General features: G+C 40.1%; 7 protein-coding genes across 12 annotated transcripts; 5 read left to right on the top strand and 2 right to left on the bottom strand.

Moving 5' to 3' along the window:
• Nucleotides 1–3,371: 3,371 nt before the first annotated feature.
• LOC115799465 (ADP-ribosyl cyclase/cyclic ADP-ribose hydrolase 1-like) lies at nucleotides 3,372–11,678 on the top strand. The gene is given in 13 exon segments (XM_030756641.1): nucleotides 3,372–3,983; nucleotides 4,087–4,178; nucleotides 4,663–4,943; nucleotides 5,307–5,419; nucleotides 5,535–5,658; nucleotides 6,839–6,965; nucleotides 7,987–8,026; nucleotides 8,029–8,121; nucleotides 9,734–9,816; nucleotides 9,948–10,021; nucleotides 10,099–10,191; nucleotides 10,472–10,558; nucleotides 10,766–11,678. Coding segments are annotated over 10 exon segments (906 nt in total). The 5' UTR covers nucleotides 3,372–3,983; nucleotides 4,087–4,178; nucleotides 4,663–4,943; nucleotides 5,307–5,319; the 3' UTR covers nucleotides 10,851–11,678.
• Nucleotides 11,679–12,888: 1,210 nt separating this feature from the next.
• Nucleotides 12,889–19,091, top strand: LOC115799986 (ADP-ribosyl cyclase/cyclic ADP-ribose hydrolase 1-like). Its single transcript, XM_030757300.1, has 8 exons — nucleotides 12,889–13,284; nucleotides 14,178–14,304; nucleotides 14,399–14,531; nucleotides 15,313–15,395; nucleotides 16,716–16,789; nucleotides 18,366–18,452; nucleotides 18,591–18,677; nucleotides 18,777–19,091. The coding sequence occupies exons 1-8, from the start codon at nucleotides 13,106–13,108 to the stop codon at nucleotides 18,832–18,834; spliced, it is 828 nt and encodes a 275-aa protein (XP_030613160.1). The 5' UTR covers nucleotides 12,889–13,105; the 3' UTR covers nucleotides 18,835–19,091.
• A 15,005-nt stretch (nucleotides 19,092–34,096) lies between these two features.
• LOC115799811 (TNFAIP3-interacting protein 1-like) lies at nucleotides 34,097–37,969 on the top strand. Its single transcript, XM_030757097.1, has 10 exons — nucleotides 34,097–34,188; nucleotides 34,907–35,016; nucleotides 35,103–35,175; nucleotides 35,437–35,511; nucleotides 35,599–35,664; nucleotides 35,778–35,891; nucleotides 35,982–36,110; nucleotides 36,219–36,293; nucleotides 36,842–36,967; nucleotides 37,061–37,969. Exons 1-10 carry the CDS (start codon nucleotides 34,186–34,188, stop codon nucleotides 37,190–37,192), a joined length of 903 nt encoding a protein of 300 aa, XP_030612957.1. The 5' UTR covers nucleotides 34,097–34,185; the 3' UTR covers nucleotides 37,193–37,969.
• A 2,149-nt stretch (nucleotides 37,970–40,118) lies between these two features.
• si:dkey-192l18.9 (F-box/LRR-repeat protein 7) lies at nucleotides 40,119–67,467 on the bottom strand. The gene is made up of 4 exons (XM_030756749.1): nucleotides 67,044–67,467; nucleotides 62,091–62,180; nucleotides 43,616–44,233; nucleotides 40,119–42,830 (listed from the first exon to the last, which is right to left on the bottom strand). The coding sequence occupies exons 1-4, from the start codon at nucleotides 67,078–67,080 to the stop codon at nucleotides 42,094–42,096; spliced, it is 1,482 nt and encodes a 493-aa protein (XP_030612609.1). The 5' UTR covers nucleotides 67,081–67,467; the 3' UTR covers nucleotides 40,119–42,093.
• Nucleotides 67,468–68,463: 996 nt separating this feature from the next.
• med1l (mediator complex subunit 1-like) lies at nucleotides 68,464–75,297 on the bottom strand. Of its 5 annotated transcripts, none has more exons than XM_030756574.1 (17): nucleotides 75,158–75,297; nucleotides 74,915–75,006; nucleotides 73,683–73,758; nucleotides 73,558–73,612; nucleotides 73,301–73,427; nucleotides 73,184–73,212; nucleotides 72,967–73,038; nucleotides 72,800–72,874; nucleotides 72,567–72,643; nucleotides 72,437–72,499; nucleotides 72,233–72,332; nucleotides 71,986–72,113; nucleotides 71,771–71,892; nucleotides 71,469–71,667; nucleotides 70,669–70,767; nucleotides 69,369–69,471; nucleotides 68,464–69,142 (listed from the first exon to the last, which is right to left on the bottom strand). In XM_030756574.1, the coding sequence occupies exons 2-17, from the start codon at nucleotides 75,002–75,004 to the stop codon at nucleotides 68,785–68,787; spliced, it is 1,773 nt and encodes a 590-aa protein (XP_030612434.1). In that variant the 5' UTR covers nucleotides 75,005–75,006; nucleotides 75,158–75,297; the 3' UTR covers nucleotides 68,464–68,784. The 5 variants fall into 5 exon arrangements, with proteins under 5 accessions (XP_030612434.1, XP_030612437.1, XP_030612436.1 ...); XM_030756577.1 differs by having other exon boundaries at nucleotides 70,669–70,764; XM_030756576.1 differs by having other exon boundaries at nucleotides 71,986–72,110.
• A 132-nt stretch (nucleotides 75,298–75,429) lies between these two features.
• Nucleotides 75,430–81,911, top strand: ralaa (v-ral simian leukemia viral oncogene homolog Aa (ras related)). 2 transcript variants are annotated; one of them, XM_030756580.1, is made up of 6 exons: nucleotides 75,443–75,582; nucleotides 75,664–75,866; nucleotides 77,849–78,093; nucleotides 78,196–78,404; nucleotides 78,615–78,789; nucleotides 78,903–81,911. In XM_030756580.1, the coding sequence occupies exons 3-6, from the start codon at nucleotides 77,980–77,982 to the stop codon at nucleotides 79,023–79,025; spliced, it is 621 nt and encodes a 206-aa protein (XP_030612440.1). In that variant the 5' UTR covers nucleotides 75,443–75,582; nucleotides 75,664–75,866; nucleotides 77,849–77,979; the 3' UTR covers nucleotides 79,026–81,911. The 2 variants fall into 2 exon arrangements, with proteins under 2 accessions (XP_030612439.1, XP_030612440.1); XM_030756579.1 differs by lacking the exon at nucleotides 75,664–75,866 and having other exon boundaries at nucleotides 75,430–75,582.
• Nucleotides 81,912–83,620: 1,709 nt separating this feature from the next.
• Nucleotides 83,621–92,332, top strand: cdk13 (cyclin dependent kinase 13). Its single transcript, XM_030756581.1, is given in 35 exon segments — nucleotides 83,621–84,604; nucleotides 84,607–84,644; nucleotides 84,646–84,720; nucleotides 84,722–84,754; nucleotides 84,756–84,897; nucleotides 84,900–85,223; nucleotides 85,226–85,437; nucleotides 85,439–85,511; nucleotides 85,514–85,707; nucleotides 86,103–86,130; nucleotides 86,133–86,199; nucleotides 86,201–86,270; nucleotides 86,272–86,373; nucleotides 86,375–86,440; nucleotides 86,442–86,580; nucleotides 86,583–86,654; nucleotides 86,748–86,898; nucleotides 87,007–87,146; nucleotides 87,305–87,439; nucleotides 87,442–87,474; nucleotides 87,586–87,775; nucleotides 87,894–87,950; nucleotides 88,072–88,173; nucleotides 88,269–88,346; nucleotides 88,610–88,726; nucleotides 88,817–88,948; nucleotides 89,037–89,233; nucleotides 89,910–90,404; nucleotides 90,866–90,943; nucleotides 90,946–91,170; nucleotides 91,173–91,211; nucleotides 91,214–91,329; nucleotides 91,331–91,432; nucleotides 91,434–91,485; nucleotides 91,488–92,332. Coding segments are annotated over 35 exon segments (4,233 nt in total). The 5' UTR covers nucleotides 83,621–84,522; the 3' UTR covers nucleotides 91,565–92,332.
• Nucleotides 92,333–131,579: the final 39,247 nt, after the last annotated feature.

Raw genomic sequence — 131,579 nt, 5'->3', positions numbered from 1 at the left:
ATTTTGACTGTATTACTAATATGAAACTCTATCTTGGTATCACAAATTGCTAGTATCGATAACACTGATAAACATTCAGCACCTTTTTAGGCCAGAAGGTGGCAGCAGCAACACTCTAAGTAATATTGCGATTGCGTCTTCATATGAGGAAGGCCAAAATCATGAAACGTGTTTTTTTTTTCTTTTTCTAGTTTCATGTGAATTTGAATCATGAATGGCATTAATTGATCCACGTCAGATCCTGTTCAGTCTGAAGGTGAACATCTGCATGCAGTTCCTCATGCATGTAAGGAAATGCTCGCTTGTCTGCATCTCATGAAGCTGTTTGTGGCAGCTGCTCTCTACTGTGTGTGTCTTGAGTATCAGTTTCACACACACACACACAAAAGGAGCGAGAAGAAGAGCATACTTAAAAGGAGTTCCCGTAGGTCCATTGCTGAAGAGGCCAGCAAACACAGATCAAATTAGACTTGAGTGTCATGTTTGGTGACACTTCATCTCAACACGGGTTAACACTTCAACCCTTGCACCCTGTCAGCCATTAAATTACTCAGCTGATAATGTCTCCTTATAGCACTGCTTCCTCTCTACCCCAGAGCTAATTTTCATATACTAACTCACATTCTCAGATAGGAGCCCCTTACCTCAAGAGGGCAAGAAATTGCCAAATAATACCATCCTCACTGGGAACGGGTGATAAAATGCAATGAGAATACAAATTGTGGCCTCTTGAGCTGTCACTGGAGTGACTGTCTGCATGCAAATAACTATTACTGGGATCTTTCTGTAAGTTGTTACAGATTCTGCTGTGAACATGACACAACCCACATCACGCTGATGAGACAGCAGTTGCTAATTTGGTGCACTTGTCTTAAAATGTTGAATTTCTGGAAAACAGGACAGAAAATAGGGAAATTTATTCAGCTTTCTATATCTGTGTAAGACATTTGGGGTTATTCTTTCTTGTATTCTGCTTTAAATGCAGCACAAAAGGAAGCAGTCTGTACATAATTAATATTTATTTTGGTCTGTTTTTATTTTAGCAAGCTTCCAGGAATATTGGGATATTTGAGGAGTGAAATTAGTGTTTGTTCTTCAACTGTGGTATTCCTGGCTCTCACTTCAACATCTGGATTAGGTTTTGGCCTTGTTCTGCATCCTTTTCTACTGAGACTACATTCAGCTACTTAACCTCAGCATTTTTTGTCATTAAGCTTAAGTGGTCACGTGGAGCTACCCTGTTCTCCTGTGCAGAGAGCGCTGACGATGCAATTAACCCTAGAACAACAAGGGCGCAGTCTCATCCGTACTGTCTTACAGATTTACCCCGGAATGGCCCTTACTTTGGAAATTGAAAATCATCATTTTCTTTAAGCAGTTAATAAGCTGTCTGGCAACAGTTAGGCATACATTATCCCTTCCAGCTTAGAGCTGATGTTACTGCATACTGGACACATGACTGTCACATCTATTATACTCCCTACATATTTTCTGCATATATTAACATTTAACAGAAACAGTGTGCACTGCAGGTGGGAGTTTCTCACATTGTTTGGTGCACAAGATAGCAGAGGTCATCCAGGGCTTTCGAGACTCAAATCCAAAATGCACCCCACTCATAGCCGTCGCTTGCAGTTCTGCAGTTCTGTGCAAAAGTCTTGAGCGACTCCTTTCTTTATATTCTGTTCGGAAAACAGGAAATCGGTGCAGCAATTTATTGAAACATGAGCAAACGTGCATGGAAATACAGTATATAGGGCAAAAACAGAGTTTGTACAATTCTAATAAGCTTTAAAGTAAAATTTTTGATATAAGCTGTTATTCTTCATTTATTCCTTAGTCATCAACACAGCCTGAATTCTCTGAGGCAACTTTCATGTAATTTCTTTAAACAGTCTTCAGGAATGGTTCTCCAGGCTTCTTGAAGGACATTTGAAGCTCTTCTCTGGATGTTGGCTGCCTTTTGTTCTGTTCTCTGTCAAAATGATCCCACACTGCTTCAGTAATGTTGAGGTCCGGGCTCTGGGGAGGCCAATCCATGACTGATAGTGTTCCACTAGTATGCTTGTTTTTCTATCCAGGTGTAATTTTACTGTGCTGATAGTGTGTTTGGGTTCATCGCTGAAAAATGAACCCGTTGTCAGTCAGACGCTTTCCAGATGGTACTATATGATCAAAATATGACTATTTTTCTGCTTTCATAATTCCATCAGTTTTAACAAGATCCCCAACACCAGACTGAGGCTCCACTGTGTTTTACAGATGGCTGTACTCTCTGTGATAACTCTCTGCTGAACAGTAAATCTTGTTTCCCTTCCTTGAGAATGGCTTCTTGACAGCCATCCTTCCTTTGAGACCATTTCTGATGAGGCTTCAGTGAACAGTAAATTGATCAACTGAAGGTCCAGATGCATCTTTTTTTTTTTGGTTTCTTTAAAGCAAAATGTGGGGTCGCTGTTGGCCCTGGGAGGGGGGGGGTGTCCGCTCGCCCCAACTTCAGAGGGTGGGTAGATGTGGATGAATGTGTGTCTTTGTGTATTTGTCACAGTCTTCATTGGTGTATTTGGGTGGGTAAGTGTGTGTGTGTGTGTGTGTTTAGCTGTGCGTGTGTAGCTGTGTATGTGTGTGTGTGTGTGCGTGTGCGTGCGCGTGCATATGCATGTGTATTTGTGTGTATGGCTGGACCTGGATCTGGGCCTATTTGTGGCTTGCCTCCCTGCTTCTCTTCGCTGGCCGCTCCTGTACACACACACACACACACACCCTGGCTGGATATTCTGGCACCCATGCCAGAACATCCAGCCCCGCTCATGAACCTCAAGGCACCCACACCCCAGGGTGTGTGTGTGTGTGTGTGTGTGTGTGTGTGTGTGTGTGTGTGTGTGTGTGTGTGTGTGTGTGTACAGGAGCAGGGCTGTGTGTTCTGGCATGGGTGCTGACCTGCTCCCCTGGGGGTTGTGGTCCAGGGCAGCTTTGGTTTCTTTGGCGTGGGGGGGCTCTGCGGGGTGTCGGGCAGTTCTCGGGTCTTTCTCTACATGCAGCCAACTCTAGCTTCTGATGGGTGGAGCTGCCCTCATTAGTAAGTACATTTCATGACACAGACACAAACACTCACGCAATCACAACACAGCACAATTGTTGGTCTGTGTAGCTGTGCTTCTTTTGTTTTTTTTTCCCCTCATAAATTTATTTTTCCAAGTATTGTTTCTTTTTTGTATGTTGTTTTTTTTCTTCGCTTACAGGTATAGCAGTTAATGAACCATTTTGGTTTATTTACTTGTGCTCTATCCTCTTTCTGTTTTCTCCCCGTTCTCCTTTTTTTCCTTTTCTCTTTCTTTTGCTTTTCTTCCTTTCTTTTTTTTTCTCAGCCTGTCAACTCTGGCACATGTATATGTATGTGAAAAATAACACAAATAAATAAATAATATAAAAGGACAAAAACATTAACAAGAGGAGCCTATAGAGAACTTATAGAGCTCATTTGAAAGACCAGATATGTTTGGCACAACACTGTATTCAGACCACAAAATCTGCCAGACATGAGACTTTTTTTTAAAAAAATGTAAAAAAAAAAGACTTTTGCACCATGTCACCATGGTTTAATATTAATTGTACTATGCCCCATTGACCAACATTTTAGGAACCGAAATGAAATGTATCAGTTCCTCATATTATGGCACGTGAATATATGGTTCCAATTTTAAATGTGAGAGACAGTAATTTGTGCTAATTTGTGCTCACAGTGACAATCATGTGAGTGTTTAGTAGGTGGAATTTTTACCATATTCATGCATCTTATTTTAGAGTCCAAGCATTTTCCAGTTAGCCATAAACACAGAGTACTACTTGTGTGGTGGGAATTTCTGATTATTAGGCTATGATCTTCTTCCACAGTAAATGAAGAAACCCGGACCCTTGTAGTACATTTCGTCTCAGTCCATCCAGTATCTGGAAAGTGAATCACAGACATCTGACTCATAAAAGTAAGATCAGGGGAATAGTTGTTGAGATATTTCAGTCTGGACTAAAGTGGGTGTTATTGCCAGAAATTGAGAGCTAACCACACACTTTACCTTCCTTCTTCAGCTAGTCACACCAAGAGGACTTGTAAAACCTGTGAAATCGAACTGTATCCTGAATCAGCAACACAACCAGGCAGTAAAATGACGTCCACAAAAGTAACAGCATTGCAGCAGATTTACACTATTTAATATTTAACCCTGCACAAATCTGCTTCACTAGTTCAAGTGGGAAACTGCAGTAATTTTGCAGCGGCTGCAATACACCCGTGTTTCACTGTCCTGTGAGAAGTTAACGTTACAATTCATCTTATTTTCTAATACTGTGAGGAGCATTTCACAAAGCACAGACACGCTGCTTCTCTTCACCCAAATAAAATTATGTTACACTCCAGACATCTAAGGCTCAAACTAGCTGCAAACTCATGAGCAACACATTCATGCAGAGATCAGAGTTTCTGAAAATTAATAAAGCTTCTTATTCCGTATCTGTTTGCCAGAAAAGCCTCACCCATTTGGCTATTTGACAGTTATTTTCCTCTTCTTACTTTGGGCTTATTTTGAGACAAGCTTATTTACACCCTTACAACTTAGTCCACATATGTCCAGTAACATAAGCATGAACAGATATTTTGTCCTCCAGCTCAGGGACACCATGTCACAGAAAACAGTTCACCCTCTGTTTATCAAGATTCCAAACGCCACCATAATAGAAGTCATGTGGATCTACTCTTTGCAAGAGGAGGCTGGAAAAAACACTGCTATCAAAATGTCTCCGAGTTGGTAAAGGGATGTGGCCTTCGAACTATGAAGACCAGGTTTTCGAGCATGTCCCAAAAAGACTTGGGCAGAAATCCTATCAGGGCCAACTGACAGCATCACGACCATGGAGCCATTTGCTGCAGTTTGATTTTTGTGCAATCGGTGAGTGATCGTGTCTATTCTTTTTCAGTTTTATTCACACACGGATTTGTGATTGCTGCTGTAGTTTGTGTTTGATAATGTTTATTACTGTGTGTGATATTTGAATATCCTTAAAACGCTTAGAGATTTGGAGTTGCCTTAAGGTGGGCTGTGTTGTTTCCTTCACATAGGGTGATTCAGTGTTTGACTTTTTCATCTCAATTTGATCCACTAAGATTTGGCAGCTCAGAGTAAAAAAAACAAAAAAGCAGAAAGATGATTTTTTTTTTTTAATCAGTACCACAGAACTGGAAAGACAGCCTGCACCAACGGTGATACACGTTTCTTTTTTCTTTTGTTTTGTCTTGTTTGGCTCTTCTACAGGTGGAAATTGAACATGTATGAACACAAATCTCTTCTGAGGAGCAATGAAGCACTACAAGGTCTCACTATTACTAAAGCATCTGTGTCCTTTGTAGTTACCAGCATCACAATATGTAAGCAGTTCTTCCTGTTATTCCTACATTTTTTTTTCTGCCCTCTATTAAATGTGCTGCTCCCAAGCTTGATAAATAACATCCCCTTTCTTTTATCTTTTTCTCCATTTCAAAGGGTTTATTATGCTTCAGCTCGGTCCGGGTCTACTCAGAGCGCAGCTCGGGACAACCCCCAACATTAAACACATTGCGGTTGGGAGGTGTTACACTTACACCACACTAGTTAACCCCAGCTTAAGGTAACCGTGGACTCATTTATTGTCATGTCATAACATTTCCAGTCTTGATTGGGAATCAGTTTGCAAATTTGTCACGAAGACACAGCTCATCTGTGTTTTGACTCAAGCCTCAAAACTTGAAAGATTTCATTTTAAAGCCCAGAGCAAGAGAGTTTTGGCTGGCACCAGCGGCACATTATGAGGCTAGTGTTCAAGTCCAAATGAAGGGAAGTTTTGATGTGGGTGTTCAAAGAATGAAGTTCAGTGACTTTCTTTCTTTTTATCCATTTAGCTTCTGTAGAAAGACAGAAAGAGAGGCAAAGGGCGTGTATGCACTTTGCATGAAAAGACATTTTATTTCATGGGACATTTCTAATATGTTTTATGACTTGCTTAAAGTATACAATGAAGAATCTCTGTTAAGGCTATTCATGGCACATTTAAAAGTCTGCATCTCATGGATTACATGTCAGTTGTGTACAGCACTGTTATTGAATTTTTGTTTGCATTTTGTTCATTTTGTGGTTCTATAGTGTAGCTGTTTACATATTTGCCAAACAATCAAAAGATCCCCAGTTCAACCCCAGGAAGAAACAAATCTCTCTGGGGTGTCTGCGGTAAAAGTTCTGCCAAATCAAATAAGCAGAACTTCCTGTTGTGTTGTTCCCCTTGTGAATAAGGGCTCCTGGTTCTTCTTCTTTGTTTGAATGTATTCATTGCAAGAGCATCTCTTTTAAGTAATAACACTTAAAGTTTTATTTTGGGGATGTGAGGCGGGAGTTGAATGTCAAAAAATCATTTAAAATGTACAGGTGATTAGCAAAACAGTGGTTTTTTTTTTTTCCAGTCATGATAAAGATGCATCAAAGATATAAGAGCTGCAACTCGGTCATTTTCATTATTGATTAATCAGCCAGTTTACTATATAAACTGATATATCATCAAAAACTGATAGAAATGGCCTTCCCAATTTCCCAGGACCCAAAGTGCCCAAGGGCAAGTGCCATTTAGTTCCATTATATCAAGAGAAGGCATACATTTGACAGACATACAGCCAACATCTCTAAAGCTGTGCAGCTTATGCCAAAAATAGCACTGCAGGCCAATGGTATGACAAAATTTGACTTTTAGTGAACTGGCCATTTAAAAGTCACATTTCTCAGAATACAAGCAGAAAATAATCATCTTTCTTTATGTGTAGGTATGACTGTGAGGAGATCTGGAGGCAGTTTGAGGAGGCGGTTATCAGTCATTCTTCTTGCAATGTGACTGTGGAGGATTACTATCACATGTTTAATGCAATGCCACAAATTTGGCCTTGTGATAATGTGAGCAGTTTTGGTATTTTAGCACCAAATGTGTGTGTGTGTGTGTATATATATATATATATATATATATATATATATATATATATATTAGGGGTGGGACTCGATTAAAAAAATTAATCGAATTAATTACAAGCTTTGTAATTAATTAATCGAAATTAATCGCATTTCAATATTTGACATGAGAAATATTAATTTAATTTTAGTTGATGAATGAATCAATATACATAAGCTTAAACTTCAAAATTTTGTTTATTTTCCCACCAGTCTACTACACAGACCAATGAAGGGTGGCAGTGCTCCTGTGTATATATATATATATATATATATATATATAGATAATATCAATCTATATTATCTATCTATATATCTATATATATATATATATCTAGATAGATATAGAGATAGATCGCTAGATAGCTGATATATAGATAGATAGATAGCTTAGATAGATAGATAGATAGATAGATAGCTATACGCTAGCTAGCTCGCTCTCGCTATCGCATCGCTCGCTACTAGATTAGGCTCCTCGCGCGAGATCGACCACTAGCGCTAGATCGATCGCGCTAGATCTAGCGCTCGCTCCTCCTCGCTCGCTCTCTTCTCTCGCTCGCTCGCTTCTCTCGCTCCTGCTCGCTTCGCTCAATAGCTCGCTCTCGCTCGCTCGCTCGATAGCGCTACGATCGCTTCGCTAGCCCGCTCGCGCGCTCGCGCTTCGCGCGCGCTCGATCCTCGCTCTCTCTCGCGCCGCTGCGCTCGCTCGCTCGCTCTCGCGCGCGCTCGCTCGCTCGCGCTCGCTCGCTCTCTCGCTCCTCGCTCGCTCTCGCGCTCGCTCGCTCGCTCGCTCGCTCGCGCTCGCTCGCGGTCGCTCGCTCGCGCTCGCTCCGCTCGCTCGCGTCGCTCGCTCGCGCTCGCTCGCGCTCGCTCTCGCTCGCTCTCTCGCTCGCTCTCTCGTTTTGTTTTGTTTTTTAAATGATACTTTAGTCTTTTATTAACCTGCTTTTGTATTTACTTTTTTTCTTAGTTCCTCTTCTGGAGTAAAACCAGAACACTGATGCACAGCTATGCGCAGTATTTCGTCACTTCTGGACACTGGAAGACACCCCTGGTGGCTACATGTTTAACGACCTCATCTGGTGTGGCCAAGAAGAGGACTCTGGTAGATCTTTGTTGTTTTAGTCTAACAGGAGAGAGACTATTATAAAACACCGTCATTTTGTTTTAGATCAGGAATGCTCCTGAAACGAGGTGGGAGTTTATTAACTCTGCAAGCATCTATGAATTGAAAGTCCTAACACATTAACAATGTCAGAATTTTCTCTCATTGAGATATTTACTATTATGAAATATGTTTCTACCACTTAAGCATATCTTGCCATTTTTAAGGATCTTGACTTTTTAATAACAGCGAGGCTGCTAAAATGGGAAAGACGCCTTTATTTCTAAACAGAACCTGATACCTGAAGCACCAGGTTGTGGTCAGATATAAAAGGGTTGAACTCACTTCTGTTTTCCCGTTCTTCCGTTCCATCACATCCCAAAAGTGCTCTTATTGGATTGAGATCTGGTGACTGTGGAGGCAATTTGAGTACAGTGAACTTACTGTCATGTTCAAGAAACCAGTTTGGGATGATTTGAGCTTTGTGGTGTGTGTTATCCTGCGACAGCAGCCATCAGAGGATGGGTACACTGTGGTCATGAAGGGATGAACACAGTCCGCAATAATGTTGGCTGTGACATTCAAGCAGGCTCTTTTGGTACTAAAGGGCTCAAAGTATGCCAAGAAAATATCCCCCACACCATTACACCACCAACAGCAGTATGACCCATAAATGCAAGGCAGGATGAATCCATGCGTTCATGTCATTTATGCCAAAATATGACCCCACCATCTGAATGTCACAGCAGAAACAAGACTGACAGAATCAAAACTCATTAGACCAAGCAAAATTTTTCCAATCTTCTTTTGTCCAAGTTTGGGGAACTTAGTTTTCTGTTTTTAACTATCAGGAAAGGAACCTGGTGTGGTCTTCTGCTGTAGCCCATCTGCATCAAAGTTCTGCATGGAGTGGGTTCAGACCATTCTTGGTGAAACCTAGAGATGGCTGTGTGGGAAAATCCCAGACGTTTCTGAAATCCTCCGACCCGTCGTGCACCAACAACTGTGCCACGTTCAGAGTCACTTAAATGACCTTTCTTCCTCATTCTCCTGCTGGGTTTGAACTCCAGCAGTTCATCTTGACCACATCCTCATGTCTAAATGCAATTAAGTTTCTGCTGTGTAATATTTGAATTAACCAGCTGTTGAACAGGTGTATCTAATACAGTGGCCAGTGAGTGTATAAGTGGCAATGGCTTAGGTGATCACTTCAAGGTGATTCCCAGTGTCAGCAGTGAATTTATCTGGCACCCATTTTCCAGGTTAGCTGTTTCCCTGTTTACTTTTATCTAAATTAAGCTAGCAAACCACAGGTTCTAGCTTTATAATTGCAATACAAATATGTGGGTAGTATCAAACTAAACATTTTCTTAAACTGTTATTCACTACATGCGGTGAATGATAACAAATGAAGAACTGCAGGGAAGATTGTTTGGTAGAACTGGGATTTAGCCAAAGCATCATCACTCAGACAGCTGCAGCTGTGTTCCCAAATGTTTTACAGAGCTTTTAAGACTTTTCTTATATAACTAATCTTCTTGCATGTCAACACAGCACCTGCACTTCTTGAATATTTCCCGTCTCAATAATGACGTTTGTGAATTTGACACAGGTTTTGATTTCAGCTCTTGTCCGGAGTGGTCGGCATGCCGAAATCATCCAGTCTATTCCCTGTGGAGGCAAGCTTCACAAAATGTGAGTTTAATAGCCAAACTTTGGAAGGACTCCATGCGTGTTCTACAAACAGCTGTATATTTATCACCAACTGTACCTTTCCAAAACCGGCAGTGGTTTATTGCTCTCATGTGATTTTCTTCATTTGTTAGTTTGCAGAAATGGCATGTGGCAACATTACTGTCTTACTGAACGGATCTATTTTTAATGCTTTCAGTAGGAAAAGGTAAGAAGTAACGAATGATGCAATTTGTTTGTGCAGTTTGTGGAGTACATATTAAATCAATTTTCTTTCTCGTGCAGCATGTTTGGAAGTGTTGAACTGGACAGCCTGAACCCACAAAGGGTGAATTATGTCAACATTAAGGTGGTGACCAATCTAGACGGACCCCATATGTGAGGATAATAAAAGCAAATTCTCGTGTTTATATTGCTGTGAGCAATGCAGAGTTTCTATTTTAAAGAAAAGTAACACATTACTGATAAGTTACCCTTCATAGAAACCCAAATTTTAGCTCTTTAATGCATCGAGAAAAACCCGTGTAAAGCCCAAAGGTAGTTTTTGTATCTGGCAAATAGCTGATATGATCAACATTATTATTGCCTGTTGATACTGTTATCCTTTAAAGCTTGTTAATGTTTTTTTTTTTTTTTTTGTCTTGTTTTGCTTTGACAGAGAGTCATGTAGTCAAGGATCCATTGTAGACCTGATCCAGATCCTCCAATCCAGAGGTTTTCACTGGACCTGTACAGACAATGACCAGTAGGTAACATTTTAAGCCCCTGATTGGGGGTTTCATGGCATCAAAGTCTTAGATCATAGAGTCAAATCATGTGACAGTTGACTTGAAGCTTAAATCTATAAGTCATGCATATTATATTGAAACCTTTATGATGCAGAGGTTCGTGGCTTACACAGAAAACATTTTGATGAAACCACCATTCACTAACAGATCATTTTCCTTCACAGGACCCTGATGATCTTGCAATGCATCCAGGACCTGAAACACTCATCCTGCCATGTGCAACATCTAATTGACCTTACATCTAATTGAATCACAGACTACTGTGTAGATATAGTGCCTATTTTAAAGTAAATCCACAGTGTAAATAAAGGAACAGTGAATACTGCAAACACTGCCATCCTTATGTAAAAGTCAGAGACTGGCTTCTCTAAAAATGAACCTGAATGAAAGCACTTCCTGTGTGTTTTGCCTACCCACTACAGTCCCTTGATCCGCACAAATCTCCAAGGAAAATGCAGCTGAAACAGGTGCTTCTCAACTTGGAGAGGAGGAACTGGAGTGCACTGATTAATTCACAGCCTTTAAAGACTCGTGTGTCAGTACTACTGTGTCTTCATTAGAAACGTTAGTCTATTTGTAGAATTAAAGCCTGTGAGTTAATCAGTGCACTTCAGTCCCCTCTGTCCTCTGAACCTCACTGATCCCATATAATTAGCAGAGTTAGTCTGCTTTCTGAAGAGGGGTGGTGTTAATTTAACTGAAAACTTATTTAGAAAAATGAAAACAAAACAGCTGTATTCTGGCTGGACTATGTCTTGATAATAATGACCTGTATTTGCATATTTTACTTAACTGGGTTGAAACAACTCGTTTTTTTTTTTTTTGATTTTTTGGTTTTTTTAACACGGGGCGCCTCAGTATTGTAGTGTATGAAACAACACTGTTATGTCCATCTGTGTTTAAGGGATCTGAGGTCACACAGAAAATATTAAAGGCCATGAACATATTGTATAGTCTAATTTTGTTTGCTCAGGGTTCGTTAAACACACCCTAACTTGAGTTGTGTGATTTGTTTTGCAATACCACACAGGGATGACAAATCTGTTTTCTGCCAAATAAATATTTAATTTCCTTGTATTCACTGGCATTTCTCAGCATGTTTATCAGGTACTCTGTGACTTTTCAGTTATGACCCATAACTGATGGCTGCCGTAACCTTTGTTTTTAACCTACTTACTTGCCTTACCCTAATACTTTTGGACAGAGGATTCAAAACATGTTCATGCTTGCAAAACAAGTACATTTTTGTGCATTCTGAATCATTTTGATGCTGAAATGCAGTGCAGCCTCTAAGGCGGGGCTCTTCAACTGCAGGCCTCGAGAACCCCTGTCCTACAGGTTTTAGATGTGTCTCTGCTTCAACACACCTGAGTCAAATACAGAAGTCATTAGCAGGACTCTGGAGAGCATACTGAGGAGGTAATTCAGCCATTTGATTCAGGTGTGTTGGATCAGGGACACATCTAAAACCTGCAGGACAGGGGCTCTTGAGACCTGGAGATGACAAGCCCTGATCTAAGGGGTACCTGCATGTAGTGCTGTAGCTGCCACTGACTGGAACTAAACACTTGGACTTTTAGAAATCTCATCTCTGAAATTTAAAAGATTGAGAAATTCAGAAGATGTAGCAATTTTAGTGCAGGGAAAATAATCAGGGTATTTAGCTTATTTTTTTTAAACTAACAATAACAACTTAACACACAACATTACAAGTAAAAAAAAAAAAAAAAGTAAAATTCAAGGAAAAATAAAAGTAAACCCTTGTATCAGAACTGTCACAAAAGTAAATTTGCCATGTAATTCATCCAACTGGTGTTAAAGATAAAACAGAAAATCTGTAAGCAGGGCTTTAATTTTATTCATAGATAAGGTCAGAATTGGTGGAAAATGTACTACTATTAACAGGTATTAACAGGTTTTCCATCACACTCGAAATGTGTGTGTGTGTGTGTGTGTGTATATATATATATATATATATATATATATATATATATTCGAGTTACTTTTGGTATGATTCAGTTATAAAATGAAGACTCTCCCCGGGCTATTAAACAACTGGCAATCAATTAAACTGTTATGATTAGCCCTTCTTACTGGCTGCTCTTTCAAAGTGATCTGCATATTAGTGTCAATAATTATAACACTACTGGACATTCTCATTAAATTACCTTGTTTGCATCATGAATATTTATGGTTTGGTTTTCTGATTGGTGCGGTACCTTAACTCCAGGAGACCTTTGAATGCATGCGCATTTGCAACGTTTAATCCTTTCACTCTTTTAGCTCCTCTGGGATTGCTTCAGTCTCTCTGCGTTCCTGCAAACTCAGCGTGACGGGAGCGCAGGACCTCTGATTGGAGAGATCCTGCATAGTTCAGGCGCGTGCAGTCTTCGCGCATTTCCATAAATACACGTCCTAGCTCGAGCAACAGGGACAGTAAACAACATTGTGTGCGAGAGATTCCCTCAGAAATCTACTTCTTTACGACTTTTTGCGCACTTTAAATGGAAGAGGGAGAGTCTCGTCGTCCCGAGAAGCAGCGGAGGAGATGCTGCGTCATTTTAAGCGTCGCCGTTGCTCTCATTGTTATTATAATCGTCGCTGTTGTGTTGGGACTGAATGGCCGTCAGGAAGAAAGTGAAATTAAATCTATATTTTTTTCTAGGTGTGAAAAGTTCAAAGGGTAAGTGTTGCTATTTTAACACGTCATTATCTATATAAAGAGTGAGGGACCTTATCCTGGTCATAAACTGGTTTCCTTCCCATTTGAAGATGTTCCTATATCCTAATTAATATCCTATCCTCTATCCATATTTAACTTGTGTTAAACAGTATGTATCGGCGGTTTTTAGAGTGAACCTAACTTAGACCTAACTTAACCTAATTTAGACTTTATTATAATAATTCTTTTCTCTCCATGTATGTGTACATATCCTGTGTACATGTGTTTTTGGCAAACAGCATTGTTTGCATTTGCACTCATAAAGTGGGAAGGCCGCTCTAATAAGACCCGCTGCAGATGCCTGAGAGTAATTACCTTGAAAGCAGGAGTTACGTCAGGCATTGATTGGTAGTCTAGTCAATGACTGATCAGCTAGTGTTTGCGCATTATTATCTAGCCGCTGCACATACCGTACCTTGACATAATGAAAATCTTTTTGGATGACCTTAAGCACTTGCATTGAACACAACCATCAATCCAATACTGAATGAAATCTGAACTGGATCTACTCTGTAGCGTGTTTTCCTTTATGATATTTGAATTTGGCTTAAAAAAAAAAAGTTACAAAGTACATCAGTAAACACTTGACGTCACCCGGTGCACACTCAGCATCTAGAGTCCAACCGCACCCAACTGTCCTGTCATAAACTTATAGTATATTTAATCACCAGGTTTCATTGACACAATTTTAATAAAACTTTATATATATATATATATATATATATATATATATATATATATATATATATATATATATATATATATATATAAAGAACTCTATAAATATGTTGCAACCTTTAACTTTTTTCTATCAGAATACACCTAAACATTAACAAACTTAATTTATGTTTCAGAAATGACTGTCAAAAGATATGGGGTGCCTTTCAACAGGCCTATGTGAACAAGGACCCTTGTACAGTTCCAGTGGAAGCTTATGATCCCCTCCTTGCTGCAGCCCCATTCAAATCTGAATGCGGCAGAGTAATAATCAATCATAACATCATCAAAATCATCCCATCAGCCATAATCAAGCATGATCTGTTTAACAATGTGATATTATCTGTTTGTGGGTTAGATGATGTTCTGGAGCAAAACAAAGGATGTGGTCCGTGACTTTGCTGAGAAGACTTGTTTCAGCACTTTGGAGGACACGCTGTTGGGATCTGTCCTGGATGAGCTGACCTGGTGTGGAAAGCAAGGCAGCGAGGGTAACACTCTTGAAGCAGTAGATAACAATTACAGTTTACTGTTTGTACAGCGCAGCGAACTAGACACAAGGAAAACAGCAAAAGAGCGCCAGTGGCTGTTTATATAGTTCATGCTAAAATCTGAAAAGATGTGTAATTTCTGTGCTCTGGCTCAGACGTGATTAATTAGCTGTCTGGCGCCATTGTCGTTTTTATATACCAACACAAAGTCAAGTCATGTCGTGGTTTTTGAGCCCTCTCTCTAACACTATCCTCTGAAAAGAAAAGGGAGGAAAAAGAAAAATTCCTTGAACTTGTCATGTAAACCTTTGAAATATGTACATGTCCTCACTTGTTCTGAGAAGATCACATGTTTTACACAAACCACTGTGTGACATGGTGACGGCATCACTTGAGAATGATCGAGAAACCCTGTAAACTTAAGCACTTTTAGGCTATATAAACACAAATATACAATTCTACGAGAATTTTCTGTCACCAGAGCATCTTTTTGTCCCAAAATATTTACCTTCATGATAAAAATTGTCTGTCTATTAAAAACACATTACTGTTGGGATTTACTGATCTCTAAACAGATATTTCCATGTAAATATATAAAAATTAGCTTTTTTTTTTTTTTTTTTTTTTTAATTTATTTACACATTTACAAACAATGGGAAGTCTTGGCTACTGCAGAAGCCCTGAATTACTGGTTGTTATCTCCATAAGGTTAGTCATTGGGGGTTCCCTGATTGGAGGTTAATGATTACACATTGTTTCTATCTGCATCTTGTTGTCATAGATACCTTCACTACTGGCTGCCCCACAAGGCGAGACTGTGAAAACAATCCTGTTAGCTCCTTTTGGAGAAGTGCCTCTGCTGCTGTAAGTTATCAACATGAATTTACTTTTCTTTTCCTTAAAAAAACTACGATAGCCCCGAGGTCGTACAGCAATTAAAATAACACATATGGGGACCACAAGGTGCAGCAAATCTCAACTGAGTATAAATGATTGTGAAAAGAAATGATCATACTGCCTGTTTGTCTGTCAATGAGGCTTTGTGTCGGTCTCCATGGAGCCCTCTCCTGAGTGAGCAGCAGCCCACACATTCAAAGGAACCCTGCTTTGGTTGAGTTTGGCCGGGTTTTACTCTGTTGTGTAACATCTGACTCTGTTGTGCAATGTCAAACTTTTCTATGCAGTCGCCTAGAAAAGCGAATTCACGCAATTACTCATTGATTCATATTTTTTCCAGTTCAGTGAAGTGTGCAACAGTTATGCTAAAGACTAATAATTAGTTATGCATTTTAATTATTAAAGGGAATATCCCCCAAAAATATAGTCAACTCCCTAGTAGAGATGCTGCATTGTGTATAATCCTAGTAGGGAATTGGGTTTAATTACTTTGTAAGGAAGTGCCACACAGCTTTCGAAAAAGTAGCAGCGAGACTACAGAAATGCCATAAAATAAGGGAAAGATTAACTTGAGTGCAGCTAAATGTTTTTTATAAAGAAAATATTGTTAATCCCAAGACTAACTGCAACAAACACCACTACTACTAAGCAATGGTATCTCCTGAGGCCGGAGAGGGCTTGTATTGTCATGCTTGGAATGTGTTACACTTGTCTCCTCAGTCTGCTGCTGTATCTCTTTGTGTGAGCATCTGTGAGAAACTGCTTTGCAGTCTTTTTGAGGATGTCATTACAAAGCCGTAAAACACGTTTTGCTCTTGGAATCATTGGTCGTTTCTTAAAGACTTACCAGTAAAGGCCGGAAGGATTACAAATACTTACAGTAAGACTAGCTGCAGTGGCATTAAAAATTACATTGGTGAAATTATTGCAACATTTGGACATTAAAAATTTTTTTTAATATGACATTGCACCATAATAGTAAAACCTCATTATTTTGCAGCCTCATACTTCCTATTATCAACATAACAGCAGGCTGTACATATAATATAGATCTGTGGAGTATGAAGTACAGTCATTTCTCAAAGTAAGGGACTTAAGATATGTCCCAGTTTCCATTATCACATCAGTAGTGACTTCTTCATGACTGAAAAATATCTACTTTACAGGAAGAGAGAAATATCTATCTGTAAATTCAGGACTACATCTTTTTTTTTTCTTAGAAGATGAATGGGCCTAAAATCTAATCTAATGTGCATGTTTTTTTCAAAATCCCCTTTGTGTGTATAGTTTGCAGATGTTGCCTGTGGTAATGTCACAGCAATGCTAAATGGATCCATCCCCACACCATTCAGTCCTGCAAGGTAGGACTGTTTCTGCTTCTCTGACAGTTTTATAACTTTTAGTGAGAAGAGTAAGTAAAGGAGTCTTTTTTTTTTTGCTTTAGTGGTAATTCAAGCAACCAAACAGTTTAACAGTGACATATGCACTGAAAATAATGTGGTCAAAGCTATACCAATAATTAAAAAAAAAACATAATAAAACCACAATTAGTGTATTCTGAGATGCAGTGTGCTGGGCATGGAGAATACACTTGTGTTTTCCCTTGTCTATACAATTGATTTAAAAATTTTACTCATTACACTGTGCAGTGCAAAGTTCAAGAACAAAAGTGGGAAGAGCTCCTTCTCTCAGGGTGACTTATATCAGATTTCAAGTGAAGTTATGTCCAGGCTGTGCTATAAGCTTTAGTTATCTCTTTATTCGTCTATTTTTCCAGATTTGTTTTAAATGATTTTAATCACGCAAAATAATGTGTTCTGCATCACTTTCATGTCTGCCCTGCCACTGCAGATTATGAAGAGTGCTATAAAAAGTTAGATTGTCCTTCTTCTACAGGGTCTAAGGTTGCAAAATAATTGCATCTCCACATCATTTTGATGTGGGCAGCTTCCTTTGGGCTTTAGCTCTTATATCCAACTTCCCTTTAAGGTTGCATGAGGATACGTTTTCATTTATGAAAAAATAAAAATAGGACAGCAACATCCTTTCAACTAGGAAAAAAAATCAGTGGTTGTGCAGTGATTGAGTATCCATCAACCTTTCAGCAACCAATTTTGATTGCAAGGCAGTTGCACAGGTTGCCTGGTGGGGGTCTGCATCAGTCTTCACCGATGAGTCTGTGATGCATCTTTTTGCAGTAGAAGACTTGACTCACCTGGTTGCCAAAAAGTTGATTCTAAATTCCTATATAAAAGCATGTTTGTAGAGTGCTGCTCATTTCGCAGTAAAATTGCCATCCTGCAGCAACTACATCACTATTTTTGGAGGATCTATGAGGTTCTGGCTAGACTCTGAATATAAGTAGTTAATGTGAATTTGTGTGTATGCAGACCAGCAACAGATTTGCAGTAGATGGCAACAGATATGCAGTTTTTCGTCAGTTTATCAAAAAGAGACTGTAGGTAGTTGCCAGCTTGCCCTCAGTCAGTCACAAACTGATAGCAGACTGATGCCAACTTAGCACTACTTTATCACCATCTTGATGCAGTCAAAGTTGCTTTGAAGGTGGCAACTGACAGCGAGTGGTTGCAGACCTGGTCCCCATCTTTAAAGGAGCCATTTCAAACGCAGCAAGATTGCAAGTTCATAGCAGACCGGTGGAATAATTTTTGTCTCCAGTCTCCAGCCACTGTTTTCCCTAGTGTGACTGTAGCACAAGGCATTCTGCAGATAGGATCATTCTCTAAGATGACGACTAATCCTTTAATTAGAACTGTAGAAACAATTTAGGACAGACTGTGCTGTTGGCTCAGGTGCCACATAAATGAATATATCAGAAAAATCAGTGCAGTTGTGCTGGTGGTAGTATGTGGTTGAATATTTTTCCCCTTGGTTTTATGTAATCACTCTAAGACGCTCTTTTATTTTTGCCTTCAGTATTTTTGGAAGCATTGAGGTAAAGAGGTTTAATGCCACTAGGACCAAGAGCCTGAATGTTGTTATGGTCATACAGAAGAACGCCGTGTAAGATTTTTTTTTTTCTTTATACACGAATCTTTCACCACACCATTCTCCTTTTATTTGTTTAATCTAATACAGTGCAGTGTAAAAGTGATCCTGCATTCATTGCTTCTGTTCCCTTTGTGTATCTAACTTCTTCAGAACAAACTGTACAAATGCATCCTTGAAGGATTTACAGGGAGAGATGGATACTAAAGGGATAACATTCAACTGCAAGGATGTGACTGAGTAAGTACATGTGTGATAGATGAAAGTGAAGACATGTTTGCTTCTGTGCTCACAATGCACTCTGACCTCTTGTTATTATCTTGTAATGTTTTTGAACAGATCTCAGATCCAGGAGTGCAGCTCCCAACCAGTGGAAAGTTGTGGAACCTGCTGGTGAAAATGTCCGATTATGTCAGATGCAACATAGTAATATTCGGCTGCAGATACATTTATCTTGTTTTTCCTTTAACTTTTTGAAATGATTTTGGATATTTTTGTACTTGTCGACCAGTTTGACTTATTGTGAAATGCATTTTTCTAGACAATGCATGTTTTAATTTTGTAGGATGAGAAGCTTTTGGTTTTTAATCCCAAACATGTTGGGTACCAAGGCTGCTATCTACTTGTTAACAGAATATGCTTTTTTTTTTTTTTCTTTTTTTCTTTTTTTTTTTTTTTTTTTTTTTTTAGGATAAAATGTTAACATAGAGGTTGTAAAATTTTATTTGGATTCTAAAGTGTTTCTAAAGTATAATGACTGTTGTGGGATCACATCCCAATCCAGTGCACCATGTCTGTGTTGTTTTTGTAGTTATTTTAAGCTCTAGGCATGTTCTGTCTAGCTGGATTATAATACCAAAACACTGTGCAAAAGTCTTGAGCTGCCCCTCATTTCTTTGTATTTATCTTCTAATGAGGCAGGCTGTCTTGTCATTTTTAATGTGATCTTGAGCAATGGTTATCTAAGCTTTCTGAAGGTCTTTCAAAGTTTTTCTCTAGAAATTGGATGCTTTGTCACTCATTTTCAGTTTAATTCTTGCACCTGAGCATTTTCAGAGGCATTTTTCCAGCAAACACCTGACACAGGACCTGAGAGATGCATGTGGGCCTTCAGCTGATCAGTCTATTGTTCACTGAACCCTCGCTAGAAATGGTCTCTGTGGAATGGTGGCTGTCAAGAAGAGAAACTGAGCTAAGGCTGAGACATGCCAAGGTACACAAGAGCTGCATTGAAAATCAGTGGCAACAAGTCTCATGGAATGATGAATCTAAATTGGAAATTTTAGGTTCTGGAGAGAGGTACAACAGCGAGTGTTTACAGCCATCTGTAAAATATGTTGGAGGCTACGTTGTGGTTTTGGGGCTCCATTTCAGCCAGTGATCTTGGGGATCATTGGGGGAAATTGATGGATTTATGAATGTAGAAAAGTACCATCAGATTTTGGTCCACCATGCAATACCATCTGGCATCTGTTGGCAATAGTTTCATGCCAATGCTGTAAAAGCATACCTGGATAGAAAGTCACACAGTGGAACACCATGAGTCATGGATTGACCTCCCCAGAGCCTGGACCTCAGCATCATTGAAGCAGTGTGGGATCATCTTGACAGAGAACAGAACAAAAGACAGCCAACATCCAAAGAAGAGCTCTGCCTGTCCTTCAAGATGAAGATGAAGACGAACTATTCCTGAAGACTACTTAAAGAAATTACAAGAAAGCTGCCTCAGAGAATTCAGGCTGTGTTGAAGAACAAAGGTGGTCATACCAGACACTGACTTTTGAGTTGATTAAAATTGTATTCTGTTTTGCCTTACATACTATTTTTCCATTTTTGTTTGCACATATTTCAATAAATTACTGCACCTATTTCCCATTTTGCTAAAAAAAACAACCCAAAAAAAAAAAAAGAAAAGCTAACAAAATGAGGAGTGGCTTAAAAGTTTTGGCTCAAGATTTTTGCATAGTACTGTACTTAAACAATCAGCTACAAAACTCCAGAGGTGGCTTCTACTTCACTTAAGTAGAAGTACAGATACTTTTGCTACTCAAGTACTGAATCAACTTCTTTATTTAAGTAAAAGTGAAAAAGTACGGGTTCTGAAATATACTCAAAGTAAAAAGTAGCTTTTTGTAGGACATTTCTACCAGCTATTTTTGTTTAAAGCTAACTGAACCTCATGTTATATTAATATAATATTAAAATAATATTAGTATGAGAATACAAACATTATTCCAGTCTAAATTCTAATGAATGTAACCTATGTATTTTACTTGAATCTGTTATGTGGGAGAAAAGCAGTAAAAGAGAATATTAAAAAAGACAGCTCTATTTTATTTCCTCTGTAAATTGCCACCTTATTGTGGTGGAGGGGTTAGGTAAGCTCTATGCCAGGGTGCCATTCCCTGCATCTTTGGGCCAGGGAACAGGTCCTGACTGCGCCGTGCCAAATGACCCTTCTTGGAGTTTCTGGGCGGGGTGCTCCAGGGTTCTCCATCCGATGACTCCTTCGTCCTACTGGGAGAGTTGAATGCTCATGTGGGCAATGACAGTGAGACCTGGAGGGGCGTGACTGGGAGGAACAGCCTGTCTGATCTGAACCTGAATGGTGTTTTGTTAGACTTCAGTGCAAACCACAGTTTGTCCATAACGAACACCATGTTTGAATTTAAGGATGTCCATAGGGTGCACATGGCACCAGGACACCCTAGGTTGCAAGTCAATGATCAATTTTGTAATTGTATCATCAGATCTGGTGGTGAGGGAGGAGGATGCTGGACAGACTCTGGGAATGCCTGGCAGAGGCCACAGTCCACAAGATCTTCAATTTCCACCTCCAGCAGAACTTCAACAGCATTCCAAGGGAGGCTGAGGACATTTAGTCCGAATGGACCATGTTCCGCAGCTCCATTGTTGAGGCTGCTGCTCAGGGTTGTGGCTGCAAGGTGGTTGGTGGCGTGGTGGTAATCCCCGAACCAGATGGTGGTCACTGGAGGTGAAGGGAGCCATCAAGCTGAAGAAGGAGTCCTATTGGCCTTGATTGGCCTGTGGGACTCCAGAGGCAGCTGACAGGTATTGGAAGGCCAAGCGGAACATGGCTCAGGTGGTGGCCAAAGCAAAAACTCTGGTGTGGGAGGAGTTTGGTGAGGCCATGGAAAAAGACTTTCAGATGGTCTCGAAGCGATTCTGGCAAAACGTCAGGCGACTCAGGAGGGAAAAGCGGTGCTGTACCCACATGGTTTACAGTGCATGTGGGGAGATGCTGACTTCAACTGAGGACATAGTTGGGCAGTGGAAGGAATACTTCGAGGACCTCCTTAATCCCACTGACACACCTTCTTCTGTAGTGGAAGCAGAGTCTGGGGACAAGGGGGACAACTCGCCAATCACTGGGGGTCAGGTCACTGAGGTGGTTAAACAACTCCTTGGTGGCAGGGCCCCTGGGGTGGACAAGATTTGCCCTGAGTACCTCAAGGCTCTGGACGTTGTAGGGCTGTCTTGGTTGACACACCTCTGCAACATTGCAGGGAGATCTGAAGCAGGTGGTGGTTCCCATCTTGAAGAAAGGAGACCAGAGGGTGTGCTCCAACTATCGGGGAATGACACTCCTTAGACTCCTCGATAAGGTCACTGCCAGGGTGCTGGAAAGGAGGGTCCAGTCGAACCTCAGATTCAAGAGGGGGGGAGTTTGCTCATTCAGTCTACCTGTGTTTTGTGGACTTGAAGAAAGTATTTGACCACATCCCATGGGATATCCTATGGGGGGTGCTGTGGGAATATTGGTTGCATTGGGTGTCTGGCCCATTGTTATAGGTCATTCAGTCCTTGGGCAACACAGGGCTTGATCTGTATTGTCGGCTATAAGTCAGACTCATTTCCTGTGGCTGTTGGACTTCGCCAGGGCTGCCCTTTGTCACAGATTCTGTTCATAATTTTGGTAGTCTTTGAATCTCATCTCTGCTTTTTGTGGATGATGTGGTCCTGTTGGCTTCATCGCGTGGTGGCCTCCAGCTCACAGTGGAACAGTTTGCAGACAAGTGTGAAGCGGCTACCATTAGAATTAGCACCTCTAAGTCTGAGGCTATGGTCCTCAGCCAGAAAAGGGTGGAGTGCACACTCTGGCTAAGGGACAAGTTGCTGCCCTAGGTGGAGGAGTTTAAGTATCTCAGGGTCTTGTTCACGAGTGACGGGAGAAGGGAGCGGGAGCTTGACAGATGAATTGGAGCCGTGTCTGCTGTGATGAGCGTGAAAGCAAAGCTGTCAATTTACCAGTCAATCTACATTCCTACTTTCACCTATGGTCATGATCTTTGAGTAGTGACCAAAACAATGAGATCAGGAATACAAGCAGCAGAAATGATCTTCCTCCAATGGGTGGGTGGCCTCTCCCTTAGAGATAGGGTGAGGAGTGCAGCCATTTGGGAGCGGCACAGACTAGAGCCGCTGCTCCTCCACATCAAAAGGAGCCAGTTAAAGTGGTTCGGGCATCTGATTAGGATGTCTCCTGGGTTCCTCTTGGGTGAGGTGTTCCGGGCATGTCCTACCAAGAGGAAGCCCCAGGGCAGACCCAGGACACGCTGGAGAGATTATATCTCTCGGCTGGCCTGAGAACATCTTGTCATCCCCCCTGGACGAGCTGGAGGAGCTGGCTGGAGAGAGGGAGGTCTGGGCTTCTCTGCTTAGGCTGCTGCCCCTGCAACCCAGCCCCGGATCAGCGGAAGAAGATGGATGGATGGAGCTCTATTTTTTTCCCTACATTTTAGAGGGTGACTTTGCCTCCAAACCTAAACAGAAAAATGAGTACAGTTAGAGGTTAAAATGGGGTTTGGCAGGTGGGGAAACCCAGTGGAAGACCAGTTGTAGTGGGAAAAGAATCACAACTCAATAATACTGTTGTGAGTTCCAGCAGATTTTCTTTGGTGCAGGCTGTGATCAGGTGACCTGTGCTGCTGCTCTGAGGTTTACTGCTCTTTGTGGATGAACTAATTCAACAAGATGTAAGCAGATTTTTCACAAGCTATCTTAACTGATTTGCATCCCCTACACTGACAATATACTGTTTATGCTGTTTTTATACTACAGTATAAAGTTGGTTTAATTCAGTGAATGAATCTAAGCATCCTCAGTGTTCAAATTCATTTCTACTACATTTGATGTGACCTAACACTGACCATGAACACCACAGCTGCTCTGTATCAGTCCAACAGGGAGCATTACTGTAAATTCATCACAGTACAACAAGTTCAACTGTTTATCTTGGACTAAACTGCAGTATTTCTGTGCAGCTTTTGAATTTTACTAATTTAGTACACCTCAGTTTATTTTGCATTAAGTTTCACAATGAGATAAAATACAATTTATCAAAACAGGTCATATACAGATCCAATATCTAATTAATAAATGAGGACATTACATGTAAGCTCTAAAATTCCAGTTTATCAAATGTCAGTGAGCAGTTCTTACCTTTAAATATAACATCTTTTCTTCCTCTCCTGTCCTGTCTCTTACTCCATCTCTGAGTGACGTTATCTTGCACTCTTTTCTCTCCCTTGGAAATACAGCAGGTATCCCTTTAGCTAGCAGACACACTGCATGACAAACTGCACACAGTTTGGGTGTTTGCTGATATTTATTGAGCTGTTAGAAATGGTGCATTTGAAATTGCCTGCCACTATAAAAATGTACCACCTTTATTCTTGCTCCTCTGTAGTACTAGCTAGATGCTGAAATACCGTGACCACACTTTATCCCATGAGTATGGTGCTATAAATGATACATTATAAATTATATGGTTGAGTATTTCATTCTTTTGTATGCAGTAAGTCCTGGTGATGGAGGATACACCAATGAGATTGGCCTTTACGTGTTATTGTTCACTCCATTTAGGCTCAAATCAGTTTGATGTGAAATACACTATATTGCCAAAAAATATTCATTTGTCTGCCTTCACATGCATATGAGTGACATCCAGTCTTAATCCATAGGAATTAACATAACATAATGTCACATAATGTCGGCCCATGTTTGCAGTTATAACAGCTTCAACTCTTCTGGGAAGGCTTTCCACAAGGTTCAGGAGTGTGTTTACCAGAATTTTTGGCCATTCTTCCAGAAGCGCATTTGTGAGGTCAGACACTGATACTGGACAAGAAGGCCTGGCTTGCAGTCTCAGCTCTAATTCATCCCAAAGGCATTCTATCAGGTTAAAGTCTGGAATCTGTCCAAACCAGTCAAGTTCTTCCTCATCAAAATCACTCATCCATGTCTTTACGGACCTTGCTTTGTGCACTGGTGTGCATGACTGCACACCAGTGCACAAAGCAAGCATGAGGGCCATTGCAAGGGGCCATTCCCAACCTATTCCCACAAAGTCTGGATGATGAAATTGTACAAAGTGTCTTGGTATGCTGAAGCATTAAGGGTTCCCTTCACTGGAACTAAGGGGCTGAGCCCAACTCCTGAAAAACACCCCCACACCAGTGGTGGTGTGCTTTACACCACTGCATCTGATGCTTTGCATTGAGCTTGGTGATATGGGCCACTTGAAGTTTGGAGATCTGTAGCAATTGACTTTGCAAAAAGTTGGCAACCTTTGCACACTATAAGTCTCAGCATCCACTGACCCCACTCAGTCATTTTACATAGCCTACCATTCCATGGCTGAGTTACTGTCTTCCACTTCATTATGATACCACTAATAGTCGATTGTGGAATATTTAGTAGTGAGGAAATTTCATGACTAGACTTGTTGCACAGGTGGTATCCTATCACAGTACCACGCTGGAATTCACTGAGCTTGAGAGTGACCCATTTTTTTATAAATGTTTGTAGAAGCAGTCTGCATGCCTAGATGCTTGGTTTTAAAATATCTCTATGATATAGTGTAATGTCCTTCAGATGTCTTAAACCTAAAGTAACGAGACTGTTTCAAAAATGTAAGCAGTAAAAAGTACAGATATTTGTGTAAAAATGTGGGGAGTAAAAGTAAAAAGTTGTCAGGAAAATAAATTCTCAAATACAGGTACCTTAAAATTCTACTAAAGTACAGCAACAAAGTATTTGTACTTTGTTACATCCCACCTCTTTAAAACTGACCCAGACATCTTTAACACCAACATAAAGATATCTCACTAGCCTTCCTTAAATCTCTGAACTATATTTATTCAGACCAGCTAAACTATATTTGTATATTCAACTTAAATTATGCCGCTTGACTATGTCAACCACAGGATTTGGTTTCATTGGACTCACTAAATTGAATTTCTCAACAATTTCCACACAGTGTAGTTGAGTAAATTCAAATCCAACCTGGTCAGCTGTCTGTGTTTATAATACCTATAAATTAAAGATATGTATCACCATATCAAACAGCATTTCAAAATTACATTGTTCTTCACAATGTTTTATGTACTGTTCGCCAAATGTTTTTGCAATGGCACCAAGTTAGTTTTTCATGCACGTTTCCACATATGTTTACATTACATTTTTTTTTTTTTTACATTTTTGTGATACTGTAAAGAACAATCACAAGGATTTCATAAGTTTCAACCATTTCTGTTGGAAAACATAAATAATTTACCTTTTGGTAGATGTGCCACTGTCAAAACCTTTACCAACAACTATGCAGGCATCTTTCTGTGTGTACTGAAGGAAGCATAGCTGTGTTAAGTTTATGTCTGACAATATTTTATATTTTCTGTTATTGTCAAATGTTTGAATCCAAAACAAAAAGAAACTGATTTAGTGGCAAGCACCATGTGTGTATTTAAAGTCTGATAACTCTTACTCTTATGTGCAGTACTGTGCAAAAGTCTGCAGCCACCCCCTCATTTCTTTATATTTTCTTAAGCAAGTAGGAAATAGGTGCATGAAGCATCCAGTATATGAGACAAAACAAAGTTTGTACAATTCTAATGAGTTTGAAATTCATATCTTGGTATGACCACCACCTTTATTCTTCTGCACAGTCTGAACTCTCCTAGGCAGCTTTCAAGTAATTTCTTTAATTAGTTTTCAGGAATAGTTCTCCAGGCTTCTTGAAGGACTTACAAAGCTCTTCTTTGGCTGTTTGCTGCCTTTTATGCTCTCTGTCCTCTTTCTTAAGGTCATGGCTTTTATTGTTTACTGTATAGTTTTTTTAGTCGTGCCACTTCATTTGCCTTGCACTTGTCCACTTTCCTCATTTTTTTAAGGGCTGCACACCGTGATGAGATATGCCAAGTTTTCAGCTCTACAGATGAGGCTGTCTTACCCACCATAAACAGAAAGCTACCTGCAGCCGGTCAAACAGATCACAGTCCTGTAAAGCGCCCTCTGACTGTTTGACTTGTAACACTAAAATGCCAAAAACTCTAATTCATCAGCTTAACCACCATATGCTCATAGATTTCACACATTTCTGTAAATAACGTGCACTAATGTTACATAAAACAACAACACATATATTAATCACATTGGGAATAGGTATATTTATTTGATTGAACAACTCATAAAGGTAATTTTTTAGAATCCAGGTATTTTGGCAGCTAATGTGTTTTTTGTAGGAACTCGCCCAGTACCTGCAGTGCCTTCACTTAAATGTCAGATGGATTTATCTAAAGGTCATTCTATTATAATCAGTGCTGAAAAAGAGTTGAAAGTGAAAGCAGTTAACCTTTTATTTAAAGCTTTAAAGATCTAAACTAAATGCGAGGATGGTTTCATAATTACAGTGTCAGTGGAGTGGCTGAGCACACTGACTGATGTCACAGTTTCCTTAAGTTACAATGGCTAACACTGAATTCAACACAACAGCTTATTTCCATACTGGACCATAAATGATGACAGTGTCACGTTCACACACATCCTGTTTGTTTCTTGCAAAATAGTGAGTGGATAAAACTGTCCTAACCATAAAAACATGCTTATTTTTTAGTTTTACCTTTGTTCATACTGAATGTGAGCTAATTTGAAAGCACGGCTTTGCAGGGTGCCATTTATTTCACACGTGAACAAGTTGCACTACAAACAAACATGTTGATTTTTTTTTTTTTGCCTTCCTTATCTTTAAAGTTTTTAGTCTCATCATCGCACACAGGTAAAAACATTGGGTTTGTGATTTTTCACATGCCGATTCAGGAGATATAGCCACAATAGTATCGTTGCTGTGTGGGTGGCTGCCTGAGGAATGCAGGGACCTTTCTCACAGCACATAATTTATGTTCCTCAAATTCTTTGTGTTCCAGTAAGCCATGATATTAAAACCAGTATGCAGTGTTGGAGTGTACTGAGCTACAGTTCAGTTCAGTTTGGTGTTATTTGTACAGCTCCATGTCACAACAATAGACACCTTAAAAGTACTGTAAGTTAAAGACCGTACTGCATTAGAGAGTAAAAAATTAAAAAAAAAACAGCAACAATAGATGATCCCCTGTGAGCAAGCACTAGACCATGGTGGTAAGGGGAAAAAACTCCCTCTTAATGGGAAGAAACCTCCGGCAGAACCAGGGTCAGGAGGGTCAGCCATCTGCCATGACCAGCTGGGTGAAGGGAAAGGAAAAAAAAAAAGGAAAGCACAGGGAAACAGGGCAAAATGCAAACTGTGGGAGAGACTAAGAGGAACTGATGAAACATGAACCGAAAATATATCGTATCGAGAATCTTCCTCTGTAGTGGTCAGTGGTCTTCAGTAGTCAACAAGTCAAGAGCATATTCGGTAAATGTATACATGCATTCATAGTAAAAAGAAAGTACACTCTTTTTCAGTTACAAAGTTTCATGTATCAGGACACAGTAAAAATCATCTGGTCCTTAGCAGGTCTTAAAATGAGGTAAATACAACGTGAACTACAAAACATAAAAAATAATGACTACACCATCATTATGTATTTAACAAACACTAAGTGAAATGCAGAAGCACCGTGTGGAAAAGTAACCACACCCCACAATTCAGTGGCTTGTAGAGCCAACTTTAGCAGCAACAACTTGAAGTAACTTGAAGCAGTTGTTTTCTGTATGACTTTATCAGTCTCTCACATTGTTGGGGAGGGATTTTGGCCCACTCTTCTTTACAGTGTTGTTTCTAATAATTGAGGTTTGTGGGCATTTGTTTCTGCACGGCTCTCTTAAGGTCCTGCCACAGTATATCAGGTTGAGGTCTAGACTTCGACTTGGCCTGTGCAACACCTCGATTCTTTTCTTTTTCAGCCATTCACGCAGTTGTTCTTGGGATCATTGTCCTGTTACGTGATCCAGTCTTGGCCAAGCTTTAGTTGAGAATAATTCGGTATACAGAGGAGTTCATGGTTGACTCAATGACTGCAAGGTGCCCAGATCCTGTGGCTGCAAACCAAGCCCAAATCATCACCCCTCCACCACCGTGCTTTATATTGGTATGAGGTGTTGGGTGAAGGGATTGTTTATATTCAACTTTGCAAACCTAAGCTGTGTTCCCATGTTGTTTATAGAGAAAAGAGGCTTTCTCATGGCAATCTTCCTAAGCAACTTAATGAAAGAGAAACATGCACATCCAAAAAATTAACCTGGGTGCGGGATCCAAACAAAACTCAATGAATGTGTGCGGACCTCATGCTTTTTCAATCTTCCTAAGCAAGCCATACTTGTTCAGTCTTATTTTATTTTTACTGTCATGAACTTTAACATCTAACATGCTGGGGCCTGTAGAGTTTGAGATGTATCTCGTGAATTTTTTGTCGTTTCTCTGAGCATCACACTGTCTGTCCTTGGGGTGAATTTGCTGGGGCATCAACTCCTGGGAAGATTGGCAACTAATGTGAAAGTTTTCCACTTGTGAATTCTCTTTCTCGCTACAGAATGATGGACTTCACATTGTTTTGAAATGAACTTTGTGCTTATATAGAAGGAGTAGGGGTATACTTAGCATAATGTTTCTGCAGTTTGGCTTAGTTTGTGTTAAATAATGACACTGCTTAATATTTCATGAGTTTCTTGTTAATCTGCAGTTGCATTTACCTAATTTTAAGACCTATTAAGGACCAGATTTTTTTTTTTATCAGACTAGGCCCTGATATGTAAAACTTTAGCATTGAAAGAGGGTGTACTTTCTTTTTGTCTTTTACTGTGGATCTTGAATTCAAGAGTGCATAAAACTCCTGAAGCCTGCTGGAAATAAACTAGATAATATCATTTGCCTCTGGCTGTGACTGGAGTGTTTTTTTAATTTAATCAAATCAAATCAGTAAAGTACTATCACACATACATGGTTTTACTAATGATATCTATTTGTATTTTTATTCAGTCTTCTTCTTTTTTTTCTCACAGGGATTAGGAGATCATTTACCTCATCTGAAATATATGCTGAAAAACATCCAGCTATGTTTTATTTAATTATTTATCAGAAATTTAAGTTTGAGTTTTCTGAATCCATGGAAGCCTCAGGTCTGATTTTAGAAACCTAAAACAAAATCTAAAAAGCAAATGTGTTGTGAAAAAGGTGAATAAGTTCCAAATCATCCTTAGTAAAACTTTCTATGAAGTCACTGTGTTGTGGAAAAATGTCTTCAACAGCGCCACACTTGCTTAGCTAATTGTGGCATTATCTTTCCTCCTTTTCACCTCTACACATTGCGTTTGGTTTCTTTTTTGTTTCACGTGAAACTGATAGCAAAGGTTAGACTAACGCGTATGCAAATTTACGAACCTGCTAAACCACTGATCAAAAAGAGAAAGTGCTCCTGAAAAAGATCAAACGTGTTTTGGGTTTTAAAGTTGTAGGTGTGTGCCACAAAGCGTCTTATCTGTTGTGTGTTTGAACCAAAGGTCTGTGACAGGATCTTAAAGAGCAGAGTTATATATATGTGTGTGTGACAGAGACGCTTGTGGCAGGAAGAAGGAGGCTCCTCGAGCAGAGTAAAACCTCCTCTTTCCTTTCTAGTGTATAGCTGCTGTGTCACACATACCGTAAATGGGCTGTGTTGGTGCTGGGAAGAGGCGTTCGGGGTTCTCTCTGCACAGGTGTAATATGAAGAAGGCCCCTTGTGTAAAACCACAACATGGGGTACTGTGACAAGTACAGTAATGTCGGTAAACTCACAGTAAAGTCACAGTTTGAGTCACTGCTGCTGCCATTCGCACTGTTAAACTAATGATGAGCTCTGTGTCGCACTTTTAAGACAGAGCGAAGCACTGTTGTGGTGACACCGAAACTTTTAAGGTCATTTTTTGACATTTCCACATATTTATCTAAAATGGACTTTGAATTAAAGTAAGCTGGATTGATGTTTTCTGGAAACCCAGCTAACCCTGCCAGCCCCCTTTACTCAGCCTGGTGCTACCTCCATAGACATTTCAAAAGTATTTGTTTGGTACGTCTAAGTGGGTGTAAATCTTTCCAGTTCCTTCTTGGGTGCAGGAATACAGACAAATATGGACAAATATGGAGTTTTTCTTGGGGCGGTTTCCAAGGTGTTCCAAATTGCAACAAAAACCCCCAAAACTTGGTCAAGACGTCAGGTTTTTTGATGCAATGATAAAGTCGCACCACACTTCTAATAATGCACAACTTTAAGCCTTAATAAACATTTAAAGGAGCAACATGGCAGCATCTTTGAACAAGGCTGGAGGTGATTACACACTAACGAAAGCATAACTATCAATGCCAGATTTAACTTTATTCTAATAGATACCCCTTAATCCTACATGTCGTCATTAGCAGCTTCAACCTGGGCCTAATCCAGGGACCTCCGGGGCCGATGAGCTGTTGCCTCAAATACAAACATTTAAATCGGACTCATGCGGGGCCTTTCTGTGTTTTTCATGCTTTCTGTGTATTGCACTGGACAAAAGTTTCAACCAAATTAGGGCAATTAAATGGAAATGTAGTTTGAAAAATTAGCAGGACTTTCTCTTTCTCTCTCTCGCTGCTGTTTTCTACTCTGAGGCCCCTCATCTGTCTGTTACTAAGATCCAACCTGCCAACATTTACCACATTTAATGGAGAGATTGTTTAATGATTCGTTGTGCCTCATTTCTTTTACATAGAGTCCAGAATTTTTATAGGGCCAATAACATCAGTGTTTACTAGCTCACTATTATAAGGTTATTTATTTTCTGATTAACAGCTGTAATTTAATTAGACAGAACTAAAAGTGTCTATTTTTTGCCAGTGTTTTTCGAATCTTATCTCCACATTGTGTCCTGGTGCTACAAAACAAAGTTTAGTTTATAAATGATCCAAAGATGCCAAGACAGGCAAATATGTGTCGCTCACCAGTCAGAAGGTTGGTGGATCGATCCCCAGCTCCTCCAGTCCACGTGCCCCTGATGAATCCATGCATGTGTGAATGTTAGAAAGTTCTTAGGCATAATTGTGTGTGCGACTGGGTTAGTGAGACTCGAAGTAAAACGTATTTTGAATGCTCCAGTTGCATGGAAAGGAGCTATTTTGTAAATTATGGTCTGACTAAGAATAAAATAGGCAAGAAAACAGGCTTTGCTCTAAGGAGTGGCTACTACGTGATAATCAAGTTACTAGCATATAAAATGTATGTGAGTCTGCTTGGGTCTGCTTGGGTCAAAGTGTGAGGGCGAATTGTTGTAATGTTTGCATGACAGTGCACAATCTATGCATGCACCAAAGTCTGTAGACTTCAAGCAGTGTTCAAGGAAGTATAATAAGAATGACCTTTGGGCTATGGTGTCTCCAGCTGTCTGCAACAGAGCATAACCGAGGCCTAAGAGTGCAGTGTCCATAGACTGTAGATAAACGATGAAAGCTGCATTCTTTCTAATGCACCCCTGCTGGCCATTAGAAAAAAGAGCCTCGGGAGTCGCCCCCTGCTGGTAGAATTGAAATCTATGGGAAAACAACTTTTTGTTTCCCTTGCTCTGTGACTTCAGTGAGCATTTTCTGAGTGAGTTTATGATCGAGCTTCCTGTTTTCAAGTGTAAAGAAGCATAAAGCAGAGTACGCATTAATGCAAGCCTAGCATGCCACTACCCCTTGAGAGTGCAGTGTCCCTTGGTTCCTCAGATTTGTTCTGTGCCTTTTGCTTGGATTTCAAAGCACCAAAGGGGCAAGAGGTGAAACGGTCAAATTTAGGCTTCAAATTTAGTCTGCAAAATAATGGGTGATGTTATAGTGGCTGTATAGACTATGATGGAAACAGGCTTGTTGTGTGTCAAATCTCTGTCAAGTGTCTTAACCGTAGAGTCAAGAGTTGGCTATTTTTGGTCTTACTGGCTGAATTTGGGGATTTTTTTTTTCAGGTGGAAATATCAAAAAATGCCCTAGGTCAGAAAAATAAATGGTTCTCTTGGCGGAGTGCGGGATATCACATAATCCCGTGCTGGAACCTCCCCTGCATCTGCTAAATTTAATAGGAGTGGAGTCTCCAACTTCAACAAAAGAAAAAAATCTAAGGGAATCACATGTCTGTCTCTGTTTGTCAACATCATGTCTAATTAAAAAAATATGCTGATCACTAAACCAGTCACTGAAGGGTGGGGTGGCCTATATGTGGGAATAGACAAACTTACATAGGTTTCCATAAGAAATAAGAAATAATTAGCTCTGGGTTGAGTCCCCCACACTGAGTGCCAGTTACTGGAGGAGGAGCAGTGGCGTATTTTCCCCTCTCTTTCTTCCCTGAAACAAGCCCGCTCTGAGTCAACACCTTTCAGAACAGACTGTCAAAAGATTGTGTAAAATGATAAGCCTGCGAGATGTGTGATTTTCCCATAACCCGCAGGCCATAAGTTTTGCATTTTTTTTGGACAGTTTCATTTCGGTATTAGTGGTTCTGAAATTTGGTCTGGCTTTTAAGCGGCTGCAGTTAAACCACCCAGGAAGTAAAAAAAAAAAAAAAAAAAAAAAGCACTCAGCACACTGATAAGTTCACACAGCTGTAACTGCAGGCTGTCCACTGTAAAAAGTCAAGAATTATTACTTGGATTCAGTTGAATCTCTCAAATTATTATTGGTAATAGTAGCAGTAGTAGTAGTAGTAATGATAGTAGTTATAACACTAATATCTCATATGGTTTTCAAAGTTTCATTGTTTGTTGTTTACATTAATTAGGACATAAACATATATCTTTATAAAATAATGTCTTGTCATGCACACTTTCCCCAACAAAAGCTGGGGAAAGGAGTGGTGTGTTATTTCATTTATTTATTTTTATTTTTTAATTTGTTGTTCCACAGTGTACATGAATTTGTTAATCTATTTATTTATTGTATGTTGGCCTTTACAGCAGAGTTTGTTTCATTTTAACTGTTATCATTATTATTATTATTATTGACTGCAGTCCAAAGCTAATTTGTCCTTTAAATCAACATTAAAAAGGAAAAATACGTTAGTGCATAAAAGTAAGTGATTATTAAATGTTAGGTCCACGTTGCTTCGAAATGTTTGAATAATATTCTTTAGATTAAAAAAAGTACTGTAAATAAAGATGGGCTATTTTTTGCAGCACGACCGCAGTTTTTTTTTTCTTCTTTTCTTTCTTTCTTCTTAGTCATCGATTCATACCATAAACATCGTCTATTACCGCTCGAGGTGTTGATCAACAAGTTGTACTTTCCTTTCCTTCGACACAGTCCGTCTGCGACTCAACTCGCTCTGACTGCACGGGACCGGAGAGGGAATCCCAGCAGCTGATTGGACACTCAGGGTTTCCCCACGTCACAGGGGATCCTCCGTATAACTGAGAGGCGATCCAGTTCAGTGGATTCAGTTCACACGTTTGCTCGGATCTGCACACGTCGAAGACACCTCCGAACCACAGTATGGTGAGTTTGCTGTTTTTACACTAAGCTGTTTGTGTTTGTGTTATTATCAGGCTGTCCTACAATAAAATAAATGAATAAATAAATAAAAGTTTAGCCCTGGATTCAGAGCAGGAGGAGTGCAACAGGCATCAAAAAACATGCAGTACCCATAAAGATGTTAGGGTCGCAGAGGTTTTTAAATGTGGTTTAAAGCTATTTGATGATTTGCTGTACAACGTGCAAGCTGAGGTAACCACGTTACAGCAAGGGGTCTAGATAATTCACATCCTTTGTGGGTATGAGTCATGTGTCACTTTTGCCATATAAACAAACTGAGCTCTTTGCAGCAGCACAACATCTCCATGAAGTAAGCAGACAACGTCAGAGCTGCAACACACTGTTTCGGCCTTTTATGAGTAATCAGTTCATTATTGGTAATGACTGAATAATTGCTTTGAGAAAACAAGAAAGAGAAATACATGTAATGTTCCGTTATGTCTTTATGTTTGCACTGAGGTAAAATGATCATCACATTCGAACCTTAGACATTTTTATATTTCTACTCTTATTATTTTTATTAATATGTTTCAGGGTGTTATATCTGGAGAAAGAAAGCAATCAGGTCACCCGAATATAAATACAACTGCGCTCACATGCTTGGTCTGAAAGTTTAGGTCCACATTTTTAAATGATTATTATTGATTTTATATATAACCTATGTCCTCCGCTGTTTTGACAGTCTCTGCATGAAAACTCAGTGGACAGGCTGCTTGTGGAGTCACAGTCAAGTGAAACTGACAAACACAAAAAAGCCCACAGACTGTATCCATCACTGCCAAACGCAGACAGGTGAGACACATCGCAGCCATAGTTAAGTGGAGACTGGAGCCAGATTTTATGATTTAAGGACCCTGATGCCAATAATTTGTTTTCAGGTATGAGTTTTGGTGGCCGGGCTTCAACACTGGAGAAGAACCTCACCCATCTGCAAAGCTGGAAAACACACAGGTAACACAGTAACCGATGGCTTAACACATGAGAAAACAGAGAACCGCCACCATTTAATTGCCTGACCACAAGTAAATGATCATGTTCTTTGTGTTACTGGAAGCAATGCAAACCAAAACTTCCAAAAATGCGTAAAAGGAAGTTGGTAGAAGGAGTCAGGTTGCATAATTTCCCATAGAGTCACAGGCGTTTGGCTGCTGATGGATTTACTGTATGCCACATTTGAGTAGTTCCTTTTTTTCTCTCTTTTATGTGCTGCAGTCAGAAGGCTCCTCTCACAAAAGTGATGTCAACATGAAAAAACAGATTCTTATCTTAGAAGAGCAAAAGAACGAGGTGAGTACATCTCAGACTTTCTGTGCATTCATCCTAAAACACGTGTACGCAGGTTTAGAGATTCACATTTGTTCTGTTTTTACTCAGCTTCTTTCTATTAATGAGAAATGGGCAAAAGAGTACCGAACCATGGTGCATTATTACAAAGAGAAGGTAAGAAAGGGACAACTTAAGGTGCTTTTAATTTTGCTATTCTGCTCGTGACAGTTTATTATTGTACTTGTTTATCATTTAAGTGCTGTCTGCATTCTGCGCCCAATGTCCAGGTTGAAGAATTAAAAGCATTGCAGCAGTGCAATCACTTTGAAGAGGAAAAAAGAAAGCACGTCACATTAAATCAACTCAAGCTTAAGGTGATCAAAGTGGAAGAGAGCACACAGGTAAATGCACCAACCACGCTCATGGCTCTTTGATAGATTAAATCATTTGATCTGAGCGCTAACGGTTTCCCCGTGGGATGCTTGTCACAGATGGCAGCGGATGATGCCAGCTCCAAGTCGCTCAAAGCGGAGAAAGACGTAAAAGAGCTGCGAGCACAGAACAGCGCCCTGACCCGCAAAGGGCAGCATCAGCGCGAGGAGATCAGACGACTGAACAAGGTGAGGCATCAGATTTTCTCTGATGTTCACTGATGTAAAAGAAAATTCATCTCTTTTCAACCCTTGCAACAAAAGTGTTGTAACAGGGGCTTCGATGTGTTTGTGCAGGCCTTAGAGGAGGCACTTCAGGCCTCTCAGCCTCTTGGAGTGGACAGCGAAGAGCTAGACATGTGGAAGCATCAGGTGAGTTTGTCATCTTCACGTGTCATTTTTTTGTGCTTCCTTGGTGAAAATTGGAATACAGCACACAAAAGAATGGTTAACGTTGGCAAAACAGTCACACTTTTTGATGCTTCGGGCCAGATGTGACAGACCAACTTGCATTCAAATTATATGCTGACGATGAAGCTTAAAATATTATCAGTGCCTGAAGAGACTGGGGAAATAGCATCATATATGGCTTTATTAATCAGTGAATATATAATTTAGCATAGAAAAAAGTCTTCAGATTGCTACCACCCTGTTTAATAAATAAGCTAAGGATAGCTTAGCTTAGCATAAAGACTGAAAACAAAGGGAAAAGCTAGCCCGTATCTCTCCAATGGCAACAAGAAAAGCACCCCTAAAATTCACTTGTGTCCAGTTGGTTGTGTGCTAGAAGTCGGTCAGTATTTGCTTATGGACCAAATAGTCTATATAATAGAATCTCATAAGGGTGCATAAGAATTTCCCACACTGTTGAACTATCCTTAATGAACATCCAGTGTTATTTGTGTCATGTCCACATTCAGGCTGAAGTGTATAAGGAAGACTTTCTGAAGGAGCGCAGAGACCGGGAGAAGCTAAAGGAGAAGTATCTGGAACTAGAGAAGAAGTATATCAAAGTTCACAATCAGCTGCATATTCGCAGATCTGAGGTACCATCTCTGCTCCTAATTTTGAATATTCAGCATGACAAGAATAGGATTAATCATTACTTTAATATACTCTGTGTGCGTGTGTTCTTGCAGAAGACATGGACTCAGCAACTGCATCCGGTGCTTAACTGTGCCTGTGCAAATCAAGCCAAATATCCTCACTCGGATGGTCGCCCTGTTAACCAGCACCAACAGAGGCAGTACACTCTTGATAAAAAGCAGTGAAGCTCAAGCAACTCCTCAGTCTTTTTGGGAAAGTGTGGACTTTATGGAAGTTTTTCCAATAGCCACCAGCAGGGTGAGGAAGTGAGCTCTGCTCTATTTAACTCCTCAGCTGATCCTGGTTGCAATGAGGACACACCATCAGTCTGGGTCCATTAGGAGACCTATGTGGAGAAATAGAGGAAGCAAATACACAACTATAGTACTATATGCCTTCCAAGAGGAGAAAGGCAGTGAAGAGTAAAATGAAACTGTCAAGACAGGGTGATTATACCTTGCGAGTGATGCAGGTCCCTTAGGAGATACTCATTGCACTAACAAAACACTACTGAAATGGCTCATACTGATCAAAGGTGCAAAAAGAAGAGGGATTTTCCTGTGTTTAGTATGTATAAACACCCTGTGCTGCACTACGCTGTAGAAACCTCTTATAAAAGCAGACTCTTGCCCCAGTGTTGGGACTGAACCTCACACACAAACTGGCTCACCTCTGTAAAGATGGAAAGAAACTCGGGCTATGCTGTGATTATAAAGACTAGTGTTTTTCTGACTTACTATACACTATATTATGTTGGTGGTGTGCAGGCACTTTTAGGACAGCAGGAATCTCTGTCAGAGTATTGCATGTGATTTTTGGAGAGGATTTCTAGGAACATCCCTTCATTCACACCTGAAACCTATAAGAGATAGGAGATGGAAATTGGAGAAGAAAAGTTTAATGATATAGCTATATATATTCATTTATATAAAACAGTATATTTATGTATGTTTGACAATATTATTGGCACATTTATGTCTGTTTCTTATTTATTTGTCATAAAAATAAACAACTGAACGGTGTTTGTGTTTTAACATGTTTATACAGTTTATAAACATCATGCCACCCACAGAATCAATGAAATCATATATATATATATATATATATATATATATATATATACATTTTTTTTTTTTTTTTTTAAGTCACTTGGCATAATGGTCGTAAGTGTCAATCTAATCACGACTCAGCGCTGAGAGGCAACATATCTCTACTGCCCTCTAGTGGTAACCTAACAATACCTAACTTCGTGCCTCACAGTTCTCAGGCATAATAAGCTGAAGTAACTTCTCAGTCTCTTTGATGAAGCCAGCTTATGATACAACTAAATCAAAACGATAAAAATCACTTATCACTCCCTTATTTTAGCATTTTGCTCCATCACTTTACACGTCTGTCTCCTGAATTGCCTCCACTGTGTCAGTACACATTAAGGAAAAAGCAGTCCCGTGAAATTTCTGTGAAATTTTCCTAAATGTTTTTTCATTTATGCTATCCTCTGAACACCTTTCCAGGAGTAGTAGACTTTTAAGAGGCTGTACTTGGGCACGCTCCTTTCAAATGTTCTCAAAGCACAGCCTGGGCTGACAGAAAGGTTTTCCGATGCAGCACGTTAATCTTGAACTTCTGGGTTTTTGTTTAGGAAATGTCTCATTGTGGCATGAAAAAAATGATTTGGCAGCTTTAAATAAATGCAGGTTCTCCTAAGAGCCAGACTTCCACTTTTTAAAGGTCATCATTCAATGAATGATGCAACTGTACTGGGCTGCCAAAACCCACAGTTAGCCCTACTGAGTGTCTGTAATAACAGCTGTATGGAGACATTTTTTGACAGCAGGAACTATGGCGAGAAACTTGGAAAATTGGAGATTGTTTTGTGCTGGATTAGAATAAGTGGAAGAGAATGGATGGATGGATGGATGGATAGATAGAGCGAAGGTTGTGCTAGTATTGGTGTGGAACAGCAAGGCTGATGATGGTACACTGGGAAAAAAAATTTGCTCTTCAGTCTCAGAAATATCACTGTGTTGAATTATCATAAAATCATAAACCAGCCGCACTCAACATGTTGTATTTTGACTCATTAGAAACTACACTGCATCCAAGCCATAGAGTTGAGGCCAATGATATAACCAACTAACCGCTGTCTGGAATGTAATTCAATGCTACAACTGATTTACAACAAATAAGCCTTCTGACAAGAGCCAGAGAATGTACTCACAGTTCAGGCATTTTTGTGAGATCTTTCCCCCCCTCAGACGTTTAGGACACAGGGCCCCACGAGTGGACAGACAAATGAGATGTGAAAATACTCTTTCACCTGCTGCTTTTCACTCTCCCTTTACAATTACTGCAGCTCCTGTGCGTTTTTCTCAGTTGCATTTCTCATTCCAGAAATCTAAATTCATTTGTTAACAATGTAAATCAGCCAAATCTCCAAACCTCTTCATATATGTATAAAAACAAACCAAAGTTTAAAGTATATATTACACTCACCGGACACTTTATTAGGTATACCTTGCCATTCCGTAAAGATTTTGGTCCATATTGACATGACAGCGTCACACAATTGCTGCAGATTTGCTGGCTGCACATCTATGATGAGACTCTCCATGTCCCACCACATCCCAAATGTTCTCTATTGGATTGAGATCTGGTGACTGTGGAGGCCATTTGAGCACAGTGAACTCATTGTCATGTTCAGGAAATCAGTTTGAGATGATCTGAGCATCGTGGCACGGAGCGATATCCTGCTGTAAGCAGCCATGAGTTGATGGGTGCACTGTGGTCACAAAGGGATGGACATAGTCAGTAACAACAGATTAGATATTAATTATCTGTGTTAGCAAGAAGTTGATATCGAAGATAGTGGCCAGTGAGTGTATGTGTGTCTTTACTGCTGCGTCAGGTTATAAAAAATGTATTTCATTCAGTTGCATTAAAGCAGAATCCATGCTGTTTCTTTAACAAGCACACTTAAGTCTCAAAGGGGAATAAGATGCTACAAGTTCATATTTGGCATCGTCAGATATTCTCAGTCACCTTAACGACTCATAAACATGTGCAGACTGAAGCGAGTGGATTTTACATGAAATTTATTGGCACAGTTATAGCAGCAATGTGTTCTTGTTTATTTTCAACATTGATCCCATTAGTATTTTTCAGTAAAACCCTCTCAGGAACAAACATGTTTCCAAAAAACCTGGTACTCTTTGTAAAATGTAAATAAAAACATAGAGCAATGATTTGTTAAACATTTAAACTGTATATTTCAGTTAAAAAGCACAAAGACAGCATATCAAATGTTGCAACTCTCATGGTTCTGGTATTTTATTGTGCCACTTTTTTCTAGTATCATTTATTCCCCATGCTTTTGTCCTCTTACTTGTTGTTTGTCTTTTGGCTATTTCGTGTCTCTTTTTTTTGTTAGTGAGTCTCCCCTTGTTTCATGCTAGTATCACTTCCTGTTTCTGTTTGCATCCTATCTGACTGCTGCTGTGCGCTCATTGTTGGTTGCCTTCATCTATGTCTTGTGACCCTGTGTGTTTATATAGTCCTGTGTGCATCCTGTCTTTGTTAAAATGTTGATGCTCTTTGTGTTTTATGTTTTCTGGATTCCTGTTGCTTCCTGCATTGATGGTTTCCCTCCCTCATGTTTCTGCGTGATCTGTTCCCCTTTTTGGTTTACTTCCAGAGATGGTTTGATTTTTTTTTTTTGCCTCGGCCAAATAAATGCTCTGTATATTCCTTACCCACCTGCCTCTGTGTCCCGCACTTGGGTCCTCTCTAGCACCTGTATGCTCCTCTTTTCCTCATTTTGCATAGAAAAAATAGGGAACAGTTTAACAAAATCCTAGCTAAAAAAAACAAAAGAAAAGCACAAACCCATATGTAAGATACCATGACCAGTTAGGCTAACTGGCAATGAATCAGTGTAAAAATTATCTTTCAGGAGAGTCTTTCAGGAGCAAAGAGAGTTTTTTACCATTCATAAAAAAACAAAAAAACACGGGGATCTAGTTTAACAATTTAAGAGCAGCAATTATGAACATAAAATTGTAAAGAATTGGAGGATTTAATTATCTAGAATACAGATTCTTGGATGCTGTGTCCGGGCTAAAGAACCGAGGAACCATCCGGCAAAGTTTAAAAGGAGCATTTGTGATGACACTGGAATGCATGACGTCCAGCTTTCTGCAAAGGCACCATTAATGCTCAACAATCTCCAAAAGGAGCCCTTGCTTAATTCAGCAAGACAATGACAAACCACATTCTGCATGTATTACAGCAGCATGGCTCTGTAGTTAGAGTCCCATGTGGCTAAACCTGTTTCACTTCTTTAAACATCAATGATATGATGTCCTTGCACAATTTTCAAACAAACATAGAGTTTAATCGAATGCAAATTATTGAATTTGACCTTTATTTACATTTTACTGTATCCCAGCCTTTTTTTGGAAACAAGCTTTGTTTTACTAGTGATATTTAATTAACACAAATGCATGTGACAAAATGCAAAATATTATGATTTGAGCTCAGTTGAAGTGATTGTCAGCGCAAATGCATAAAGTGCGTATGCACACAACACAAAGAAAGTGAAACTGACTATAGTCTAAATCACCAGATCTGCTTAGCTGCTGCTGCTACATTCTCAGTGGTTTAGGCAGAAGATACTTGCTGTTAAAGAATAGCTGTAGAAATTATTATAATGATTATGTTTCAGGACCTAAAGGTGATGATGACATAAAATAAAATAGATAGTACAATACTTTTAAATGGTAACACAACTGTACCCAGTGCTCAGTGTTGTAGCATATTGTTACATTGCAAATTGTGATGTTGGGGAAAACGTAATGCTGTACTTTTCTGCCTTTTTATAGATAAATATGTTAAATACATTCTGTAGAAGTATTTTCAAAGGATAGTGTTAACAGCCACCAAGCGGATTTAAGGAGACAAAGTCTGGCCAGTATTGCACACCGGTTTTCAACTAGTTCTGACACATCAGCCGCTGAACTCTGCCCAAACCATAGCAGGAATATTAGAACATCCACTTGTCAGAAAACCAGTCCAAGAACTCCCCGCCTCAGTAGAAAGCGGGGTTTGTGTGCTCGATGACACAGCGCCGGCAGTGGCGTCTGACGAACCGCAGAGCTTCTGGTGACACCTCGCAGTCCTGCACATTGAGCAGCTGCAGCTCGCAGCAGTTGGCTGCCAGAGCTTTGAGTCCTCTGCCTGTTACGCTTTCACAGGCTCTGAGACTGACTCGCCTCAGGCCTTGGCAGTACATGGCTAGCTGCTCCAGCCCACTGTCCGACACCAGCGGGCATTTACCGACATCCAGAGACTTGAGTTTGGGGCAGCTCCTGGCCAAGTGACTCAGGCCGTGATCTGTGAGCCCCTCGCACCCCCTTGCATTCAAGTAGCGCAGTCTCGGGCAGTAGCGAGCCACATAGCGCATGCCTACATCAGTAATGCGGGTACAGTGGGCCACACTCAAGTAGCGCAGGCACCCCTCTAGGCGGGCGACTTCTCGGAGACCAAAATCCCCCACCAAGCGGCAGTCACTGAGGCTAAGCTCCCTTATTGAAGGGCAGTGGAGAGCCAAATGGCGCAAGGCTTCATCTGTTAGTCTGATGCATCGCCGCAAGTACAGATGTGTCAGGCGAGGGCAGTGGGAGGCGATAGTTCGCAAGCCCTCATCCTCGAGGGAAAAGCAATCGGTCATGTCCAGGTAGTGAATGGAGATCTGCTGGCCATGCAGGGGAGACAGCTGGAGTGTGGCCTCTTGGGTTAGGCTGATACACGTCACCTTGGAGCAGCCTGGAGGGAAAGGAAGCAGAAGTGATTTATCTAATGTGTATTTATGTTGTTTCATAATACCTCCTGCTGTATTTGGGAGACTATTTTTATACAGAATTTGACCCCTTAGAAAAATGACTGTGTTAGGAAAGTTTCTGTTGGTGGTCGACAATAACAGAAGGAATTGGTACAATAGCCAAACACTTCTTTCCAAGCTCACTCCTGAAAGCTTCAGTGAGTCACCACTTGAGGGCGCCAGAATAAAACCTGCTGTGTCAACTAGAAGCATGAAAATGTAAGCACGAATAAAGAGAACACAAACTTGGTCAGTTTTTAGAGACAAAAAAAAAAGCAAAAATCAAAGCCTGGTGTCTTTAACACTGAAAAAACAAAAAAAAAGGTTATTTTTTTTTACTACAAAGAGCTTCCTGCTGCTAATAGTGCAGACACTGCTCTGCCCCCAGTCCCAGTCAATGTTATTTGTGTCATTTCCTTAATGAAAGCAGCAGACCGCTCCTCTTACCCATGTTGAGGTAAGTTCTGCTTTCAGCTAAAGAAAGCCTTTCTTCTCCCACATGGGAACTTAAGGTTGGCAGAGCTTCTCCTGCTCTAATGATTTTACCAGCTTTACAAGAAATAACTGAAAAAGCACAGAAAGGAGAAAATTCTTTGAGGTAAATCCACACATGTGCATGATGTAAGGTAGTGGCCACTCCTTAAGGCTTAGAGCCTGCCCAAAGATTAAAATTAAGGTCAGATGGTTTTATTTGTTTTTTATTGAATATGACAAATTTATTTCTTTTTACCTGAGAGGTTTAGGTGTTCCAGGTTGGGACAGCGGGATACCACTTCAAACACAGCGTCATTAGAGATATTATAACAGCCGGCAACCTCCAGGTGACGTAGCTCAGGGCAGCACTGGGCCACCACGTGCAGCCCCCGGTCAGTGAGCCTCTTGCAGCCATTGACCACCACCGTCTCCAGGGTCAGGCAAATGTTCGGGGTGTCTTGGCACAGCCGGTGGGTGAGGACCCTGATGGCACGGTCAGCATGAAGCAGCTCTCCCGTTAGCTGGATAGTGCTCCACAGCCTGGGGTCCCAAGCCAGGTTGTACCAGCGGCGGCAAACTCGTGCACAGCGGCACAGCTGATTGGTCGAAAGATGGGAGAAGATCTGCAGGAGAGTGTGGTCAGGGAGGACATCGATGGGGGCGTAGTGGTGGGTTTTTGACTGTCTGGAGCGAGTGTGAGTGCCGGGCTGAGGGTGGATCACAGCGACTGTCTCAGCGGGGGCAGAAGACGAGGATGAGGAGTTGGTCTCATGGCCGTTACTGGAGAGAGCAGGTGAGGAGAGGGAGGAGGACTTGGAAGGCAGAATCAGACCTGGGCTGGGGGTGCTCAGTGTTCTTGTGCTGGACTCTAAACCTGAATAAAAATAGGACAAGATGAGATCAGACAAGATAAATATTCTGTTTTTGAAGTCTTATTTTCAAATGAATCTTGTTACAATTTAAGCTACTATTTGAGCTGTGAGGAGAGCCAATGAAAATGTGACACTTCACAACAAGGGACACAAAAATTGTTTAGTTAACTGAAAGAGTAAACATGAAGCTGAAAGTTAGTCTACTCCCCTTATAAATCCTGATCTAGGATATTACACTAGATAATTATTCAAGTAAAGTGAAGTAAAATAATGAATCACACTTAGGAAAGTACTGGTAAAGTAATCTTGAAGTACTGTGGAACTACAGAGTAACTGCTTAGTATGCTTCACTACTTGAGGCAACAGACAAAGAGTAACTAATGTTGAAGCAATTAGTAATAAATGAGTAGTTACTGTTTTGTGTCACTTAGTGTTTGCAGATATTCAGGAATGACTCATGCAGAAAGTGGGGAGTCCTATTGATTGATTAACAGATAATTATGAAATAATCACAACCTAATGACTCACTGTTTCTGGAAGTCATTATCTTCTATATGGGTTAGGATTTATTGAGTTAGAGAATTACTAATGAATGACTCATTAACTGGTTGTTCCTGCTATATTGGGGTGGCTGTGACTCAGGAGGTAACGTTGGTGATCAGTCAGTGGTTCGATTCCCAGAAACTTGAGTCTGCATGTCGCAAGTCTGCAGTATTCTTGGACAAAATACTGAACCCTGAGTTCCCCCCCGATTAGTGTGTGTGCGCAACTGATAGACAAGGTGCTTAGGCACAGAAAAAAGCACTTGTATGAATGTGCGTGTGATTGGATGAATGAGGCTTTTAGTAAAAAGCACTTTAAGTGCTCAGTTAGAGCAGAAAAATGCTACATAAGGAACAGTCCATTTGTTTTCAGTAACTATGAAAGGTTTTATATCCATGATAATAAAGTGTTTCCAACAATTTCTTGTTAATTATCTAAAATCTGTTTGGGAGGCCTGACCTTATGATCTCTTCTCAAGACTTAATAATTCTACTGTAAGCAGATTTTGATTATGACAGATTAATGTTGTCTGCATGGATGCCACTTTGTCTCTTTTTGCAAATACAAAAAGGTATTAGAAATCTAAAAGGCACATTTAAGGTCATGGAGTTTATTAGTCCTGCTCTCAAAGGTGCATTCAAGGTATATTGTTTTTTTGATGGTTGTGGTTCAAAAACCCAGAATCACTCTATGAAGTGTTGCTTATCACCTGAGTCAGATGTTGGAAATTTTAGGCCAACTTCTCTAAATGTACCTTCAAAAGTATTTCCTCTAAATGCAGAGCAGACCATACTAAAATCCACCCTCAGTGATATTTGGTACAATCCAGAAGGGTTTTTTTTACATTCCATACTGCATACTCACTTGCTTCTTACACACAGTTTTCTGTTTTCACGCCAAACTGTTGAACTCCCTAAGCCAAAAAAGACATGATACAGTTCCTGTAGCACTAACATTAGTCACTATAACCTGCATAGTACTGTGTATCAAACCTGACCGTCACCCTCGCTGGAATGGGAATAACTGGAATGGGATAATTTGGGATAATTTTCAGTGCTGGAAGTGATGTGCTGCCACATTACACACACTGCTAGTTATTTATCAGAATAAGAAAAACATAAAACACCAGGAAAGCTGGTCAAGAAGTGTGGAGTCCATCATTATGGTACCACAGTAACTTTATCATCAGTGAAGAGGAGTTTCCATGGACCCTGTTATCAGGTTTTGGGATGTTTTAGGGGAAAAAAAGTGTCACATTTATCTGCCAGGCATTTGGACAGCAGTCAGAGGGCCTCTTCATCAGATTAACTCTGTGGCTTCAAAGCAAAGCAGACAAGGAGTTTGGTGCCTGGGCTGACAATGTATGGTTAGTCCCATGTAAACACTGAGGGCCTCCTGACAGATGTGCGCTGATTGCCGCCATGTCTGAAGATGCAGCTGTGAGAAGAGAAGGCTGGATCCCATCGCTTTGGCGTGAGAAGACAGAATCCGTTGTCAGCCGGTGCATCTGATTCCCGGGGTCGAGCCGTCGCACTGGGACGCTGAGCGCTCTCCTCTGATGCAATCTGCGTCTCTTCACCAATCCTCCAATCCATCCTCTACGATCTTGAGGATTTTAGGTGGACTGATATTCATCATTAAAACATTCCAAGAAGTTACTGGTATGATGTCACCCACAGCTGTCCGACTATTACTACTAATCTGATTAACCCTGTTGTTATTTGAGGCAGTAACAGTATTACGGTCATATGGGAAAGCTAGAATGAATTTCCTCCCAAAACAATGTGACCAAATTATTTGTCCAATATGTGATGTATCAGTTTTGGACAAAGGTTGTTACTAAAACAAAAACAGCAACTTGCCAAAAAATTTTACTAGCAACTTTTTTAAAAACCCAGAAACTTTTCCTGCCTTTTGACTGCAGAATTCCTCTTACAGTATCCCGTCTGTAGCTTTTAACCCCGAATGCCCCTGCTCTTACCCATATCGTTTCCTGTTTAGGGTAGAGTAAACTGTCAAATGTTGCTGACTTGTCAAACACAAAGCGAGCAAACACAAGATTGATTCAGATGTCAAGCCAGCGTTGATTGCATCAATATTAAGGCTTTTTGGGAGACTCTTTGAGGAGGTTATCTCTGAAAATGAACTGGTTTGGTCTTCAGTGAGTCTAAAGGGCTACTGTTGTAGAGGGTGCAAAAATTCCCTGCAGGCTATTACTGTTATTACTGTTAGACGTAGGAATTTCCCCACTGTGGGACAGAGAGTATACCTTATCTTGCTAAAATGGCATTTCCATCACAGTGAAATTCTAATGGAACTTTTTCAGGAGATCAGACATTTTACCTGCAGTTTATCTGCTTTAATGCAGCTGATTAATGGTTTGTATAGTTCCTAGCCTACAAACATCCACACTCATCTTTTTGAGTTGGCATGAACAGCGTAGGACATTGCTTACTGACAGAGCAGACCCCACAAGTGCATAGAATATATATTTCTTCTGCAAGCAAGTTCCAGCTGTCTCTCCATCCATCCATCCATCCATCCATCCATCCATCCATGATCCTACCTTGGCTGTTAGTGGGTGAGCGGGTACACCCTGCAGAGGTTGTCAGTATTTTTTTGACAAGATTGTGGAGCTATTTATATATGATGACGGATTGTCTTACAAAAAAACTATATTTGATGTTAATCATTTTGTTTTAAAAAACAATTATTCATCTTTGTGTCATCAGGAATGATTTCGCCTCAGCTCTTCCTAATAAAATGCACTGAGCGCACATTTCCCTTTTCCTTTACAAGAACTTTTCTAGGAGTCTTTTTTGACTGTGTATGAAGCAGCAGCATGTGCTTATAGACTCATAGTTCCCAACCTCCAAACATTCATCAAGTATTTTCTGAAAGGCCCAAGAACTAAAATTCAAAACTACTGGTCCAAGGCAAACTTTGAGTGTACTGAGTTTATTCAAGAAAGCCCAGTATGTCTCTAAGATCAGTATCAGGACCTCATTTATTAGTAATTAACATTATGGCAGAATTATCAAAAGGTCAAAATAATAAGCACAGTCCTACAGCAGTTCATATGGCACAGATACACTCACGGTTATCTGAAGGATTTCTTGAGAAATATTCTGGTCAAAAATGAACTTAAAAGTCTGCAGGTAAGTGGTGAGGTGGTAGCTTGTAGGACTGCAGTACTCCAACATAATATTGACGGATGCACCAGGTGATTTCAGTGTTAGCCCTGTCTACAATCTAGATTTATAGTTGCAGTCATGTGAATTGAACTACGTTGGTTAAAATGGATGGTTTTGGACCAACAATCATCTGCTCCTGCACAGCACGTCAGCATGTGCAGTACATGACAAATAGACAGCATCCTGCCTGTCATGTGGATTTGTGTGCTGGGACAGGCAGCCGGGCAGTGACACACAGTCCTTACAGCCATATTTTAGATGTGTATTCCAGAGCCTCTGCTCAGTCTGCTTCTCATCTCATCTCTGATGACATCCACAGATTCATCCTCTGGGGAACATGTCCTCAAATTCAGGGCTACTTTTTAAACTGCCTCTTGGGTGCCTTAAAATTCTCATTCAAATCCAAATCCAAGCAAAATGAAGAGAATGCATCAAGACTTTTTGGATGATGGCCTTTTTTTTTTTCCATTCTTGTGGAACAGAGTTGACCTCATTTTGGTTATGATGCATCACATTCTTGTGGGTGGTCCATCTATGATTAGCTCAAGATTAAAATGTGTAGGACTATTCTCTTGAGGTCTTCTTGCTTTTCTTGACCAATAGATTTCTCTGATAACAAGACTTTTTTTTCAGCTTAATGCAGATGATTTAATGGTCTGATGTTATAAAAACGTAATCTATTTTGAATGTCACACACCTGTCCAAATATGTCGTGAGAATAGTAATGCTGTGGGTTTTAAGTATGATTTTTCCACAATACCTAGTGTTTGTGATTTTTTTTTCATGATATGGCTGCAACCACTCATTATGCAGTACAAAACTGTATAGACACTGCAAGCATATTTTCAAATCTCCAAAAAGGCCAGTGGAGTTTCACTTAATAATGAGAATGACACTACATTGAATCTTGTGATATATAAAAAAAATATGTATATGTGCAGGCTTTGCAATGCTAAGATCACAGCATCCAGGAGAAAATCAGATTTTCCATAAAGCTGTGTGCAGGCATTACATAGACACATTTTGTGAGTCATTAGTTGTGATGGATGAATGCGGCACTGCTTTATTGTCCAAATCCCAGCTAATGCGATGGATTCCGCATGCAACTCATCTGCCACTGGCTAAGGAGCAACTTCCAAATTGCGTAATTACATGTGTCACTGATCAGAAGAGCACTCCAAGCCTGGGCTACACCCAAACCCTTTAATCTGAGACACAGATTCAAACAGATGGTGGGAAAAGTTAAGTGAAGTCAGCTTCGCAGTTGCTTAGCTGTGCATGACTTTGGATAGCTTGCACCTGGATTACTTTAAGGAAATCCAAGTGTTACATGTGCCTGTGTTTTCCAGCTGAGTGAGGGACTTGTTTATCTGGATATCACTGAACACTGAAATGATCTCATCTCTAATATTTGCCTTAATTTTTCACGTGCATATGAAATAAAAGCCTTAAGATTTCCTTGTAGTTTTTGTCCTCTGCCTGATTCATGCAATGCATTTGCAAGACACATTTTCAAAATTTTCAAATATAAGAAGATAAATATAAGAAGCAACATACAAGCACTTGTATAGTTAGTCAAACACATAGTTTAGAAGCCCACGAGACAGGAACTTGCTATTTAAGGAACTGTGGAATTAACACATGAAAAGTTAGAGCCCAACAGGGCCAATATGTCGGCTGATATTAAGTATTTGCCAATATGTAGACATTTAAAATGGCTGATAAATTAAAATAATAAAAGTAAAGAAGAGACACCTTTCTACCATGAGTGTTGCAACTTCCCTGTTGGTAACACATTTGGAACGCCACAACACAACAACCAGCTGATTCGAGCAGAGTAGGAAAGTGCGTAAATGAGTAAAACCCGACATCCCTGATATCAGTCAAAAAACTTCTTTAAAACTAAATATTTCTGAAATCACTGAACTGAATTAATGTTTTTATATCCAAATGTGAGCCAGCATACTGGGCTTTTCTGAGAAGTAAGAAATTAATTAAGCATGACATTAAACCACTAGTGGGGTTAGGTTAACTGGTGATTCTAAGGTGATTCTAAGGTAGGTAGCCTCCCAGCTACCTCGAAAGCGGAAGTGGAGTAAACGGAAGGAGATGGATGGACGGACGGACGGATGGATATTCAACCACTAAAAGCAATTGTTCTGTTCTGGAGTGCAAGTAAATAACTGTAATTTGGCATCTTTATCAAAACAATGAAAATGTGCTTTACTATTTTTTTCGGCTTTTTTGTAAAGTGGTAAGTTTGAAAATTCATGGATATTAACAATAACTATTGTTTCAATTAAAGAAATTGCACAGTGTGGTGGATTAACCATTACAGAAACAGAAAAAAGGATTTTGGTAATCACCAATACTGTTAATTTAGGGCATCTGTGGCATAAGCCTTACATTATGTGATGGTCTAAATTTATTAAGCACTGTACACACAACAAGTGTTAAGTGTCAGTATCAGTATTAGTATTGGTCTTAAAAATCCTATATCGGTATGAACAATAAGGTAATCAAGAAAAAACAAATATAAATAATAAACATTTACCAGACAATTAAGGTATACAGTCAAGACTGAAAGGGACACTTTTAGAATCAACATGAATCTTCTAAAAGTAACATTTATTTTGACACAAATTCTGACTGGGAAACAGCACTCTGACAAAACAATCCGTTTAAAGTTCTCTTACTAGCTTGGAGTCAGCCTGGAGCTTTCAACACACTCATTAGTGGACTTTGAGATGGAACCGTTTTGTAATCTTCCTTTCAAAAAGGTCAAGAATGAACTTTATGCATAAGCCAATATGGATGAGAAGTCCTAAAAGTGTTGTGGAGAAAATTATAGCAGCTACAGAGCTCACATGTCAAAATATTCTTCTCTATGACAACAAGGAAAACTTTCCTCTAATAAGGTCCATCTGATACAGTAGAAAACCTCTAGAAAAGAGTGGATCTCAGACAGGACTGTTCAGAGAGGTTACTTGCAGCTTGCATGAATAAACTTTCCTGTAACTTCCAGTTGCAGCTTTATGAGTTAACCAGCAGTGTCGTGTTTTATATCTCTGTATCATTGCAAGTCTGTCATTAGCAGAACAAATACCATGCAGCTGTTAAAGTTCTCTTGAAGTCACTGCAAGTGCAGATGGTGGAAGATTCAATTTAGTTTAAGAAATAAGAGAACAGTGGAACATCTGGTCTTTACCCTGGACAAAGAACAACTGCACAGTAATGAAATGAAAGAGAAACTCATGCATTTTGAATGCACATACAGCCACAGCACGGCATACTTGGCTGAAATCCTCTGCCACAAATACCCAAATCTGTGCTGATCCACGGCAGTGCCGCAGCAGGATCCCATTAACATCAGCTTAGCTTCACTTCTAAAGCACATCTGGACTGGGCTTTGATACCAGAAGTTTAATGTAAATCAATTGGAATGATCGCTGAAAAGACACCATGCCTGAATGATGAAGGGACACAGCTGGATGTTTGGAGTGAAGTCGACTTAATAACAAAATCCTGATTAATTTTTTTTTAAGTAGCACACAAAAACATTGTGGAGGAAATCGTCTGAAGGCTTCCAAAGAGAAATGAGGAGCAGGAGGAAAAGAAAGAGGGAAGATAAATTGGCAAACGAGCCTGCAGACTTTAGCAGAGACAGAGACAAGTGCACGGACAGGGTCAACCCAGACTTTGACGCAGTCTGGTCATAAACTAAAGCTATAGGGATTCTACTCAGGATCTTGCAGTGCCGTGAAGCTCTACTAAGGCCCTGTCTGGGGCTCGCAGGATTATGACTGCTGCATCTGGCAGAACAGACCAATCCATTACCTCAGTGACATTAGCCGTGTGACATGTTCCTGCTCTGTAAGCTTTCACTGGGCTCCTCCCTGCCAAAAGTGTGAGGGAATAAAATAAGCTCATTTTCTACCCATAAGTCAGGAAATCAAATCCAAATTAATTCAAGAGGAGTAACATGTGAAGAAGAAGTATCGGCTAATAAAAAACAACCTGGCAGCAGAGATCTGATTGAAAAAAAAAAAAAGAAATGCAACTGATTTAGCAGCACTAAAAGGTTATGTGCTCCAGGTTTTTGTTTTGGTTTTTTTTAAAAAGGAAACATCCGACTGAGAGAGGACTGCTCGGATGAAAAACATCTGGGTCTGTCTCAGGTTTTATTGAATACATGGAAGTTGATATTACTGTACAGTGTGGCGGCTGAGCTATCAGCAAAGCCTTCACTACAGGAAGGTCTGACGTCACTGCGCAACCTGAAAGACAATAGGGCCTGCTGGTTCTTTCACAATGTGCACACTCGGACAGGAAATGGACTCCTTCATTTCGCGCAACCCCCAACCCTCCTCTGCTTCTTCTGACGGCAGCTATTCTCACACTCACTCAGTCTTGAGATTCTTTGAGATTTTTTTTTTTTTTTTTGAAGATTGTGCTGCAACACATTTGGCAAATACATATGCCAGTAACTATAACACGTTTTTCTCCGCAATGCGACTAATTTCCTCAGGGGAGTTTTCCACCTATTAAAGCCCCTCAAATGTTTCCATACCCTTCTCTCGTCACTTTATAAATCCACAGCTGAGGAGGACAGCAGACGTTCAAACATTCTAAAGCCAAATTCAAAGGCGAGCTCACTTCTTCAAAAAAAGAATTGCTTTTGTGTTTGTCTCTTCGTCACAGCGCAATTTTTCCAGAATGCAGATGAAAGTTTGGAGTCCATGAGTGATTTGGCACCATTCAAAGCTGATCTGGCCTTTGGCAAATAACTGAAATTCAAGATGATGTCATTTTTCTTTTTTTTTTTACAGGTTGTTAAATCAGGATGTCAAGGATAGAGTGACCGAGTTTGGGGAGTCATGTGCATGATTTCTCTTTTCTGGACAGTTTCTGCATTGTGGCAGTGTTGTGTGAGTGGGCTAGAGTGCAAAGTGACAGTAAGTCATGTTAAATGACTGAGGAGGGTAACGTGGCCACACGGAGCACATCAAACAGAAATGGAAAAAGGGAATGCTTGCCTAAACGTTTGATTCGGTTGTGATGAGGAGCAAATGTAATGATGTCATGTGGTTAAAGCAATAGAACAAGTGCCTGGAGTTTTTGGTTCTCTACTCCTGACAAAAAAAAAAGGATTTGGTTTAACTGCCAAAAGAGGTTATTTTGCATCAAAGTCCTGGACCTAAGGAAAAAACTGTACTTAGCATCATTTAAGGGGGAAAAAAACATGCACATCTTTTACACTGAATCACAAACTTGACAGCACTGACCTCTGCATGGACAGAAAGTCAGAGAGAGTCTAAAACAGAGGAAGTTACTGTTACTATCTTCAAGTTTTATTTAAAGCTTCTCTGTGGAAGTTTACTGTTGTTTGCTACACGAAAATGGCAATATCTAGTGATTTCCGAAGCACTGTTAGTTTTGAGAACGTTTTTCCCGGTTGTTCAGAAAATGTACAGAAGTAGCTTACACAGAAGTGCCTTATAAACCTTTATCATGACCGCCAGAGAGCAGTTCCTGTGCCTTCTGAAGTTTCTGTTGCTATCTCGATTTTAAAAAAAAAGAATGGGTGTGATGAGGAGAGGCAGGTCTGACTTTGAAAACGGTTGCTCAATGAGCATACTGCAGCTAATCCTCCTTTCTGAAACATAGTATGACCAAGATTTACAAAACAGGCCTAATTTTTTTTTAATTCGATGTGACTGAGCCCATAAACTTACCAGGAAATTGTTTACAGAAGTCAAGTCAGAAAACTGTTTTCCCAGAGACTTCTGCAGGACTGGAAGTCTTTTTGCAACCACATCGGCATCTGACAGCCTTCAAATAGAACGCAGGTTTAAGGCACTTCCAACTCGGAAGCTGTGTCCATGTTTTATATGGTCCGTGGTTGTGCGCAGACAGTATAAATAGTATAAATAGGTCTTGCTCTGTGACCTCAGTAAACACTTTCCTGATGACTTCATGGATTCAGACACTAGTTTGGTATCATATTGAATAAAACACTGAGTCCATTTTGTAAATTATGGTGGTTATAAGAAAGGAGGATGATCCAGAACATGCTCATTGGCTAATGACGATTGATGTCATTAGCATGCAGTTTCACAGTCAGATTTGACCACTGACCACAACATGATCCACGGTTTGAAAAGACCAAGATGGCGATGGCGAAAAATCTCAACTCAAGTTGGCCAGAGTTCTGAGCTAAAAAGTTTCTATGACAGTGGCAAGTGTATTTCTCAACCCAAATGCTTCAAATAAAGAAGATGATTAGTTGTTTTTGCATTTGTTATGTTGCATAGTTACTTAAGACACAATTAATAAAACCTAGACTCCTTCGGGGACACTGTCTCGAGAGCAATGTTCCTCTCATTCTTGCACCATTGCGACTTCAGCCACAACTGACACTTCCCTGCTTACGTAACGAAACAAACCACAGAGTCAAATGAGGGGAGGGGAAGTCCAATGTGTCAGTTCAGCTGTTCCACAACCACGGTCATATTGCCACATAAAAGCCCGAATACCCAGGTGGATCATAGTAAAAACATCACTCACGAGCCAAAATCTTTCAGGAAGCAGGCGTGTGTTTCAGCCAGGTGGCATCTTTCCCAACTCCTGTCAAACATGCTCCTGTAGTAGACCTGAAAAACGTGACCCCTGTTGAAGGAAATGGCAAGCGCATTCAAAACAACAGGGCCAGCACTTCCTCCCTCTCAACAGAGCAAGAGGAGATCAAGCCGTAATCAGAGAAGAGTTATGAGATGGAGAGATCTCCTCACTGAACTGACTTCCCCCTCCTCCTCCTCCTTCTTCTTCAGTAAACTGCTTTCACTTGTTTTTCTTTTGGAGCCTTGTTCTGTGCTTATTCGCTCAGATTTCCTGGCTCTTGTAGTGGTAGAAAGAAAAGGGGAGGAGTGAAGACAGCTGATGGAGAAAATCTGGGCAGAATAGCATTGGCATTCTGTCCCTTGCTGTGTTCTATCTTTACTAAACTATTTCCAAAGAGGATTAAATGCAAACCAATAATATTTCTTATTGCAATTGCTATAGGCTTGTTAAAAATATCCTAAAATAACTGCGGGCAGCTGCTTTGTGTCCTAATTTAGGATAGTAAAAATGTGTAGATACTTGTTGAGGCTGTGAATCTCTGTGCATCAGTAATCCCTTTATAGTCAGTAGACAAATATCTTGCTTTAAAAAACCAGATGCTGCCTCTTCTAAACAAGCTTCTCTGTATGTTTGAGAGGGTAATAAGTGCAGAATAACAACTTAAAGCTCATATTTGCTGTAAAAATGCCCTTAAGTCAATGACACATACAGACACCTCTCAGCAAGATCGGGTAAAAATCAACAGGGAAACACTATATATCTGGCTGAGTAAACACAAGGAAACGGGCCAACAGCATGCAAAGTTAGTTTACAGATGGAGTGTGAGAGATTTGTTGCCCCTGGGAGGGCAAAAATATTAACTTGGTGGAGACAGGGGTAAAGCTGTTTAGACTGCAAATCTGACCCTGACGTGGCATTCAAGACAGAAATGAGGGATTATTTAGAGTTTGTATTGCTGTACACACTATATTGGAGCATGTGACTCTATAGTACATTACACAGACAGCCCAATGATAGAAGGATGTCAAGTGAGACAGTCATATTGTGCTCACACAATATGACTGTCTGACATGTAATTTGGACAGTCCAAAAAAAAAAAAAAATCTTTTATCCTCTCTCTGTTATCCCAGAATCAGTGTGCATGTACAAAACAACCATGTGCAGTAAGTTCAAAATTAGTAAAAAAAAATTTTCTTGAAAATGAAACTTTAGGTTTGAGTGTTCCTTCATTTTAAACAGCAACTTAACACCTGCAGTGGGCTCCAGTGGCAATTTGCCTTTTAATTGAATGGCAATGGGGGCTTGCAAATGAAAAACCATCAGCAAAGCATATTTTACCAGCTAAAACAATGAGCTGTCTTTTTTGTGTATCACATTTACATTTGCTTTGGTGGTTAATTTAAGCCTGAAGACAATCAAAGAAGTCTTGATCTCAAAATTCTGTTAAACATATTTGCTGTCAAACTTAAAATTAAAGATTAAATTACATTTTAAGATTTTGCACACCTAGTGGATTCCTTATAATTTTAATCAACTTAAACCTTTTCTACATCACCCCACACTGGCTGTTCGTTTAGCTGATTAGGTAGAGGGTCATAGCCAATCAGGGTCTGTTTTAACAGAATGCAGGTGGGGTATAATATTACACTGATAGCCAGTAGAGGATAGGTGTAATGCACCCATAATGTGTAATGTAGTTGAACAAGGTTTTTGCTACAAATATTAATCCAGCAGTGTGGTACATTACTCCTTGGTGTATTCACCTGCCACCTTGGTGCGGCCATGTTTGTATTACTTTTCTATGAGACTACACACTACTTACTACTTACTTAATGCAGAAAGTAGATATTTATAAAGAAACATAATCTAAATGATCACTTTTGATAACCCTATATTCAACAGCATATAAATCACAACATGTTTACAGTGCAGTCTTGTACTACAGTGTTGGAAGCACTAAAGAAGAACAGTGTAAACTTTTCCTCAACACTCTTATCTCTGTTTCTTTGGTCCTTGGCAGGCAGAGAGGAAGTCAGCATGTTCATTGTTCCCACCATTCCCCCGTGTCTGAGCCACCTTCCTGGTGCCATTATGAACGAGTGAAGGAACTGACCCCAAATCGTGGCTTTTTTGATATGATCAACACCCCCCGTGAATCTGTGTTACTTCACATGTTTCAGCTGATACAGCAAGATCTAAACAGTCTTCAAGAGGTACAACATGCAGGCTGAACATCTCAGGGTGTTGTCAGTTTAGCTCTTACTATGTCTGAGCCACATTCCTAAGGTACCCGGGGTTCAGCTGTGCCAAAGCAAACCCTTGAGGCCCAGACAGGGTCACAGTGTAACCCCTGCTGAGAGATACTCAATTTCATCCCACAGGAAGGATTTACTGTCCCAAGCCTGTGCCTTTCAGTCTGCAACTAATAAGCGATTCAACTGGGTCAGGCCACCACAAAGTTGTCTAAATAATAACTGAAAACAGAGACATATTGCAAAATCCTGCCAGATGACTGCCCAACTGGGTTTGTTTTCAGGAAAAGAATGAGTGTGACTTCCTAATGTTGGTTTTGTTGGAATTCATGACTGATCAGTGAAAGACAGCAGGCACCAGTCTACTTTCCATTTGCATACTCATATTATGGCTGGGCGATAATTCAGTAATATGTTTTTCATTAGGTTTTGAGATGATTACAACCTATTTGAAATTCTTGCGATGGCAATAGTTATTGTTTTTTTCTGTTTTTTTTTTTTAACTGAAATATGAAACAGCCCTTGTTGAACTTGGTGCAGTCTCCAGCCATACATTTTCAAGGGCTCTGGTTTGGATCTGGCACACAATGGCTTTAAAGATAGACAGTATCTTTTGAAAAAAAAAATCTTCAGCCTAAAAATCTAAAAAAGGAATGCAAAGTTGCAATTTTTAAATTAATAAATACATGTTTTCCAACTTGGGTTGTAAGTATTGCAAAATACATGTAAAATACTTCCCTTCTCTAAATCAAGATTCATGGAACAGCCTGACATGAGCCACTACAGGTAGTCCAGGGTACTGTTAGTTTTAGAATATATATATATATATATATATATATATATATATATATATATATATATATATATATATATATATATATATATATATATATATATATATATATATATATATATATACGTTAAAAGTGTGAAGTGTCCTTGTGTTGCAAAGCTTGCTCATACATTTTACCACTATAAGAATAATAAGAACAACAACAATAACTACAAGAAGAAGAAGAAATACTTTATTTATTCCATATTTGAGAAATTCTTTTGCTATAGTGGTAGTAATAGCTTTACCATAGCCAATGGCTTTACTTTATCTTGTATGACCACTAGCCTATTGTGGTTAATGTTGTGGTGGCTAATGTTAATAAACATTAGATTAGAACATTAGGTAGATTTTCTGCCTAATATTTTATTTTTTTAGTCAGAACCTGATGGCTGGTACTGTATATAATCCTTTCATCCATCTGCAGATGGGTGGAGCCGGAGGGCCGAGGCCTATCCCAGCTGTCATAGGGTTTCGTTTACTTTCATTTATTAGGATTCCTATTAGCTACATCAATGCAGCAGCTGTTCTTTTCCACAGGGAAGAAAAAAAAGCTCACACTGTGACAGTGCACTACAACAACTTACACAGAGACACATAACATCTTAACAAAACTCCAGGGTCAGGTTTGCTTTTTGACAACAGAATACAGCATGACTACATAAATACATGTCAATATAAAGAATCTATTACTAATGTGCTCCCACAATAACTCAATTCATTTTTATTATTTCCTGTGTGTGGTCAGACACCCTCTCAAAAACAGTGTTTAATAGCTTTTTAAATCCAATTCTACTGCTTTCTTTCTTGTGTCATCCATTTAGCAGTAAATTTCATTCCTTCGCAGTCTGATACAAATCTGTTCTTTCAACTGAATTAGTTCTTGCTATCGGTAATAAAAAGCTTCCTTCTGTAGCCTGTCTGGTAGAATAATCACGTCTGTCTAAACAGAAATATGTATCTTTGCGCAGTGTGAATGGAGTCTTTGTAACAATACGGCAGGAGGTCACTGGGAGACGGTCAACCACACGCTCTCACGTTCACACCCACAGCCAATTTAGAGTTGCTAATTAGCCAAACAAGCCTGCCTTTGGACTGCGGGAGGAAGCCGGAGTACCCAGATCAGATCATGCTACCAGCTGACCAGGAGGTTCAAACCAGAACGGCTGTGAGGCCGAATCAACTGCATCACCATGCTGCCACAGATCTATACTGTTACTCTATATTTAAGAATTAACACATTACAGGTGTGGCCTATTTAGAGCAGCCTTAATTGGAATTGTGACAATATGTTCATATTGCACGTTCCTTTTTTACAAAGTTCTGTTCTTTGATTTATGAGTTCAGACTGGTTTCAACCACATAAACTTGCCCTAATAAGGTATCACTATAATCTTCCAGCTTATAGCAATTAATTTCTTTCTGCTGCACTTTTTTCTACAATTTACAATAACATTACACCTTTGTATTACTGTTCCTGTGTAACCAATTTTTTTCCTTCCTTGTTGTGTTACCGTGCTGTTTTACAAAGATCACAATAACTAACTAATGGAACTACATCAATGCAATAGTGACCTTACTGCAGGATGGGGACACTGGAGGCCCTAATATGAATACTCCCAGTGTGTGGTGGGGAAACAGCCCAGACTGCTTCCTGATTAGTTTAGTGGACCACAGGACTAGGTGGGGAAGGGCTGTGTAATCTGCCACTATGTTTGACTATGTGGATGTGGGTCTGTGTGTGTGTGTGTGTGTGTGTGTGTGCGTGTGTGTATCTGTGCACGCACGTTCATGTGTGTGTCTTTCTAAGGAGGGGGGATTTGACTGTGGCCATAGTGGTTCCAGACCATGTAATTACTCCCACTTAGCATGGAGAAAAAAATAACAATTTCAGTCATAACACAGGGGGGGAATTATGGTCTGGAAGCCACTGGCTATGGTCTATAGTCTCTCTCTATATATACTTCGATCTGCACAGGTTGTGCTCAAAGAAGACACATCCAAGACAATTATCGATTTTCACAAAGTGCTCTGGTTTTACTTCCAGGAGCTCCTCGGTGGACGGGCCCTTGTGAGTCAGCATTTCCAGTGAAGCTGAATGAGTACCAGTAATCTGTCTTCGTTCAGTGCACTCTTACTGTATATTTAAAGTAAAATGTGAATTAACCTCACTAAAAGAAACTAATTAACCCAAACTTTGCATAAAATCCCCCAAAACAAACATCTGATGTGTCCTGTGGAGTCTGTCTGATGTCTTTTTTTTCCCCCCTGTGATCCTTTTCTTTTCTCTCTGAGAAACACCTTGAAACCTTCAGCTGAGTGACAGTTATAAAAACAGGCTGTAGTTAGTATTTGTTTTCTTGTGGACAGTGTAAAACCACAAGAATACTACATTTACCATGCCAGAGCAAATTTAAGTTTGGTGATGACAATGCATGAGAGAAAAAGGGCGAGTATACTGTATAAGTGTACGAGCGTGCAAAACAGCCGATGAGTCACTGGTCAACTCAGAGAAGCTGCTACACAACAGTAGGGAGACCACAATATGTCTGTGGGGGATTTTGATAAAGTTTTTGATCACGATTGTAAATCAGTGACTCAGTGATTATTTCACTGGGGTTTTACATTTTATTCTCACTGTCTGACTCATAATCTTGGAATATTTTCTGCCCGATGGAAGTCTGACATCTACAAATAATTGTGCTTTTACTGATTAATGGCAAAAGACAAGGTGCTGTAAAGATACTGGAATGGCGAAAATATTTTAAAATGAACAATGTGAAAAGAAAGAATTATCACAGCACTGCAGTCCCTGAACATGTGGGTGGAGACCACAAATAGAGCTGAAAAGGGAGTGAAACTAAAAATGATGGGTAACAGCAACACAGTGGCCATAACAACTAGAGGTGTACTGATTGCAGTTTTCTTGGACGATTTCATTTTCCAATTTTCTTTCGAAGTGTGCAAATTTGCAAATTTTTATTTTCATAACAGAAGAAATTATTTTAAACTTCACAATTTTTCCCAAAGTACAGTAAGTTACAGCATCTTCTCTCACTTAAACAACTGAAAACAAAGTGCTCTGCTACTGGAAAGAGGTACAAATAAGTAACTGTAAATGAGCTGCTGCACATCCTGTACATCTTTACCTGATTTATTTTACATTACCAAACAAATTTCTTTAAAATCAGTGAGGGTGATTTAACTGTCTGATTAGGTTTGTTGTGACCAATGTTTTCACATTAGTCCTTCTTTTTTTTAACATTAAGTTTTTTATAGCTACATAATTCCATCTAGCACAATTAATTAATTAGAGAAGTGCCAGGGAAACTGGTGACCTTACAAAAACATTTTTTTCAATGCCTAAATCACTTTGTCCACTACAGTTTGCCTGATCTGCATGCATAATGTCACGTGATTATTTCACAGTGGAGATAAAACGGCATGAAATGGTATGTTAAGAGCTTCAAATGAGTGTTAAAAACATACAAAATATCCTGGATATTAAAAGGGAATTATTACAGAAACAACCACCATACAATAATGCTAAAATTTAAACTAAAGGATCCTGTTATCCTCTATCATTAAAAAAAATGGTGAAAAAAAGACATAATTCAGGGAAACTGAATTATAAACTGAACTACCAGTGGATGAAAAAATATTCTACAACATATTCTTGGTATTATATTCGGTTCTTTTGCCTGACAAATTGTTCAAACTGCACCAGATGGATCAATGTTTGAGACAGCTGCTGACAGGAGGCTTCAAGGGGTATCTGCCAGCTGAAAAGTATTTCCAAACCATTAGCGTAAGCACACAGTTTACATTAGTAACACATACACCCCTGAAAGAGTTCCTGCAGTTACTCTGCCAGAGTTGGAAGCCTGCCTGGGCAAGTGGGAGGCTGAGGAGGTGTGAGGGAGTCAGAGAGTTGCATGGAGGGCAGTAAAAGCAGCATCTGAGCAGAAGGTGAAGCTCTCTTTTCTCCATTCTTACTCCCTGTACCTTCTCTGTCTCCAACAAAACCCCTCTCGCCCACCTCTCCCAAGTACAAGCACCTCCCACCCTCCCTGGCAACGCTTTGAGCCTGATACGACCACAGTTTAGATAAGCATTCTTCCACAATGAGAAGCCAAAAGTGGTTTTTTTTTTTTTCCCCCTTCTTCTAAAACAAAGCTCAAGAAATGCCTTTGGTTTCTGGGTTCTGATGGCAGCTGTGAGTTTGTTTTCAATTTAAGGTTATCCCAGGAACACACAGGTTTCTCTCCAAAAATAGGCAGTACAGAAAGTGGATGAGGAGGAAAAAGAGTGCTGGAAGAAGGAGGAGGAGGAGGAGAAGAAGAAGAAGAAAAAGAAAAGGAGGGAAAGAAGAAGAAGTAGGGAGGGGAGTTTGGTTAATGAGCACCAGATGCCTTACCTTCAGTGGTAGCCACATTCTTCGGAGCTTTGGTTGGTGTGTGATCTGTGCTCGAACTTATGTCAGAGGAGATGCTTGAGCTCCCTTTACCTGCAGGGAAGAAAAACAAAAGTGCTTGGACATAATATAACAAGGTTAAGATAACAAAGTGCAGTTTTTATTTAATTTTTAGTAATCTGAAGTCATTTTGTGGCCCACAGTTTGATTTTCAGTTTAATACATGAAGAATGTTTGTCAAAGATAAGGTGGACTCACACTTTGATGATGTACATAATGCAGTAAGGAGGCATGAAGTGCAAGGAAATATAAAGCCCATCAATCACTGCTTTTATGACTTTTATGTTCCTCGGTTTTGGAGGAATGGTTAGCCTTGGCACATGCACAAAGCATCTGCTGGTTTGTTTGACTTAGTATCCGTTTTTGACATTTGGAAGACGAATAAAGTCTCCTGAAACCCCCCCCCCCCCCTTCCCCGTTCAGCCTTCACTTCCACATAGGATGGGGTGACAAAACAGAGGAAGATGCTAATGAATGGTATCATCAGCAGTGAGTCCATACAGTCTCACAACCACCACACCAAAGCGATTGCTATGTTTTCATTCTGCAATTTAGACTTTGGATTTCTCTACAGTCATACATGAGTGCTAAAGTTAAAAATAATATATATCCTTTTGCATGACTACTTCTGTTCCCAAAGTACGACAGGCTTCACTGCCATGGTGACTACAAACGGCCTGTGGAGAAGTTGTTTATGGCGTTTCATTCCTCTGTCAGATCATAAATGCAGCTTTGTGGCTTTCCTGAGAGTAACTATGCGCCTTTCACCCAGCACGACAGGCTAAGGAGGTATTCCCAAACAGTCACGCCCACATGCACATCAAGTGCAGTGACCTAAACAGACAAGACAGTTCCCAAAATATGCAGAAACACTGAAATCTTGAGATGGAAAAAAGAAAAAGAAAAATGCAACCTGTCTACATAATGAGCCCCAAAAAAAAAAAAAAAAAACCCCAAAAAAACCACAGGATCACACAGCTATTTATAAAATAAAAAAATATAAAACCAATGTAGCGCATATGGTATGAGCATAAATGACATTTTGCGGTGACATCACTGAGCTGACACATCTGTTAAAGCGCCTCCAGTCCACAGAAATGAGTCAGGTATTCATGAAGAGCTTGCAGATGTTAATGTCAGACCACTCTTCTAAGCAGAGCATAAAAGGCTGAGTTAATGCAAGCAAATATATTTTGATATTTAGCTGGTTACACAATTCTTTAGCGAGACAGGAACTCAAGGCTGCAGGGGATGTTTGGTCGGCACGTGGATCTGTGCAAGGCAAAAACAGTTTTTTGTCTTTCACTGAAAAACAAGTTTCAGAAAAGCTCCTGCTTCCTGTCTTATGCTTATATAATGCTGGTTGATAGTTGCTGCATAGTTGAGACCAGTGTGTAATTAATTGCGGAGTCACACTTGAAAACAGATGTGGACTAATGGACTGCAGAGTTCTGAACTTGGGGTTAAGGCAATGGTCTTAGATACTATCAAGCAAAAATAATGTCATACTTTGAGTACATAACATGTTTGAACCTTAAATTTATAATCTACAGTGATTTAATGTTACTCTCCTGACACTGTTGGACCCAAGGTGGACAGATGTAAAAACAGCAAAACCAGAAATATTGTCTTTTTTGTTCTGTGCCTGAATTACCCAAAACAGAACTCCATTACTAACATGAGTCATTTGCTTATCTCCCGTCACTTTGTAGCTGACAGTTGATTGCTAATGGGCATTCCAGACTCTGCCTGTGTAGATACCACCATCAGTCAGTTGTATTCTTCACTCCCATTTGCTAGTCAACTCAGCTGAGTTGAAATCAGTGCACACCATGTTTTGCTTTGTCAATGCAACAAGTCACTAGATTTCATTCATACTCCATGTTTTCTGATTGCTTGTCTCCCTACTGCTTTCAGACCTACCTGATGCCAACTCAAGCATCACTAGAGGCAATCGATCAGATTTTGTGCAGCCCCCCCTTTGAAGCATTTAAAAGTTTCAGATGACATGATGGTTGTCAGACTGTTATTTAGAACTCCTCAAGACTAGAGAATGACTAATTTATCTGCAGGCCAATATTAGCTATTTGCCAATTTATCAGTATTGGCATTTATTAATAAATATTTTTTTTTAAAAAAAGCTAAGAAGAGATTTTAGAAAAACCCTTGACATTGCATAGCTTGTCCAGAGGGCACTCTGCAACTTCCCTGTTGGCAACACACGTTTGGGATGCTTCACACACAAAAACCAGCTGATCTGAAGAGAGTCCGGCAATGCGTAAACGAGTAAATATCAGATGTTAGGAAATCTGTTTATGTTTCATGTGTCTGAAATTAAAAAAAAACAAAAAACTATCAGCTGATATATCAAAATGAAATCAAATCTGTGAACTTACTTTCTGCACTAGAATGCCACAAACCTGCAGAAGACTACTCAACCATGTGCATGATGTTTCTCCATGAATGGGCCTTGTAGTTAAATTTCTAAGAAGGTGCAAGTCAGGTTATGGCATAAGTTACAGCGTAACGTTTCAGAAGGATTCGCTGTAATGACTTTCCTACGGTGTAGCTTTAACGCAGGATAAATCCACTGTTTAAGGGCAACTGATTATACACATCAATGTTTGTACTACTGGTGCTCCAGAGGTAGCTCTATTAAGGCTGATATATTTCCTGAAGTGATGTCTAAGAATATGAGACTAAGAAGGAAGTATGCCCCAACATTGCACTGTAGGAAAGGCTTGTCCATTCTGAGGCAGACACTTTAAGAGGCAGTCATGTTTTCTGTTAAAAACTTTGAACAACAAAGATGGCTAACATCTCTCTTTCACTGCTAACATATCTAAATGTTGCATTACGGTGATGTCACAGCCATCCAGTGTCGTAAAATGTATTATAGTACTTGTATTTGAAGTTACTCAAGGGTAAGTTACTTTTCTACTACTCTAGAAGGTTTCAAAAAAAAGATTGTGCTAATTGTGGAAGTGATATATTCAGTCTTAATTTCATCTAATGAATCCTGAGGACATAAAGGTGTGAGACAGTGTTATCGACAAACTGTAAGAGTTTGTGTTTGCCAGATGCTAACTACACAGTACGGTATTCCTCACTCTGGTTAGTCTCTGACTGCTGCACAGCTCAAGGACAACTGAACTTCAGCTCTTGAGTACAGGCCTTGAGATTGTGATAGAATCTGTTCTTGTACCTTAACAGGCTGAATTCCTAGGTGGAGCTGGTCCACGTGTTATTTTTAACATCATGAATTCCAACCTTTTCTCTGCAGCTATTGACTTAGGAAGAGAGCTCCTTGGAATGTTATTTATCCAAACATTTGTGCTCTGGAGGTAGAAATAATGTGTTTGGTAGAGTCAGCCCACAGTTTTGGTTGTTTTTGTTGAGTTTTTTTTTTTTTCCTGAATAAGTAACGCTGAAAATTAGACCTCACATGAGACATGCACGTGAGAGATAGGCTGTAACATGAAGTTTTTTTTTGTTTTTTTTTTTTGATGATAACACACAAAAAGGCAGGATACATTCCAGGATCATTAATACCACATGTTAGAGATTTTTTTTTTCAGCATTTTTGACAGGAGAGCAAACAGATTCAGATTCTGGTAAAGTCGTGAAAAAGAAGGCCTAATGTTATCTTTTAGACAGTTTGGCTGCATTCCTGTAAGCTGAAACAGCTTTCTGAACTTGTCTGCCCGCTCAGTGTGATGGACAGCGAATGCCTCTGTCTGTGCACTGCAACACTTTTCTTGTCTCATTATAATCGCTGCTACTGATATGTAGCTATTTTATCTTGCTAAGTCTAAAGACTTGAAGAATCCAGCATTATGTCTACTTGTCCTCTATGAACCCCAGTTTCTGAGGCCCCGCCCAAATAGGGCATTGCACATCTGCAGGAAAGTTAATGGTAACTGAAATAAAAACTGAACTCGAGTAAAATGAATCAGTTAACTCCAAGTGCATTCACAATAAGGATCAGTTTAAGAAAAGCTTGTTTACATGTGAGCATGTAGCTGTTGTGTCTTGTGCAGATTTTAATTTACATAAAAATAACATGACATTGATCAGTGTGTATGAAATGGCTTCCAAATCAAACAACAGGCTGTGGGATTGTGGACAAAAAAAAAAAATCTCTGGAACTGGTTCGTATCGAGATAAGAAAGACTTAAGTACCCACCTCTATTAGAAAGGCCTCCACTAAACCTGAGTAGCTTCTTTCTTCAAAAACAAACTATAAAGGCTACAAGGACCTGAAAATCCAGACTCATTATGGGATATTTTATTAAACTGACTGCCTTTCTTACACTTGCGTACTTTGAACTGAAGGAAAACACACAATAAGCCTGAGAGGACTTGAGAAGAAGAGGAGGAGGGAAAAAAAGTGCGTTTTGTTCAAACTTTACTTTTCATATACGGTTGGGTACTTTTGAAAGGGATTAAACACTACCACCGCCAGATGTCACTCTATCTTTCACGAATAATACTAAAGTGTCACATCTTTAAAACGAATATAAAGCGGACAATTACAAGCCAAAAGCAACTACCAGCTTCAGCGGCACATATCCCAAAGAACCTGATGGCATGCGGAGTAACTTAAAGCCAACATAAAAGGAGAAAAGGCACAAAGAAAATTAAATAACGCGTATAAGTCCGAGGGGATGGTGCTAGTTTTAAGCTAGCTAACTGATGTCTATGGACCCAAGAAACTCTGCATTATTTTCTATATTTAGATGGCCAGAACAAAAAAGAAAAAACTACAAATAAAGGTGACATTAGAGCCTCTTTTTCCCGACTAAAGCAAGAGAGTTGCATATGTGTATAAAAAAAAAGATGACTTTTAAAGTGGTATTCGCATGAATGTGTTTAAAAGTCATTTTGCCCACTTACCCTCGCTTCCATACTGTTTTCCATTGTTCGCACCCATTTTAAAGAATACATAATCTATAAGCACAGACTCAGCCTATCAAGTTGAGTTCCAGAGGAGGCTAAAAGGCAATCTTTCCATCAAGATAGTAGGCTGTACAGTCAGTTTTGTGTAGGGCCGTTAGCTCTGGCTCCAAATAGTTAATCCAGATGTTGAGCAGAGGACGTCTGAGCATTACGCAAACCTAGAATCCCAGACTTGTGCTTCCAGCGGTGCAGGCTTTCTATATCTGAACATCAACAGGCTCAGAACGGTGGAGAACAAAAAAATCCCGATTGGAGGATTTTGGAGAAAACTTTGTGAAGCGCCCTAAATGGTAAGCAGCTGTTTATCAGGCTGAGTGCGGGCAATCACAGCGGCCACACAACTTTCTGAGGACGCGCAGCTCTCCTCCAACTGGATTTGGATTTAAAGAGACCGCAAGCCGGGGAGGGCGATGTGGAGGCTTTAAAAAAATAAAAAAGAAGAAGAAAAGAAACGTACAACAAACCAAAACTGTCCCTCAGAAGCACAGAAGTGCCAGATTTCAATCCATTTTGCAATATAGCTTACTCATTTTATAATGCTGTCAAATGAAGGCACATTATTTTACAAGGGGCACAGCTTTTATTCGTGCACACTTGCCGTGCCAACTGCACACCAACGAGACAGAAAAGAATCACAGTGCAAAGAATCCACTCCTCATTAATACCAGGTGTGACTTTTGCAGATTTATGCCCAACCAGTCAGGAGTGAGGATACGTAATCTCTGATGTATTCAGAGGATAGAAAGCCACTGAAAGAAGAGAGCGGCTTAACCACACATGTTGGAATGCTTCTATGAATAGCAGCCATACAGGTCATTGGATATGCAGAAGTAAAGACACGGGACAAAACCAGTTGTCTGCTGTTGACAGTTGCCTTAATATTGTAAATACATGTTAAATTCCTTTCTAAATGCACACTGCCAGCAGCTCTTCAGGACTGAGGGCCTGCACAGATTACTGTTGTCCCATGACACACACATGTGAATAATGTACCAGTGATTTTTGGTCTCAAACCTTTCTTTTGGAATGAAGAAAAAGAAAGAAAAAAAAAAAACTTCCTCCCTTTGTTAGACAGCAAATATTTCTAATGCTTTACAGACTACTCACATTTGTGCTATATTGGTAAATGTGTTGGCTTCTGCCCAGGAAAAGCACTACTGTGCTCAGTGGTAATCAAGAGATTTCTTAGTGCAGTTTCCATTCCACAGCGGTCTTCATCGCCCACATTTTCACACCATGCGTCTCTTTTTTGTACAAAACTTAATTTTCTTTTAAAAAATTTGCATTTCAGAGCTGAATCATATCCAACAACAAAGCCGTTTTTTTCCTTTTTTTTTTTTTAATCTGTAGATCCTGGTTTTACAAGACATTGCATTATATACTTTAACAATGTTTGATTGGCTCACATGGTACCAATCAACTGGGCTCTTGGCTGTCTGAGGTCAGATGTCAGACCTCAAACCTTTATAGTCAGTAATCTCTGCCACACTGGAATGCATAGTAAGTGACATTTAAGTATCCTGCATGTGATTATGCACTCTGAATTACACAAATTCAGCCTTCTGCAGTTACACATTAGCATTTCTAACTGATAACGGAAAACAAATGCCAGTTATATGGCACATATTTATGGCTGATTTGACAGGAGAGATTTTTTTTTTTTTTAATAACAACAGGTTTAGATCAGCTGTGATAGGTGGCCATTGTTTCCCACCCTGCACTGAAACATGCCTGCAGGGGGAAATGGGTAAGGCGAGGCATAAGGGCTTTCATTTATTTCAGGAACAGACTCAGATTTGGCTACAGGCATGGCAGAACATGCTGAATCAGAGACACTGAAACTGTCCTTTGGCACGGCCGCACTTTGGGAGAAAGCGGCCGAACCTCTGCTGGTGTCTGTCACAGCTGTACTGGAGGGAGCTGAATGGTCATTTTCTGCCTCTGTGGCGGCCAGGCGGCCGGGAGAAAGTAGGGCAGAGGTGATGTCCTCTAGCTTGTTGTATAGCATCCTCATTGTCTCAGGAACAGACATACAGCTGAGTAAGGCAGTGAAAGAAAGATATATAAATAAATATAAGAAATAAATATAAGAAGTGGAGCTAAATCTCAGTACAGCAATAAGTCATATTGTATACAGTTCTTAGATTTGGAACCAGTAATATTTAAAAAATATTTCATGCATTTAAAAAGTATTTCCTTTACAGTGATACTGACACTAACATTTGCATGTATGCATACCTCTTAAATAAGGGAAAAACATACCTCATGATGACAGAGGAGAGGTATTCATTAATGGAAGGATCATTTGCATGTGCTCCAAATAAACGGCAGGTAATCTGATGAGGTTTAGGCACATTCACCAACACTATGGGCACAAATCATTTTAAATTATATACACCATATTCTTGTTTCCCAAACTGATATTAACAAGGTTATTTTCTTAATTTACTCATTTATCACCATGTATGTAAAAAAAACACTGAAAAGCCTAAACCAAAAAGAGCCACTTTAATACACTCACCAGCTACATAATTAGGTACATACATTTGTAACAACCAGGTTGGAACCTGTTTTGCCTTTAGAGCTTGCCTTAATTCTTTGTGGCATGGATTCAACTGGAATACAACTGGCTTGGGAAACAGATTTTTGATGATAGCATCACGCAGTTGTCAGTTGGACAGCAGTGACACAAATGTCCTGTCCCAATACATCCCAAAGGTGCTCTGCAGGATTGAGCAATGGTGATGTTCAAGAAACCAGGTTGAGGAGATTTGAGCTTTGTGACATGATGCATTATCCTGCTGGAAGCAGCCATCCGAAAGTGGGTACACTGTGGGCATAGATGGATGGACACGGTCAGCAACAATACTCAGGTATACTGTGGTGTTTTTAAAGATGCTCAGTTGGTACTGAAGTACCCAAACTGTGCCAAGAAAATATCCTCACACCATTACACCACCAGCCTGAACTGTACAGGTATATAATAAATGCTTTCATGTTGTTTTTTCCTAATCCTACCATCTGAATGTTACAATAAAGGAGCCTCTCCCAATTGTCATATGGCAAGAGGTCACCAGTCTGTCGCAGACAACCATTCAGACCTATGGGCAATTTAGAATCAACAATTAACCTAACCCCACTAAGTGAATGTCTTCGGACTGTGGGAGGAAACCGGAGTACCCGGAGAAAACCCGCACAGACACGGGGAGGACATGCAAACTCTGCTAGCTCGAAAGTTTCTGAAATATTCAGACCAGCCAGTCTGGCACCAACAGCCATGCCACATTTAAAGTTATTTAAATCACCTTTCTTCCCCATTCGGATGCTCAGTTTGAACTTACATACCTAAATGCCTTTGATTACTGCCTTGTAAATAGCTGGTGTACAGGTGTACCTAACGAAGTGGCCAGTGAGTGTATAATAAATTCCCTGGGGGGGGCGGGCTCTTATTTGAGAACTTGGAAAAAGTAAATGTTTGTCATTTTAATTAGTTTTAAGCATTGTACCAAACTATCAAAACTACTTTAAATTTTTCCAAAATTGAAATGAACTCAATGCTCACAAACACTGAGGGAGTCTGCATAAGATGGTTGGAAGGTCACAGAAAAGCTGGTATCAGACTCTGGAAGGACTTCGAAAGGCAGGCCACAAACCAAACCTGCTAAGATGCATTTATGAAGCATTACATAATGTAAACAAGAAGCATTCAGAGAGTACAAACCTTCCTCCAGCAAGGCAGCTCACTCCCTGGGAAGTATTTACTTTTAAGGGAACAGAATTGTCTTTTGTATATACTAATTTTATTTTCTTTGTTCTTTTTTAAACATATTTGAATAAGTTTGTAGTGCAGTAAAAATTAGATAAGAGCAGCATGACAGATGGTTACTTTGATTACACAAACATTATGTAGGCATAGTAATGGATAATAGGTACTGATTTATAAATAACTAGACATAATAACTTGAGCTTATTATATAATATTATACTACAGTATATTATTAACTAACTAGACAGCTCATTCTTTTCCTTGACAATACTTCTTTAAAGCTGTAACACATTTTGCGGTCAACTTGAAAGAAGGGCTGATGTGAAATGTAAAAGTGAGGTCAGAGGTCAAATGTGACATGATATTTGGATGCAAACTAATGTGATATTTAGATTCCCCATATACCAGTATAATTTTCTAAATGTTCCCAATACAAGCAAAAGGCAGTTAAACTTTAAGTATAGTTTTAAATATAAGACATTTTATGAACATTTGACCTTATCTATTGTCCTTGGAGGAGAGGTCAGAGGTCAAATGTGGCATGGTATTTTTGGCAGAGGTAACAAAATGATGATGGCTGCCCATTTTACTCCTACCTGGACTGGCGCACTGAGATATAAAACAGCTCCTCAGCAGGGTGTTAATGGTACACTGGCGGCGCAGCAGCTCCAGTAGGGCTGGGACATGACCAGGGTGGGTAAAGGGAACACTGTCCACCACAGCCCCCCTGTGGGCAGGCAAATCCCATGCAGCTCCAGGGAAAATATAACTGTGAATCACGCCACCAGGAAGAGGCTGGATGCAAAAGTATGCATATATTACAATCAAGGACTCATATTTATGAAATATTAAACTAATATGCCTTGTTCACTTAGTTTAGTAAACAGCATGTTCATACCACTGTAAAAATGCTCTTGTTTTCACATGACGTCTCCCATTGGTTGTTTGTGCTTAGTGAACCTCTCATGAGAAGCTTGGGTAAGGGTGCCCACTGCAGGTCAACATCGGGTACAGTCGCATCTAGGAAATAATCAGAGAAAGAACAGCAGGGTGTAATGAACCGGCATTTGTATCGTGCACATTTCATACAATAATCATGAACATTTCCCCAACCTGTAATTTGGCTGAGCTGCTTTACAACAGACAGCATCACTGGCATAGCTGGCTGCAGTTTAAGCAGGAAACAGGCAGGCAGCATCTCATTTGGCACCTCATTTAGCGGAACAAACACAGGATAACTGCTGCAGGACACAATTGTACTCCAATAAAACGCCAACAGCAATGACATTCAGTCTCACTGAGATGCAAAATGAGAAGTGTCTCGCTGGGCGAGAGATTAAAAACAATAGCACACTGATACCCCTGAGGATCCAGCTGAGGAGGCTCAGGGATCACGGATGCCATCTGAAGCTTGTGGGTCACGTCGCTGACACCTACAGTAACCTGGGCAGCCTGAACAACTGGTTTCAATTCAGGAAAATCTACAACTTTAATACCTTTGAAGACTCGTGTATTGAATCCAGAAGAGAACGTCATTTACCACCAAGTGAAGTCAGACGCCTACCTGACGCTGAAGATTTCATTCCATCATTTGGGGGAATGTAGAACCGGATAGTCATAGGACAATCTAGAATTTAATTTTAATAATTTAATAAACACTACAATATGCATGTGTAACATTTTTGAAGTCATACCTTCTTTTCCCATTATTAGAGACCCAATTCTGCCATTGTTTATCATGTCCATTTCAGGGTCAGAATACTTTTGTTTCCTGGAAAAAGATAAACTGTAGTTTATATGGAGAACTGCAACTATTTATTCTGCTGATCACTTCCTAGCCACATGTGGCTTATGAAACCTCAAAAAGCAGTGAACACAATGATTTTGTTCTAACAAACAACTTTTTGAAAGTTCTTTTGTCACACACCTTGGCAAATGTGAGATTTTCTGCAAGTCTTTCCCAAGGTGTTGCAGAGACACCAACAACTTTAATTTTAATTCACTGGAAAAGAAAAAATGAACACATGGCTAAATGATCACAAGAGCCTCAAATGTATGAGAGTTAAAGAATATTTCAAAAATTGAGGGAGGCACTTGTCTCCAGGGATGCTGTACTGGGCGAAGAGGCCTTGCAACTTCATGGAGAAGGTGGCAAAGTTTTTGAACCTGTGTGCCCAGAAAGCAGCACAATCAGCATTTGGAGTTAAAACCATTAGTGCTGTCATTACACTCTGAGATTTAGGGGATAATGGAACTGCTTACTGCAAGCAAAATGTCAAAATATAAATTTAGCAGAACTCTACCCCCTTACCTCAGCAGCTGAAGAAGGGACTCGCTAGGCTAAGAGACGGGGTTTTTATTAATTAGCATGAGGAGTAAAAGGAGAGCAGTTCAAATGACTTGCTAAAAACAGTACAAGTCTACTCACAACAGGGGATTCTCCATGGGGGACCACCTTTACCTCCTCCACTTCACCACTCGGCAACAACAATACCTCCACGTAGAATAAATCAGCTGACAAATAGCACATGGCCTCAGTAAAGTGAAAACTCATCCTTGGGAGGAAAGATTCATATAGATAATAAGGTGTCACCACAGTAGATTTATTAAAAAAAAAAAAGACAAGCAAGAAAAGATATGTAGCTCTAAAGTAAAAACAAAGGCACTGAGAGGCCAGCTTTATACCCTTGTTGTTTGGCAATAATCTCCAGCCGGGACTTTGTGGTATTCATAGTGCACACTGAAACATAAGGAGACTCATTTAAAGTAAAAATACACGTGTAAAAATACATATTATATTATTTAAATACCATTTGATTCTTCCTGGAGTTTTTCCAGGGATCTTTCCAGTGCCGCACGGGATTTGGATTCATCTCTGGATTTCTCCTATTATGGGACAAAGGGAAGGGACCAAGAAAATAACAATGGACTATTTGTGTGGCAAAAGCAAAGTCTTGTGTAAACAGCCTTTGGTCCTCTCTGCCCATCTCACCATGTAACACAAAGTGCATGACACCATGTCAAGGCAAATGCTGACAACTGCATGCTTTTCATACTGAGATGTGTGTGTTTAACAAAATTGACTTTTTGGAATTGGCTGTTTGAAATCATATCACATGCATTACCCTCTGTGCTTACTTTAAGAATCCCACTTCTTTACAAATTCTCTTCATGATCACTGCTGGAAGAGAATTTGATAAGTAGCCCCAGATGCTTTATCCCTTTGGACCACACATCTCTTTAGACCACCAAGTAATCAAGTTTCTTCACCAGACTCCAGAGACTGACCACTGCTAAGCTCCACTTTACATTAATCCAAAAGTATTATCTACCCTGCTGCTCCACCCATGACAAATCTAAAGAAAAGTAGCCAACCTTCTCCTCTTACAGAGCCCCAGGATACAGTTAGCACAATAATAGTGACTGCATTTCATAGAGTGTAGCCTATTTGCCTGTACATTGTATGTTTGAACCCTCAAACCTCTAACCAACTGATATACTTGTGCAAAAGGGGCATCCTCTAAAGGTTTTTAAATGAATGAAGCCAGCAGTAGTATGTCTTGCCAAAAAGGGTAGTGTTAAATACTGAAATCAAAGCCAGTGTGATAAAGATGCAAACAACCCACAGTCAAACTACTTAGTTTTGATTTGAAGGCTTACTACAGGCACTATGCCATGTGGTTGATAAGTAAATCCAAGTAGCCTAAGTGACACCAGTCAATGCACCGCCGCCCCCCCCCAAAAAAAGAAACAGCTGATCAAAAAACAAAGCCATGTGTGTTCCAGGATGAATGATCTCATTCTGAGTGCATCACCACATTATCATATTAGCAGAGCCATCCACTAACAAGTCAAATAACGCAACACATTAACCCCTTTAAAGCCCACACACAATAAAAGAGGGGTCATATTTTCAAATAACGAGGGATATCATTTGCATAGGAGGGGCTAAAACTAAGCAAAAAGTTGAAATGATTCAAACACATCATCTGAGTAGAACACGAGAGGTATTTTTATGATTAATTATTAAACTTTGCCTCACCATACATCTTCGGACAAGCTGAAACGTGTCAGCCCAGGTCTTCTCTGCAAACTTCACACGCAGGTTAGGAATTATAAGCATGTCCATCATCACTAAAGCGTCCAACAAGGGCGACAGATAGTAAAAATATTAAACTTCCCCACAATTTTAAGATATTTTATTCATATTTGCGCAGCAAATTTTGATTAACTTCAATTATTTGTTTATATAATTAAAAATAAAACCACCTTCAGACCGACATACCTGACCTGTGGACGTTAAATTGATTCAAGTGCTTTTGAACAAACGTGCCAGTGTTTACGCGGATTAGCCAGTTAATCAATCTGGAACATTCAATCCGCTGCTCCTAATCTGCATTGTACTGTATGTTTATCTACGAGGGAAATTATCTGATATATCTGGGGGCTTTTTTTTTTTTCCCGTTTTTTTTTTCAGAGAGAAAATATTACACTCACACACTTAAGTAAAAGTGAGTGTTGTGTGCTTCTCCCAGGCGGGCGGGCGTTGTCAGCCGGAGCCAAGCCCACAGCACGCGCAGTCAGTCTGCTGCTAACAGCCACCAGCCGGGTTTCTGGTTAGCCAGAAAGCTAGCCATGAGCTAACAAGCAGCTAGCTGAGTCTTTTTATTTCGCCATCCTAATTCAGCGTTCGTCGGACGTTTTCCCAAGGTGAGTACTGTTTATTTTACGATTTGTATCGCTGAAAGAAACAGCACTGGTGTAACAGCTCCTATTTGTATTTTTTTTTAGCGTCCGCATCATTTGGTTACGATTAGCCGCTCGCTAGCCTTTCCCACCCCTCCTCTGTGTGTCCACCCTCTAACCCCGCTAACGAGGAAGCTGCTGAGTTTGAAAGCACCGAACGAACATCTGTTGCTGAGTATCCGCTTTTAGAGATCGGTCTGTCGGACGTTATATGGACCGCTGCCTTCATCCTGAATTGTTACTTTGAGGTCAGGTGGCGTTTACCTTCTTAGTAGCTTAGTTAGCTTGTTAGCCACATCGCCCAGCAGTCATCCAGCTAAGTTGCTAATAAGTTAACGTTGTTGTTAGAGACGTGAACGGTGATATTTGCGGTACTGGTTCTCCTTTATCGTAATAATTGGTTAAATAGCTGCTCAGTTCATGTTATATAGATGTATTTTATTGTATTCTAGGCGTGCTTATCGCGTGGCGTTTTTTAGTTGCTAAATAATGACTCACTTACTAATTTGACAGACTAGTGGATTGACTTTCCACCCACGTTTATGCTCATCATTGTAAACTGAAAGCATTTTATTGTCTCTACATCTACACAGTATGTCATTTTCTTAAAATAAGGTGTAGGTTTGTTTAGAAATTGTTGTTAAATACCTCTTCAAGGACCTAAATGACCGACCCTTAAATAATTTCCTTTTCACTTTCACTAAAACTATTTGCTAAGACATGTTTGCAGCTTTTAATGGTTAAAGCAAAGCAACATTCTTTCATTGCTTTACAGTAATACTGACTTGCAGTAAATAAACCTCCTTTTGTTAATTTGTGTAATGACGAATTGGCTGCAAGCCCATGCTTATCCCTGATTTTTTTTTTTTTTTTTTTTTTCCCTCCCCCCAATAGGTCTGTGTTGGCCTCTGGCATAGGGCTTGAACACACACTTCTGGTCAATATGCCTTTTCCATAGCCTTCTTGGACAGTCCAGTATGGAAAAGAGGCCACTAAATGGCTTTAGCATATGTCACATTTTATCCATTGCTGTCAAAGTCTTATAAAGTACTGCCAGATGATAAGAAGCAGCTTTTCAAAACTTGTATTTCTTTGCTCAATCGTTTTCACATGGTCCTCTTCTGTTAGTGGAATTGCTGCTGATCCTGCTGCTTGTTGCAATATATAATGGTTAATTTTGTCTTTCTTTATCATGTGCCATTGGATGCTGCATGTAGTGTTTCTTCCTCAGGTTTCAAATATATTTGTAGTGAAACTTGGCTGCCAGTAGTACTGCATTCACGAGGTAGTTTTCTGAATGTATATTTTTAGTCACTTATTTTTCTATGCATTTTGGTCTTAGCAACATGTAAAAGTGGTTTAAGCTCACAAAAAAATTACAGGTTTTGCTGACTTGTAGATTATCCAATGTGTCTCTGAGGTTAGGGTCATATCCCGGCCAGTTTGTTTGGCACGATCTTAACAGCAATCTTTTCACATGAATTAAAGGAGTTAGTTTGTTTTGTTAAATTTAGTGCATGTGTGTGTCAGGGAAATTAGGAAATCCCTGCTGCCTGGGCCTAAGATTGACTGCACATTTCCAGAAGAACATTATTCTCTTCAAATCTTCATGTCGTGTAGACAGCTGAAGGGGGGAAATGATAAATTAAAAACTATTAGTAAATCTCTCTGCTTGGATTACCAAATTATTTCCTGCCTCATGTATGGAGAAATTATGCCAGGGGTAATATTTCTACCAGTAGAGACATTTATTTCTATTACTTTTTACCTGCTGTGTTTTCACAACTAAGCAAGATGCAGCAGAATTTGCCAGCTGAGATCAAAATTGAAGACCTATTCAGGATTTGGTAGCTGCCTTCTCTGAGTACTGAATACTTATGGACAGGAATGTCAACAGCAATATTGCATTTGTGAAGAGAAAAGTAGTACTACTTCCGGCAGTAAGGGCAACGGGCTATTTGCACAGGCAAACGGATTTATAATGGAAAATAAATTTGCATTTCTAATACGTCAGTCTTGTGTCATGACAGTGTTTTCTGCATTCTTGTTAAGCTACAGAGAATCATTCTCTTGTACTACATCCAGAGTGTAGTTGTGCTTTTTCCTTTTTAAGATTTTTATTGGTTTGGAATTTATTGCCATGATGGCTGTGCAATCTAAATGCAGAAATAGAACCTGAAGGCACTGGGAAATATGATGCAACATCTTTCTCTTTTTTTATTCTCCACAGGAACTGTCATTCAGCCCTTTGTTGCACCTGCAGTCTTTGGATCTGATTTTTGCAGTCCTCCCATTTCACAATCCTTCCCACCGGCTCGAACTTTCTCCCTTTGATACTTGCATCTCTTGGTACTCAGAGCCATGGCAGCTGCAAAGCCAAAAGGGCAAAACTCTCTAGCCCTTCACAAAGTAATTATGGTTGGCAGTGGAGGAGTGGGTAAATCAGCCCTTACTCTCCAGTTCATGTATGATGAGGTGAGCTGCACATCAGTGCTCAACTGAAATTCAGAGTTTGAGTTTTAAAAAAAAAAAAAAAAAAAACAATTCTGGCATAATGGATCTCTTTCTGTTTTCTAGTTTGTTGAAGACTACGAGCCCACTAAAGCAGACAGTTACAGGAAGAAAGTGGTCCTGGATGGAGAGGAGGTGCAAATTGACATCCTTGACACAGCCGGGCAAGAGGACTATGCAGCCATTCGGGATAACTACTTCCGAAGTGGCGAGGGTTTCCTCTGCGTATTTTCTATCACAGAGCTGGAGTCTTTTGCGGCAACAGTAGACTTCAGGTGCAACCTCTTAGATTATTTTAATGAGCACTTAGCCATCCATTAGGATCTAATTAAGCTATGCTTCCTCTGCTTGTCTTTTTGATACATCATCACAACTGAAGGTTCTTCTTCCACCAGTTTGGCTTGACTTATATGAGTAAGCATTTAGCAAGCTGTGCTCTGTTTATTTACATAATTCACGGCTGAATGATATTTCCTGTTTTGCAGAGAGCAGATTCTGCGAGTGAAGGAGGATGAGAATGTGCCCTTTCTCCTGGTTGGTAATAAGTCAGACTTGGACGACCGACGGCAGGTTAGCGCAGAAGACGCGAAGGCACGTGCAGAGCAGTGGGGCGTGTGCTACGTGGAGACTTCAGCCAAAACTCGTGCCAATGTTGACAAGGTCTGTTTAACCAGCTGAACTTGTTAATCCCTGAACAAAATGAGTTTACTTTGCTGACACCAGGCAAACACAGGAACATAAACACTTGTGTTTTTATGTTCTCCTCTTAACAGGTGTTTTTTGACCTGATGAGAGAGATCCGGGCAAGAAAAATGGAGGACAGCAAAGAGAAAAATGGGAAGAAGAAAAGTAAAAGTTTGGCCAAGCGAATTAGAGAGAGATGTTGTATTTTATAGTCATTAAGGAAAGCAGGCTAGCTGCTTATGTACATATACATTTCTCAGAATTTTGCATTTTCTTTTTAAATTTAATTTAATTTTATTGTGCCTGACCATGACCTTCTGTTCCTAGCTAACAGGACATCTGACAGTGTCAGGAAGTAGTAAGGTGGCACTTCATACACCATTTATAGCTCTAACTTTTTATGTGCAGACACTCCAAATAATTTATGTACTCTCTCTCTTTTACTCTGACCACATTACAGAGTGTAATAAATCGATGGTGGTTTTAATTTAGGCCTAAGCTTGACAAGAGGCTAAGTCCTGAAATGTTTGAAAACCTTTCATTGTAAAGTTTGATGTGTATTCAGACAGTCGTGCAGTGCAAGTTCAAAAGAGAAGATTAAAATGAAAGTGTGGGAGCAAAGGTTTTAACAGGGAAGATGTAACTGGAGCTCAGTACTGGAAAGCCCCGATCCCTTTTAATCAATCCACTGTCTTGGTAGCAAGGGTTAGTTAACAGACTCTGAAGTGTAGTGTCAATCCAGAGTTCATCAAGAGCCACAGAGGAAATGAACATTGCGCTGACGAGTATACGAAGCATTTCAATTAGTCTGTTCCATTAGCTAAGCCAGAGACAAAATTTGATGCCAGTCCCATTTGTCATTTTACACCTCGGTTTTACTACGTTGTATAGTTATGTACACTTATTTTTAGCTGTGACGTCAGACATTTCCCTTCTTCTCCTCTATCATATCACCCAGTGTAAGATAAGCACGCACTAATGTTTCCACTCATCCCCCACCCCACCCCAGTCACTTTGAGTCTTCTCAAATGCACAATGGACATTAATCGTTACCCTTGAATCCGTGAGGGATTTTGCAACACTTGAACTTTTTCCAATTCTAACATTTAAGAAGTTTTACCTCACTTGGCATTGCCTTCTTTTGCGATAAAGGAATCCCTGGTGCTCAGATAAAAGGTGATTCCATAACACTACATCCCTTTTTTTAAACCAAATGGCTTTCTAACATGTAAAAAATTTCCTTTGCTATTTTAAGTTTTCCTGACTTTTAGTCTGCAACCTTGTATCTCCTTTTTTTTTTTTTACATTTCAAAATGTATTTAATTGGAAAGTCGGGGTAAATTCATATATCATTTTTAAGGCGTGACATGAAAATTTGACTGCAGGCTGCATAGAAGTGAGGTGATACCTGTCCAAAAAATTTTGAGTCACCAAAGAAAAATGCTAGCTAGTACAAACAAGTGCCCACTTACTATTTGAAGTGAATGACTGCTTGCTGTAATGAGCATCAAAAGTAAGCACTACAATCTTCGCAAAAGTCAAAAAGGAGTGTCAGGAAGATTTCAGTCTGAATTGCCTGGGGAAAGAAAATGCAGGGTTATGAGGGCTTTAGTAATTCTTGTGCAGTGCGTCACTGTTGCCTCTCTGTCCATTGTGAATGTGAAACATCCCCTTATACTCATCCTGTTTGCCTGTAATCTTATACTGCCAATGATTTGCAAGGTTTAGAGGTCACTGGCGTTCTACTTTGTTTGCTACATTTTGTGCAAAGCTACCCGGTGTTAGAGTGCTGTAGTAACAAACCGAATGTGTTCGTTTGATCTTGTAGGTGGATAATTTTAGAGGCAAAGGTTGAAACAGTGTATCGAAATTGGCAAATTGAGAATGCGTAGACCAAAATACACTGTGAAAACTGCCCCACATTTCTTAATTTATGACTGAGCCACTCTTTTGTTATGAAAGTTATAATTTATTTTTAGTAACTTTTTTTCAATATTTCAATAGTCAGACAACCATGTAGAGGTTGTTGCCATGTTTCTCTCTGATCCAATTTCAGTTAACTTTAGAGTAAGCTGCTCACCATTTACACTAAAAGATTGCCACAACTAATAACATGCCCCAACACTGGAGTCTATGCAAAATGTTTGTGATTGCAAAGAGGAAATGTGAAACCTGGAAACAGTTTAAAACACTGACAGTGTCCATAAACTACTTTTGAAGCACTTGCGCTTGAGCGCTGTGTAGAGATCTGACTGCAGCTTGTTAAAAAAAACAGCATCATCCAACAGCTATCAAGCTTTTTGTTGTTGTTTGTCTTATGTGTATTTATCATGCAACTCTTGTTTACTACAAAGCACATAGTAGTAGGAGTTGGACTTTAAAATGGTAGAATAAGATGTTGTTAGAAACCCACAGTATCAGAATGATTGGTAAGCAGTTTGGATTAAGTTGTCCTAAGGGCTAACCTCCAGTACACCATATAATGATTGAAACACCTCTGAAAGTTAAAGCGGAGCGCACAGAAACTGGCATGGAGTATAAAGATCCTAGTTTATTACTCTCCTTCTTTAGCTTGAGATCTTTACATTAACTTCATTGTGTCTTCATTGTTGAGGATTACAGAAGCTGCCCTATAAGTGACCACCATAATGCTTGCTTACTATAACACTGGCTAAACAAAGTTTCTTTCTTGTTCCTGTATTTTTGTTTTTTGTTTGTTTTGGAAGCAAATATCATTCTGCTGTTGCTCCTTTGTTTCCATGTATTAATTTAATAGACTTGATGGCCCAAATATTTTCAGTGGAATACTAAAACCGATGTTTGTGTGAACATTATGAGCAAACTGTCCCACTGGGTATTCAAATAACTTGTTTTGCCTTTTCTATACCCTTGGAATAAAAAAAATATATAGGTATCTGTGTTTGACTGGATGGTTGTATGTATGCCATCAGTTAAATGTTTCCTTCATGTTTACTTATTTTTAACATAACCAATAATGTAGCCTATCTGTTTGTGAATGCAAGAAGTCAAGCTTACATTTCAATTCATTTTTGTGAGATATTTGGAAATGGCAAATAAAGTGGATATTACTAATAACACTTTGAAATGTATTTGTATCTTCTGTGCAGTATGGCTATTGCACTGGACAGGTGCTACACTTAACCTTATGTTGAATGTACTCTGTATTATTTCATGTTTACTGCATATTTGAAACCATGTAGTTTACATCATTAATCCCCAAAAGGAAATTGCAGTGTTGGAGCAGCAGATTCACAAAAATGACAAAAACATCACAAACACTGGGTAGATCAAGCAAGAAAAAGAAAAACTCATTTAGTAGGGGAAAGAAGCTATCTAAACCTACCTGGCCCTGGATGGAAAATTGTCCTCACTGTTAAATCATGAATTAGCTGTAATAAACCACATTTTTTTGAAAAGCTGCATTCAATTTCAAAAGCCACACTCAGGCCTGATTACTGTCAGACTTGTTAAGAAATCACTTCAGTAGATCCAGTCGGACAAAGTGAAGCAGGCTAAAAGATCTCAATAAGCAACACATCATGCCATGATCTAAAGGAACTCAAGAACAGATGAGAAACAGTCATTGGCATCTGTCAGTCTGTAAAGGGTTAAAAAGAGTGCATCAACAACTAATCCAGGAGGTCACAAAAGAACCCAGAACAACATCTAAAGAACTGCAGGCCTCACTTGTCTCATTTAAGGTCAGTGTCAAAACTTTTTGGAAGGTTTGAGTCCCATTACATTGCTGTAAAACTTAACACAACATTTCATAAAAGGAACATACCCACAAACATGGCGGTGGTAGTGTAATGGTCTGGGGCTGCTTTAGGACTTGGACGACTTGCTGTAATGACGGAACCATGAATTCTACTCTACCAGAAAATCCTGAAGGAGAATGTCTGGCATCAGTTTGTGCCCTGAAGCTCAAGCTCACTTGGGTTGTACAGGACGGCAATGATCCAAAACCCAACAGCAGCAAATCCACCTCTGAATGGCTTTTAAAAAAAAAGGTTTTGGGGTGACCTAGTTGAAGACTTGATCAGACTGAGAGGCTTTAGTATGATCTTTACGTAGGCTGTTCATGCTCAAAAACCCTCCTATTTTGCTGAATTAAACAATTCTGCAAATAAGAGCGGGTCAAATTTCCACAGCAATCCGAGAGACTTATTGCCAGTTGCTTCAAACACTTGATTACTGTTCTTGCTGCCACTTTAAGTGGATATGAATATTACTTGTGTATTAAGATGACTATGGTTAACTATAAATGCCCATAAAACTTTAAATTATAAAGAAATCAGAAATATATGGCCTTTAGTTAATATACATAATTATAATGACTTGGTTTTTTGATCTGCTTTGATTTTGTATACCTATATTGATTTTTCAGTCATTCTCTTGACAACGAGCATTTTCAGTATAGTAATTTAAATACTTACTACTAAAAAATTGTACTAACTAAAGAAACTGAAACTAAATTTAAACTGTTAACCTAAATGGAAAATAACCTAGATAACAGTGTTATGTATGTGTTGCATAATGGAAGAATCTAGTCTCATTGTAATGAATGGAAAGACTAACCTGGTGCGCCATTTTACGGATACACGGAAAATAGATATCTCCTGTGCACTCTGGTTAATATCGCGTTTTTATCTTTTAATTAATTAATTAATTTATATTTTTTGACGGTAGGGGTTTCCCTTCGCTGTGACGTTACCAGTGGATTACGAATACGGGTGCCATTGGCTGACACCGACGCACAAGGCCTGTAGTTTGAAAGCAGCCTGGCCCGGTGAGCCGTACCGTTAGCTACAATGGGAACAAAGTTATAATATTATAACACATTCAAAGATTTTTTTTAGCCGTTTAACGCAGGTGTTTTGCTCCTTTCGGATAATGCCGAAATCAGAGGGCGCAGCAGTCTGGCAGGATACGTGGACGCGGGCGTGTTTTGAATGGCATTGTTTTCTTGCATGTTGACTGAGTTGTCTTGAACTCCGCGCAAGGAGAAGCTAGCTGGCTAAGTTGCTAGCGGCTAAATGGTTAGCCGCTGACTATCCGGCCAACTCGCGTGCTGTTCACTTCCTTGTTGCACACCGGAGTGTGATGGAGGGCGAGAAGAAGTTGTGAGAAGGAGACGGAGTTTACTACTCACATTTTAACCACTATCCGGTAAATGGATTTATTTACATGCTTGCACGGACTGTAAGGTTTTAAAGAAGCAGATTTTAAATTTGGAGAGGCTTTAGGCCTGTGCTTTTATCGTGAAATGGCATGCGACTGTGTAGCTGAGCACAGTTAGCAGTTGATACTAGCTGGCTTAAACCGACTAGCAATAGCTGGCAAATCTGGGAGATGTCCGTCCTAGAATACAATGATTGAGTATCGTGTAGCTCTATAACTAAGAACCATTTTGTGAATTTAAATGTGACGGAGTGTGCTGGCACTAAGTGTCATTAATTTCCGTCTGAAGTAACTCACTTTATTTGGAATCTAAACCGTGCTAGCTTTGTAATGCTAATGTTAGCTAGCTGGCTGGCTGTCTACTTGTGAATTTGCTGTTAACGTTAGCTGAGTAGCCTGTCATATAGCTAGCCCAATGTTTTGTTCCACGACATATCAGGGACATAGTTTAGGTAAAACAGAGAATATATTTTTCGTAACGTGGCGGTAGCATTTATTGGGAGATAAATGCCTAATTCGGAGGTGCTTCGTGAGGGTCGGGGACGGAGCCCCTCTGCACAGAGAAATGCTAACAGGCAGGACAGGCGTAGCAACCGGGGAGCGGTGCCGCTCAGCGAGACAGGCATCGTGGAGAAGAGACGCTCATCGGCTTCTAGGAGAAAGAAACGCAGGCAACCCAAGGAAAGAGGCTTGTGGCAAAGCGGTTACAATAGAAGACCCTGACAATGATCGAAGAAGGAAGTGCTTTTGAGAAAGAGGTTGAACTTCGGACACTGGTGGAGTACGATGACGTGAGCTCCCAGTCAGAGCGATTTTCTGGGAGCCCCTCTCCTAAACTTGACCCCCATGCTGAGAGTCTCACAGCGGGACGACTTAGCGATTGTTTGACGCTGACTATAATGGACCAGCATCCCCAGACAGAAGTCACCCCAGAGAGCGGGAGGCAGTAAGCCTCAGCAAGGCCGAACAAACAAGAGGACCATCAGAGAGGAGCAGGCAAGAGAAGGAGCTAAGTAGGAAAAAAGACCCGTCACAGTCGCGAGAGAGACCTCCTCAAAAGCCAGGAGCGGAGGGAAGCCTGAGTGGCTCTAAAAATCACAGAGACACTACAAGGAGCAGTGACAGGAATGGCAAAAAGACATCTACATCCCAGTCCTCACAATCTGCAGATAAAAGGGATTCAAAAAGGCACAGAAGTAAAACAAGATCTGAAAAGAGCCCCCATCTGCATACAGAGACGCTCCACAGTCTTACAGAGATGACCGTGAGGACCTCAGGGCATACAGGAGAAGTCCTGGCTTTAAAGCAGAAAGTCCCTATGGGACATCATATTCCTATAGCTACCAGTCTCCTGGTGGTTATAACCAGCTGATATCTAGAAGAAGCCCAACTTACGGGAGCAAAAGACTTTCTCCCAGTTCCCACATATTACAGCCGGGATGTAGATGTGTAGGGGGCGTATAGTGTCCCCAAGTCACCCAGTTCATATTCAAGCAACAAAGGAAGAGATCCCCTGTGAGTCCAGTGAACTGGCGCAGGTCTCCAAGTTATGGGCGACACAGTCCATATGAACAAGGAGAGTTTGGCTCAAGTCCTTACGGAAACCGCAGGAGATCACGAAGTCCATACAGGAAGTCCCTGAGCCCAAGTCCTGATGTCAGGTGTCCTCACTTTGCAGCTAATAGAACATGTGTTTAATTTGTTGCACTGCTCTGTTGGTGTGGTGAATTAATTTTATTTGTCATAATAAGATTGCACTGCTTCATATTAAGTGGCTTAGAAGTTTGCAGGAGTTTTACTTAATAGACATTTGTATACACAAACACTTTCTTTTTTAAGGCTATATGTTTGAATTCTCTGCAATGGCAGATGTTAGTTTTTTTTTTTTTTTTTTTTAATTCGAAAAAAAGTGCTTCACCAAAAGGAATAAGTTACAAACAGTGTGTCAGCATAGCTGGGCAATAATTATTGATAGTTAAAAAAAAATCCTTGCATGTGACACCTTGAATGATAAGATGTTCCCAACTGAACATGGTGGTCTATTCATTTCTTTTCCAGGCGATCTGCCTAGGTCACGTAAGTGAAAGTGTCCATATTCAACTTCAAGGCATTCACGTCTCGCAGCCGTCACCGCCACTCTCGTTCTCGCAGTCGGCCATCTAGTCTTTCACCGAGCACACTCACTTCAAACTAGCCTTGCTGCCGAACTCAGTAAGCAGAAAAAGGCTAAAGCTGCTGAAGCTGCTGCCAAGGCCCAAGAATTCAAGCAATACATCGACTCCTACCAAGGGTTCCTCATCTGCTCATCAGCCCAGCCCTAAATCAAATCACACCTCCAGAAAGGGTCGCCCTCCCTCTCCCACCTCAGCCAGAGAAGGGACCTCGAACTCCCACATCCAGCCAGCCTCAGTCCCCCTCGGAGAAGTTCGTCCAAGAGGGCTGCAGAGCACCAGACCAGCAGGGACAGAGATGTAAAGGGCAAGGATGATTCTGTACATCGGGACAAGAGGAAAGCACCAGCCTCTGGGCAGGGCAAAGAAAAGGAACGTGCTACAGGTCAAGCCATTTTCTACCACTCTCATCGCTACCATTGCCCCAAACAATTATTGAGCAAATGGACAAAGGAGAAAAGGTTGAGGGTGTGCTGACCAAGAAATTTTTGTACTCCATAGAAATTACCTAAATGTTACAGTATGCTAATGCTCTTCCTAACAATGTTTGCAGCTTGAAAGACAGCTCACTCTCAGGGAAGAAAAAGTTGGAGAAAAAGGCTCGTCAACTTTTAACAGACTTGCCTCTGCCCCCTGAACTTCCTGGAGGCACAGCTTCTACCCACAGCCCACCCGATGACAAAAAGTCCCAGACAATTCGCCGAAGACCTAAGTATGTTTTTGGTGTATAGTGCTAAATCACATTTTGTCCTGCTGATCTTGTTTTCTGCACGTTTTCTTTTGTTTCTTTTTCAATTAAAATTTTCCTTTTAATTCCCAGAATCTGTGGCCCAAGGTATGGTGAAATTAAAGAAATTGCAATAGACTGGGGAAAACGTTGTGTGGACAAGTTCGAGATCATTGGGATCACAGGGGAAGGTACCTACGGTCAAGTGTACAAAGCTAAAGACAAAGACACTGGTAAGTTTTATTGATGATTTACATTCGTCCTTAACTCTTCTTCAGCAGTTTTGGCATGGATCCATTCTATATTCTTCAGCAAAAGAAATGCAGTTTTTTTTGTTTGGCAATTCGGTACTGTCACAGAAATCTATTTATACATTTCTTTCATCTTTTAGCTGAAATGGTGGCATTGAAGAAGGTTCGACTGGACAATGAAAAGGAGGGCTTCCCAATTACAGCCATCAGAGAGATTAAAATTTTGCGTCAACTCAACCACAAGAGTATTATAAACATGAAGGAGATTGTCACAGACAAGAGGATGCTCTAGACTTCAAGAATGATAAAGGTAACTTATTTTTGTAAACCTGTTTACATGTTTACAAAATATAAATGTATATAAGAAATTAAAAAAAATGGCACTTTTGCAGTCTAATTCATTCTTTCCCTTTCATCTCAGGTGCTTTTTATCTGGTATTTGAATACATGGATCATGACCTGATGGGTTTGCTTGAGTCTGGCCTGGTTCATTTCAATGAGAGCCACATAAAGTCTTTCATGCGACAGCTGCTGGAGGGCCTCGATTACTGCCACAAGAAGAACTTTCTTCATAGAGACATCAAGTGCTCCAATATTCTGCTCAATAATAAGTGAGACTGTTTGTTTTTTTCTCCCCATTTACAAGAACTTCATGCTTTGTTTTTAAAACCTTCCAAAGGATGTTTTCCCAGCATGCATTAATCAGTCTTTTTTCCCTCTCCTACTCAGAGGTCAAATAAAGCTTGCAGACTTTGGTCTTGCTCGGCTATATAACTCTGAAGAGAGGTGAGCCTCCTGTATTCTACTTTTGAATCTTACCTTATGAAAACTTCTCATTTATCATTACTAGTACCTTTTGTGTATGATTGTAATACTAACAAATAGAGCTTTGTGTTTTTATTTTCAGTCGACCATACACCAATAAAGTGATCACGCTATGGTACCGTCCCCCAGAGTTACTTCTGGGGGAAGAGAGGTACACACCTGCTATTGATGTATGGAGCTGTGGGTAAGTGTAGGGTTGATTAATATAATTAAATATTTATGATTATCTGCATGGGTAATTTATTTGTATCATGAGTCCTGTTGTTTTGTCTATTACAGATGCATTCTTGGTGAGCTGTTCACAAAGAAACCAATCTTTCAAGCTAACCAGGAGCTTGCCCAGTTGGAGCTTATTAGGTAAGTATAGACTGAATTTTTGAACCATGACTGGCTCTCTAGCAGGCTCACACGTCTTACTCCTGTGAGCTATGAAATGAAAGAAATACAGGTCTTTTTTTTTTTTTTCTCCTCCTATTTATTTTCCTCACATTTTCATTGCACACTGGTGGTTAAAAAGAGGAAAGAAATGAGTTCCGCTGTAGATAAATGTAACACCTCATGCTGTTATGTCCATAGTTAACTGTATTTTTTTTCAGAAGAAATGCATTTCTGTCTTTTAGCCGAATATGTGGCAGCCCCTGTCCTGCTGTTTGGCCAGATGTAATAAAGCTTCCCTTCTTCAACACCATGAAACCAAAGAAGCAGTACCGGCGACGGTTACGAGAGGAGTTTGCTTTGTAAGTTCACGTTTACTTGTTGTAAATTTGTGGAATTTGGTCTTTTGGCATTTTATTTTAATGTGTTGTTGTGATTCTGCTGCTGTTCAGCATCCCACCAGCTGCCCTCGATCTTTTTGACCACATGCTCAATCTTGACCCCAGCAAACGCTGCACGGCTGAACAGGCGTTGGGCAGCGAGTTTCTCAAAGATGTGGATCCAGACAAGATGCCTCCACCAGAGTATGTTTTGGTTCATCTTTCATCAATGTGTTTGTTCTGTAGTGTATGGCTATGCTTACCAGATCCTTAACTGTTTCCACTTTTGTAGTCTCCCACTTTGGCAAGACTGTCATGAGCTTTGGAGTAAAAAACGCAGACGACAGAAGCAGATGCCAGAAGAACTGGCAGCTCCAAAGGCACCCCGCAAAGAGCTGGGCCTTGATGACAGTCGCAGTAACACACCGCAGGGGTTGTCTGCCCCTGGAGCCATCAAAGCCCAGAATGCAGCTGCTTCTGCTCTGCTAGGTCAGTTTTGACCACTGCTTTTATTTTTTATGTCATCGTGTTCTTCTCATCATACTTGGTTCACACCTCTTTTTTCAGTCTATACCTCAGTTTCATGAACAAAAAGTAAACTCTCTTAGTCTGATGCATCAAAAATCAACTTGTTACCTCAGTGACACTTTGAGGTAGTGTATGAGAATAACCCTTTAAAATATTATAGCTGTCACCAGACTAGCATGCTTTAACTAGAGGTCACTGTCCAGGTAAATAGCTATTTGATGTAGAATTTAACTCAGTCATTCATTTACTCAATAACTTGTCCTCTTATTCCCTGAAGTTCGTAAGCCTTTAACAGATGTGTATTTCTAGTCAACACACTGAACCAAACTCACTTACACTCGTGTTGTAATTTCTTTCTTGGTCCTTGTTTTAGTAATGAATAATTCCATTCACTTCACTTGGGAAAAGTAAATATGTCATCATTTAGATTTATGTCTTTAAAAATGGATATAACCTGCCCTGCAAGGTTATCATATACGACTGTTTTCTGAAATGAAATTATTTTAAACAAGAGGCTTTTGTTAAATCCCAGATATGGTCAAAAGTTGTTAAATGAACCTCTACCTTCATATATTTCATCCAAGATAGGATCAGTGTTATGAATTATGCTTAGGCGCTATCTTCTGTCTTCCTACAGACCCAAAGGGCCCAAACTCACAGTTCACCCAGGAACAGCTGGCAGTTCTCCTGAACTTCTTGGGCCAGCCAAAGAGTGCAGTCAGCACAGCACAGTTTGTCCAGTCAATGAGCTCAAAGGTCAACCAAGAGACACTGCAACAGCTCTCTAAAGCCTTAGCTCCCACTGACCCAGCTGAGCCTCCTCTTCAGCCCACAACTGCCAAGCCTCCCCCACCCACAGCCCCAGCAGGAGTACCCCATACACCTCCAATGCCCAAGCCTCCTTCGCCCCCAATGTCTGCCTCTTCAAGTATTCCAGAAGGCGAGGCTGCAACTGCCACACAGACAGCCATGACTATGCTGCTAGCTCAGCTCCTCCCGGCGCAGCAGGCCCAAAGGCAGGAACCAGTTGATGGTGGAGAAGGAGTAGAGAGCACCAACTCTGCTGGAGCAGCAGCACCACTTCTACCTCCAGAGGTTAAACAGCCTCCTGAGCCCAGTCCAGTCTCACCAGGTGGGCAGCCTTCTGAACATGCCATGTCTGTGTACCTCCAGAGCTGCAAGAAAAATAGATTTTATTCAGTTACTCTTTTAAAAGTGTTTTTCTAATCCTACATCAGGGAGAGTTGTTAAACACTGGCTACTAGTTGGAATAATTTATAAAGAAAGCAAGTGAGGCTTCCTCAGGAATAAAGATTGTTCTGTTGACCTTTTTCCATTGATTTTTCTCTCTCTGAAACATCAGTAGATTGACTAATACCTTAACTTTTATAGAGCTGAAGGTCAAATATCTTGTCAGACCAGCAGTGCTACCCAAGATAAGAAGTATTAAACTATGACAGAAGTAAAAATGTTTTGTAGTTCTACTTGAAAAATTAAAATTCATGTTTGTTTTTTTTCAGTTTTAAGCTGATCATCAAAAAGCCAATGGTTTGCATACATGAGCATTAAAATACAGTTGTTTTTATTTTTCAGTGTCTGATGTAGGTGGGGTGTCCATCCTGCCCCCAGACCAGAGACCACCAGAGCCTCCAGAGCCACCTCCACATGCTGACTGGACTACCGGCAGCCACCACCTGAGCCCAAGGACAGGCCATGCTCCCCCTCTTGCATCTGCAGGGCAGGTGATGGAGGGAGACCCCCCGAGCCAGACTATCCACCTGTCCCTACTGCAGAAGGTTCTGGATACAGTGGTGAATACGGCCATCCACCTCCTCCACCTTTTACTCCTGCAGGGTTTGGGGACAGCTACATGGGTCATATGTTAGGTGGAGGCCTGCCACTCACACTCTGAGAGAAGTGTTCAGCGGGCCTGGACAGGCTGCAGCTCATCTACTGCTCCTGGAGCTCTTGCTTCGGCTCACCCCGACCCTTACCCTCCGACCGCTGGAGCTTCTGGACCCAGCAGTATGGTATTCACTGGGGACAAGGACCACCGTTTTTGAGTACAATCACAGCCCTTTACCTGTGGAGGGACAGCCTAACCCCAGTGCTATTCACCTTTACAACCATGCCATGGCAAGAAAGGATGGTGTACCTCCTCCCCCCACCCATCCCAGCACCAGGACAGCCCTGGGGCTCCCCTTCCCAAGTTGGGCTCCACCACTACCCCTCGGCTTTGTCCCACATGTGAACTCAACAGCAACAATCAGAGGCCGAGGGCTGCCTTTCTGAAAGACTGGAAATATGTAAAGTGACTGGGTGAAGGGTTGACCCTGAAGCCTCTTAGACCAGATTAGATGCATCTGGAGATGCACATTGAGTTTTTAAGAACATAAATCTGTATAAGATGTCGTATTCCTTCCTCAGTCTGGAATGTGGAATACGTTGCAGAAGGACAGTTAACACCGGAGGAGCTTTTCTTGCTCATACCATTTTCATATTTTTTTGTAATCTATTCTGCTGTCTTTTAAATTAAACTCTGATCTTTTTTGAGTGTACATTATCAGGCTGGGTAAATTTTAAAAACTCTACCCTAGCCTTTTCTGTAATTGCTTCAGAGCAGACTAGTATTAATGTTTTGCACTACTGAGTGAAGTAGGCGGAAACTATTTTGGTTATGAAAGGAAACGAATGATGTGCTCTATCAGCACATTAGGAATATAACCCGTAAATGTTGTCCTCCTTTTCTATGTCAAGATTATGTTCAAACAATAACGGCCCATTTGGTTGGATTAGTCATCAGCACAAGGAGCTAACTGAGAACGAGGACTGGTAGCCCCTTGGACGAATGCAGCAAATCTGATCCAGCTTCATGGAGCAGAAAGGCTGTTTGAATTCCACATGCCTTTTTGCCAGTAGGTGTTGTAAAATCCTAAGCAAACCAACTCACATAACCAGAGTTTAAAAAGGGTTGTTTCCTTTTTTTTGTTTTTTTTTTTGTACTAAAATTATTTGTCAACCACCTGCTCCTCCTTTGGCAAATGTTTATTAAAGAAATGCCGACAGTATCGTCTGTGAAGTTACTGGAAAAAAATTGTTGAAATACAACATACATACACCATTTTAGAAATGTGACTTCACAATGTACACCACTGGATGGCAGTGTCAAGCCAGACATGCTCTCACTCACCCTCAGTGTGTGTGTGTGTGTGTGTTCATTGCAACAGATGATATTCTGAGCACTGCAAACTGTTGACGTGTATACTCACTTGTCATTCAAAGCTATCAGACCTTTACTGGAGAACACACCAGATCTCGACATTTTAACATTTATACCGTTTGCCTCAGCGAGCTCCCTATGCAAGTCAGTGTAATGCAAACTCCTTTATTTTGTATTTGTATCATGTAAACAGTGAAAGACTTTATCAAGAGAGACAATGACTGAGGAGATAGCAGCACACCACTGAGTTGCCGACACAATGCAGATAGAGCAGCAGCACACGTCAGGAAGAAAGAAAAATGTTCTACAAGACGATGGCAGCCGGTGGATTCAATCTTCAAGTGCTAAACTTGTACTTTGAACCATCACGGAAAACATTTCTTAGAGATCACAAACCAGTCCTCATGAATTCTCCCGCCTGTTGCCAGCTTTGATAAGAGTTTTTTCTTGTTGTCTGTTAACGCTCATCAAATGAGCTGTTGCACTCAGATAAATCGGCTGAAAGAAGTTTCCTGTCTACCAAGTTCAAATGAAAGGGTTTCTTTTAGCTGCCTCTGACAGAGTGCAGCTGAGGAGGGTCACAGCCATTTTTGCTATATAAAGGACACCGCAAGTGCCCCAGCAACTGAAGTATCACAGATTGAATATTCTACGTGCGGTACATCTTCCCTGTGTTTTACCCGTCATATCCACATCTGAATTTGCCACACGTCACATTGCTGGTGATGAGAAAGTGATATCTCAGAGGGGTTCTCTTCGGCAAACTAATTCAGAGCGTGGATGGCGTCTGGTCTGTGCTTAATATGGCGTGGATGATGGATTGCTGAAAATTTATGGTAGCTTCAGTCAGAGTGGCAGCGTTTTTTTTCTTGTTTTTTTTTTTTTTTGTTTTTTTCTTCTAGGGAATGATTTGAAACAACAGTGAGTGCAATTTAAAAGGAAGATGGGGACAGGAAAGGTACAGAAACAAATCACTTGGTCATTTTTAGTGAATTGTGTTTATGTCCAGCCTGAGAAATGACAACATCAGACTTTTCAGAGTTGGACGAAATTTAAAGAAATTGATGTAACACTTTTTTTTTCTTTCACTCAGTGTAAGTTGCTTATCTGGTGGTCGGCATCATGGAAACAGAACCCAAACATTCAGCCACAACAAACAAACAAAGGAACTATATGCACAGGTGAACTAATTACCAAGTCGCTTGACTTCCTGTCAAAAAGGAGACGTGTCTTTGAAACCTAAATAAATATGTATCAATATACAGATCATCTGCAACAGAAAGCAGATCATAAATATTTGAAACAGTAACACAGTCTGTAAAGCTCAGTTTTGGTGAAACTTTCCCCAAGTTTCTGTTGGCCATGTTACGCCTTTGTTCAATCCAAATAAAACCTGAAAAACAACCATTTAAGGTTTCACGCTAAGCTAACTGTGTCTACTAAAGCTGGCTTTAATTTAGCCTACAAGCAAGACAGTGGTATGATCTTCTCAACTGACATAAAAGCAAATGAGTGTAGCAAATAAACATTTCAAACTGCTCTGTTTATTGAGGCCCTGTGATGCAGCACATTTATTCAAAATTCAGCCTGACACAGAAGCTCCACAAGTGTCAAAATAAACTTTTGTCACTTAGCTGTACACAGTGAATGTGGCGCAGCTCTTTGATTAAACATGACTTAAGAGGTTAGCTTATGATAAAACCTATTAGAGTCGTACACCTTTACAGGCAAGCCAGTGGGGAACAGTGGTTCCCAAAATAGCGTACCATGAGATGCACTAGTGGGAATTAGTGGGTCTTACGACTTTGGACACCGGATTATTATTCTTGCACTATACAAACTACACAAAAAAGTTAATATGACACTGACTATAAAAAATGTTGTAAGGGGAACTTGATTCATCACAGATAATTACAACAGCCAGTTTGACTTTCAGGGATATCAAATCTGCTCACAGAGGATTGGATAGCAGTTTATAATACCCACCTGTGAAGCCATTTCACCTGCTTTGCTGTGCAAATGAAAGTGACACACAGGTTGCACGTGTGTCAAAGGATGGCTGAGACCCCCCCCCCCCCCCCCCCCCCCCCCCCCCCCCACCCCACCCCCCCCCCACCCCCCCACCCCACCCCATCCCCCCCCCCCCCCCCCTCCCCCCCCCCCCCCCCCCCCCCCCCCCCACCCCCCCCCCCCCCCCCCCCCTCCCCCCCCCCCCCCCCAAGGCATCGTCCACCTGGATGTCTAAATAAGGGACTAGCCCCAGGATAGTTCATGACTTACAGAGTCAGAATACATACACATGACTGCACTAATGGCAATTTTGTTGAAATGCAATATTTGGAATTACAGATGGTGAAAGTAATGATTCTGAATAAGAGAGAAACAGTGACGTTATGAACAGGAAGTTAGCGGGGTCACTGTGTGCAGACAAATAGTTAAAAACAGGATGTAGGTGCTGTGCAGCTGGAGTCGTGCATCAAGTGTGATCTCGGCAGGAGTGGAGAGTAGAGTTTATAAAAGGGTATAAAAAGTGATGTTTTGGTAATAACCTCACTGTGAGCAAACAGTCCATCCATCCATTTTCTTTCACTTATTCTTTTCAGGGTCGCAGGGGCGGGGGTCAAACATCCATTTGCACTCACATTCACACCTATGGGCAACTGAGAATCACCAGTTAACCTAACCCCACTAAGTGCATGTCTTTGGACTGTGGGAGGAAACCAGAGTACCAGATATGGGGAGGACATGCCAACTCCACACAGAAAGGCAGGGCCAAGGTGGGTTCCTAGGACCTTCTTGCTATGAGGCAACAGTGCTAACCACTCTCTTAAAAAATGAATTACACTAAAGTTTCGCCGTTGATTTATAAAATGAGCAGTACTGGAGAGACCGTTGGTATCTTCCCATCCCTCCAGATTGATTTTTCTCTAGTTTTACTTTCTGATAATGTCCTTGTCACTGTTGGCAGTATGCAATGGTACCTGCATCCTATTCAGGTTACACAGGTATTCCAGCTCCTCCAGGAGCACATCCTTATGTGCTGTTTCAAGAAGGTTTGTTGTGTCTCCCAGCACAGTCTCAAGTGCATGGAGGAGAAGGGCCTTTACACAGGGCTCTTGAAAGGCATCAACCCAGCAACAGGACCCCATCTGCTACTTTGTGCGTGTTTCTGACCAAACTGTCAGAATCAGACACCATGAAGGTTGTACGAGGGTGTGATATTTTCAGTGGGACCTGTGCTCACAGCCCAGCACCATGTAGCTCAATTGGCATTCACCATGATTCCTCAGACCACTCCCACACACCCACTGCCAAATCTGTCACACTGGATGATGTTGCAGGCAGCGTGATGTCTTGCCACGGTGTCTCCAGACTCTTTCATGTATGTTACACATGCTAATTGGGAATCTGCTCTCATCTGGAGTGCCAGTGGTGGACCTGCCAGTTTTGGTGTTCTCTGGCTATTTCCACTAAAAGACATCAGGCCACCCTCATGGAGTCTGATTCTAAAAGTTCAGTCAGAAATATGCACGAGTAGTCTGCTGGGGGTCATTTGCAGGGCTGTGGCAGTGTTCCTCCTGCTCCTAATCACACCAAGGAGAGGTACCAGCACTGCAGCTGGGTTGATGCCCTTCTGTGGCCCATCTGGGCTCTTCTCACCTAACTGTCCATCTCCTGGTAGTAAACTGACTTTATATTACACTGTGATGATTGAATGTTCCAGTGTGTTCCCTTAATTTTAATTTAAAACCTTCTGTCATAGAGAACTACAGTCTGTTTGTGCAATTAAGACAGTGTGACACACATCAAATCCGCTGACTGACAGCTAGGAGGCAAATAAGGGAGGAGACAAATCAATTTACAGTTAACACCAGTGCAGATAACCCACTACTTATAGAAAAGTGGGAGAGTTTATCCCAAAACCTTCCTGTCTTGTGACTTTAGCTATCAACAACGCTCAGCCTGAGTGCATCACATGCATCGTCAAAAGAGCTCTAAATCTGAATGAGAGGCAGCAAGGCTGTTAGCTGGACATGTGAAACCATCTGATAAGGTGTTGAATGAAAAGTATATGCATGAAATATGCCCAAGTGTCTATTCCTTTAAAATAGGACATGTAATTTAGAAATGTGAGACATAATTAAATTTATTGATCAATATATATTGTAGGTGGATTGTAATTGTGGATGCAAAGCAGTATACACAACAAAGAGGAACTTTGAAAGAAAAGTGTTTACTAGGTTGTGGTTGCCCCAGTCTTTGTCACTCACAATCACATTTATAAACCCAATCAGACCTTAAGTGGTTTAGATACATTCACTGACTTTGTGCGTAACCTGAAAAAAGGACAGTATCAGCAACATGCCACACATACTTAACTCAGTGCAGGTCTTTGCAGTGGATGCACACTCTCTACCGGCAGTCATGGCCAGTTTGAGGCACAGTGTGGTGCTAAAGGACCGGAAGGAAGCTGACAAAAATCAGAAGCCACTCAATCCATCAACAAGATTTCATAAACCTTGCAAAACTGAAAATTACGACGAGTACATTTCATCCTTAAAGCCCATGAATATGGACACATGCCCATTAACAGTGATATCTGACAAGCAGAGCTGACAGCATGAATTCATTCATACTTGAGTGCCCAAAAAAGCATCGAGGGACTCACTCTCTAATGCTGGAGCGAGGTAAGGTGTTCCCTTGAATTTTAAGCTGCTGGCTCTTGTTGAAAATGGATTATAGCCAATATCATTATGATCCATAAGCTTATCATATTTGGCTAATAGACTTGAGCTTGTTAAGCCATTACTGCCTTCCAAGGTGCTCTGAGGACAGGAAGAGGAGCTACCTGTGCTGACTGTTGACAGTCGAATATAGAAGGGAAATAATTAAGAGTTAAGGATGATTTATTGAAGAATTAATGTGCTGACTTTGAATTAACCTTTGAGATTTTGGCAGCAACTGAACCACAATGGGACCCAGACTGCGTCACTGCGCCTTGGGCCAAGCGGCTCCTTAAAGAGGTGAGTCAGCTGAACTAATAGCTCTTTAATGGCCAGTGGTCAAACCTTGTTTTGTTTTTGTTTTCTGTCTTTAAAAAGACTGAGAGGCAACACATGTATCTGGCATTTTTAGATAATGTTATGTTTACATTTTCCTTTTTTTTTTTTTTTTTTCGGAGTAATTTCCTCCCGGGGCGTGTTCAGTGTAGTTTTTAATTAAACGTGAAATCTGAAATTAGTGAAACAATTGTTGTGCAGTCTTCCACATGCGTGCGCAACATAACTCACTCTCATGCCTGCTGCATATTATTTAAGCTTAGGTAGAATACCAATCATTCACGTGACTAAGTTACAGGGTGTTAATCTCATTTAATGGCTCTCTCTCTCTCTCTCTTAGAAGACACTGCATTAGCTGTTGTAACAGATACAAAGATAGGATTTACTGAACAGGGAGGCTTCACATCCAATCAGTCAGGATGGAGCGTTAAAGGCAGCTTTCGCATCCTGCTGCTGTTGATGAGGTCTGTATGATCGGCAACTAGGTGACACTTCCCAAAGGTTACGCTGCACTGACCTTTACTGTTCTAATGTCACACATGGTGGCAAAGATGACCACAGGTTAGTGAAGCCATCACATTAGCAAAAGGTCACGATCTCTACAGCTGTCAATATGGCGTTAAAGCTACTGATTTCCCATCTTCTCTCTCTTTTTTTTTTTTTTTTTTTTTTTTTTTGGAGGCTGTTCTGAAGAGGCGCATCAGCTTTTGCACCAATTACGCTATTCTCACTATATAGACAAGTTCATTGGCATGTTTTCTCTCTTCGTCTGTGTGATGCAGTCTCACCTCCTGCGTCCCCATTAACTCTGACCACAAAGAAAGAGGGGTTCTCCAATCATTTCCAGCAGATATGACCCATAAATGTCATGCTCAACTTCACTTCACGCCTTACCTGTACATGTAAGGTCAGGCTCCAGTAAGTTATTATAAAAGTGAATCTGACTCTGCACAACCAGACATTTTGACCCCTAGACTTCTTTTAGAAGGGCACGTCACAGCAAAAAGTGTTACGGGGCTTTAAATTAAGAGGACTGCACGGGGCATTTGACAGAATTTAAGAACTGCAAGTCTGAAGTCTTGTTGACCTGTGGCATGTTTTACTTGCATTCTTCCACATTTATATGTCATATAACTTGATGTGGCTGTCACCTAAAAATAGAGGAAAAATACAAGTTTAAATGAATAACAGCTAATACAACAATTCTTGAAGTAAAACTACATGGATTCCAAGTTAGCATGCGGAACTTGTATTGCTCCTTCCATTAGTGCTTTGAGTGGAACTGAATATTTAAAGCACAGCTCTGCAAATTTTACTAACAGTAAGCCCCAAAAGCTAATAAATAATAAGTCTGATTTCCCTACATTCCCCACTTTTCTCATGAGTTCATTGCCTTAATAGCTAAGATAGGGAAAAGTCATAAATATTAGGCAACTGACTCAGAAATAAAAGCTACATCTGGTTAATATTAATATTCGTTTACATTAGCCGGTATAAGCTACTGGTGTTATTTCAAACGAGACTGCAAAGGTGTGTTGTAGCCCTCAGTAAAATTCTCCTTGTAACAGTGATATTTTCTGTTTTCAAAGCTACATAGTCTAGCCTTAAATCTTTGACATGTTTATGCAGTGAATTTTGAGTGATCTAATTGACAGCAGTACTGCCAGCTTTTGTCATTTTATTTGATTGATACAGATAGGTGGCAAATTTAAAGATAAACGGGAAGTCAGAAAGAGGCTAATAGTGATGTGGCGACAAGATAGCAAGGAATGCCAGTTAGCTTCAGCAACTTGTAGCTATGACAGACAAAATAACTTAGCAACCCAGAGTGGACAGGTACAGATGTTCAACAGGTGATTGGGCGAATGGTACTGCTGATTGATGCACACTCACTCATCACTCTTCTCATGGATCAGGAGACAGAAATGCCATGTTGATGTCAGAGGTCAGAGGAGAATGTCCAGACTGCTTTGTGCTGACAGGAAGCCAAAAGTATAACCCAATAACCAAGTGTTAAAACCAAGGTATGCAGAAGAACATCTCTGAATGCACAACACCACTGAACATTGATTCAGATGGGCTACAGCAGAAGACCACACCAGATGTCACTCTGGTGTGGTAGACTTAGAACAGGAAACTGAGTCTACCAAAAAAAAAGGACAACAGACGACTGGAAAATGTCTGGTACGATAAGTCTCATTCAGATAGTAGGGTGAGAATTTGGTGTAAACGATACATCGGCCTTGTATCAACAGTTCAGGCTGCCGGTGGTGGTGGTGTACTGCTGTGGGGGATATTTTCTTAGCACACTTTGAGTCTCTTAGTACCAACTGAGCATCATTTTAACACTACAGCTTAGCTGAGTATTGTTGCTGACCATGCCCATCCCTTTATGACCACAGTGTACCCATCTTCTGATGGCTGCTTCCAGCTTGATTAACCTGGTCACAAAGCTAGTGTGTCTTTTGTCGTGTCTCCTCCGCCGACTGGTCGTGGTGGATGGTTGCCCCTCCCTGAGCCTGATTCTGCCAGAGGTTTCTTCTTGTTAAAAGGGAGATTTTCCTTCCTATTGTTCATATTTCCTTCCAAGTGCTTGTTCATAGGGGGTGGTCTAATTGTTGGGGTTTTCTCTCCATTATTGTAGTCTTTAATCTATTGATATAAAGCAGCACCTTGAGCCAACTGCTGTTGTGATTTGGCACTTTATAAATGAATTGAATTGAACTGAAAGTTCATCTCAAACTGGTTTCCTGAACATGACAATGGGTTCACTGTACTCAGATGGTCCTCACAGTCACCAGGTACAGTAGAGCACCTTTAGGATGTGGTGGAATGGGAAATTCACATCATCGATATGGAGCTGACAAATCTGCAGCAGCTGCATGATGCTATCGTGTCAATGCAGACCAAAATTTCTGAGGAATGTTTGCATGAAGAGTTAAGGCAGTTTTGACCAGTACTAGCAACCTAATAATGTGGCCAGTGAGTGTATGAGGGGAAGTATGCATTAGAGGCTTACCTATGCAATAGGAGGCTGCAATGTCTACTATCCACCAACCGTCAGCTACAAAGTTGCAAATTGCTTTTGAGTGAGAAAAACCTGATGGCTTTGGCATACTTTGATCAATCTGTCACCTCAGAAGAAAGGGTCACCACAAATTAATGCAAATTTGATCTGAGCGAACAGTTTTTCCTTGAGTGCCCACCAACAGGCCACAAGGGGTCAATCACTTGTTGGATGAATCACATGCTTTTGCCTTCACAGTCAACAGAGCTCTAGGAGATTGTTATGCACTCTCCTCCACCATTAAAACACCAAATGAAGGACTATCTATTGGGAGCATGGTTTTCCATTCATCTGATAGTGTTTCAGAGTCTCGTAGAATCAAAGCCTGGCACATAGCAGGTCAACACCTCACAATATGCTTTATGTTTGCTTTTCCTTTAATTTGTCGTGTGTCTGTGTATATAAAGAGAGAGTGAAAGGAGGAGGATTTCATTTTGTGATCTGCTGCTGTATTTATTGTTGGATGTTCTGGATCAGTGAGAATGAAAGAAACAGTGGATGTAGCAGTAATGGCGTCAGCAGTTTGTTTTTCATTTATCACGGTGTAAAGACATGTATTGAAAACGATTTTGGAAATAATGTTTGCAGAGAGGACGGTGAGTGAGCGTTATGTCAGCAAATCCCTCACTTTATGCCGTGTAAAATCTCATATCTCCAAGGTGAGGCAAAGCTAGATGATCTGTGAAAAAGGGTACATCTGTTTTATACAGCAACTTCCCACACATTATGGCTGTCTAAAGCCACAGCAAAAACAATCTCCCGAGCCATTAACGGAAATTGTATAAGCACACACAACTGCTTTTTCCATAAATGTGAAGAGAAATATGAAATCAAGCGTGAAAAGTGAGAGTCGCAATCTGGAGAATTATTGTGACTCAAATTGAAATGGTGTGGGTGTTGTGTTGGGGGTGGAGGGGATTGGATTGGATACAAAGGCACTCTTTGGCACGTTTAAAGGTCAATAAGTCACTCAAACATCATACTTATGATTCATCACTTGTTTTGCACATTGACCCTTGCCCAAACATGGCACGCTCTGTGCTCAGCAGCTCTGTTTGCCATACTGTAAAACCTTGACACCGCACTGGAAGCATGTACAGTAAGTTTACAGTACATGTTGTTTCGCAGCTTGTTTCTCCACCGGCTCCAGTAAAAACTATGCTACAGATGAAATGCTGACATCTTCCTGAGCAAACAACCTGTCAGAGAAAAACATACTGCCAAACAACAAGGACAGATCTTTACCTGGAGGGAGAACTCCACACCCCACAGATTCTTGAACCCATCAGAATAAGAAATAAACAGTTTGTGGCTGGTTGTTTATGGTAAAAGGAAACAGAGGAAAACACTAACAATGATGATTGATACTGTTTTGTATAATATTCCAAGCTGCAGGGAGGAATTTAAATATATACTAGCTGTTGTTTTTTAATGATCTGAGCATCAGAATAATAACACAGCATTATACAGGGCCGTAAAAAGTATCTCCCCGCTTCCTGATTCTTAGTTTTCTTTTTTTTTTGGCATATTTCTCATACTTAAATGTTTCAGATCAGACAAATTTTTATATTAGACAAAGATTACCTGAGTAAATACAAAATGCCATTTTTAAATGATGATGTAATTTATTAAATCATGTTAAACATTAAATCATGAATTGGAAATGGTTACAAAGCTTTGGGACTCCAGTGAACCATGGGGACAGCCGTTATGCACAAATGGAGAAAACTTGGAGCATTGGTGAACCTTCCCAGGAGTGGCCGGCCTATCGACATACTCTAAGAGCGCATCAACAACTCATCCAGGAGGTCACAAAAGAAGCCTGAACAACATCTAAAGAACCGCTGACCTCAATTCTCTCAGTTAAGGTCAGAGTTCATGATTCAACAATAAGAAAGTAGACTGGGCAAAATGGCATCAATGGGAGAGTTCCAAGAAGAAAACCACGGCTGACCAAAAATAACACACAGGCTCCTCTCACATTTACCAAAAAGGATCTTGATGATCCCCAATGCTATGAATTTTGCTCTCTATCAGAAAATCTTGAAGGAGACCGTTTGGCCAGCAGTTTGTGCCCTGAATCTCAAACACGCTTGGGTTATGCAAAAGGACAATGATCTGAAACACACCAGCAAGCTCACCTCTGGATGGCTAAAAAAACCCCCCAAAATACAGGGTTTTGGAATGACCTACAGTAGTTAAAGTTCAGACTTAAATTTGATTGGGATGCTTTTGTATGACCTTAATAGGCCGTTCATGCTCAAAAACCCTCCAGAATTAAAACAATTCTGAACGGAAGAGTCGCCAAAATTCCTGCCAAGGCTGGTACAACCAGTTATTAAATTTTGAGGGCAATTACTTTTTCAGATAGGCCAGGCATGTTTGGATAGCTGTTTTCCCATAATAAATGGAATCATCCTTTAAAAACTGCATTTAATGTTTATGTGAGTTATTTTTATCTGACATTAAAATTTAATTTTTCAATAAAATCCTGTTTTAAAAACAGGAAAACCCGCATTTCAAGAGTATTCTTTGAGAGTGTTTTAATATGAAGTTTTAGTCACTGAAACTCCCTGCACAGCAAAATGGTTAACTGCCCGATTACAACGACAAAGGTAATGTGAAAAAGTCAAAAGTAAGAAAGCACCGAAGCTTTCCACAATAAAAACTGAGCTCTGGAAAACAAATTGTGAGCTCTGCAGTGGAATATGTTTCATTTGGGATGAAATTGTTTTTACAGCATATCAATCTAAATTTGTGATGTGCTACGTGCTCCCTTGTGATTTAAGACCACAGCATTCCAGTAACTAGCAGGATCCATTTCTGTAAAGTTTTGGGGCACACAAGAGACAACAAAAAGTTATTTAGCTGTCAGCATCTAGATCATATAAAGCTCCCCTTCCAGCACTTCATCCTATATGCGCTTGATGCCACACAGTAATACCTTTAATTTGGCCTTCTGTCCAGGTAAACACCCAAATCTTTCACGCTCCACAATGTAAGATTGTAGACCAGGCTCTAGGACAAGGATTCTCAACTGCAAACATGGACAGTTGTTCCTGTTATAGTTCTGCCTGAAGGTGCATTGCAATGTAGCATCACCTGAACCTACAAAGAATTTGTAGATAAGGAGACAGGATGAAGCACAGAACCTCATCCTTAGGGTCTGATGACCAAATTTTACATCTCTCAAACCCAAGCACACCCTGGAATACTAACAGAAACACAAACTAAAGCATGCCTGTATGTCTCATGCTCAGGTTGATGTGATGTCAGTACACCTTTAAGACTCACCGTTCCCAGATTTCTCTTTGGGGTCTAAACGATGTTTTTTAAAGATGGGCCCTTTATCCATCTTGGGAATGCACTATAGTTGTTTTATAGCTCAGTCACGCTAGAATAAAAGTAGGTTGGCAACCACCTTGCAACCAACGCAAATTGGTGGTTACTATGTGATTGCATTGAATTTTTTTTGCATTCGGCAACTGATTGCAAGTAGTTGAGGTTGAGCGTGCAACACCCTCAACTTCTGGAGACCATTTTTGATTGCAAGTTAATTTGACAGATTGTCTGGTGGGAGGCAACTTGTCTTCCAAGAAATGGTAGTTTGACTGATTGTCAGAGGTTTGCAAATAAATACTGTCTAATTTATAAACACAGGCAGATTGCCAACAAGTGTTATCAATCTGAGTCAGTCTGCATCAATGAGGCTAACTCGTCTGTGATGTATCTCTTTGCAATAATGGACTCAACTCAGCTGGTTGCAAACTGGTTGTATTCTGGGTTATATTCCTAGATTGCAAGTTCATTGCAATCACTTTGGTCATACCACAGTCTCCAACCACTTTCCCTAGTGTGATTGTAGCATTGGACCTTTAAATAATGCAACAACAAAAAAAGTCACAAATTAATAGGTTTTTAAGGTTTGATCAGTTGTTTCGTCAAAAAAAAGTCCCTTTGCTTCCTTCTTTCACATAAGAATGTCTATCAGTGAGCCCAGATATTAACATTATATTACTTGAAATACATTCTTGCTGATATTCATTAGCACTAAAAGCAGCAAGTAATAATTGTTGTTGGGTGGGTATATTGCATTGCACATCAGTGAGCAAAACAATGTGCCTTCACATTCAGAGCTGACATGCAGCAAGAGAGAATTAGTTTGGATTCCATTGGAGAGGCAACCTCATTCTGTCTCACTGTGAACCATGCAGCAATAATGGCTAATGGGTTTAGGTTGCAGGTAAATGACTACCCCTGGGCTTGTCTTTGAATGTGGAGGTGCATTAAAGCAGAATAATGGAGAAAGGAGAATTAAAAAGTTATTGCTTCTTTTTTTTTTTCTAATTATACTTTTGAAGTCACAGAAAATAATGCATCAGTTAGTATGTTTCTTTTCAGTGTAACTTCTAGCACAAGATTTAATTTGACTTGCCATTTGAGTGATGAAGTACATGAGCCATATTGTCAATTTGTTTGAATTTCTAGAGCATTTTGGCAGCCTGTTGACTGATGAACGTTCTCCTCTGAATCACAAATATCCTGCTTCATTTTAAAAGCTGTCCTGACTTATTGGTACCAATAAGACAAGAGGGGAAAACAATGTCTGCTCTTATTAGAAAGGGTGTTTGTTCATGAAACACCAGTGTCTTCATTTGCATCCTTGGTAACCTCTGTGTGCGCTGGGTCTGATGGAAAAAATCAAGTCCTGGAAATGCCAGACAGTTTGATTTCTTTCAGACTGCGAATAGCTAAAAAATATACACCCATTTCAATCATTCAGATAAATTACTTTAATTCTTCAGACAGTTATAAAAATTTGTATGCTTAAGCAACATTCTTTCAGAGAGTTACATAAAAAAAAAGATCTATTAAGATTTGTACCGTTTACATATTTTCTATAAAATAATGAATTATAAATAACATGGGTCAAAATGTAGAAGCAGTGTGTGAAAAACTAAGTACACCCCATGACTCAGTAGCTCGTAGAACCACCTTTAGCAGCAATAACTTGAAGTAATAATATTTGGTATGACTTTATCAGTTTCTCACATCACTGTGGAGGAATTTCACACTTCTTTCTAATGTTGCTTCAGTTCATTGAGGTTTGCGGGAATTTGTTTATACACAGCTCTCTTAAGGTACCACCACAGCATTTCAACTAAGTTGAGGTCCAGATTTGACTGGGCCATTGCAACACCTCGATTCTTTTCTTTTTCAGCCATTTGGTTGTAGAATTGCTGCTGTGTTTGGAATCATTGCCTGATCGTTGTCAGTCTCAGCCAAGCTTTAGCTGTTGGACAGATGGACACACATTTGACCCTCAAATACTCTGGTATACAGAGGGATTCATGGTTGACTCAGTGACTGCAAAGTGCCCAGGTCCTGTGACTGCAAAATAGGCCAGAATCATCAACCCTCCATCACCGTGCTGACAGCTGGTATGAGATGTTTCTGCTGATACGCTGTGTTTGCTTTTCTCCAAACGTGGCACTGTGCATTATATGGAAGCATCTCCACTTTGGCCTTGACTGTCCAAAGTACACTGTTTCAGACATCTTGTGGTTTGTTTAGCTGCAACTGTGCTTACTGAAGCTGTGCTGCCATGTTCTTTTTAGAGGGAATGGTAACCTTAGGGTAACCTTTCCAAACCAGCCATACTTGTTCAGTCTTTTTCTACTTATACTGTCATGAACTTTAAAACCAAACATCAGCTTCTTTTGGAGGTGCTCACATTTGCTGATGATCAATTAATCAAGAGCATTTGATTAGCAGCACCTGGCTGCTACTTACTGTCTTAATTCCTATGGAAACAGTAGGGGTGTACTTAGTTGCTGCTTCTGCATTTGAGCTTAGTTTTTGTTAAATAAATAATGACACTGTAATATGTCATGAGGTTGTAGTTCTAATTTTAAGACCAGCCAAAGACCAGACGTTTTGTGTCATGATCGCTTTCCATTAACATATACTGGATTCTTTATTCATTCTGCAGAAATAATGATAACCAAACATTGCTTTCAAACCCTTATAATTCCTGTAGCGCTCTCTATGGAACAAAGTCATGTTCTACTTGTGTACAGGCATTCATACAATGCTTTAACCCTCATGCTACTGACTGGGGCCCATGCAAACCCCTGGGGTATATTTTTTGTCATAATTCACAGTTTGTTTGTTTTTTTAATCATTTAATTTTTTTTCTTGACTTTGTCATATTATTTTTAATGATGTCACACTACTGTTTTCAATTTCTGCTTTTATTAGTGCTTTTTAAAAACAAATGTTTTGGGGTCCCCGCAGAGCCCAGTCAAAAGCACCCAATTCTGCCTATGCAATTTTAATGAATGGAACTATTTATTCAGTTAATGTTTGCCATGGGTCCTAAATTAACATTTCACACAGTATCAGGGGGGATCACTCTGTCAGTCATTTTAAGAAAAACTCATATGCTCTCGCTGTCTTTATCATCTGGATGGGGAACTTCCCAAGCTTTATCGAGCCAAGACCTCCAGCATGCACTGGGGCTGTTGGGATGACAATTAGCATCTTCAAATCGGAGGTTGTGGTGGTTCAGGCATCTGACCAGGACGCCTCCTGGGTGAAATGTTTCTGGCACATAATCGAGGTCCCGGCTGCAGACCCAGGATATGCGGGAAAGATTACTTCTCTGGACTGGCAGGTTGTGTGCTTATTTCAGTTTTTTATATTGAGTTCAAAATGACTAGTTTGATCATATAAATAAAACACAAATAATTCAGCAGATGGTGAAGGAGCTTTTAAATAATAATGTGGATTGTACTTTTTCTTTGGATGACATTAATTACATAAGAAATAAGATTTGCTATTATTATTATTATTATTGTTTTGCTATTATTTTGTTTCTTGCAGTATAATTATTCTCGGGGTCCCCATGGACCTCAGTCAGTAGTTCATGCATGTAAAATATGTTAGTAGGATGAGGGCTCATCTATGAATACTGTGCTTTTATCCATGACACAAATGGATGCATTAGGAGAAATCTGGGGTTCGGTATTTTGTCCAAGGACACTTCATAATGCAGACTGATAGCACTGGGAATCCAGCCACAGACCACAATTAGCGGATCAACCTTCCAAGTGGGCAGTACTGGTAAAGAGTGTGCCCACTCTTCCTTGTGGAGTGGGCCTTCCTGTTTTGGACACTTTATCAAGCCTTCATTATCTTGGGAGATTTTGTACTTGGTGGCTGACAGAATTCCACAGAAAGCGAGGCTTATAGGCAACCAATTTTAAACTGTGGGTTTGACACTTAATTCATAATGATACATTAAAACAAAAGGCTGCCTATTTCCATTTTAAAGAGTAATCAAGACAGATAAAGCAAACTACTGCTATTAGTGTTCATCTCACATATCATGTCATGTAAACTGGACTTTTTCAACATGGAAATGGAAGGATATTTTTAAGTTACTGAGTGTTGAGGTGTTTATGTTTTGTCCTAGACAATACTTTTTAAAATGATACTTTTGTGATTATAGCTCAGCTATTTTCTGCATATTTTAATTAATAACGCTTTAGGAGTTGGATGAGCCGGAGAGTTGTAGCCACAAAGATGCCATTATATCATAGTAATGTAGACAGAATAATTGAGAACACTTCTATTTGCTGTTGGTCTTGAAGATTTAATTTTTAATGGGTGTAATATTTTATCCAAATGGTAATCACTTTACACCCTGTGCATTGGTTACTGTAACCAGTGCCTGCCAACTGGTATAGGATAGCGTATGAGTCATTTATGACCCTTTGTGGTTTTCTGCTGTAATAGCACTTTGTGTGGAGTGCTGAGATGAGGACAAACTGTATATTTAGTGTTCGGCCCAGTCTCTCGCAGTGTGATTAATGAGTGAGCAGACAGACAACCAGGGTGCATTCTAATCACCCACAAGGACAAAGAGTGATAGAGAGAGACAGAGGGTGTGAAGAAATGCCTGCTCACTAATGGCTTTAGCAGCCTGCAATCTACGGGATTTTTGACTGAATTTATTAATAGAAATACACTCTGATGATAAAAAAATGACATTTTTGTACATTTGCCTGATAATCTGCTCTGTTTCTTTTGAATAAACAGATGAGAAAAAGATGCAAAACATCATAATGAGTCTTGTTTTTGCTTTTTTGTACCTCATGCAAATTCTTGACCTTGTCCTTTTTAGTTTGTCACAGGAAAATAATGAAACAAGCTTTACTAACTCTTGAGTTTTATCTGCATCTGAATTCTTTAGTGAATAGAATATATGGTTATATCACAGTTTAAGATGGTAAGATGTCACTGAAAGCATGAAAAAGTGAACCTTGGACTAAGATTTTTCAGTCTTTGCAATTCCTTCATACTGTTACGTTCAGACTGAAGTGCACACTTTAAGAATTCATTCAAGGAGTTCAAGAAACACGTCATATTAACTGATTTAAAAAACATTCTAGAGCTGTTGTGATGTATTATATAACCATGTATAACCGTTACAATCTTTAAAAACTGCCCTCAGTTCTGTATCATATAAACATTACTACCATTTATACTTAATATACTATACTACAAATATTGATTCAGTATTAATTAGAGCACAAAACTGGCTCATTGCAAACTAATCTGTGCATTCAAATCAGTGTTAGGAAACCCTGTGTGTTTGGTATTTGCATGTGTTCCCCACACTTACTGAAATGGCAGCTCAGGTGACTAAAATCTTATGACCCAACCTGTCTTTTAATCTCCTTTTTAATCTCATTTACCTTGGAATAAAGTGATTCTAATTTGCTTGTTTATTATTTATTTTCCTACATTGTGGATACTTCAGGAACAGTAATGTATCCACATTTATAGAGTTTTTCTAGTCTTACTGAGCATTCAAACAGCTCGTAATGATAATAATAAAAGTCACACTTTCACCATGGAGCCAACACTTTTTTTCTATCCAATTCAAGAACTTTATCTACCACACATCCACAGCCAATTTAGAATCACCAATTATCTTAACATGCTTGTCTTTGGACTGTAGAAGGAATTCTGGAATTAGTTGCACATGCAAACACAGAACGAATAAGGAACCTTCATGGTGTGAGGCAGCAGTGCTAACCATGCAGCACTGTGTCATGCTATTGCAGATCTTTTATCTCAAGGCACCATCTCCTAAGGCAGGGATCCTTAAATCCAGGCCTTGAGGTCCGGTGTCCTTCAGGTTTTAGATGTGTCCAACACATCTGAATCAAATGGCTGAATTAACTCCTCAAGTTCTCCAGAGTCTGGCCAATGACTTTTATATTTGACTCAGGTGTTTTGAAGCAAAGACACATCTAAAAGGTGCAGGACACTGGATTTGAGGATCCCTGTCCTAAGGCAACCTCTGACCTCTCTATAACCTCTGTTCCTTATGCGCACCATACATGAGCGTGCCTATGCTGGTTTTTGTAATAATCAGTGTTTGGAGATTTCCGTATGATCCTTCAAATGTCAAAACGAGTTCAAATGTGAGTCAAAGTGTCATGGAACAGCTATGTGGAAGGCAGGAAGAGGACCCCAACGCAGGATACACCAGACAGAGGTGAAACAAACTCAGCTTTATTGGCTGGAGGGCAAATTAAAGGCTGGACTGGACCAGTGGCAAAAATACAAAACAAAAACAAACTTGACTAAATCTCCAGAAAACAGGGTAAACAGACAGGAAGCACACAGCAAGAAAACAATGACAGGGGCATCAAAAACACAGGACTTAATTACCTTGACAAGACCAGGGGAAGCAAAACAGAACACAACAGACAGGGACTGGATGACTATCAAAATAAAACAGGAAGTCAGAAGGGGGAACAAGGACACAGACCCCGTACCATGACACAAACAGTATGTAAGGGTTAAAGCCAATTTTATACCAAAGGCTCAAAAGTAATTGGACAAACTAACATAATTTTAAATATCTGGCTTGTTTTTCAATTCTTGGATGGAAATTCTTTGCAGGAATGCTCTACTAGGTCTTTACTGCAGCTGCCCTCAGTTACTGCTCATTTGTGGGTCTCTCTGCCTTTAGTTTGTCCTCGGTAACTAAAAAGCATGCTCTGTTGGGTTGCAATCAGGTGTCTGAATTGGCCATTGAGACATATCCTGTTTCTTTGCCTTGAGACACTCTTGCTTTCGCAATATGCTTTGAGCCGTCATCCATTTGAACCATGAAGCACTGTCTGATCCGTTTTGGAGCATTTGGATGAATATGAACAGAGAGCATAGCCCTGTACACTTGAGAATTCATGCTGCTACTTCTAAGTGTAGTTAATCATATTTTCCATCCCTTTGTCCTTAATTTTTTAACATGCACTGGGCTGATTGATTGCTTCAACACAGCTCAGAAAACAAAAAGAGCTGCCATCAATCACATTTTGCAAAGCTGCAGCAGGGAGCCAACACAAGGCGATGCATTTGACCATTTTTGAAAAAAGTGCTTCAAATTAATGTGCACATTTGGGAACACAGTGGAAGCCAAAGGCATATTTCCAGTTTCTGCTCCCTTGATTTCCAACATATTTTGGCTCCAAGATAAATATTCAACTATCAGTTGGAATTTGGTGAAGCCAACCAGCAAATCAAACACAAGATGCATCCATTAGCAGTAATCTGAAGGATAAATGTGAAATACAGCAAGAAGGGTGCAAAATCAAGTTGAAATTGGTGGCCTCTTACTTACTATGAAGAACCTGACCCCCCCACCCCCCCACCCCCCAAAAAGTTACTACATAATTTACATGAGTAAAATATGAAATAAAAGCACTGGAAAATAGTACTGCAGTGCAAATCAGCGTGAGGATGGAAAATATGAGTGCCATCAAACACCATCATGCTGAAAATGTGGTTTAACAAAAGCAGAAAGAACAACAAGGACATGGTAGTGATTTATGTGTTTGTCCATTTTCCTCCAGCTTCTAACTTAAAACCCAAATAATAGAGAAATGCCTCAAGTTTTCTCTGTTATTTGACAAGTTTGCAGTCTTGCTATGTGTATCTTTTAAGAAATCACCAGCTTTAAAAGCTCCACATTTACTTTTCAGCATTCAGTATATCAAAAAGAATTATTCTTATCTGTTTATCACATCATTAGAAAAACTAACAGTTAGAAATCAGATTCCGCATCTCTCCCATCACTCCCGATTTCTCCCAATAAAAACTGAGTGTCCATGTGTGGGATGTATCGCTGAAAGTCACCATAGATTTGGGTGATGTATCTGCTGTCACTTTGTGAATTAACGGTCTGACCTTTTCTTCCTATTTCAGAAGCATCGTGGCCCAAGCTGGTAAGAAGGATGGATACACAGAAGATGAAATCTGTCACAGGGAAAGAAATTGGGCAGGCGGACTCGACGTTGTTGTTGTTGTACAACATATAAACTACTCTCAAATGTGAAACTAGCAGGTTATCACACAAAAGTGTAATATACTGAGATGGAAGCAGAAAATTGACTTTAAGTGATCGGGAGGAAAAATAGAATAGAAGGAGGAAGGAAACATTAAGAGTGAGAACAGGGGGAAAAAAAGGAGTGAAAGAAAGATGAGTTTCACAGCAGAGGAGAAATTGACTTCTTTGCTCATTTGTGCTCTTTGTCTGAGCTGTTACACAATAGATCAGGCCAAAATGTGGATTGATTAAACTGTCACTGCCAGTGTTATCCCCCTTTTGAATGAATTTAATATTTGATTCAGTTTGTTATTCATGCTCTGGGTTCTTTGCGATGCCATTTGGCTCCACTGTCACTGTCAATTCATCTTGCACTGCCCTCACTGTCATTATCTGAATCCAATATTGAAGAACAAGCTTTTCTTAGTGTGAATGGTGAGCACAATTATTCTGGTTTATTGGTGTATTTTTATGCTTTCCTTTTTTGCATTATTTGAAGATATTTTCAGAGTGAAATGAAGGCACTCTTTTTGGTCTTCTTCCTGATGAAGTACTTTTAATAGAATAAATTCTAATAATTTCACTTAACTTTATAAAGCGTTTTTTTCTTCTATTCCATTTTTCACAGATAAATGTTGCACCTTTCACTCTATTTATCTGAGCTGTGGTAGTTACTACTACAGATGAACATTACACATTAAAAGAAAAAAAAATGAAATTATAATACCAAGCCAGTGATTATCAGACCTTTTGGTTTGTGATCCCTCAATAAACACCTGCTTCTAGTTGAGGTCCTGTGACATTTTGTGAAACTATCCTCCCTCAGAAAAGACCAGATACATCAATTGCACAAGCAGTTATTACAAATTCTGGCTTCTGCTTTTTAAACAGCCTCTAGCAGCCATGTGAATTTAAAATGGAAAACAAAGAGAACTGAGCTTTGTAACATTTTATCAAAGACCCACTCATGTAGGCCATGAGGGGGCCAGCGGGGTGGCTGACCTGCATAAGTTTGGAAATGGGTGTAGTTTTGGGAACCTAAGCAAACTAAAATAAGTGAAAATTAAAATCAAGCCAGATTAACAGTGATTCTATAGACTCAAACTCTGGTTTCCTGGTCCAGAATCAGGCATGTTATCCAACAGGTGTACTGCTTTCCATCCCTCCATGCTATTTTGTATAAATATGCTCACGCTCCCGGAAAAGAACTGTAACCAACCTGAATCCTTTGACTTTTCAGCTCCATATACACTATGATTTAGGACCAAATATCAGTGTCAGGTATACTTTGTTGTTACTGCTAATTAGCACATTTTACCCCATTAACATGTTGAAATAACATGGCCCAAAGATACAATTTAAAATAGGCCTCTTTGCTAAGTTGTTTGCCGTATGCTGACACAATAGCAGTTCATCCCTTATGTGCCCTTTTCATGTCTGAATGATTCATAGGTCAGTGTTGAGTGTCTTAACAAACAAAAAAACAACAACATTCCTCTGAAAATGGTCCGGTATTAGGACTGGACTGAAAATGAATGAAAAGCAGCCAAAACCACGTAAAAATTACAAGAAAGTCTGGCTCCTTGGAAGCAAAATATACAGAAATAAGGGATAGCTTAAAACATGCACAATATAGTACATTTATTAGTTCATCAACATTCCTCAGATTTATTTTGAGGCACAGTGAAAGAGCCACAACCTCAACTTTGGAAACCACATGCACTGAATTATGAATCATCATGACTAAAATTAGCTACATCTTAACCAGATACTATACTGTCTATCTAATAGATAGTAATATTAAATCTAATAATGCAATCCATGATAAGATGTCCTTTATATGGGGCATTTTGAACAGCATTTTGAATAGGGAACTTTTCTTTGCAACAAAGTGGTTTTATAGTGGTGTACTTTTACCTAAGTAAAGTATCTGGACACTCCTTGCACCATTTCCTGTATCTCAAACTTGTATTAAAGTATTATAAACTAACTCAAACCTGAATCAACTCGCTTTATGAGAGTCAATCTTTCAAATGCCAGCAACCCAGTTTTAAAACAAATATGACTTTCATTGCCAGAGGAAGCTGTGAATATTTTTTACAGCTGAATTCTCTTGGCTATATTTCCAGAAAGTTATGTTCTATTATTTTTTTTTCCATTACAACCAGCCAAGGACAGATATTTACTGCCCCCAGCAGCAAACAAAGGGCCACATCATCACATGCAGTGCTTGAGTCAAGCCCCATCGACAGCAAAATAGAATATTATTTATGTAAGAATATCACAAGACCTTGTCTGTTTTAGTTCAGCAGTAAGATAAATAATTTACATTTATGAAAAAAAAAATGTTCTAGGTGATATGTCTTAAGAGGAAAGCAAAAATCCACTATATTATAAAGTACTGGCTCAAACTAATGCAATATAAGTTAGTCAAGTTTTGCATTGTGGCTTCAGTATTACACATAAAGGAAAACCTGTGAAACCATACAAAAACACCAACAGATCCTAAATTCAGTAAGTTTTTGGATTTTTAAAGGATCAGAAAAAAAAAAAAAAAAACAGACCTTAAAATATCCTGTGGATGCACACACATCAGAGATATGGAATCTTTACTTTGTGATGAATAATTAATGTGTTTTGATCATTTCATGCTGTGGGCTTCTTGCCTTGTGGGGAGTGCTGAACTCGTTTATTGCAGCAGATTCTTATTTGTGTGTGTCTGTGCGTGTGTGTGTATGTGTATGTGCGCCTTTTTTTTTTTTTTTCTTTTTCTTTTGTCCCTAGTGGATTTCTACACTGAGCTGGAGGGACTTGGATATGTAAAGCCCAAAGGACTTGGATGTGTAAAAGATGCAAGCACATGCTGTGCTCGTCTTTTGGCACCTGAATTCTTTGGCATAAGCATATGTACGTTGGAACGGATGCTTGGCTCCAGCCTGCTGAGAGGTGAACTGCATGCTGGGATGGCTAAGGGCTGAGAGAATCTGCCGGTTTTTGTAGCCATGGCAGCAGTGGCAGTCAAGGTAAGAGGTAAGGGTGCTGTCTCTTCAGATGACCTCCATTTGCCACGGAGCAAAGCATGGATGCCAGTTGTCGTCATGGTATCCGGCGACAAACTTCCCCAGTCAGTTAACAGCCGGAGGGGTGGAACCGTTCAACAACATGAGCTGCAATGAGAGGCTGAGGAGTAGCTGTGAAGCCTCCACCAAAACACACACTGCATCAGGCTGCTTAAACAAGATATGACACATGCCTCATTCCCTTATGCCAGCCCATGACAAGTGATCAGGCAATCTCATAACTCATGCAGTGCTGGAGTAGTTGGCGCACACATTTAAATACATCTCCATATACAGTGGCTCTGCTTCATTATTTCAGCATTTTAAACTTTGTTTGTCACAGCCTACCTATTCCTAATGTAAAGAAATGCACTTATAAGCTAACTCCATCTGCTGGGAAACAAAATACATACTAATAATGTTACCAAAAGTATCTGAGGATGCATGAGTTGCAACCTGGGATTTCAAATGTGATCTAATAAAGTGCAATTCATATTTGATGAGGTAATAAAATGCATTTTTTCCCCCCACTCAGCAGAGAGAGGGATGGGTGGGGATCAATGTGTTTCGTATGCGTTTCTCTCTGCATTTCACGTTTGGATTTCAAGGCTCCGCGGTGCCCAGACACACAGGTGCATGCACAGAAACTAACACACACATTGATGCCCGGTGTTTGTGCAGTTCACAGTAGCTGTGCAAGCAGATTCTCTCTCTCTCTTCCCTCATTCTGGATACTATTCCGATTGACTTTCTTGCAGAGAAGCTCCTCAGCGCTCTTATTTCCTGTTTTGTCTTTCTTGTAGCAAAAATATCCTAACCCCCTTTGCACTAACAGGGGTTATGTGATGGAGAGTTTCTATATATATGCAGTGGTGTCACAGAATCAAATTAATACATCTGCAAGGTGTCCACTGAAACTTTCTACTCACTAGACAAAAAAAAAAAGTCCTGGCAGAGAAAACTTAAACCTAATTTGTTCTTCACATCCTAACAGGCTTGTTTTCATGCTGGTGCCTTTACTCCCTGTCACTGTGTACAACTTTAATGACGTTTGACTAGACAATTGGCATTGCCAATGCATGTTTTTCTCTAATGTGGTGCATGTTCCAGTTATTTTTTCTTGGTGTCTGTTGAGAACCAGTACATTCTTTAACAGGTTTGAGAAGCAACTGCCGCGTTGCATTATTTAGTGGAAGTTGGGAGCAATTTTTGTTGGAGGAAAATCGGGGCTGCTTGGAATAATCTGTGAATTTCTTGTGGTAGGTCTTCCCATAAACACTCAAGTCAGTGGTTTCAGCTTTGGGACCTGTAATTTTGCTGTGCTGATAGCAGCATCTTTCTCTACGGCTTCTGTGTTTTTTTTGTGGAGATGCATGGGGCTGTGTTCTGGATTTGACACTGGCTTCATATCGATGCATAAGAAATATGACTAGTTTTTAATATTTGCATAAATGTAATGATTGAAATGTATTCACTTTTTCTATATTTGCGCTTAAAGCCTTTAAAGAGGCTCTTTCAGTCTTTTGCTGTCATGTGTTTTCCTACATAAAGGCCAGTCGGGAGGCTGTCGTGATGGTCTTCAACACTATTCAGCTCCCTTTCTTTTCATGAACAGAGTCCAGCACCGCTTTAGACGGCAGCTGGCGAGGAGAGTCCTTGTTGTAGTTCGAAGCCTCTGTGAGGTTGGCATAGTGCCACATAAGCCTTTTCTCACCAGCATCAGGTTCAGGATGGAGTGGCTCTCCAGGAGGATCTCCTGGAGAACAGAACAAGGACAACTGTCATCAACTGCAGTCCAAGATGGTGAATTTGGATGAGAGACTCACTGGAGGGGTGGCGAAAAGATATCGAGGACCTAGAAGGTTTAAACTTCGGCTTTTGACAGATGAGATGAGGTGTTAGTCGAAGAGCTTGTCACTTTCAGACTGATCCAGGCAAACTGTTGTTTCTCCCTGTTTCTATCTTTATGCTAAACTGATTGAATCAGTGGTTGTTGACTTATATTTATTACAAAATGTTAAACTATTCCTTTAACTATACTGTACTCTGAGCAAACTGGAAGACTATCCTTTACTTTCGCGTGGTGATGCATCGATATGAAGTGCAGGTTACTGAGGACAGAACATTTACTTTCAGATACTTGTCCATGAAAAGAAAATAGCCAGAGATTGTCTTCTAAGAGGAAGCTGTGCCAAAGTGATTTCATAATATTTATACCCAGGCTGCTTATCACCCAGAAAATGTCGAGAAGTATTAATATGTAACATCTTGCAGGGCTCTCCAGGACACTTGCCATAGCTCCGGAGACGGAGAGAGCCGGGTGTTATCGAGGCTTGGCAGTGTGACTTGGTGATGCTATCAGCCATGTTGACTGGATTCCATTAGGCAATGCCCACATCTATGTCTACTGAACATATTGGCTCACACTGCAGGGAACACAGCGAGTGATAGGCCTGCAGTCATGACATATGAGCTATCATCCACCATCCAGGAAGGCATATCGGCACATACACATAGTCTACTGCAGACCTGATGCTGCACTGCAGAGATTATTGAAGTCTCTCTCTTCCCCTCATATAAATCATAGTTTGGTCAAATAGCAGCAGTTACGATGATGGGAATATTCTTCAGAGCCCCCCCCCCCCCCCCCCCCCCTTTTTTTTTTTTTGAACACTCTGACTACTTTCCCAGATGCCCACATTTCTCAACACTAATAGGATGAGTCTTTTTTTCCCCCCATTGCCTTTGTATGCACGGAGCTGCTGATTTAAGCAGCAGATTTGCATTGCAAAGACAGTAATAGAAAAATTCAAAAAACAGAACAAGGGTATAATGAGACAGCAGATAAAGGATAAGTAATGAGAGACAGTTCCCTGTTAAATGCACTGGTCCTTGGAGGTCAGAGATTCAAGTTAGACTGTGCTAAGCTGTGCATCTGCATCCATGCTGTTGTTTTAATGAGTCCCAGACTTACACAGCCATCAGCAATTAAATAAAAATCAATGGGTTTCTATTAAGTCTAGTCACCTACTGAAGTATGAGTGGCTGAAATCTCTTACATGCTCAAAGAATATTAATAAATATCAAGGGGAATTGTCCTTTGTCAGAATTTTATGTATAATTATCTTGAGGTATTGATCATCTCATCATGAAATGCATTTTGAAATTATACACAGGAAAATGATTAACAGTACAATAAATACCAAAAAGTACTAACAGTTCTGCACTGTGGAGAAACTTTCAGAGCACAACAGCTGCATAAATGCTGGGCTGATGCACGAAACTTTAAAAGCAGAAGTAATTTCTCTTCTGCAGCGCACAGCTCTGCCGCTTGTCATCACTTGAACGGCCACCTTTCCGTCTCTGTTTTTCTCCTCCTGCCTTTCTCTGTTAAAGTCTGCTTTGTTTGGAATGTGGGTGTTCATTCATTTTCTTCTGCGGCAACTTGCAGGCTCAGGCTTGAGTTCACAGTTCTCCCATAGCTCAGACAAACACATTGTGTAGCCTGTTAGGATTATCTACAGAGGCAACAAGCTTTGGAGACACTGCCAAACAAAATCCTAATTACGCAGAATGCACTGTGTGTGCTCTTCTAGCAATGTGGTGTCTCCTAAAATGTTCCGACATAAGCGGCCAGGCTTTGTGAGGTGCTGTGACAACAGGCCTGAATCTTAGTGCGTCATTAGCTGTTTAACAGTCTTTAATTTCAATGAAAAATATATGTTGAAAAATAATAAATGCTCACATGAGGAAATGCTACACAATTTGATAACAATGTGTAAAAAAAAAAATTGGTACAGTATATTCACAAAAAAGAAAAATCACAGTCACACAAAAAACTGTGCAAATGTGCGCACTGTGCTTTTGGACAGACTTAAACACCATGTTGCACTGGGGGCTCAGTGGTTAGAGCAGGTGGTTTTATTTGTTGCTTTCCAAACCAGCAGGAAAAATCTGGTGAAATCTGGCAGATAAGACTCTGGAAACACTGGGCTGCTACTGGGACAAAGTGCATCTACACGTATGACTGGGTCAGGCTGGAAATTGTACTTTAAAATTTGCTGTCAAAGAGTTGCCATCATGCTTTTACACATGCACACAACTGTGGGATAGAAATGTGTGCAAGTCTGCAGTTGCAGTGTGCAGCTGTCCATGGAAACAGACACGAAAAATAAAGTACACCCTCTACACAGGACATAAGAAAAATAAATAATCCTTACGAGGTCTTAGGTAAATAGAACCTCAGATGAACCCATGGCATATTACACTGTGTCATTATTTATTTAACAAAAACTACAGAAGGAGCATGTGAAAAATGAAGCATACCCTCACTGCTTCCATTGGAATTAACAGGATAGGTAGCATCCAGGTGCTGCTAATCAAATGCGCTCGATTAACTGATCACCAGTATGTATGAGCAGCTCTATAAAAGTAGCGGTTTTGGTAGTTTGCTGGTCTGGAGCATTCAGATGTGTGTTAATACAATACCAAGGAGGAAGCAATGATCTTAGAGAAGCAATTGTTGCCACCCATCAATCTAATAAGGGTTATGAGGCCATTTCCAAACAATTTGAAGTCCATCATTCTACACTGTGAAAGATTATTCACACTTGGAAAACATTGAAAACAGCTGCTAATCTTCTGAGGAGTGGACGTCCCAGCAAATTCTCCCCAAGGTCAAAACATGCAATGTTCAGAGAAACTGCCAAAAGCCCAAGAGTTACATTTCAGACTCTACAGGCCCCAGTTAACATGTTAAATGTTAAATTTAATAACAGCAGAATTAGAAAAGGACTGAACAAGTATGGCTTGTTTGGAAGGCTTGCCATGAGAAAGCCCCTTCTCTTTAAAAAGAACATGGCAGCTTAGGTTTGCAAAGTTGCAGCTGAAAAAAACCACAAGACTTCTGGAATAATGCACTTTGGACAGAAGGGATGGAGATGTTTGGATATAATGCACAGCACCACATCTGGAGGAAACCAAACACAGCATATGAGCACAAACACCTCATACCAGCTGTCAAGCACAATGGTGGAGGAGTGAGGACTTTTGCAGCCACAGGACCTGGGTACCTTGCAGTCATTGAGTCGACCAAGAAACTGAAAAGTATTTTAGAGTCAAATGTGAGGTCATCTGTCCAAGAGTTAAAGCTTGGCCTAAAATGAGTCATGTAGCAGGACAATGATCCCAGCAAACCTACAACAAAATGGTTGAAAAAGAAAAGACTGAAAAGGTGTCGTTGTCATGATGATGATGAGCGTGGATGTGGACCCCAAATGCAGACCTAGACTTGAACAGGCAGAATGAAAACTCAGTGTATTTTTAATGATGGTCTATGGAAACAGTCCAAACGGTACAAAAATCCATAAAGTTCAGAAATATCATGAAAACAGAAAACCAGCCAGAAACATGATAACAATGACCCAACTAAGACAGAGGGGAAACTGAAGCTACTTATACACAAATATACACTAGGAAGTGATAACAGCTGTGGGGAACGATACAGATGCAGACACTTGGGGAAACGAGACCAGGGAAAGTGAACAAGGTTTACAAAATCAAAAAAGAAAAATAATGCAAAGCTCAGAAAAAAACACATGAAAGAAATACAGCTCAAGTAAAGATAAGGCAATCCACACCAGTAACAGGAACTAAATACCAAAGAATGCACGATAGAGAAAAACTAAACAGTAGATAAACTAAGAATCAAACGTAAACATAATTAATGACAAACAGAGCTCAGATATCCAAAAAACACAAAAAGGCTGGGTCCTAGAATCAGGACCACGACAGTTGCAGTCAAAGTACAGACCTTAACATGAGTAAAGCACTGTGATGGGACCTCAGGAGTGCTGTGCATGAATATGAAGCAACATTATAAATACGAGTGGACCAAAATTCCTCCACGGAAAACAAGTATTTCCAGTTGTTGTTTTTTTACACACTGCTTTTGCCTTTTGGCTTAGTCTTTGTTTAATAAATAATGACATGATGTAACATATCATGTGTTGTTGTTCATCTCAGGATGTATTTACTCAAATGTAAGACCTGGTAAGGGCTAGATAATTTTTTTAGTATCTCCTGATGTGTAAAATCTTAGAACGAACAGAGGGTCTTCTTTCTTTTTTACCAAGACTGCATGTAAACATATACAAAACATGATTAGGCCTTAAGATATAGATAATAGATTATGTACAGTATGCATAGATTTTGGGATGTTGTGGAATATAGTCTGAAAACCGCACACATTTTGTATTTCAAAGCAGAAAGCAGGACAGTGTAGAGATTACACCTTATGTTTACAAAGTGTGTGCAGAATTCCATTAATTCTTTAAGGCTCATAAGATTCACTGATGGCTGTGAGCAGGAACAAAAAAATCAATAATACATAAATGTAACTCACCATTGACTGACTGGTGAAGTTTTTCTTTCAAAAGTTGCTTGTTTTGTACATGGCTGAGGGGAGAAACGGTCCACTCATCCAGGAAATAAGAGAGCAGTCATGTGATTTAGAGAGGAGAGTCTCTGTCAGGCATCCAGTCCACCTGAGACTGAGATCATTCTAGGTGTTCAGCAGCCCGTTGATGGATAGACACACTTATTTTATTGCTTTTGCCAGCCTTTGATCATTCTTTTGTGAACATACTATTTCATGTTTTATCTGCACTGCAAGATTATTTGCTATATATTATATTGTGTACCCAGAGACCTGTGATCTCCAAAGGAGACTTCAAGGAGAGGGTGAATCGTTTCCCCTCCTGGTTTCTGTGTAAGTGTGTGTGTGAGTGTGTGTGTGTGTGTGAGTGAAAGATCATCCCTCTGGTTGATTAAACCACTGCACCTCAAAGCACCTCATGGCCTTGGTGTTTATTGGCAGGCACTTCAGAAAGATGCACTCGCAGGTGCAATAAACACACAAGTGCATGTACGCGCACACCTACACAAACCTTACTAACATCCCCAATTCTATTGAGCTCTGCTTCGTAATGAGCATCTAACAGTAATTTAAGGCCATAACACTGACACCCATATTGATCGAGGTGGACAGGGCATGAAGAACACCCACAAATCAGCACAGTGGTGTTAAATATCCTCTTTCATAAGATAAATCAGCGCTCACCATAAGTCCACACCTTCCCCATTGCTTCTCAGCAAATGTGTATTTCATATCATGTTTTATACTCGACATCATACTGCTATTTATTCACACTCTCTATAAAATTATATTCAATTTCTGACAGTGGCATAATGGGTACTTATGACTTATAGAAAACAAAATGTGCAGCAGGGTTGGAATTTGCATAAAGGACATGTTTAAAATTCTGACACTATAACTTATCTTACAGTGAGGGGTAACATTTATTATAACTTCTGCATTTCTGCTTTTAAATGGGACTATCCATCCATCCATCCATCTATCCATCCATCTATCCATCTATCCTGTGGGTGGGCTAAATCTATCAATCTATCACAGGGCTAACACGTAGAGACAGACAACCACATATACATATACTCATATTCACACCTACTGTAAATTTAGAATCATCAGTTAATCTAACAAGTTTGTCTTTGGACTGTGGGGGGAAGTCGGGGTACCCAAAGAGAACCCACACAAGCATGGAAAGAACACGCAAGCTCCAAACAGAAAGAGCCCGGGCAGCTGGTGGATTTGGACCCACGGCCTTCTTGCTGTTAAGTAACAGCGTTAACCACTGCTGCCCAGTGATACAATATCACAATTGTAAATCCTGCATTTGAACTGAATAAGGAAACAAACAAAAAATCTTAATAAGAAAAATATTTGTGACTTTAGAAAATCGATCTGACTGACTAAAAAGTTCTGACAAATGTGATGGATTTCAGGACTCTGAGAGCAGCATCTGTGTGATGAATGATTTATCAGTAACGTACACTTAGTCTGTCTCAGTTGTATAAATTACTTTGAGGTTTACCGTACTGTCTCTGTCAGGGGCAGCTGATAGCTAAATCTATGAATACTATTAAATCATTCTTATTTCACTGAGAACTCAGCTGAGACCAGTTTGAGAGTAGATAAAACCTTGCATTATGAAGTTACTGCTGCATAAATGCATGCAACTTTCTAGTTTGGAGAGCCACATATGGATCCTATGAAGCCACAGCTAGTTAACTAACTCGAAAAGCCAGAAGCAACTACTTCACTTCCTGCTGATGCATTGTCAACAATCATTGTCAGAGGTAGGCTGCATTCATTGGTAATTCTCAAAAATTGCCTCTTATACATACCTGAACTGTATTTGAAATTGCCCGCTGCCTCAGGAAAAAATTGCTCTCTTCTGTAGTTGGCCAGACTTATTTGACGAGTACAGTAACATCTGCACACACAAATTCATCCTCAGTGGATGAGAGGAAAAATTCTGCATGTTGAGTGCGTGCTTGAGGTAACATTACTTTCTGATTTAAGTGTCTCAGTGGGTTCAGCTGGAAGAAGAGCAAGGAAGCCGTGCATGAAAAATAAATTTCCTTGACATTATTATTGCCAGCCAGATTTATTTACTCATTAGCAAAGTTGCCCGACGGTTCTGGCCCACTTTATTCCCTGTAAATGTAAAATATGAGACCCTCTTGCACTCCACATGACATCCTGTCCTGATTTTGCAAACGGAAATCGTTCTATGAGAGTTTCCACCTTCTACATGTGCAGGGTTTTTGTATACTTACATATCAGGAGGCAGTAAGCCTGTGGCATTTTTGTAAAAGTGAAAAAAAAAAAAATCCTCATTTTTCAAACGTGGTACATCAGCCCTCACACAGTGAGGAATGAAACAGTGTTTGTGTCTGTATTGGTGGTAGATTTCATAGCTCCGTGACCCACTGGATCATAACGCTACCTAATACTATGTTAAAAACTGGAACACACTAGCATCAGTGGTTTAGGCACTTAATCACAAATTGCTACACCTACTACAACATTCAGTTTGCAAACTCAGCCTTTGGCTCAGAAATGGGAAACAGCTCAGTACTGAGAAGAGCCAAGCTGCTGAAGAGCTGACGAGCATCATTAACACCTGCCTCTACAGTGACCTTTATACAACAGGACGTCTTACAAAATTTCATGTAAGACCAGGATTCATTTGCTTTTGCTATGAAATGCAGCTGAGCCAACAGTCTTACTGAGCTGCGGCTCACTGTGGCTGCCAGTACATTCCCAGGAATATGTCTTTCCTTGTGTGCTTTTACAGTAGCATCCTAATAACTAACATTCATAGCAGGTGCAATGCCCAATTGTGATTTTACGAAGTGTACTCTAGCATAATTTGTTCTACATTTAAAAAAAAAAAAAAAACAATTTTGAACCCCAGTTCTACGACAAACAGAAACTATTTATTGCCACTTTTGATGAAATTGAAAAAAAAGCTATTTCATTTTCCCTAAAAACTAAGCCCAGTCTTCTGCTGTCCTTGTGCCTGAAGTATCACAGGCTATTTAGCAAACATGAGCGTGCAGTGTGAATTTCCATTTGGTTTCATGAATTCTACATATTCACATTTTGCAAACATCCGGTCTCTCGCTGCCATCAGGAACTGCCAGTGTTTAAAGCTGTTTTGTGCAGGTTTACGCTAAGTCACCACAGATAAACTTGAGAATGTGTCAATGGCACAACCAGAAAAGCATCTTGCAGGTGAACCGCCAAATATAATATGAAATACATTCATTAGTGTGGGGTAGAAATAAATAAATAAGAGAGAATTGTGAGATTTCATGCTAGCAACCTAATTAAGTGATAAGGTGTTGTACACAGTTCCTGGAACTTTCAGACACTGCATGCTGTTTTTCTAACTACCTTTGTCACTGTGCCCTGATTATTGCTAACACAGCCTGCTGGGCCTTGGGAAGACTGAGAAAATGTTGCAATAGAAATACAGTGATGGCTGGACTCACTTTGGCTTAGAATTCCCAATTGCAGAGACATAAAACATACAGTAACTGACAGATATTGTCAGTTATGGTAAGTTATTAGTCCTTAAGTTTAAAAGGGATATTAAAATGCTAAGGTAAAGCAGTGTCCAACAGTCTTGAGTCTCCCATTTCTTTATGGCTTGATTCAAAGGAGCCAGATATTCTTACCTGGTCTTGAGCAGTAGTTCTCTAGGCTTTCTGAAGGTCTTTCCAAGTTTTTCTTTGGGCACTGGCTGCTTTTTTACTCATTTTCAGTCCAGTTTTTGTGCCTGACCATTTTCAGAAGAATTTTATGTTTTTTCTTGTTTTGTTTTTCTTGTTAAGCCACTCAACACTGACCTATGACTCATTCAAGCATTAAAAAAGGCACCCTGAGGAACCGTCATCAGAAATGGTCTCAGTGGAAAGGTGCCTGTCAAGAAGCCATTCTTAAGGAAGGGAAACAGGGAGAAAAGGCTGAGTTATGCCAAACTACATAAGAACTGGTACGAAAATCAGTGGCAACAGGAATTATGGCATGACATATGCACATCTGAAATATTTGGTTCAAATTATCAGTTTCTATGGAGGATGTAAGGACAGAGGTACAACAGTGAGAATGTACAGCTGTCTGTAAAACACAGTGGAGGCTCTGTTATGGCCTGGAGCTGCATTTCAGCCAGTGGTGTTGGGGAGCCTGACAAAATTGATGGAATTATGAATGCAAAAAAGTACCCTGAGATTTTGGTCCACCATCTGGGAAGCATCTGATTGGCAACAACTTCATTTTTCAGCATGACAATGAACCCAAACACACTGTCAGTGCAGTAAAAGGAAAACTGGATAGAAAAACACACAATGGAAAACTATCACTTATGAACTGGCCTCCTCAGAGCCTTAACTCTGAAGAGTGTGAACAAGTTTTGAACAGTATTTTTTTGTCTCTTATACAACACCTGCAAAGCCAATTTTAAGCATTCTCGTTTGGCCTTCAAACATCAATTTGTTGGTCCAATCCACAGAGTATGTTTAAATATTTTTGAATATGCATTTATAGTAGCGATGAGGGTGCTGTCAGAGCTACACTGTTGTGGAAAATTGCCACACACCCTCCAGCTTATCAGAATAAAGTAGTCTCCATGGACATACATAATATGTAATTAATTTGTGACATTGCTACAAACACACCATTTACAACTGTGTGCTCCTTCTTGTAACACACTGAATGTGAATTCTGTGACACATTACTGCGTCTGGAAGCATAAAATCGTCCAACACAGAGCTTCTCTATTTCTCTGCAGGAGTTTTCTCTTTACCTGAAGCAAAGCTCATTTCACTGGAAAATTGGCTCTACCACTCAGCTCCCCCATTCTCTCCACCTGCCTCTCTAAATTCAGCCGTTATTGTAGTGCCTTGAGCACTAATCCAATTAGCTATAGGAAGCAAATGGAGCTATCTCTCATTTTAGCTTGTCACCTGTGCAGTGGGCATGGGGAAGGGGAAGCAACGAGTTTTAAGGGGATTGTGACTTGGGGGGGTGGGGGTAGATGGTACCTGGCATGCAAGTTTCTCAAGCCTGCAGAAGAAGAATTTAGACATCAAAATAAGCCACCAACATAAAATGATTTGGTTGTTAATTTTGTATTAGAGAGGGAATTGTAGAAAAAATATGAAATCACAAACGTGGCTCTGCTTCATTTCTTCCACCAGCACCTACAAATACATTTGCTGATGGCATGGATCTTCTGGTTGCCCGTTAACGCTTCACCACTTGGTGATTAAACCTCAACATTTCACTCCGCTGACTTGTTTGACCCTCGTCCATGGCCTCAGGTGGACGGTCAGATTCCTGGCACCATGCCAATCTGTTAGACATGCGAACACATCTTCAGTTCCGATGCACTTGCCCTAGGCTGCCCTTGGCAGTCAGGCATTCACGCAGCAGCCATATTTCTCGGAGTGCTTCATTTAATGCCAGATGGTGTCAGTGCTTGCAACGCCTGGAAACAGCGTGGGTGGTGAATTCAGTATTTACCTGCAGCGATGTTTTTAAAATGAGTAAACGGATGGGCTTGCTACACTTTATAGTTTAGACACACCATGAAAAACAACTATTTTCAGTCATTAAAGTGTCTGTATGGGTTTCATTTTTTTCTCAAGCATAAATCTTGAATTTGTAGTTGGACAACATAAAGTTGCAGGTAGTTTCACTTGTGTCATATTGCTGATGTTTGATATGGGAAATACAGTCGTCCTTAAATAATGTAAAACTCACATTATTTCAGTGGTGCTTTCTCCTGGAGGGCAAGGGAAGCCAGACTGCCCTTCTTTTTTCCAGATATTACTTGTCATTTTAATTAAAAAAAAAAAAGTTAAAGAGTTTCTGTAATTCTTTTCTCTTAGTGCTGTTATCTCTTCCCATTTCTCACAGAGGATTTGAGTGTAAAATAAAATGTGTGAAGCAGTGCCCCTCTTATTTCGTGAGGTGAAGATTTGGTGAAACTCCATATTTCCATATATTGTGATTAGCAAAAAGAGTGGTAAGGGAAGACCACAGAAAGCATAAAAGATGGATGTGCAGTATAAAATATAAAAATGTAACCCCCACCCCACCGAAAAAAGTACTGGTAGTTTTCTGCCAACACAATATGTTTTTTTTTTCTTTTCATCTTGGTTGCAAAAAACTGTGTGACAAGGAGGGATGCGTCTGACTTTGAAACCACATGGTCATTGGTTAATGACTTGTCAATACCAAGTCGTTAGCTAATGAGCATGTAGTTTCATACCACAGATAACGCTCCATTTTGCAACACAGTATGACCCAGATTTATAAAACAGACTTAATTTTTTATTCAATATGACCCAAAACAAATGACTGAGCCTGAGCTGTTTTCTCATAGACTTCTATAGAGCTATCACCACATGGTGGCCTTCAGATAGAATGCAGTTTTAAAGCACTTCTGCACTGGCTTTATTTTTATAACCTGGAAGCTACATCCATGTTTTTTTTTAAAGTGTACTGCACAACCTTTGGCCTAAATCATATTATGTTATTAGTGTTACTGAATACTTCTTCGCAGCAACATTAGCAATTACATAATGGATAGTAGAGATTTGGAGTTTTTGGTCAAATTAATTTTACTAAACAACATCTACTGCAGCAAGTTACATTTTATGGCCTACTGATGCCCAAACTCAGACTTTCATTGTGTGCATGGAAATGCTAGCTGGTACTGCAACTTCAGATGATATTTTAATGGCCATGACAGACCAAACCTTAAAAAAAAACAAAAAAAAAACACCAAAAAAATAAAAACATATGAGGAGCATATATATGGGGTGTCTGGCCCATTGTTATGAGCCATTCAATTCTGTACATCCACAGCAAGAGCTTGGTTGAGTTGCTGCCCCCACGACCAGGCCCCGGATAAGTGCAAGAAAATGATGGATGAATGGATGGATGGATGGATGGAGGAGCATGTGGACAGAACATCTGTATTAAATTCAACTACATGGTTAGATGATCAAGATAAGGACGTTCCTCTTCAAATAGGGTGAGTGAAATGCACACCCTCTTCACTTTTGTTGTCCTATTGCACATGCACAGGAAACGTGGTTAAACTGCACACTGAGCCCTGCTTGCCAGGATTTAGCTGCATGTGTTAGTCACTTCACTGAAGTGGTGGTTTTATTGTGGTTGTTAGCACACAGAGAATGATCACTACAGGCTGCAGTCATAGGTTAACCTGCATAGATGAGATTGTGATTGTTTAGCCTCTGCATGCTTGGCTCTGGGTTGTTGGTCTGTTAAGTTATGCACTGAATTTGGCATAGTTTTAAATGATAAAGGATAGACAGGATTTGATATTCAATGGATTTTGTAACTTGTGTTTAATAATTCATGCTGTGAACAACAAACTAAACATGTTCTGACTGTGTTTAGAAAGACTGCTTCTCTTATATTCATTATGAGACAGAGTATTGTGTGTTCTAAATGCCAGTGTCAGATAACAAGGCATGTGTAAGTCTTGGCTCTGGATGATACAATTTTGTGTAAAATTATTGTGTGTTTATATATACAATTATGTACATTTTGGAAGCACAACAATTGATTTTTTTCTTGTAAATTTAAGGGCCTGGATTATGTGAATATGCACCATGTACAGCACTGATATTTGAAACATAGAACTTGGGGTTGTGATGTCACCAACATAATGCGTTATGGGACCCTTGTTCACACAAGTTCAAGTTGATGGATGCTTCTTTTGGGTTTGAAAATTAAATTGTGGACATCAGAAATTCATCAGAATAGTGAGATACTGTGACACAACCTTACATATGACTGGAATGGAGGCCTTTATGGAACGGAGTAAAATTTTTGTGCTTTCCAGCTTGAAAACAGTAACAAGGAGCTGAGATCACAGAGCTAACAACACAAGGCTTGGGTAGCAGTTGGAAGAAGGAAAAATCATCACCTTCAATAACATTACAGAATCATGACATTGTCATACTGTTAAATTGTAATTATAACACATTTAACTGTTATGCCAGGAGAGAACAAAGCACACACCCACATACTCTCAAGTGGGAGGGACCAAGCAGGTAAACAATACATGCATGATCCTGGATCATAACAACATGTTACATATAGGGTTGTTGCTACTTTACACATCTTAGATGTGGCTGTAGCTACATGGCTGCGTAGCCAGAATCAAAGAAAAATCATTATGCTTTGCTTTTTAAAAAACAGCTTATGAAATGTGACAGTGAGATCATGAATGGGTACTATTGTTACATCGTTGTGGCTGCCTCTGTCATGGTCCTGGGCCGGTGGCCCGGTGTTTTCAGTTCTTTTAGTATAGTTCTGTATTTTTTTGTTTGTTTGTTTGTTTTAATTCTGGTTGTAGTTGCAGTTGTAGGATTTTATTTGCCTTTGTTTTCTGTTAGTTCCTGTTTCCCTCTTGTTGTCCTTCCCGTGTTTCTGTGTTCTGTCTCCCCATGTTTTGGCCCTCGTTCTAAGTTTTGTGTTTAGCTTTTCCTCCTGTTGTTTTCCTGAGTGTTGTATTTAGGTTTATGTTTTATGGTGTTCCCATAGCTTTAGAGTTTAGTTCTTCCTGTGATTTCCCTTAGTCTCCCTCCCCTGTGTTGTTGAGTCTCTTGTGTCTGTATTCCCCGTGTTGTCAGCCTGTGTGTTCAAGTAGGTTTCTATTTAGTCATATGTTTAGATTCCCTCTGTGTCAGGTTTTTGTGTGTTAGTCTGCATGTGCGTCATGGTTGGTCACTTCCTGTTTTATTTTGACAGTCTTGTGTTCCTTGTACTTTGTGTTTAGTTTTGCTTCCTCTTTGTTGTCTCTGGAGCTTGAAAAAGGCGACTGGACTTCTTTTTGTTTCTTGAAGACGTTTCACCTCTCATCCGAAAGGCTTCTTCAGTTCTCAACCAAATGGTGGAGAGACCCAGGTATTTAAACCCCTGTGGGCGTAGTCCCCTGGAGGTGGTTATGACCCTCTATTGATCATGTGCTGAACACATGTGCCCAGGTGTGAAGGGGGCGTGGGTCATATTTAATCAGTGGTTTCAGTTGAAACCAACTTAGGACTCCGCTCCATTGTTTCCTGTGGCCTATTGAGGTCACTGGAACAAAGGTGTGAATGGGGGTTGAGACGTCTGGGAAGGGAGCTCAGGACAGCACTGTAAGCGGGGGAAAGTTGGTGACGTAATCCACCTCCTCTGTTCAATGATGGTTGTTCACAGTGGACATAGATGGCTTCTTTCACTCCTCTTTCAAACCATCTGTTTTCCCTGTCCAAAATGTGAACATTGGCATCCTCAAAAGAGTGCCCTTTTTCCTTCAGATGCAGATGTACTGCTGAATCTTGTCCTGTCGAGGTGGCTCTTCTATGTTGTGCCATTCGTTTGTGAAGAGGCTGTTTGGTTTCACCAATGTAGAGGTCCGAGCACTCTTCACTGCACTGAACAGCATACACTACATCGCTGATCTTGTGTTTGGCGGGTTTGTCCTTGGGATGAACCAGTTTTTGTCTTAGGGTGTGACTTGGTTTGAAGTATACTGAGATGTCATGCTTGGAGAAAATTCTTCTGAGTTTCTCTGACAAGCCTGACACATATGGGATGACAATGTTGTTCCTCTTGTCCTTCCCATTCTCTGTAGTTTGTGTTTGGCCATCATTCCTGCGCATCTTAGCTGATTTGATGAAGGCCCAGTTGGGGTAACCGCATGTTTTGAGGGCTTTCTTAATGTGTGTGTGTTCCTTATGCTTCCCTTCTGCCTTAGAGGGAACACTTTCCGCACGGTGTTGTAGGGTCCTGATCACCCCAAGTTTGTGTTCCAGAGGGTGGTGGGAGTCAAAGAGGAGATACTGGTCTGTGTGTGTGGGCTTCCGGTAAACTTCAATGTTGAGGCTTCCATCTTCCTCGATAAGCACCGCACAGTCCAGGAATGGTAACTTGTTATCTCTGGTGTCCTCCCTGGTAAAACGTATGTATTTATCCACTGAGTTAATGTGACGAGTGAAGGCTTCTACTTCTTGGGTTTTGATTTTGACCCAGGTGTCATC

This window comes from Archocentrus centrarchus, chromosome 20, assembly GCF_007364275.1.
Source record: "Archocentrus centrarchus isolate MPI-CPG fArcCen1 chromosome 20, fArcCen1, whole genome shotgun sequence".
Classification (NCBI taxonomy): Eukaryota; Metazoa; Chordata; class Actinopteri; order Cichliformes; family Cichlidae; genus Archocentrus; species Archocentrus centrarchus.
Note: the sequence above shows the minus strand (reverse complement) of the source record. Positions and strands in the feature narration are given on the sequence as shown.

Excerpts from the sequence above, each read along its gene's own strand:
- LOC115799986 (XM_030757300.1), top strand. The coding sequence starts at position 13,106 with ATGGAAGAGGGAGAGTCTCGTCGTCCCGAGAAGCAGCGGAGGAGATGC. Across the intron at positions 13,285-14,177 it reads AGGTGTGAAAAGTTCAAAGG|AAATGACTGTCAAAAGATAT; the intron begins GTAAGTGTTGCT and ends TTTATGTTTCAG. Across the intron at positions 15,396-16,715 it reads GGAGAAGTGCCTCTGCTGCT|TTTGCAGATGTTGCCTGTGG; the intron begins GTAAGTTATCAA and ends TTGTGTGTATAG.
- LOC115799811 (XM_030757097.1), top strand. Across the intron at positions 35,512-35,598 it reads TAGAAGAGCAAAAGAACGAG|CTTCTTTCTATTAATGAGAA; the intron begins GTGAGTACATCT and ends GTTTTTACTCAG. Across the intron at positions 35,665-35,777 it reads TGCATTATTACAAAGAGAAG|GTTGAAGAATTAAAAGCATT; the intron begins GTAAGAAAGGGA and ends CCCAATGTCCAG.
- si:dkey-192l18.9 (XM_030756749.1), bottom strand. The coding sequence starts at position 67,080 with ATGGGTGCGAACAATGGAAAACAGTATGGAAGCGAGG. Across the intron at positions 62,181-67,043 it reads AAAACAGTATGGAAGCGAGG|GTAAAGGGAGCTCAAGCATC; the intron begins GTAAGTGGGCAA and ends TCTTCCCTGCAG. Across the intron at positions 44,234-62,090 it reads GAATGTGGCTACCACTGAAG|GTTTAGAGTCCAGCACAAGA; the intron begins GTAAGGCATCTG and ends ATTTTTATTCAG.
- med1l (XM_030756574.1), bottom strand. The coding sequence starts at position 75,004 with ATGATGGACATGCTTATAATTCCTAACCTGCGTGTGAAGTTTGCAGAG. Across the intron at positions 72,644-72,799 it reads AAAATCTCACATTTGCCAAG|GAAACAAAAGTATTCTGACC; the intron begins GTGTGTGACAAA and ends ATCTTTTTCCAG. Across the intron at positions 71,668-71,770 it reads ACAAGAGCATTTTTACAGTG|CCTCTTCCTGGTGGCGTGAT; the intron begins GTATGAACATGC and ends TTTTGCATCCAG.
- ralaa (XM_030756579.1), top strand. The coding sequence starts at position 77,980 with ATGGCAGCTGCAAAGCCAAAAGGGCAAAACTCTCTAGCCCTTCACAAA. Across the intron at positions 78,094-78,195 it reads TCCAGTTCATGTATGATGAG|TTTGTTGAAGACTACGAGCC; the intron begins GTGAGCTGCACA and ends TCTGTTTTCTAG. Across the intron at positions 78,405-78,614 it reads GCGGCAACAGTAGACTTCAG|AGAGCAGATTCTGCGAGTGA; the intron begins GTGCAACCTCTT and ends CCTGTTTTGCAG.